The sequence below is a fragment of the Coffea arabica genome, chromosome 8c (assembly GCF_036785885.1).
Source record: "Coffea arabica cultivar ET-39 chromosome 8c, Coffea Arabica ET-39 HiFi, whole genome shotgun sequence".
NCBI classification, from domain to species: Eukaryota; Viridiplantae; Streptophyta; class Magnoliopsida; order Gentianales; family Rubiaceae; genus Coffea; species Coffea arabica.
Genome location: NC_092325.1, coordinates 43872816 through 43976241, shown reverse-complemented (window position 1 = coordinate 43976241; position 103426 = coordinate 43872816). Strand labels below are relative to the sequence as shown.

General features: G+C 36.0%; 11 protein-coding genes, 1 non-coding gene and 1 pseudogene across 29 annotated transcripts; 7 read left to right on the top strand and 6 right to left on the bottom strand.

Moving 5' to 3' along the window:
- The first annotated feature begins 2233 nt into the window (after nt 1–2233).
- LOC140013720 (RHOMBOID-like protein 2) lies at nt 2234–6877 on the top strand. Its single transcript, XM_072063716.1, has 5 exons — nt 2234–2763; nt 4856–5019; nt 5339–5502; nt 5919–6169; nt 6546–6877. The coding sequence occupies exons 1-5, from the start codon at nt 2474–2476 to the stop codon at nt 6655–6657; spliced, it is 981 nt and encodes a 326-aa protein (XP_071919817.1). The 5' UTR covers nt 2234–2473; the 3' UTR covers nt 6658–6877.
- A 232-nt stretch (nt 6878–7109) lies between these two features.
- Nucleotides 7110–7183, bottom strand: TRNAV-AAC (transfer RNA valine (anticodon AAC)). The gene has a single exon. It is a non-coding gene; the product is annotated as a tRNA-Val (tRNA).
- A 1033-nt stretch (nt 7184–8216) lies between these two features.
- On the top strand, nt 8217–11325 carry LOC140013596 (uncharacterized). Its single transcript, XM_072062941.1, has 6 exons — nt 8217–8300; nt 8483–8636; nt 8744–8830; nt 9720–9755; nt 10725–10849; nt 10947–11325. The coding sequence occupies exons 1-6, from the start codon at nt 8217–8219 to the stop codon at nt 11220–11222; spliced, it is 762 nt and encodes a 253-aa protein (XP_071919042.1). The 3' UTR covers nt 11223–11325.
- A 1263-nt stretch (nt 11326–12588) lies between these two features.
- LOC140013594 (uncharacterized) lies at nt 12589–18918 on the top strand. The gene is made up of 8 exons (XM_072062940.1): nt 12589–12887; nt 13004–13079; nt 16187–16339; nt 16436–16568; nt 16682–16804; nt 17604–17687; nt 17903–17982; nt 18401–18918. Exons 1-5 carry the CDS (start codon nt 12589–12591, stop codon nt 16693–16695), a joined length of 675 nt encoding a protein of 224 aa, XP_071919041.1. The 3' UTR covers nt 16696–16804; nt 17604–17687; nt 17903–17982; nt 18401–18918.
- Nucleotides 18919–20104: 1186 nt separating this feature from the next.
- On the bottom strand, nt 20105–24416 carry LOC113707257 (protein IQ-DOMAIN 22-like). The gene is made up of 4 exons (XM_027229486.2): nt 23780–24416; nt 21750–21953; nt 21201–21278; nt 20105–21088 (listed from the first exon to the last, which is right to left on the bottom strand). Exons 1-4 carry the CDS (start codon nt 24275–24277, stop codon nt 20336–20338), a joined length of 1533 nt encoding a protein of 510 aa, XP_027085287.2. The 5' UTR covers nt 24278–24416; the 3' UTR covers nt 20105–20335.
- An 11203-nt stretch (nt 24417–35619) lies between these two features.
- LOC113706513 (serine/threonine-protein kinase EDR1-like) lies at nt 35620–41304 on the bottom strand. Of its 3 annotated transcripts, none has more exons than XM_027228432.2 (16): nt 40864–41304; nt 39400–39796; nt 39171–39296; nt 38982–39092; nt 38687–38858; nt 38306–38578; nt 37877–37917; nt 37717–37785; nt 37525–37625; nt 37282–37360; nt 37067–37165; nt 36928–36996; nt 36773–36822; nt 36291–36372; nt 36044–36138; nt 35620–35947 (listed from the first exon to the last, which is right to left on the bottom strand). In XM_027228432.2, exons 1-16 carry the CDS (start codon nt 41220–41222, stop codon nt 35851–35853), a joined length of 2220 nt encoding a protein of 739 aa, XP_027084233.2. In that variant the 5' UTR covers nt 41223–41304; the 3' UTR covers nt 35620–35850. The 3 variants fall into 3 exon arrangements, with proteins under 3 accessions (XP_027084233.2, XP_071918480.1, XP_071918478.1); XM_072062379.1 differs by having other exon boundaries at nt 38306–38858; nt 39400–39515; nt 39654–39796; XM_072062377.1 differs by having other exon boundaries at nt 38306–38858.
- Nucleotides 41305–44368: 3064 nt separating this feature from the next.
- LOC140004145 (probable NOT transcription complex subunit VIP2) lies at nt 44369–51142 on the top strand. 13 transcript variants are annotated; one of them, XM_072063802.1, is made up of 15 exons: nt 44369–44520; nt 45933–46038; nt 46405–46477; nt 46565–46753; nt 46906–46954; nt 47049–47195; nt 47689–47895; nt 47990–48082; nt 48707–48792; nt 48891–49043; nt 49156–49566; nt 49642–49694; nt 49785–49826; nt 50606–50750; nt 50862–51142. In XM_072063802.1, the coding sequence occupies exons 3-15, from the start codon at nt 46439–46441 to the stop codon at nt 50919–50921; spliced, it is 1674 nt and encodes a 557-aa protein (XP_071919903.1). In that variant the 5' UTR covers nt 44369–44520; nt 45933–46038; nt 46405–46438; the 3' UTR covers nt 50922–51142. The 13 variants fall into 13 exon arrangements, with proteins under 13 accessions (XP_071919903.1, XP_071919902.1, XP_071919907.1 ...); XM_072063801.1 differs by having other exon boundaries at nt 46399–46477; XM_072063797.1 differs by having other exon boundaries at nt 44370–44520; nt 46575–46753.
- Nucleotides 51143–52884: 1742 nt separating this feature from the next.
- LOC113706233 (protein HAPLESS 2-like) lies at nt 52885–61887 on the top strand. The gene is made up of 18 exons (XM_072062939.1): nt 52885–53067; nt 53149–53292; nt 54118–54206; nt 54907–54946; nt 56080–56137; nt 56228–56288; nt 56565–56643; nt 56781–56915; nt 57523–57717; nt 58102–58182; nt 58266–58366; nt 58674–58791; nt 59382–59414; nt 59508–59601; nt 59699–59787; nt 60577–60689; nt 61098–61198; nt 61291–61887. The coding sequence occupies exons 1-18, from the start codon at nt 52885–52887 to the stop codon at nt 61800–61802; spliced, it is 2226 nt and encodes a 741-aa protein (XP_071919040.1). The 3' UTR covers nt 61803–61887.
- Nucleotides 61888–62045: 158 nt separating this feature from the next.
- LOC113706232 (cytochrome P450 87A3-like) lies at nt 62046–64804 on the bottom strand. The gene is made up of 9 exons (XM_027228115.2): nt 64605–64804; nt 64147–64468; nt 63916–64065; nt 63484–63735; nt 63282–63371; nt 63116–63194; nt 62916–63022; nt 62584–62711; nt 62046–62492 (listed from the first exon to the last, which is right to left on the bottom strand). The coding sequence occupies exons 1-9, from the start codon at nt 64802–64804 to the stop codon at nt 62366–62368; spliced, it is 1455 nt and encodes a 484-aa protein (XP_027083916.2). The 3' UTR covers nt 62046–62365.
- Nucleotides 64805–75645: 10841 nt separating this feature from the next.
- LOC113707492 (uncharacterized) lies at nt 75646–81130 on the bottom strand. Of its 4 annotated transcripts, XR_011820569.1 has the most exons (15): nt 80681–81130; nt 80539–80586; nt 80391–80451; nt 80216–80248; nt 79607–79725; nt 79331–79465; nt 78409–78485; nt 78073–78323; nt 77529–77585; nt 77277–77445; nt 77097–77154; nt 76940–77025; nt 76773–76829; nt 76403–76599; nt 75646–76126 (listed from the first exon to the last, which is right to left on the bottom strand). XR_011820569.1 is itself a non-coding variant. In XM_072063714.1 (14 exons), the coding sequence occupies exons 1-14, from the start codon at nt 80874–80876 to the stop codon at nt 76043–76045; spliced, it is 1389 nt and encodes a 462-aa protein (XP_071919815.1). In that variant the 5' UTR covers nt 80877–81130; the 3' UTR covers nt 75646–76042. The 4 variants fall into 4 exon arrangements, 3 of the variants coding, with proteins under 3 accessions (XP_071919815.1, XP_027085657.2, XP_071919816.1); XM_072063714.1 differs by lacking the exon at nt 76403–76599 and having other exon boundaries at nt 79649–79725; XM_027229856.2 differs by lacking the exon at nt 76403–76599 and having other exon boundaries at nt 80681–81129.
- Nucleotides 81131–82334: 1204 nt separating this feature from the next.
- Nucleotides 82335–87802, top strand: LOC113706813 (plant UBX domain-containing protein 8-like). Its single transcript, XM_027228832.2, has 11 exons — nt 82335–82535; nt 84314–84375; nt 84603–85188; nt 85261–85344; nt 85417–85541; nt 85786–85999; nt 86101–86316; nt 86397–86528; nt 86957–87100; nt 87178–87234; nt 87457–87802. The coding sequence occupies exons 1-11, from the start codon at nt 82452–82454 to the stop codon at nt 87562–87564; spliced, it is 1812 nt and encodes a 603-aa protein (XP_027084633.1). The 5' UTR covers nt 82335–82451; the 3' UTR covers nt 87565–87802.
- Nucleotides 87803–90384: 2582 nt separating this feature from the next.
- LOC113705598 (scarecrow-like protein 28) lies at nt 90385–93704 on the top strand. Its single transcript, XM_027227510.2, has one exon. It carries the CDS (start codon nt 91250–91252, stop codon nt 93302–93304), a length of 2055 nt encoding a protein of 684 aa, XP_027083311.2. The 5' UTR covers nt 90385–91249; the 3' UTR covers nt 93305–93704.
- Nucleotides 93705–98085: 4381 nt separating this feature from the next.
- Nucleotides 98086–100540, bottom strand: LOC113706604 (probable (S)-N-methylcoclaurine 3'-hydroxylase isozyme 2; annotated as a pseudogene).
- Between the last annotated feature and the right edge of the window lie 2886 nt (nt 100541–103426).

Sequence of the window (103426 nt, the reverse complement as noted above, 5' to 3'; positions counted from 1 at the left end):
CGATAGGTAACCAACGTGAGATACGGTGATCCATATAAACGCGAGAACTGTCTACGGCTTCCTTGTAGGAAACGGAGCAAATTCGTTTGAACTAGCTGTTTTTGGAGGTATTTTTGAAAAATTTTACTGTAGCAGAGTTTTTAGATTATATTTTAGGATATTTAAGAGTAGAAGAGTTTCTAGAATATATTTTGAAATATTTTTATAAACTAATTTTTAGATTATTTTTTAAAAATTTTTATTATATTTGAAAAATTAATTTTTGAAAAAAACTCCCATCCAAACAGACGCGTGGCAACCACCAGCCCACCGTCAAAGCCTTTAAGGCTTGGTGGGTCCCACCAATTGCCACATTGTATTGTGGATTTGCTTCAAAAAATCCAGACAGGTGTATAATGCACCCGTTTAGTCCGGTAATGATTCAGTACCCTTCGAGTTTTCTCTAGACCTCCTTAGGTCCACTTCCTTCCCTAATGTAGGATAGATTAAAATATACTACAATTGTTGTCTCCGAAAAAAAAAAAAAAAAAAACATAGGTACGCGGGCAGCCAATATGAGAGTGGAATATAAAGGTGACAATTGGAGGAAGGAATTTATTACTTAGAACTCTTAGTTATGATACTTGAACTTTTATATTTATATGGGGAAGAAAAATGATTGAGAATCGAAAGGTTTTAAAAAAAACTATTAATTGAGCCAAGAAACCTTTCCTTGAGATACTTTGATGGTTCTAGAGTATGCATTAGCAAACAAACTGCTTATAATTAATCGATTTATTCAACGGGTGTTCATAAAGCACTTATTAAAATATATTTTAAGTATTATATTTTTAAAAATATAAAACTAAATAAAAATACATAAATATAATAGAGAGTAATAATTATTAATTTATGTATATATATATATATATGATAGATTAGAAAAATAATATATGTGTTACCGAGTACTTTTTAAAGGCATCCGTTAGAAAATTAATAATTAATTTAATTGGCATGGAGATCTTTGTTTGAGTCGTTGTGGAACTGGTACTCGTCTAATCCGACGACTTTGTTGTTGTATGATTTTATTATTATTATTATTATTATCAACTTTTTTGTCTTTTTCCAATTCTCAATATGTAGTAGTAAGTAGTAATCGGTAGGATAGCTGCCGACTTACTATGACTTTCGTTCCACACCAGAAACCGCGTGGACCACTTTCGTCTGGCCAAACATATCAAAATCAACGGGGAATGACAACAAAATCCCAGCTCTTGTTTGCGGGCTTCTCTCATCTATGACAAGGATTCCTCAACTGATGTTTGATTATGGAATTTCTCAGATGTGCTCTCTTTGCAGGATGGTCAACGAATTAAGTGCTATTTGACAGAGCTATCTTAATCTTAGAAGTTTAAAGCAGGAGTCCATGCTTCTGCTTCTGATCAATCTGATAACAATATGCAACAATCATTCGGTCGTATGTAGGTTGGACTTAGCTGTCTTGGCTTACAGGGTACCAACCAACCCAGCAAATTCGCAGGCCTGTAAATCTTAGCTTACCTTACAGCACAAGCAAGCACATTTTGTACAATCTGAAACCGAGTATAGATTTCCAGCTGCTTTACTGCATATATTGTATGGATGCTTTTTCAAACATGAGATGATTCGGTAAAATGTTTTGAGAAATTCATATGACAGAAAACCACTCTCAAGAGAATTGTTTCTAGCTTCAGAAAAAGATCAGCAGATCACATAGCAAAGTGCACATTTGGATTCAAAAAAGTGCCAACTTACTAAAATGACTTTCGAGGAAAGAAGCGACTTGAGCTGCAAAAGTGTTCCCGTGTATAAAAATTGCAGACAAACGTGTTCCCGTGTCTTTAACGGGTGGAAGGGACAATTTGTTCTACTAGAAAAAAAAAAAAAGGAGATTGGAAGGTCGTCATCCGGCTTCCTTAGCCAATACAAAAGAAGGAATCAAGTATTCACACGAATAAAAATAAAGAAAATTGCCAAATATATAAAATGTTAAAAATAATTTGCACTGTAATAAAGAAAAATACTTCTATAAAAGCTAACGATCTATAATATAATATATTTGCAGGAAAAAACAAAGAAAAAAAAAAGGAAAACTACTAAATCTATAAAAGTAAACAATAATTTATCTTTTGGCCATTTGGCTTCCTCAGCCAGTCCAACGTAAGTTACAGCTCACCTAACATCGATTTAGACTAGCAACTACTAAATTATCCCCACATTTCAAGTTCTGGGACTCCCTTCCCTGTTACTGAATCCTCTTTCTTTCTTTCTTTCTGCCAATTCTTGCATTCAGGTTAATCTCCCACCATCTCAACTTCCAAGCCACTCTACCACTTCTTGCCAAGTTTCCATCACTTTTTATATACATCTCCAGCAATCCCACTTCCCGGAAAGATTAGAAAGGAGCATTCTTGAAAGGGTCTGACTTGGAACTTGAGTTGAACAGGGGAAAAAGATGATGCGGAACGGAGATCTGGAGAGTAGAGGAGCAGCAAAGGGCAGAACCCACAATAACGTTAGCAGCTATCAACCTTATTATGTGGAGACATCAGAGAGCCAGTGGACTTCATGGCTGGTTCCAATGATAGTGGTGGCTAATGTTGCTATGTTCATTGTCATCATGATTATCAACAATTGTCCCAAGAATAATTATGGGATTAGAGGGCAATGTGTGGCAAAGTTTCTTGGAAGGCTTTCTTTTCAGCCTCTAAACGAAAATCCTCTCTTTGGCCCTTCTTCTAATACGTAACGCCCTTTCCTTGGATCCTTTTTTTTTTCCTTGCTTTTCCACTTTAAGTTTAACTGTCTGTCTTTTTGGTGGTTCCTAGTGATTTTGTGCATGAGAAAGTAGTTGACTTGGTGGGCTTATGCTTTTGATTTGGGTTTTGAATTTTTTTGGTGGTTTTTTCTTTTCTGGGACTAAAGCAATCGAGTTGGATGAGCTCCTTCTTCTTCATTCCAAGAAAAATTCGAACTTTTTAGGTTTCTTTAAATGATTATGAGCAGATAGGTCTAGTTTTCTTGTCTTGGTTTTGACCCTTTGTTGTAATTTGCCTGTAGTTTATAATAATTCGAATGAAAGTATAAGGAAATAAACGAAAACTAAAATTGAAAAGAAAAAGGTATTTAATTGGAGAATCTTATGCTGACCTTCTCTAGAACTATTGATAGTTGTATTACTGATTTGGTTTGAGGATGTGCATTGTTCGGAACGGTTGGTGACATAAAATCCTGTTTTAAGTCTAGTGGCTAGAGCTCACTGAAATATGCTTCACTGATACTGGTTCATTGATTAACTACATAAGATTTAATAGCATGAGTTTTAGCCTGCCAATGTCAAGAATCTGATGTACAGCTTTGGTAAAAATATCTCTAGAATTTGCTTCCCAGATTCCCTTGGAACTATCGAGGGCTAGGAACTATGCAATGCTTGTGGCTTTTCAGGTTCCTAATGCCTTAGAGTCAGTTGACCGTAATTTTTGTTTCTACGTTTGCTAAGGTTCTGGTAACATGTTCTTCTCCACTTTGTCGCTTTTGGGGTTATTAGTGCTTTTTTGTCAAAAATCACTTTGTAGCTACAGACATACATAGACAATAACTTTTACTCATTTGTACTCATAGGAGATGCAATAACCATGGCACCAAACTTATTGCTTCACATCTCTGATTGAGGCTGGATACAAGTTCTTTCGATAAGGTTGTTTTTTGTCTTAAAAATTGTACTAAACCATTAGGCAGTCCATCAGAGCAACAGGGTATCATCTGATAGAAGCTCTTTCATCTAGCAACTTCAATATGACAAGTTCAGTTAGGTTCAGGAGTGGATTAGCCTTTTGCTTGGTCTCAGAAAAATTAAGGTACTTGATGCTCATTTAAGCCCTTGAGTTCAACTACTAGCCATAGCTGATAACTATCTTGCTCTGGTCTTGAATTATTCAAATAGTGGACTGCGTTGATTTGTAGAATTGCAAAACCATGTTTTGGGGTATCATTCTGATTCCAGAGAGACTCATGATGGGTCTCTTAAATATATTTTATACTTTTTAATCAATTGTCTCAATGAAGCCTACTCTATTCAAACCAAGATAACAATAATAGATGAAAGCAGACGAGATGGAATGACGGGCATACGAGTTAGTGTAGGATTTTTTTTTGAGTTTGGTTTGTTAATCGTAGTTTTAGGTAGTGGTGTCATGTTTTCCACGCTTTTAAGTTATGTTATAAAAACATGGCATTTAGATTGGTTTTTGTAATTTTAATCCCTCAAGATGGAGTGTTTGTTTCATTCTTTTCCTGATTCTGCAAAACTCTCTTGCTTATAGTAGAGGCATTCTAGTTCTGATATATTTCATTGACTTAAATTCAAAGTCATTTTTTTTATGTAACAGTGCCTGCAGCCTCATATTGTGAATAGTAGAAATTTTTCTTTGCCTCTTTATCAATTTTCTTGTGAACTTGTTGTGGGTTTATGTTTGTTGATTGTTTTGGATTCCATTAGAGTGGTACCATAGCTACAGTAGATTGAAGTATGGCAACCCCAAAACCACCTGCAGCACACTCTAATTAATATACTAATTTATTGACAATGTCCTGAGTATACTTGATTTAAATATGCCAACCTATATGCTTAGTGCTTTCAGAAATCTAACTGCTTGTAATAGACCGTTATTTGCCACTATCTGGCATACTGGTCCTGCCCATTGGTTCCACCCCCTTGTTTTGGCAACCCCTCTGGAAAGATTGAGAAAAAAAAAAAAAAAAAAAAAAAAAAAAAAAAAAAGAGAGAGAGAGAGAGCGGTATCATTATTCTTGTATTAACTTTTTTCTCGTGTTCCAGACTGGAAAAATTGGGTGCACTGGAGTGGAGCAAGGTAGCACATCAGCGTCAGGCATGGAGACTTATCACTTGTATCTGGCTGCATGCAGGAGTGATTCATTTAATTGCCAACATGTTAAGCTTGGTGTTTATTGGAATTCGGCTTGAGCAACAATTTGGATTTGGTATACTTTTTTCCTGTTAAAACACAATCTAAATAGGCTTGGGGATGTTTTTGATGATCTAAACACCTGTCAGAGGAATTAGGAAAAAGTATTATCAGTTCTATTTTGATTGTCAATCAAAACATTATGGCCAATCAAACTGTTCAGGACCTCTTACTGTGAAAAATTATGTCTAAGGCAGTCTTATGCTCATTATAAGATTTCATTGTGGTTGGTACCACAATTGAGATTATTTTACAAATTCTTCTGCTATTATTTTTAACCTTTGTCAATTATTCACATTTATTCTTACAACATTTTTCAAAAATGGATTACACAGTGCGAGTTGGGGCCATCTACCTCCTCTCAGGAATTGGTGGGAGCATACTCTCATGCCTTTTCATTCAGCGCAGTATCTCTGTAGGAGCTTCTGGTGCTCTTTTTGGTCTTCTTGGTGCAATGCTATCAGAGTTGCTTACTAACTGGACCATTTATAGCAATAAGGTAGAGCAGCATTCTTCTTCTTGATCTGGTCACGCCACTAATGTTGAAATTCTTGCTGTTATACTGGTCTATACACTCTTCCTTCTCTATGGGACAGAGGAGAATATGTTTCATGTTGTGCACCCCTTTGTATAACGCTACATGAAGTACAAAGGCCACCTCTGGTCTAAAGTATAATCATATTAGTAAGATTTAATCAATGAAACTTACTAGCCTTATTACAAACAGATGCCTTTGTCAAATTTTGGTTGGGAATGTCTATCCTTGTAGTAAATCACGTGATAGTCTAATAAAATAGGCAAACTAACTGATCCAATTGGATTTCGTTTGTCTCATTCAAGTGATTATGCTGATTGTTTGTGAGAAATTCTGTCAAGCGTTCCTGCATTAAGTATTTCTTTTTTTTTTTCTGTCAGGTTGCAGCTCTTTTTACCCTTGTGGTCATCATCCTCATCAACTTGGCTCTTGGTATACTTCCTCATGTTGACAATTTTGCTCATATTGGAGGTTTCATTTCGGGGTTTCTCCTTGGATTTGTACTATTGTTTCGGCCCCAGTTTGGTTACCTGGAAAGCCGCCAACTTCCACCCGGTGCTCGTCTCAAGTCCAAATATGCAGTTTACCAGTATGTTCTCGTGCTGGTTGCCCTGATTTTACTGATCATTGGGTAAGCTCTTTTTTTACCTGAGGTTGAAGTGATTTCCTGTCAAATGAATTTAGAGCTGCTTTCATTTTCTTGCGCTGGATGTTGAAACTATAAACCTGTGAATGAACTACCCCAATGAAACATCCTAGAAAAGTTTTTATTGGTCAGCTCATTTGTATTATAGATGCTTACAGGAAATGGGACATATACTAGTCAGTTTGTGCTTGGACGGCATCCGCCAATAGGGTTTCTTGAGAATAGCGATAGACTTTCCTGCTTCGCCACTGGCTTTCTCCTTTAGAGATTTTAGTTCATTGTGATTGCCCTTAATAGACATGCTATAGGTAGAGCATACATACATATTTACTTTGTTAACATGCCATTGTGCATGCTGCAGATTCACAGTAGGATTGGTCATGCTCTTCAGGGGAGAAAATGGGAATGATCATTGCAGCTGGTGCCATTACCTGAGCTGTGTGCCCACATCGAAATGGAGCTGTAACAATTAAGAAGAGTTGGGCAGAGTTCTCTGATTCTGAAAATTCTTTGTTCATAGATTACGGATTTGTTTAATGCTTTATTGCTTATATTCTTGTACAGCAATGTCTTACCTTAAGCTGGAGTTCTGCAGTCCTATGCATATATATCTATATATATATATTGGGTTTCTGATATGTATTAAACTTACAAGTGATCTATACATGAACACTGGCGTGAAATTTTTCAGTACATGAATTTTATCTTTCCTAGTCTTAATTTGGTAATGTACGTTCTTGCCTTCTCTTTTGGCTCCCATGGAATCAGTTCTACGAAAAAATTTATCAGCATTTCAGTTTGGGCAGGTCCTGGAATGATGAAATCCGCGATAGATAAAAAATAAGTCGTTCGTTCAATCTCTACAAGGGTCTGGCAATAAGGTGTGGCGTAGCCGGGACCTGAAGAAAGGTGTTGCAAAACGATATGGCGTCGCCCGGACTCGAACCGGAGACCTTCAGTGTGTTAGACTGACGTGATAACCAACTACACCACGACACCAGTGTTTGTGGGTGGAGCCTTCAGACATCTTACAAAACGCTGAATTTTATTGTATGCAGGAGCCTTACTAAGGCCAAATAATGAGAGAGCGTTACTTTATTATTTTAAACAAAAACTTGGATAAATCTGGTTTTATATATCATATAACTCAAATTTTACTGCATCTTTAATTCTTTGGTCGATGAGGTGGCGTGGCACACCAAAATTTGGGTCATATAATATATATAAGTCTGGTCTATTTAAGTGTTTGCTATCAGTTTATCGTATGTCGCACGTCTCTATCTTTGATACACTTCTTTTGCTCGCGTCATTTTTTTCAAACTATTTTTCATAGTTTCTTTACAATAATTTATTTGTTTTTTGTTTTTACCAAGATGATTTTGCCATTGAAAAATTTTTTTTTTTTTCCGGGTGTGATCAAAATGGAGTGTAGTTCATATGATATGATTGACGGATCGAAAAGAGAGAACATAAAAGGTTCGAAAAGAGATTCTTAAAATATTTTAAGATATTAGGCAAATAGTTTTTTTTTTTTTTTGCACTTTTACGTGGCATTTGACTTGAGAGGTTGAATTATTCATAGCTCTCAAATGTCACAACTCTGTTTTGCTTGCATTCTAAGAATTATGAGACACTCCTTGGAGAATAAAAAAGCCAAATGGGCCCTAAACCGATTTGGAACATCAATTTGCCAAAACGTATGTAAAGTTTCAAAGATTCACTACTTCTCTGGTCCCTAGTCGACTCGCAATCGGACTCGGAGCACGGACGGTTGCAGGTGCAATCCTCCCTGTCAATTGTAGTCATTATCAACTGGCCGTAACTTTCATTGTACATCGTGTAACTTTTTTTTTCACAGAATGTATTTTCACAACAGATAGTGATGGATCCCACATTTGACGTGAAAATCGAATTACATGGTGTAATCTCAACCGCACAAAATTTTGAGGGCCAATCTTAACCCTTAACCGTGCAGGGACGGTCATACTGATGGCCGTCCCTGCCCCAAATCCACTCGGAATCTGATGTGCTGATGGCAGGTAAAAGCTCCATCTCATTATTAACATATAGTCAAAAGAGCCTTGAGCCTCTTGGAGTTTCGTCGTCCCTTGCAAGCGTATGTCACGTGACTAAATTCTTTTACTCAGCAAGCACTTATTTAGTCAGATCCATTTGGTTGCTGCACTTTGACCGTATGGCTTTTCCCCTTGTTCTAAAAGTCTTCCACGTTGACAGCAGCGCCGCTTCATTTTAGCCTACAAGCATCCTCAGATTCAGGCTCTTGCAACCGATACATAGCTTTCCTTTCTAACCACCACACCCAGATTATCAGGCCACAATCCTTCCGTACCGATCTTTTCGTCACCAACTTTCCAACGTCAAACTTTCCCCCTTTTCTTCTGGTTGTACGACACAGCCGATTCTATTGGGTTTCCTTCCATTACCCCTACTGGTGATTTTTTCCTCGTTTGTTTGTTGTCTTCTCAACATTCATCCTTGGATGGGTTATATAAGTAATTTAGTCTGGATGTAATGAAAAAGCTTAGAGCTGATTTACAGGACAAGCTATTTCCGTACTTGTGTGCCTGCTATCTGAAGTGGTCGCTGATGGCTGGTTTAATTGGAGTGAACGTTCATGTGTCAGAGGTAGCTGTTGCTAATTCAAGCTTTCTTTTGGCTATATGTTAATTATTGAAGCGCTCTTTTGTTCATTCTTTCTTTGTGCTTCCTCTGCCTTTGTTGTTGCTCTTGCTCTCATTATTCTTCAGCCTTCCTCCTTCTTCCGCTATTGGTCTTTCGCTTGTTTTTATTATTGCTCCTTCTAGTGGCTTGCCTGTATTAGATTCTGCTGCTTTCTACTTATATTGCTGGTAATTTACCGGATTTTTCCTTTCCTTCTTTTTATATTGCATATTGTTTCTTGATTTGCTTTTGATTGGCTTTTTATTACTGTTATGTCTACGATTTTTCCACCCTTTGTTGATTTTTCTTATATTCAATGTGTGTTTGTTTTGGTGATGCCCTTTTATACTTGATTCTTTCTTTGCCTCTGTTTAGCCTGCTAAATTATGCTTTCCACCATTTAATTTTCCCCCTCCCCCCCCCCCAAAACCAAAAACAAGCAAAAAAAAAGTCCTCCCATTCTCACTCTGAAAGCCTTTACCCATAATTCGTCCCCACCAATATATATATGTATATATATATATAAATATACCGTTTTGCCTTTGCAAACATGCCATTTGTTTGTATGTGTTCTTAAAAATAAGAGGAAAGACAAAAGATCTTTGTTGATGCTATCTTGTTTTTCGCCCTCCTTTTATTCCTTTTAATAGTTCTTGAATTTTTTTAAAGTCTATGCTTTTGCTATTTATTTGAGAGCTCTTCGTTAATAATTCCTTTGTTTTCTTGTTTGCCAGTGTTAATATAGCATTTTTTATAGTATTTTCAGCCTTTTTAAAATTGATTTTGTCTCAGTCAGTATTTGTTTTTCTACTTGTACTGATGTTTTATTTATTTCTGCTGCTATTTCCTATAGGCCTTTCTTCAGTCACCATTGCAAAGTCGCTACAAGGTATGTTAGTGCTCCGTTTTACAGTCATCTTGGAAAAAAAAATGAAAGCTTGAGAGTAGGAAAGATTTTCCCCAAATGAGAAGCATAATCAACTTACTTTTGGTGCTAATGGTGAAGAAATAATGGGATTTTAGTTCTGTTATTGAGGTTGCAATGCTTGTTTCCGTTTTCAATCCATTGATGATTACTCTCATTCAAGTTTATACAGATTAATCTGTACTTGTTTGGCTTACCAATTGGATTTGCGGAATAGGTCATATTTTAACGGCGTGTTTAGCCTTCTAATGCTCTTCAAACCAATGGATCTGCATTTAAAATGCTGAAAACATACTGCCATAGACGAACGATTGATCCAAGCGCCCTTGAGATCCTGTTCACTATTAATATATTCTTGAATGGCAGCTTATTGGGTTGATGCAACTGTCTCCAGTCATTGTATTCTTTATAGATTTTTACTGTACATTGACATACAACATTTGGCGTTAATAAGTACTAAAATATGTAGGAAGTACAATAGCCTTGCACAATTGCATCTAAATCAGTTGCCCTGGTGTATAATAAGCGTGATTTAGATAGGGAAAAGCTTAATGCCAAGTACAACTGCAGTGAAGTACAACATGGACATTGAAAATCATCATATGTATGTGCATTTTTTCTTGTCAACATTTGTCTGTTGTGCCATCAAAATCATATGGCTGGAGCAGAATGTAACTTGGCATAGAAACACTGAGTACAGGAAACTAGTAAACACTGAGTACAGGAAACTAGGAAACTTGAAGTTTGATCTAATGTTATTCACAGAGCTCAAAATGAACACAAAATTCCCTTGGACAGTTCCACTTTCTGATATACTAAAGCTACATGTTCCAGGAAGTAACGGTATGTTATGCTCTAATCCTTTTCTGCCAAATTCAAAAAGATTTGCTACAGTCATATCTCACAAATTTTATTGTTTATCATTTATACCAGATAAAAAGGCTAAATACATCTTATATCAACATGTTTGCTCATCAATAAAGCCAAACATTGCTCAAGATGAAGCAGATTCTATAGCTTTTTATCAAGTTTATAACAAAAAGAATAGAGACAAATTTGTAAGTCTATGTGCTCGGTCCTTTTATCCTTTCCTTATCTAATCTCTTATACACTACTTTACACACTTTAACTATTTTCCCCCACCTTTTTCCTTAGAAAATTCCAAAGTTTCTCGAACATATCGTAGATAGCAATAAAACTCCAGTTGTCACTTTAAGGACTGGATATAAAGCTTTTCAAGTTGGAATGCAAGGAAGGCAATTCACAAGCTATTGGGAAATCTTTGTCAAAACGCATGAGTTGGAACTAGGCGACACTTTGGTCTTCATCCCAGAGTCCATTAACAGCTTTACAGTCCAGATTTACAAACCAAATGGAGTTGAGAAACTTTTCCCTTGGTATCATAAGTATTATGTGTATTCTTATTTGTAGATTCCTTTCACGTTCTAGCTATAAACACAGAATTCATCTTTTTGTTTAAGTATGTATCACTAATGTCTTTTGTCAATTATATGACAGTATAGATTCTTACTAAGATTTTTGTGCTATAATAGTTAGAGTTTTAAATATTTTATTTACTTTGCTTTTCCTTCTTTATCAGATAGCACCAACGAATTTTTCCTTTTTAATTTATAACCTTTTAATTTACCATGTCATATAATGCAATAAACATAAAAAATTTATCCAACAATCTACATAGATACACATGAACATTAATAACAAATTATTAGACAAACAAACAACTACTTATTTAATAATACCACACCATATAAACTATTAGCAGCAAGCTACAAAATAATAACATCTATCACACACAAATTACAGCAAATTTTTTAGTCATTTTGACTATTGAAACTATCAAACTCTCAAAAGAAAGTAATATTAGTTGCCGCACCATTTGCTCATCAACATCTGCCTTCATTCTTCAAGCAATTAGCTGCAACATAGATAGACCTCTTATCTAGAGCTCACATCACGTATATATATTGCTACCTTTAATACAAACACGTCATAGCAAGATTGCTTATTTTAACCTAACATTTAAATACAGACCTTAATTATGCAAATTAATTTCGTAAACATCTTAGTTATCGATACATTCTCTCTCTTTTACATTTCAAATATCCATCCATTCTAACTAAACTCAAAACAACTATATATTACAATATTTATACAAAACATTATATTTATATTTTTTAAAAATCAGACCTTAATTCAAATCCATCCCTCTTCTCTTAATTTAATATTCCAAAACTAAATTAAATTTTCAGATTTAAGTTTTTTCTATTTTGCATTATGAATGTTTAATTATGAACAAACTCTCTCATTCTATGTTCTATATTCATAAGTAAACACCTAGTTTAATATGCCATTAATAAGTAATTTATAACAAGATTAATACTTGTCAAAAAAATCATCTTCCAAATGCTTTGATATAAAATACAACGAAACAAAATTCCAAACAAAAAATTTAAAAATCTTATTTTATCTAATAGCTATCTTATTTCCAAAAAAAAATATTATTCACTTTAACTATTATTCATGTACGACATTCGTACATTAAATTTATATTAAACACTTATGATCTTCTTCCTCAACCTTTGTATATCTACAGTCATTTATTAATATTCATATAGCAATCATAATACAATAAAATATAATTTTTCCAAAGATGAGTGGGCACAAATCTTGTATTATCGCGCAGCGCGCGGCATCAGATTGCCTAGTTATCAACATAAGTAGAAAACATCCCAACAGAATTCAGCCAAAACTTTCGTCGTCCTCTCACGTGCCCGGCATGTGGATTAGAACCATTCAGTCCTTCGCGCCTTGCGCGCTAGCTTTCCACCTGACCTGGCTGTCAGTATCCCATGTGCTTCTGCTGCATTCTCTTTTCCCGCTGCAGCTGCTCTCTCTCTTTCTTCTGTCATTTTTTTCGTCTTTTCTCTTTCTCTTCTCTTTTTGTCCACACCAATGTTGCTCTGTCACTAATCGGCGTGCTCTCTCAGTCTGGATCTTGTGCCGTCCGTTCGCTTTTCCTCCTCCTTCGTCGCAAGCTTTCTCCTTCTTCCTTTCCGGTGAACTCCGATCTTCTCTGTAAGCTTCCTGTTTTCCTCCCCCCTCTGGAGTTCGTATTTTTTTTCGTCCCTTGTCTGGTGACGTGCAGCCTTTTTTTTTTTTTCTCATCCACGATTTTCTTCTTACTGACAAAGAGGTGCCGTCTCCGTTGTTGGTTGCTGGTTTAGGATCTTGTGCCGTTCGCCTGAGTTCTCTTCCTCCTCTTTCGCTGTAAGCCTTCTTCTCCTTCCTGTCCAATGGAATTGCGTCTTTGCTACGAGCTTCTTCTGTACCCTTTTTTTCTTTGCCTGGAATTCATTTGTGCTGTGCTTTGTCCGGTGAGGTCCATTATAGTTCTTAGTGCACTGTTCATTTGTGCTGTGCTTTGCGCTGTGTTCGGGAACCTTGTCTTTCTCTTGTATTCTTGCGCTGTGTTGGGTTCTCTGTGCTTGCTGGCTCAAGACGGCTAGCAAAGGCCTTTTCTATGTCTTTGTCTCCTTTGTTCTCATATGCTGTTTGTTCCTTGTTTTTTTCTTATCTAAAAAAAAAGGGTCCTTGTCATGTCTGCCTGGATGTGTTGAAACCGGTATCTCCTGCAAATAAAGCTCTATGTCTTTTGCCTAAAAAAGATTCCTAAAAAAAAATCTTTCTCTATCTGCCTTTCTTGTTCACGTCCGCAAACTGTTTTTGCCTTTTGTTAGTTACCAACTTCTTAATCCTCAAATCAAATCTTATGAAGTATTTCAGATAATTCCATACCACAGTTTTTTTTTTAACTTCTTTAAAAAATGTATACAAAAACAAACCTTTGTTTCAAAAGAAGCATCAAATAGTCCTAAAAAAATTAGTGTTGGTATCTCTTCTCCTACCAATAGTGCCTGATCTTCTGGCTGCACCATATGGTGGTGTGGATCATATTTGCACAAAGCCATCACTGACAAAGCTTGAAACTACTGGTGATACAACAAAATTTATGCCTGGGTTGTTTTGAAGAGTTTTCAGCGATCTAGCATCGCTTGTTTGTTTTTACAATTCTTGGTTTTTTGACAGTATTGGCAATTGCCACGGCTTGGGTATTGATTAATGTTATTGCAGTTGTGTTTGCTATAAAGTTTTGTCTTTTCTGGGCAATTATACTGTAAATTTCCAATCCTCCAGAGAATTCTTCCATAATTGATGAGGTAAGTTCCCCAACAGTGAAGTAAAAATGGGTTGCGAACTGTAATTCAATTCTTTTTTGTAGATTCTATCAGACCAATCACTATACAAGAATTGCAGTTTTTTCTTTTATTTGTTTGCCAAATCGCCTCCTAATGTTGGCAAGAAGAAAGTTTGGATTTTTTTTAAGTTTGGTCTGTTTGCCTTTCATTAATCTTGTGGAAAATGATGGAGTATTACATTGGCCAAATTTCCCCTTAATTTCTGGAAATGTATGTTCCAGAGGCTATGTAGATGTGTCTTTGATGAGTTTGCTGCTAAATTCATAGTTAAGATTTGAATAGTTGGAAATTAAAAGACCACATTCACATTTTTATGTCAAAGAAGTTATAAAGGATGCAAACCATTGGTAATTTACATGGATGTCCATGTATTTTGTTAATGTGTTTACAAGTCGCAACGATTTGTCCAGGTAATTTTCTAAATGAATTTATGGGTCGCAGGTCTAATAGAGATGAGGTAGCAAAAAGTAAGTTTTTTGTCATTTAAGTGAGATTTTATGAGGTAATGAGCCACTATAATTTATTTGAAGACAATTTAAAAGAATAATGGAAATATAAATGAGCCTCTTTACCTTATAAATGATTTTATAATCTGAATAAAAGCTTAACCCTTTGTAATCAATGAGTCCAGGTGTTTTCCATTGGAAATATAACAAAATCATTATATTCTCGCAATTCTCCTATGAACAAAATTTTGTTAGCCAGTTTTGACTAGGAAACTCCTCAAATGTATAACTACGTCAAACTCCAACTATCAAGAGCAATCATGCTTATCTTTTCATCTTTTTCATAAGAAATTCCAATACCGATTATAATTTATAGTCACCCGTGCATAATCTTTTTCTTCTATTAAATTACAGGTAATAGAGTTCAATTTGTTAATATACATAGCCATGATTTAGTGGTACAAATGGTAGCTGACAGTGTCGATTTTGATTTTCATTTTCAAGGGAGACTCCAATTTATAAAAGGCAAAAAGGAAAGGAAAGAAGTTAAGGCTTTGACAATCAAACCTTAGACCTCACAATCACTTGATTAGCGTCTTCACTAATTAACTAAAATTTTTAATGTTTCAATTTTGACCTTAAGCACATATTAGAGGATTTGGTAATGGTAGTTATTTAGACAAAAAATGATAATAATATGTAATGCTACGGTTCATACGATATTGAATCTGGACATTTTTTGCCCCAGGTGGTAAATGTTTGGTCCACAACTAGACTAGGCTGCAACTTGATAAACTTTTTAACTTGTCATTGTGCATATTTTGATTTTGCCTTTATAGGAAAATTTTCTTTTACAGAGGCTGCCATGCACACCTGCAACTAGATTACATAATGTAACAACCATTTGAGTTCAGTGCAAAAACGATGATAAATCTCAAAGTCCAGCTGTGGAAGACTTGAGAATGTTCATAGTCAAAAAAATATTTGCTTTCCCTTAACCTGTAAAAGTTAGCCAATTTCTTGCGTACATACAGGCTGGAGAATATTGGTGGAAAGAATAATTTAAGGTCCTTCAGTCCACTTTCTTTCTTTAGGAGTAATGCTAATAAATTAAGAAATTAGTCAAGTCTCATTAGTTATATAGTCACAAATGAGGAAATTAATTTGAGGTGAATCTCTGCAATAAATCAAACAAGGTCAAAGTTAAACAGACTCAATTTGTTCATCATCAGCGCAGTTTAAACAATTGAAACACAATTATTAGTGCCAATACGATGTCGGGAAAGAGAAGCCCAAAAAAAGAAAAAAAATACAGAAAGGTAATCAGACTGCTTAGACATGTGACATCTCAGCCCGCTTCTTCATCAAATAGCAAATTTCTTTCATGCTAAAGGATTAATAACGCGGCAGTTTTTCCTAATTTTTCCGGCGGTTCCAGACAGCACTCTTAGGAGAAATTTCTTTGAAAATTGCACTTAGCTACTGGTTCACATCTCTCTTTTTTTATTCTACTCCATTTGCGTGCTTTCTGTTGCATTATCAGCTCTTGAATCCTGTTGCCCATTTGGGCTATGCTTTCTTTTGCATTCTTTCGATATATTCCCATTCTTCTAGCCCCTGATGAATTTAGCCTTTCCTCAACTTGCCTTTGTTTCCGTTTTCGATTTTTTAGATGACCATCGAGCCTTTACGCGTCTCTGAGGTCCATAACTCCCTGCCCCGTTGGACTTTTGTGATCCAGGTTATTGAGGCTTCTCATCTAAAAACAACCTATGCAGATCATGCATCCAGGATGTATCGCCGCTTTGTCTTTGCTGATTCCCACGTATGTTTTCTTTTGATTCTTTTATTGTTCTGTTATTTCTCCCCGCTCCGCTGTGGTTAATTTTTTCCCACTGTCTTTTTGTCTTGTGATGGATAGGGTGTCAAGGTTTCTGCTGTCGCCTTTGATGATAATGTTGCTCGCATAATTGAATTAAAAGAAGATGATGAAGATTTGAGAAGCTGGTACTGGAATCCTCCAGAACGTGTGGTCGGCATCATTTCCATCTCAGGTTTTGGGACTTTGGTTTCATCTTTAAGATTTCTGGAGTTCATCCTCGTAGATAGAGTTTTGTAATTATGTATTTTGCTGAAGGATCCCTTTTTTTTTGCCCCCTCTCTCAAGAATGGATTCCTTGACTTCTCTGGGAGAAGCTTATGCTACACGTTGTGAGGAGGAAGGCTTTGGAGGTGTCATCCTCGTGACTGATAAGATGGCTGAAGCTCCCAATGAAGAAACGGCAGCCGGGTTTGCACTATTGCTACCTTATTTCTTTACTATATTCGGACGATCCCCTTTTTAAGATTTCTGGAATTCATCAACGTAGACAGAATTTTATAATTATGTGTATTTTCCTGCTCTCGGTATATTTGAGTTCTCATATTTTTCCTGCTCTCGTATATTTTATCTCATATGAATCACGAAGATTTGGGATAGGGTCTAATTTTTGCACTTATAGTTCAAAAATTATATTGATATAAATGTTTTCACTATTTTGAGAGCATGATAAGATAACAAAATCTAAATCTGGATGATGTTTACAAGTTTAAGTAGGTTTACATTAGCATTTGATCTGATATCAATGCAAAAATCTGTTTGCATTTTGGTTGTTGATTTTGGCAGAAAATGACCATTAGCATTTTGGGTGAAAAGAGGAGAGGTTTTTTTTTTTTTTTTTGGCTAGAAATTTTTGAGAGTACCGGACAATGTAACACAATCACTTTGTAGTTTTAAGTGGAAATAGCGAATCCATTTTGGATGAGTTTATATAGATGTAAACAAAACAATAATAGTTTTATTTAAACCCAAAGTAGTTACTAAAAAGTCTTTTAGACCCCTTGTTGAAACAAAATTTCTGCTATTTGCTTATATTGTGTTCTTTCTTTTTTATTTTGTTTTGTTTTGTTTTGTTTTCCATTGTGTTTGTTTATAAGCGCTTGTTCTTGGTGTTTTCAAGATAAAGTTCTTGATGTGGTTGCCAAATTTATAGCTACTCATCTTTCTCAACAACAACTTGATTTCCCTTATCTTGCATTGCCTTTGCCAGAGTAGATGTAAGCAAAGGGTGATGACAAGATGAAAATTGGAATATGAGAGAGAAGACACCCAATTTATGTCGAGATGTAACAGAGTAAGAATTGTTCTCCATCTAGAAAAAATCCAAGGACAAAAAGAGTACTTGCTCCATATATTCTTGACTAGTTCTTTTTGCCTGCATGTCTTATATTCGTTCTCTTCTTTTGAACTGTCCATCTGCCTAATGTGCCACTTTATCCTCAATTGTAAGTCGTCCATTAGTTATTAAAACATATATAATTGATATTTTTTCCCTTTCCATATATTCAGATGAGAGAAGCTATAAGTGATGCTGCTCTGACATTGCCCTACTGGAATAATTACAACAAGATGCAGAATACAGATCTGAGGTATATCCTCCTAAATTCTTAAAATGCCCATCTCAATTTTTAGGTTTATGCACAGGTCTAAGTAAAGTCTATTTGGATGATTTTTGAATATTAATGTTTGGGCTTTTGGTTTGCTGGGAGTCAGACTTGGAGTAGGTTTCATGAGAACGAACTTGTTGGATTTAGTCATTGCTTTATGAAGGCTAAAGAAGTGGTGTGAAAAGGGTGAAGTTTTTTTCTAAATGACAAGCTTCTACCTGTTGATTAGCTATATATTCTTGCATTTGTCTCTCTTTAATTCGAGGTTGTTTACTCTACCTCTTTACCTGCTTAACCCCCTAAAGAAAATGGTGGGTATTATTCTTGTTGTCCTTAATGAATGAGTCCAATGTTGCGTTTTATAATAAATGTTGGTTATTTACTACTTTCTATTTTATAGGTGGACAACAATTACCCAGTGAGTCCACCATGGTATGGTCTATGCTCCAATAGGATACACATTTGGAGCAGGAATGTTTTAAGATAGACGGCCTGAGAGGAGGTTCCCCTTATGGAGCAGGAGTTTTCTTAGGAGACCACACAAGGGAACCCACTGAAACAAAGCCCACACTGGTGGAGCACCTGGGAAAGTATATGGCATTGATGGCGAAGAGGTTTGCCCTGCCTCATTCCTTCACAAATGATCACAAAGACAGTAGCTAGCCCCTGCAAAAGCCGTTTTGGTTGTTATGCTATTGTATATTGTAATTCCATTTTTTGCTTTGTATCTATACCAATGGCACTTTACCTTTGTGATTTTGGAGGGTGTGAGAGCATACTCCTTGTGTGTAAATAGTTGACAAAATTGGTACTCATTCCAAAGCGGATCGGTATTTGTGCATTCTTTGTTCACAGGAGGTTCCCAAGTATGCAATGTAGAAGACTCCATGAAATAAGGACTCGTTGATTTATTCCCCATTTTAGAATTTCTTTTGCTGTTATTTTCTTGAAGAGGAAAGGCATATAAAATTTTACTCCTGTTGTTTTGGCTTCAGAATTTATCTTTAGTCGAATTATGTAAACTAAGAAAGTGCATCACAGCATGGTGATTGCTGATTTTTATATTGTTAGATGAAATTTGTATCCATCCCTTCATGATTTTCCTGCTCTCGGTATATTTGAGTTCTCATATTTTTCCTGCTCTCGTATATTTTATCTCATATGAATCACGAAGATTTGGAATAGGGTCTACTTTCTGCACTTATAGTTCAAAAATTATATTAATATAAATGTTTTCAGTATTTTGAGAGCATGATAAGATAACAAAATCTAACTCTGGATGGTGTTTACAAGTTTAAGTAGTTGCATCATTGGAAAATTGATGGATCTTATAACTAAATCATAATGCAATCTAGCCTTGAGATAGCAAACGTGGATGGCAATTTGGACAAAATTCTCTAATATTTTGATATTTTGTTGAGAATAACACTTACTATTTTTTACATGATTACATACTTAGGAGGCTTGAGCTTTTATTGATCAAGGATGCAGCCATCCTCAATTCCGCTGGCTTAGGGGTGCCCTTGTTATATTAAAGTTTGCTCTAATTTTGGTTTATTTGTACCATTAATGGATCTATTTTGGATTAAGTACAAATCATTTTACTGGACTGGACATCTCCATCTATTTTTCCCACCGTGCATAGCACGGTTTATACCTCCTAGTATTATTAAAAATACAGATGACGGTGATATCGTCGTCGAGCATTCTCCACAACAAAAAGAAAGAAAATGATGGGACGTCCCGAATCTGGATGCATCATTTGATCTTGTCTGCTACAGCAAAATATTAAATGCACTTGGTTGAGGCAACACAGAGCGTAACAAGACCGCCAACCAGCTTTTCCACCCCGTCAACGCATTAATTGTTATTTAATCACCATGCCCTTCTGGTTTGGCCTGTCCACGGGAGCCTGGAGCGGTGACCACACTGGCTTATAAAAGAACGGAACAGGGATTCCTTGAATACCTCACCTCGTCCAATCTTTATGTACCTCTTGACTTAGTCAATCAATCAATCAAACGTAGTTTATCATTTTTCCTGTGTATAAAAAGGCTATCAGATTCCATAAGAGTCATTGAAATAAGACTGGTTTCATCACAGGTACATCTCAACTAGGCAAATTGATATATTAACTCCACCAAGAAAGAGTAGCATCTTTGCTTGGTTGGAGCAAATTGATCTTAATGTGCCAGATCTGACACTCGGTCAATATTTCATAAATTTAAAATAAGTTACAAAAGCGACCTAAGCTAGCCTTTTGTCAGCCATTACCTCATACTAGGAAAAAAAAAAAAAAAAAAAAAGGAAAGTGGCTAAAGTCAATAAGAGTACTCTAAAATCTATGCCACTGGCCTCCACTGAACCCACCAATGGCTTCTTCTCTAACGGGCATGCCAAGCCTGTCCAATCGTCCGGACCCTGGATAAGCTTTGCTGGTGAAGCTGGCATGCAATGCAGAAACCCTTTGAGGATTGCTGAATTTTGGTTCACCATAGCCATACATTGAAAACCTCTTAGTTGAGCTTGATCTCTCGTATTGAGGCCTCTGTTTAGGAGCACTTAGGGACCTTATCTTCGCCTTGGAAGATTGAGTGCAGGACATGTAGTTTGGATAGTAGTAGTCAGAGTAGCCACTTAAGCAGCTTCTTGAGCCATCACTTTTGGCTGGGGTAAAGGGTCCTCTCTTTGAACCACCACCTTTAGATGAAGCTGAGTGAAGCAGTGGACTGTTTGCAGCTGTGCAGAAAGGATCATCCTCGACATCGTGTGAGAACTTCAGAGGGCTCACCGATTGGACCTCGCAAGAAGATGGACTTGGGACCGTTTGATGAACTGTGGAGTCTTTTGATGTGGTGAAGCCGCTATGACTACATTGGTCCGAGCCAATGCTGAGATGAGAAGAGTGAAAAAGGTTCCTAATTTTGTGCCTGGTTTGAGGCCTCGCAGTATCAATCTCGAGAACCTTGTCATTCGCCTCGTCACCTCTGAAGCCAGTTTTCGTAGATGATGCTTCGTGTTCCCATGACTTGATATCCATTCTGGAGTCCTGATAGCTTGAGATCTTCCAGTTTTTTAAGCTATTTCTCTGGTTCCAGTAGTATGAATGCAAAATTATTATCTTGACAAAGTACGCGTCAATGTATGATAGCTTAACACTAACAAGATAAAAGGAAAAACAGGGAAGTTCCAGCTCGTACCCTGAACAGCAGATTTTCACCAAGTTTCATGCTCTTGGCCCGTGATATACATTCAAATTTCTCAGGAGTTGCAGGGCCCTGCACATTGAGTTTACTACCAATTAATAATAACAAAATGCGGTACCTCCGCGTATTGTTGATCCAGAGTAAATGCAGTATTCTTGGCAGCTAAAATCATCTTTAAACAAGAAACGGTGGTTTCAGACACAAGAAAGTTTGGACATGGAAATTATTTCTTCCATTAACTCAGCTCATAAAAGAAGTGCGGATAAGGAACTTAATGTGGATATTAGAGCATTGTAAAAGATCAAGTATTGGCAGAGAAGTAGTTAAAAACAACCTACTTCTCCTATTGAAATCAAGGACTACTTTTACAACATGCTGCATATACAGAATCAATGCAAAAAAGCAGGTCTAGAGTGGTGGAGTCGATTAACAGTCAAAAGTAGCAAGTATACGACCTTTGAGAACACTACTTCTTTTATTTATGTATAAAAATAAAGAAAGAAAACTAGGCACCATTGGATGGGAAAAGGAAATTTTGCTTACAGGGTAATGGATGTGATTAGATTTGTGGGGCGATTCAAAGACTTGAGCACGGACCGTACTCGCCCGCGCTTGGACTCGCAACACTGCTCGCATTTGTGCCTGCACTTCTCTTAGTATGTCTGCAGTGTGCTTCCTCACAATATGACCTCGAACTAATGCTTGAAGCTTCACAAGTGCTCTCAGTGCTCGTAAAGCTCTTCTTGACTTCAAATACCCATCCAAGAAAAAGATGATCAATGTCAGCCAAAGACCATATATTACTAACGCAAATAAACTCTGAAGCGAGACTTCTTGAGATTGACTTGCATCTTGATTACTCAACAAGATGAAAGATTAGAAGCTTCACAGGGCAGAGACTTAAAAGCAAAAGTTTGACATTAAAAATACAAATCGAAGAAGAAGAAGAAGGGAAAAAAAAAAAGGGACAAGGACATCTCAGCAGACACCAGTTTCCATGCAAAGAGAAGTGGTCCAAGAAACTGCAGATAGAAAGGACAACAGGATGACAAAGTATTAAGAGGTAAATCCAATCTCCCAACTTTTTATCCCAAAATAATAATATCATATGCCAAAATCATCTTTAGAGATGGAAGGGATACATCAGAACATTCAAACTATTTCAACTTTTTGGTAGTAGTTTGCAATTCATAACTGCAATAAGGGACAATTTTCATGCAGAACTTCACTTATTGTACCAAGGAACATCAGCAAGTGGCAATAATATTAATTAGTCTGAACTGATTAATATAAGCTGAATCATCTGTGGTCCAAGTCAATTTTTGTTTCCACCCGCTCGATGACTAATGCAACTGATAATGATGATGATATATATATAATTCCTGGGCTCTAAAGTCTCAATCCATCTTGATCTAAATCTTGCTTTTATCACAACAGCTCATTAATTCAACTTCCCTCACTAGAAAGTAAAAAAGGACTGATGGGACTTGTAGAAATTAAAGCAAGTCATCAACCACCACAGCTTAAAAAAACTGCAACTGCAGCACATTTCTGAATTGACCCCAAGTCAATTCAGATTCCAAGTTTTAACTTTCTGTCCATAATCAACAAAAATGCACAAGCAATTTCCATTCCCCAACCTCCCATGCTCAGACAAGAATGCCCATCTCCACTAAAGGCCATCAGCTGACTACTGAAAAACATACAGATGAGCTTCAGATTTTGGGGAATAGTCACTATTATTACTTGCACAGTAGTGCCTAATGCTGACACAATACAACGTAACAGTAGTGTCTACCCACAGTATGTAACTGACGTACAAGAAAAAAAAAACACCAACAATCTGATTCGAATCTACCTCCCCTGCCCCAAAGGAAATAGGGGGATGAATAAGCCTTTAACCAACTACATTAATATCGCAAGTACACTTATTGGACCATGCCCAATTCCTCAGGCAAGAATGTACAAATTTGTGACCACCCCGTCCAAACTTATATCCATTAAAAAAAGAAAAAAAAAACAAACAAACAAACAAACTGAATTGTTTTGGTCCCAGAGTCCACATTCTACTTGTTAAAAAGAAAAAAATTCCACCATAACCCCACCCCCACCAAATCTTATATTTCTATATATTTATATTTAAAAATAAAATAAAATAAAACCAATCCAACGTAAATGAATTATTTGACACTAACTGACTTTTCGGCACACAAGAAAACCAATTAGCTATATTTTAGCAGTACTAGAAGGGTGTATATATATATATATATATATATATATATATATATATATATATATATATATATTGCATAACGCCTAATGGCATTAGGCAAAACGACACCGCAAGACAACTCGGACCAGTCACTGAGAAGACGTTTTTTGACCCATTTGTTAAGCTCCGACGTCGTCGTCGTCCTCCCGAAGCTTTACTACAGGAACACGACGTCGGACTGATATACCAGAACGTCCCAGATATGGTGTGCAGAAAGTCGCTTATGCCCTTGAACAATACGTGAATCAAACGCGAACAAATGGGTATACATGTAAATTTCGAAGCGAGAGACTTAACCAACCAGATACGCTCGAAAATGGGACTGAATTTTAACGGCTGCCCACTCTCCACGATTCCCATAGCCTGCGCCACTCTCGTCAACATGCGCCGGTGAAGAATCCCCCCTCGCAAAAGACGTCGTCATTCTGGTTATGTTAGAAGCAGAAGCAGCTCTGCCGCTGCTTGTTAGCCTGACCACTTCAGCGGCGGCTTGGGCGGCAGCGACAGCAGCCTCAGCAACAGCCGCCGTGGCAGCAGCTACGGCAATAGCATGATTGCCGGAATCATCATTATCATCACTCGGCTGAGCCGGGCCGACAACGGCGCTGCTGCTTCGAGACTTGTTCTCCGTGGGGATGGGGACGTTGCTGTCCTTTTCCCTGTAGGATTTGACAAAGCTCCATTTCTTCTTGGGCGGTGGCTTGGACGTGGCTGTGGTGGGAGCCTGAGAAGAAGACGAAGAGGGGTCGGGTTTTTTCAGCCCGAGAAGTCCTCGGAGCCACTTTGAAGCCTTTTTCATCTTGGGATTTTGGCGTCAAGCAAACGAAGAAACCGCCCTGTTTGGATACATGTTGCGGGAGAGGGAAGTGGGTAGTGTGTGACTACTGTGTGTTCCGGACGAGGTATAGAACGATATGACGCTCGTTGAGTATTTTACTGCCACTGTTCTATAACTAAGGTAGCTCGATGCGTGTTCCATTTATTTATACTACTGGACACTGTAAATTTGCGTGGGGCCCAACCTTGCAAATAACTCAACCGTTAAAAGATTTTATTTTATTTTGGTAAATTGCAGTAACCCCTTAACATTTGGTCCTAAAACAACTTTTTCCCTTAACATTTATTTTTTAGCACCTTACCTCCTTCCGTCAGTCTCTCTCTCTTTTTTTTTTTTTTTTTTATTTGACGGCAATGGTTAATTTAGTCTATTCCTGCTCCTATTTTAATCTTTCGTTAGTCAAAACCAATAATAAATGTTTGCTCGTTATGAATTATTAAACTTTAGAAAATGCCCTTATTTATTCCTGTTGAAACTTCTCGACATAATTACCTTTGTCCTAATAAATTCCTTATTCTTATAAACTTTGTCATCTTTAAAGGAAAGACCCAACTCCTCTAACTGGCTAAACACTAGGAAAAATTTTCCAGATTTTATTACCATTGAGTTTTTTGCTAAAATTGATTGATTTATTGTACAAACTCCTAGAGCATGTAAAGCTTTGTAGTGGTCGTATAAAAAAGTCTTGAAGTCAAAGGAGATTAATAGCCATTGATTTGTTCGGTATTTTTAGCCACTAATTTGTCAAAATAAAATGACATGACAGCCCATATATAGAGTTGGGGTTTTGCTTTAAAGAAGAGAAAGCAACGTCTTTTTTTACAATAAGAACGAATTTGTTAGGACAAGAGTAATTTTGTTAAAAATTTCTAATAAGTAAATTAAGGGCATTTTCGAAAGTTGAGTAATTTGTAAACGGCTAAACATATTTTCGCTTGACTCTTTGACTGATGGAAGATGACAAAACGGTCTGTTTGACAACATAAAAAAGTGCTGAATCTAAATTTTTTCAGACATTCTGATGTTTTGAGTGTTTGGTAAATGAAAATCTATTTGCTGAACTTGTTAAGTAGTGTTGAACCTGTGTGTATTTTTTTCAGCACAAAAATCCTAACTGGATGCTTAATTCTGATAAGAATCAATGGAATTACTTCAACTACCTTATCTTATCTACCAAATCTACCATTGTTTGTTAATTATGTTTGAAATTCTTATCTAATTAAACAACCTAATATTTTCTATCTAACGATTTTTAGTTTCTCTTTTCTCCCTTTTTAATGACTTTCACATTTTCTCCATACTCCTCATATAATATATTTCATCTTTTATATTAATTTGATTTAAAAATAAATATTGTCATTTTCATACCTAACAATTTTAAACTAATTAAATTATAAATTCTATTTCATTTTTGAATGAAAGGATATAAGGGCAAAATTGTCAAATTAAACTTATTAAGCATTCAGTTATAAATATTTATCAAACAGTATAACTAGGTTTAGCATTAAAATTCAGACATTCATATATTTTTTTTTCAGTGCTTAAAATTCAGCAAATTAATTGTTTCAGTATTCAGATTTCAGAATTCAGACTTCAGAATTTAGATTCAGTTTTATCAAACGGAACCAAAGTGCTCAATAATTAACATTAGAGGGCAAGGGGCAAAAAGATTTTGAGACCAAAAGTTAAGGAGGGTACTGCTATTTATCCCTTTTTTTTGTAACAAATGTATTATTTTTTTGTTACATGAGTTTTTTGAGATAAATAATAATTAAAATATACCACTAATTTTTTTCCCCAATAATTGCTCATGCGACATTTTGTGCTAGTTTTACAGTAAGCCGATTTTTTGGTAATTCAAGTGTTTATCATTAGTCACTCAAACTGAAGAATTTCACTCAAACTATAAGGGTTATAAATTTGCATGCATCCTTTGATGGTAGATCAACTTAGAAAAGTCAAATTACTATAGATTATCCAAATGTTAACTAAATTAGACATACATAAAAGAAAATGATTAGAGTTTTTACAGAAAGATACTATATTATAACAATACGACGTACATAACGTAAAAAAAGTGACTAAAAATGGGTCAAAAGGAAAAAAAATTTCCCGAAAAATTCAACCATCCAAACTGGACTAGACCCCAGGAAAAGAATTAAGGGGACATGAAACAGTGGAGAGGTGGGGACTGAGGACTCGGACAAGGAAAAAAAAATACTACGAAGTCAAATGTGAAAGCTCGAGTTCTTGTAGATGTGCTGTATTAATTTATTACTCATGTGAAAGAATGATACTTGGGATTATCAATGGGTTATATAAAATTGTGTGTTCAACTTCAACCAAAAAGGAGTTGAAGATATAAATGCACTCAAAATTTGGGACTGGAAAATCATATACTAGTAGTACGTACGTAGATGTTTGCAGATATATTCTACGGTTGGCAGAAATTATACCGGTTTGGTTCTTGGGAAAGGCTGAGATTGACTGATCGTTCCATCTTGGGAATTAGGAAGGTGATTGAAATTAGCAAGCCCAGAAGGTTTTATTTTAACTTTTCGTTTCTAAGGGTGTGTTTGAATTGCTTGTTTCCGTCGGAAAATATTGTCGTTTTTCGTGATCACATTTTCCTATTAACTTTTTTCTTCACATATATCAAATCGTTACAGTAATTTTTCCATGAAAAATGACGGAAAATGCAATCCAAACACACTTTTCAATAAACCATTGGAACCTAAATAACCATTTCTTGATCTCTAATGAATGTGACAAGTATCAACTCAAGGTGTCGTGGGTTTACCAACTCCGTTGATATCGATAAAATTAGCAATTTTGCACTCAAAGATTTCATTATAATGGAGTGTCCCCACCCATTACTATTTTAATAGTACAAGTTTGCCAAATAAATTGATACGGGGAGTACTCGTTTAGTAGTTGCCGCATGAGTTGGTAAATTTTTGTGAACCAAGTTTTTTGACAATAATGGAACCTTTCCAGCCTCAGTTTTTTCATTTTGTTTGATAAGAAAGATCGTAAAATGAAATTTGTCATGATCAATTTGATGATCATGACGGTGGCGCGTTCGATAAAATTAAAATCTGAAAATTAAAATTGGAAGTTTGAATCCATTAACTTATTGAATTGTTAAATATTAAATCAAATACATTTGAGGGTATATCACATTTAGTGATAAGTGAATAGTTTATCACTTATTTTCAGAGCAAGTTTTATCAAGAAAATTCAGTATCGTTTAATTAATTCAGCTATTTAATTTTTTATTATTAAACGCGTCTAAATATATTAAAATTTGAATTCATTAAACTAAAATACTGAATTCGAGTTGTTAATTGCTACAACATGTTGCTTTTTATCTTATGAAGTAAATTGTATCACTCTTATACTACTGTTAACATTCTGGATTTGGCGTAATACACGTGGTGCGACCTGAGAGATGAGGCCCCCCCCCCCACCCCACCCCACCAGACAAAAAAAGAGGAGTAATTTGGTATCACGGATCATTCTTTCTTTCTTATAAACAAACGAAGAAGTTCACATCAACATCGTAAATCAGGAGCGACAAATGAAGGGAATCTTGAAATTACTGTGGTACACCCGCCGACAAAACTGTTCTTCTCACCCATGCAGCCTAGGACTCAGTTTGTACTTCCAATTCAATACAGAGCCGTGATCTTCTTGCAATGTGGCCAAATACATTCGAATTTTTTGAACAAGGAGGACCTTTGATTTTCCTACTACTACAAAAATCCGACCCATGATTCTCCTGTCTCCAAATGGATATCTGCAGCTCATGTTCTTTTTTTTTTCTTTTTTTTTTTTTGGGGAAAAAGGGTTGGCCTTGCATATATTTGAAGTTCACAATTAATGATTAATTTGTTGATTTATAAACGTTTGAAGGAACAAAATTCACATCTCTCTTCATTCTTCTTTTTTTTTTTTTTTTTGTTTGAGGAACATCTCTCTTAAATTCACAATTCGATACATTAATAAGTTATAATGGTATTAGTATTAAAACATGACTAAATTGTGAACCCCCTACGTGTAACACACTTGCAAATGTTGCTACATATATTATTGTCACGTCAGAAGATATGATTTGCCCATAAAAGTAACTTTGGCTCGTACAAGTTTGGCTCAGACATGATCGCCACGTGAAAATTTAACATGAATCATACATTTTGGTCTTTTACATAAAGCCCTTGCCATATCATAGAGACATCGATTTGGCTCGTACAAGTTTCAACCGTGCTGTGTTACTAAAATTTTGCTGTCTGCAGTTCGATTATTGTTAGCTTCAATTCGTCATAACGAAAGATACATAGATCTGTTAATGCTACGAGCCTGTAGAACTAGTGCTAGAGGTGATACAATTGCCTTGATTGAAGATTCTTTTTTAAAATGAAAATCAATAACTTGGGATCGCACAGTGAAATTAACAGTCCTCGGAATTAAGGGTGCTGTCGAGTCGAATCAATTTCGAGTAATACCTTATTGGAACTTGAATTCGAAAGATATGAGTGCTACTCGAGTTCAAACGTGTCAAGAAGGCCAAACATGAGTTTGACTTGAGGAAGTTATAGAAATATTTTGATTCGACTTGATAAGGTTTGAAAATAATGCCGAACCTTATCGAGGTCGAAAAATTAACTAGATATCAAACACTAAATTCGAACAATGTCAAGTCTGTATTGGCAATTTCTACGCACGTATGTATACATATATAATCATATTTTATATTTATTTTTTAATTATCTAATGCAATACTCAATAAAAAAACTTGCCGAGTTCTCAAATATCAGAATTTTAAACGCAAAATTGATTCAATGGTACTTTCGAACAGTTCAAATTTAAATTTAAATTTGATTAAAACGAGTTTAAATTAAATTATTAATCGGGTAACTTGCAAGGTCGAATTGATAACAGATACGACCTCTCCATAAAAGTTACTAGCCTTTTTATACAGTTAATTAATAGTGAAACTTTTCCACTGTGAACTTTTCAGCCAGAAATTTGGTGATCTTTTCAGCATGGAGTCTTCAAGTGGTAAAATTATTCCCACTTTGATCGTCAATCATTTCTGTCAAGACTCCGACCAACCTCCTAAGTAGTGCCCACAGAGTCGTAGATAGGCAGCCCCGTGCATAAATTTCTGTTGGATGCCAAGTGTGAAATGAAGAAATCATATCCGGTCAACAAAAGGAGACGTTGGCCGTCCAAATTCCACGTGCATGCTGTTCTCGACCTTGTTGGACAGCAAGTCGTTCAATGTCTGATCCCTTGAGAGCAATGTACTACTTTGGAACTAGGCACGTAATCAAATCAAAACAAGCACGAGTATCGCAATACGAATCAATGCTTGACTTGATTCGGCAGTAGAAAGGTATTACTTGAATTTGATTCAATACTTGACTTGATTCAGCAGTAGAAAGGTATTACTTGAGGTTGAGTTCGAATTAGGGCCGCAAACGAGTCGAGTCGAGTCGAGTCGAGTTTTGAGTTAATCGAGCTGAGTCTCGACTAAATTTTACCAAGCTCGAGCTCGAGCTCGAGCTCGACGAGCTGGCAATTTTCGAGCTCGAGCTCGACTCGAATCAAGTCGAGCCGAGCTCGAGCTCGAAAAAAAAAATTATTTTATTTTTAAAAAAATAAAAAAAATAATATTTTTTTCTGAATAAATAATAAAATATTAAGAATATATACGTAATTTCACTATGAAAATAAAAAATTAAAATATATTTATATATAATATACGTAATTTTATTATTAAATAAAAATAAAAAATATATATAAATATATATACTCAAGCTCGCGAGCCTAACGAGCTTAATATTCTGAACTCGAGTTCGACTCGAGCTTGACTCGAGCCGCTCGCGAGCGGCTCGATTCGTTTGCAGCCCTAGTTCGAACAAGCAGCAAAGATGGAATTTGAACTCGAATTCAAAAATTATTCAAAAACTCGAGATGATTCGATTATACTCGATTTTCTTGTCAGTATGATTAAACTCGAATACTTGACACGACTAAAAAAATAATTCTAGTAACTTATACAATTTTCAGTCCTAAAAGAGTAAAATTGTAATAACTAAATATATAATTTTTAATTAATTACTTTATGTTCGATAGGATTCGACAAGTTACCGGCCTGAAAAAAATAACAATACTCGAATTCAGCTTGAATAATTATCAAGCTGCTCATACTCATCTCGCGCTTAGTCAAAATTAAGTGCGAGCCAAGCTTTTGAACGAACTCCGCACCAGTAGCACAGTTCAATAACATCCCTATTTGAAACATGTATGATAACTAGCTTTGTTTTTGAGCTACTAATATAAGCTAGTAGGAGTAATAAATAGTATGACTCTGCAAGTATATCCTTGAGAATGGTTTAACAATACCATGCAGGTAATAATTTGGACATCTCAGTATTTGAAAAAAACTATTTAACGTTTCACATAAATCACATCTATAAAAGTGTTAAGAGTGTTGTAATATATAATAATCTTTTCAATTAATGAGTTGTGACTATTCAAACATTGGTTACATCAAAAATTTCTCCAATCCATTTTATTCACCAGAACTTTGGAATTTTTATAATTGGTGCCCCTGCTTCATTCGTTCTTCATTCATCTTTTGCCCAAGAAATCATGGGTGGATGGACACTTGTTTGCGCTTTAATTATGTGAAGCAGAAAATTCATGCTACTTGATCGCCTTCTTCTAATTAATTTAAATTTCTAGTTTTTTCCTTATTCAGAAACAACCTGTTCAAATCCCTCCTCAATAGTTGCATTTAGACAAGTTTCTTATCTAGGTCCATCAATTATGATTATACTAAAAAATCCCCTAATAATAATGTTTGAGGTTGTAGCCTAGTTTTTTCGGTGAGATCCCATGGTTAACTTGCACGTGTTTGGATAATTGATTATATTAAAAAAATTTAGAATAATATAATTATATTTTTATTTTTTATAATGTTATGTATGTGAAATAAAAAAAAGTAATTAAAAATATATATGACTAAATTTTTTTTTTAAATAATCAACCATCCAAACGACAAACTAACTAGTACTAAATTAGTCGCCTCGTCCATTCAGAGTTAGACGCTAGCTCAGAACTACAAACTAGTACTACGTCACTACCCTATTTGCATGGTAATTATAGGAATGCTACTAGTAATAAATTGCCATATTGTCATGTATGAGATTTTTTCTTTCTTTTTTTTTTTTTCTCAATCCGCATATGGGAAATTGAACTGCAACGGGGCTTTGCCGTAACAGATATTCTATCTCACATTCTGTGTCATTCTCTATTCCATTTTTTATTATATTACTATTTTTTCTTCATAAATATTATGTTTTAATTCCTTTTTATTTCCTTACGATCCAATAACTATTAATTGAGTAATACACAAAATTTAACAAACTCAAAAAATTAAAATGCATAAAAAATGAGATTTTTTTTACGAATTCTCTGCTGTATTTTTTAATTTTTTATTATATATTAATTTTTTGAAGCTGTTGTATTTATTTTTTACTCAATTAATAGTTATTGGATCGTAAAAGAATAAAAAAAATTAAAATATAATATTTGTAAAAAAAAAATAATAATATAATAAAAAATAAAACAGAAAGTTACGTAGAATATGAGACAGAAGAGACTTTGCTTGTTCAAGTTGCAAGGGAAATGGCTAATGTCTTGAGTGAGACGTCCCATCTGCCCCTTTGAGACTATAAAAATTTCTGACGCACCAAAGCTGACCTCTTTTTTTGTATGGTCCCCGATTGTTACGGGGATGGTGCCTACCCTATGATGTCCTTCACGAAAGACTAATCGGCGGTGAAGGTACAGAGACGCCAGATTGCCTGATTCAGAAATTGCATTAACACTTAATGAGCAAGATTTTCTACTCTCTTTTGTCGTCTGTCTCATTTCTGGCCCCTGTAGCCCGTAGGCTGGCTGGCCATTTGATTTACCTTTTGAGATCTCATTTTTTGGCAAGGTTCTTGCCTAAAATGTTGAGAATGGCCCACTCCAATTCTAACTTTTCGTGAATTTCTTGGAATAATCAGTAATGAGGAGTAACCCTTTAAGAATTGTTTCTTAAAAAGTGCTACAGAGTATTACTCCCTCCCTTTTTTTTATAACTTACGGGTCCGTTTGGATTAGCTGTTTTTGGAGTTGTGTTTTAAAAATAATACTGTAGCATTTCGTTTTTGAAATACAAGTCCATTTGGATTAGTTATTTTTGGGGTTGTTTTTCAAAAATTATATGAAAAACTTTTACTGTAAATATTTTTTGGATTATTTTTAGAGGTATTTTTAAAACATATTTTTGAGTATTTTATAATTTATAATTTATATATTTTTATATTTATATACAGTTATGCATTTATAATACATTTATAAATATTTATAAATAAATATATTTATATATTTATATAAAAATATATCAATATATTATAAATGTATTACATTATACATAATACATAATATAAATATATTTATAAATGTATAAATGTATATTATTATAAATGTATAAATTATAAATGAATATTATATAAATGTAAAAATTATAAATTTTATATTTTTATCTAAATAAATATTTATGCATTTATAATACATTTATAAATATTTATAAATAAATATATTTATATATTTATATAAAAATATATAAATGTATTATATTATATATAATACATAATATAAATATATTTAGAAATGTATAAGTGTATATTATTATAAATATATAAATTATGAATGAATATTATATAGATGTATAAATTAATATATCATAAATATATATTAATATTATGTATAAATGTATTAATATAATTAATATCAATATATAAATGTATTAATATTATGTATAAATGTAAAATTAATATTATGTATATTAATATAAATGTATAAATGTATTATATTATATATAATACATAATATAAATGTATATTATAAATATACATAAATATATATATTATGTATAAATGTACATTTAATATTATGTATATTAATATAAATGTAAAAATGTATTATATTATATATAATACATAATATAAATGTATATTATGTATAAATGTACATTTATATAAATGTATAATCTGTATAATATAATATATATTATATAATATATAATACATTTTTTATATAAATATATTATAAATATATATTACATAAATAAATTATATATAATATGAATAAATAAATATATACATATATTATGTATATATTTATAAATATTTAATATATATAATATACATTAATATTAATTATAAATATTTGAATATTAATAAATATGGTGTTTATATAATATTTCAATTTGTAATATTTATTGTATATTTCATTATATAAATATTTATATAATATATAAATATATAATATAAAATTTTGCAATTTGTATAATATACATAATATTGTATATATATAATATACATAATATAATATATTATACATAATATACATTATTACATTATTACATATTATGTATATTATATATTATACATAACATTATTATACATTATTATACACAATAATGTACATAATAATGAAAGTACATTAATAATGTATATATTATAATATAATGTACATAATATATTATGTATAAATATTTATACATTTATGTATACAATATTACATATTATGTATATTATATTATGTATAATATTAATGTATATAAATATTTATATAATATATAATATATAACATATAAATATATAATTTTCAATTTGTATATTTTAATTTATATTAATATAATATATATAATATAAATAATTGAAATATACATATTAAATTTGTATATTTGGTGTTGTTTTTGATATAATGTTTGGATATGGGTGTTTTTGGAATTGTTTTTGAAATACACATTTACTGCAGCATTTGGAATGTGAAAAACAGTTTTTCAAAAACAGGTGCAAAAACAAGGAATCCAAACGAACCCTACGTTTAAGGTTTTGCACACCAATTAAAAAAAGTTTTTCATTGCTTAAATCTGTACACTACTTTCCTTTTGCAACCTCATTAATTGTCCAATTACTAGAAGAAAAGCAATAATTACTAGGAGTAATAATTAAGAACCATGTACAGGAAAAGAGAGATAAAAGGTTAAAATTGTGAAAAAATAATTAATACTGCATGGGGAAAGTAAAACGACAGATAAAAATACACTGGATCAAATTTCTTAAACGTCAGTTATAAAAAAAGGGAGGGAGTATAAAGCAAACTTCTGGGCCAGGATGTTAAGCTATTAAAGTCAATGAAACTGTAGGCATCGTTTGATAAGTAAATTTTTTGGGTGTTTGTCAAAAATTTTACTGTAACTTACTGTATAAATTTTTAAATTTTTATTTGAAGTATGTAAATTTTTGAATATTTTAAAGTGTATATAGTTTAAAAACTTTGAAATTTTTTTTGATATTACTATAGTTAAAAGTTTTTTAAAACTTATAATAGACAAACTTTACAAAAAATTCAAGGATCAAGCAGAGCCTACATCATGAATAAAAATTGAAGACCTAGTATATTAACAAAGTACAAAGGAATAGTCCAAATTGGAGGGTCAATGCAAAAATGATCAAAGAGTTTAAAATTGAGGTTTTTTTCTGTTCAATGCAGATATGACCAAGTAAACAATATATATTTTCGCAATTCAATGATATAAAATATTCGAGAATTTGACACTAAACGAGCCTTGAAATAGTTGAAAATGATCATGATATGCTAAGCTGTGTCGCGAAAATTTAAATGAAATCCTTGTCGATTTGATCTCTTCACACTCCAAGAAATACAATTCTTTTGTATAAGTTTGAAAATTTTGATAAAGGAATCATAAAATGGTGGTAAAATAACATTTTTTGTTATTTCAAAGATTCACAAAAAATCGAGTCCAAATTTGGAATCTATGCAAAATACAAAATCCAAAAGTGTAATTTCATCTAAATTTGGCAATATAGATTAGTGATCAACTATTATTTAATAACAGTTCACCTACAATCAATAGTCATCGTGATAAACAGGCATAATTGAATGGAGAAGACGATTGATGCTATGTTGTTTTGAGGTAGACTCCTGTTAAAAATGACGATTAAAATAAAGAAAAGGGTTAAAATATACATTTACAGAAGTTAAAAAATTAAAAAGTATATACATAATAGTTGAAGGCTTTAAAGTGTACAAATTCAATAGTTGGAGAGTCAACTGGTTTTTTCCACCCTAAAAGGGTAGTAACTCTTTAGTATTAGTAGTATTAGTTTGATCTAAGGTGGTATTTCATGGTAGGTCAAAAGCCATGGGAATGTATAGAAATAAAGGGGGAGTCAATGAAATCAAATTACCTTTGAACCAAACAGAAGAAAAGTTGCACGTAATGTGACTTTGAAAATACAAAAAATGATGTGTGAACTCAAAGGACTTGTACACCATATTGGTTAAGTCTGGCGATAGTTTTAGTTCCTCCATACTTTTGGAAGGCGTGCATTTGTATTGCTACTACTATATTATACACGAGCGCGAGGCCTGCAGCAGCTTTAAAGCCCTGGACTCCTCCTTGCATTTGCTCCAGTTTGAATTAAATCTGTTATTTTCTGGATAATATCTTGAAATGATGGACGGTTTTCTGGCTTGCTGCATCAGTTCACGAGTTAGCATTTATATGAGAGCTATGCTCATTTCCATGATTTAACCACAAAAGTGAAGGACACCACGGAATGAAGAGAAAACCTGTGCCAGCAGTCGTGGATGAGGGATGAAATTTCGGGATCAAGGTTTACTGGAAGGTCCAGTCTGCGGTCCATGAAGCCGACAATTCCCACAACCTGTCAAGTGTACTAATGAATTAAATCAACTCGAGAGAAACTGCAAATATCATTTCTTTTGTTTATTATTGTCTAACATCTGCTTCTTCAGACTAAGACTAGCAAAAAAACAAGCGCTGGCAATTGAGAAACAAACTTTGTCCAACATCTACCTGCAACGAGTTCAGGTTCTTCCATGGAATGGATTCAGTCATCAGTTCCCACAGTATGACTCCAAAACTGTAGATATCTGACCTGTCACATTATTAAAACAACGGGAAAATAAGTCAGTTGCCAAACCTCCTTAACATCATGTGCCTCAGATAAAATGAATTGCTTTAAAAGCTTCTTAACTTCACCGACTATGTTCAAATGTTTAAATTAACCCCATACAAAAAGCAAAAGAAGGAAGGAACTCTTATGAACCATAAGAGATGGTACTATTAGTCCAGTATGATCAACTTCTCAAAACTGGGACAGCCTAGTTCTCTCTTTTGATTCTTTCCCCCCCCTCATCCTGGTGTTAGATGATACAGAGAATAGACCATAAGATTAGGTATCGCTAGTGGCAAAAGCATGACAAATAATCACGACAGATAAAAAATTGCAGTTTTTTTAATGTCAAGTACTGAAAAGTCTTATAATTTGAAATTACTTTTCCGTTGAAGGTTCATTTCGAAGGATTTCGGGAGCCATCCACTGAGGCTGCAGCAGCAACAACAGTTTAAGTGTGGATCAAAAAATTACGTTACAGATAGAATGATCAAGGTATACAAAAGAACAAAAAGGAAATAATATGAGGATATCTACCGTTCCTTTCCCAGATTTGTTTGTTAAGAAGGTCGCATTCTTCAATTTTGACAGGCCAAAGTCTCCAACCTGTCAAAACGAAACTCTAATAATTTTTTCAATAAACATATAAATCGCAGGCTAAATCAGGTAGCAGTACCTTGACATTCCAGCTCTTATCGACAAGCAGGTTTGAAGATTTGAGATCTCTGTGTACGATTGGTGGGTTTCTGTGATGCAAATAGTTCATACCTCTTGCCTGCAGCCAAAGGAGAAATATACAATTACAAATTTCAGAAGAATTTTAATGAGGTTACATATCCCAAGGATTAAAAGTAAATGGAGGAAACTGGAAAATTTTAAGCAGAAACCAACCACATCAAGAGCCATCCTCAGACGACGTCTGATGTCTAATTGCTGATTACTTTTGTGTAGTGCTTTAAAGAGACTTCCCCTGGTAAGAGACCATAGTCAATGTGCCAGACAAGATGGTAGCACCAGTTTGCCAATGGAACAGACACATTGATTCAAGCATTGGAAAATAGAGCTCTACTACTGATAGACATTTTCTGCTGAAGGTCAATAGAGTTGCAATTTTCACAGAAGACTACCATATACCTTGGCAAATATTCTGTTACCAGAGCCAGTTTTTCTTGTGAGCATACCGCCCCCATGAACAACAGCACATTTGGATGTCTCAGTCTCCTCATTATATCAAGCTGAAGTGCATGTTGGAGATTGAATTAAGGAACATTTTCTTTCCAGAACAAAAATTACAACAGTCATGGACATACTGCCTGCATCAAATACCTCTTGAGTGTAACTGAGTAGAGTCTGGTCATTGTATTCATTCCCGAAATAAACCTTCACTGCAACATCCTAAGAAAGGAAAAAGGCATGCAGAGAACCATCATGTCAACCTGATGAGAAGTCAATCACAGTTAGGAACTCTTAGAGTTGGAAGACATACTGATCCATTCCAGATTCCACGATACACAACAGCGAATGAACCTAAACGAGAAAAAGGACTCTAGTCAACCATGAGCAGACCAACGATATATGGTATCTGAGTTATTCTGGAAAAATCAGGTAACATGATGGATGTTTGGCAATTTTTTCATGTGAACTAAGGAGAATTTAACTCGCGTTTTATGTGAGTGAAGGATTCAGATATCTATGATCCAAAACTGAATCAGTTGGACTTCATAGCAGTGAGGATCTTTTTGGTATGTACCAGATTTCCCCTCATCAAGCACGTCCAAAGATGGAACATTTTGTGCAATCTTTAGTTCAAATTTCATCATCAAATACTGTCCACTAGCCAAACATGGCCAACTTGTGGTCATTAAGGCAGAGAACATCTCCAATTTTTTGCAGAAGCAATATCCTATAAGTTTACCTTGGCCAATTTGCTCTCGTAATTGCAGGTCTTCCCAATGGATTTCACAATGTACAATCAAGTTTGATTCATCATCACCTTTGCTTGATGGACTACCAATGCTGCTTCCACTATCCTCCCTTGAGTTCGGGAACCGTTGAACATCTGGTTGAGGTTGTAGTGTATCCTCAATCTCCATTTCCAAATTCTGCCCATTTGTATTCAAGTCTTGCAAGTCTGACGTCTGCAACTGTTCTGAAACTCTGACAGGTGCAGTTATAGGATACAAGCCCTCTGTCAAATCATCAGATATTGTTAGTGATCTTCTCGACAATCCTTTTGCTGCAGAAGAGACACCTTTTATAACATGTTCTTCATTGTGATTCACATCATCAACAATACCGTTATGTGAACTAGTTGCTTGCGTTGCTTGTGGTGCTCCAGGTGAAGATGACTCGACCAATACTTTGCTGCATGACATACCATTCAAGCTGTTACATTGGACAACTGCATCTTTGTTCTTATTAAGATTGGCAATACCCCCAATGTGAAGCTTCGCTAATACCTTTTTGGCCTACAGACATAAGGAAGTTGTTCATTATATAAATGATGCTTCAAATGAATCCCCACTGAAAAAGTACCAAAAAATGGAACAATTTGATATTTACTACAATTACATGAGGGAAGGAGATAATACAAGTTTTAATGGCTGAGGAAATCCACTTGTGGATTCTTCGCTTTCAAAGCCATCTCCATCAATTTTATTCTTCGCATTGGGAGACTTACAATTAACTTGCGGTCTTGTTGCCTATAAAATTGATGTTAGCTCATAACTCTTCCTTCACGCCAGATTGAAGAAAAGTTTGCAAGTTGAATCAAATCTTACCGGTGCTCTAGGTGGCCTCTCAGATTTTAGATATGCATTGTCCAGTTCATTTTGCTCCTTTTCCCCAATATTGGAACTTCCATCAGATCCACTGTCTTCATGCTTCCGCAATAATACTTTTGAGGCCTGTTTAATGCAGTGAAACTAGTAAATTATAACGTATTCAACCAAAACAAAACAAGTGGGAGGAGCAGAAAAGAAACTTAATGCCAAAACAAATAATAAGCACCAGATTGGAAACAGATGATGCAATCTGTGGTTGTGCGCGCAACTGGATTCTTTTCTGATTTATTCCTTGTCCTCTAGATTTACCATCAGTAGGGTCTTGGCCTACTCTTGTATTTTCTAAATGTAGATTATTAAAGACAGCTGAATCACTTGAAACAGTGATGGTGCCAACAAGCTCGCCATCCTCATACAGCGGGCTTTTTGTGACTATTGCTACAAAGATCTGACCTGATCTCTTCTTGAAAGGAAACTGACCTGCCCAAGATAATCCAAAGCTCAACCTGTCCATGATTTTCCGTGCCAATGCTTGATGCTTTTCATCAATGATCAGCACTGCATCTCGTTGTCCTAATACCTCGTAGTCTTTGTATCCAAAGAGCTTTTCAGCAGATGAATTCCTGCAAGGGAGAATTTTTTTCCCTAATAGAACATAAGCAAGCAAAAATAGAAGAACATGCAGATTACATCATCCGGACAAAACTAACTACAGCAATTAATCCAACGGAATGCCAAGCATCTGCTCTCTTTATATCACAATTCTGCCTCATTAATCCTCCAATACAAGCCTTAAGCTTGGCCAAATGAAGTACGAGTTAGAGGGAAATGCGATTAGCACCCCTAACTCCAATGCTCGAGGCTGAGACACAATATGTCATTTCATAGCAATAGAACCTTGTACTGGAGACTACTACGTGCTTTTGGATGAGATAACAAGTATCTATATATCTAAAAGGAGACTACTGCTAAAAGCTTAATGGCTATCACTATTTGTTTTTAAAATTATCCAGTTCCTATCTTCCAATCTTTCACAAACTCAGTAATTAATGTTCATCTAGTCGGCCTTTCAATTACTTTATCCAGCAGATGCTTCTTTAATTTCTCAAGATCTAGTCTGCTACGTCAATAGAAAAATATACAGCATGGAGCAATCATAAACACATCTAGATTTATCAAGTCCACACTCCAGTTATTGTATTCTCAATCTCGACCGTTAGGGCATTATTCGAATAGAGAATCAAGAGCGCAAGACAGCATGTAAGGTTAGAGTAGACTACAAATCAAAAACTGATCTGAACTCTCAAGTCTGCCTAGTTTTCATTAAGTTACAGAGCCCTGTTGGAATTAAATCGAGAAACTAACTGCTACAAGATTTCAAATGCCTAAGATACATAGAACCCAACATCTCAACAAAGGCTTCAAGAAAAACTTAAAAAACTAAATTAGGTGCCTGTACGCAAGCAACAAACTTATTTCACATCCCATATCAGAACATATATAGCTGCCAGATCAACAAGGTAAACAACAAAAAAAATTCAATAAAGAAAGCATCAAGGACAAAGAGGGACGAGAGAAAATGTTCGACCAATGCATGACTAAATAAAGAAAAAGTCATATTAACAACAAAATTAGTAACTCCATAATGATATCTAGTTACTGAACTAAAATCTTATAAGTAATTAGTCACCAGTAAATGATCTCTTCAGAGCCGGCTCGACTGATATGAACTGCATGACCCATGCACTCTAACACGTTCTTGTACGGACTCCCTGAATAGTAAGCTCCATGAATATAGCTAGACCAGCTGGAATCTTCCCCCGCCAACTCACCTGACGAATCTTCTTGCATATTCATAACTTCTTCCACCGAGTTTCTCACTCGTGCAACTCTACTACTTGTACTTCCAAATCCACCGGCAATGCTCTTTTCTTGCAGGAGAATATTGAACTGTTCTTTGAGTTTCTCGTGGCTTGCTTGGAGACTATGAAACCGATCCATCAGAACAGCGTAGATATCAGACTCGTGTGACTGGCTTCCGCCGTCCATTGTGGCGGTAGGCGGAGAAGGTTTGGTGGAGTAAGGACCAAGCAGCGCTGCGCAAGTGGTTTGTGTATGGCCAATGGCGAAGGCTTTTCTTAGTGTTTGCAGTTTGAATATTTTATTCTGAATTTTGATTTGGTTGCTGCCACGTATCACTTGCCGGCAAAAGGATGCTATCAGATTGTTATTTTAACCCTCTCCAAGGGTAAAATAGGAAATAAATCATATTTCTTGTTATTTAATCTTCACTAGGATATAAAGTAGCTAAACAAGAACTTAAGCTAGTAGAAGGCTTCCTCCGTTTGTGGTGGCTATGGTTTGTTTGGATTGCTTCATATTTCCCCAATTTTATTTGCTTACATCATCTTTACAATTTCCAATACACCTTTTTATCTTCCCAATATCTTTTTATCTCACATACATCACATCACAAAAAGTGCTACAGTAAAAATATCTCAAATAATCCCAAATAACTTACAATCCAAACAGACCCACATTGGGGTTCTGGGGGGTTAGGGGTTGGTTTATAAGTTCCCTGTGAGACCTCAAGAGATACCGGCTTTTGGGGTTCTCACGGGAGTTAGGATTTATAAAAAAATGCCGAAAGCCTTTGGGCTTGGATATGAAGAACTTATTACAGTAATCCTAGAGAAAGGAACAATTTGAGTTAGGAGCCTAAATCATGGTGTATATGTGTTTGTTTCCCTTTTTTTTTTTTTTGGCATGTAAAATGAGTAAATGGGTAATATTGTAAAAAATAAAAATAAAATAAAATTGCATGGTTTAAAAAAGAATACAATAGTGATGCACTGCACTTTCAACTATTTTAATTTTTCGTTGGACGGGGAGAATTTTAAACACTCTCATTTTTTTCTCAAGCACTTGCACTTTTGACCCAAATATGAATTGGGATAGTAATATGAATAGTTCACAATCATGATTGGCGGAAAAAGAAATGCAAGTCTCATAAAAATTTGTTGTATATTTTACTTTGCATTCAAGGTAAATACCACTCGGAGAAAATGAATGTACGTCTCGTGAAATTCGACGAAACTGGCAACCATTTATGCTTCAAAACAAAACCCCGCCTTTGAGTTTGACCGCTGGTCATGTTGATGTTGGCGTGCTATTTCGTTTTGTGATAAAATATTTTGTGTTTCGGACAAAGAAATCTAATCTCGTGGGTGGAGGTGAAAATCATGAAATACAAGAAATATATCCGCTTAAAGTTTTGTTCTACTTTTGCCCTTTATTCATGGAAATATTGCAGGGTTGGGAATGGCTCTCTTGCGTATGGGCAAAGCTGCTCACGCATTGTGGGCAAGGAACTTATATTATTAAAGTTTAAGGTTACGTACACTCGACCAATAATTTAATTGTCTCGCAACTCCAAGGTGGCAATACTGGTCAAGATCTGGTGCTGATTAATTTTTCTTGTAAAAAACAAAAAAAGGAAAGAAAGAAAAAATGGTATTCCAAATTATGAAGGCAAACACTTTACTCAAGAACTACTAAATATTTCATACTCGCGCGCATGTATAGAATTATCGCTATTAGAAATTTCCTCCATTATATGCGATCAGCATTGGATGAACGATAACTATGCAAAATTTGAATTTTAAATTCAACTTTTACACTCATATCATGAATTAAACGATGATAGTGTACACACCATCAGTGTGGGAAAGATTTACTCTTTTAATAATACAACAATTTAGAGCTAATGTAAGAGTTAGAAAAATTGAACAAATTGAAGAGACAAATAAAGAGAGTTATCCTTAAATGCATATTATATAGAGGCAATTTCGCATTAAAAAAAATTTTTTTTTTTTTTTGGAAGTGCTAGTGTCATAAGCCTAAAATTTTTAGTACTTATATTGTGACTTGAATTGCTTATCATAACTAAGTACCTTAGTAGACAAATTAGTTATGTAGGGTAAGAGGTAATGAAACGTTCTAAAAATGAATAACAAGTTTCGATTTTGCCTACCACGAAGTATGTCTCTCTTTATTCTACTGCATGTATAATTAAAAGTCTTGATGCTTCCATGTTGAAAGTTTTGTCTTACCCAAAAGCCATGTTAATTTTCAACGACTTCCCATCTCTTATTCACTGGACTTGTAAAATTTGGATCCTTGTAAGGTTGTGTTTCTTCTTATGCTAGCAAATTTCAATTGGGTTATCGATATAGAGAAACATCATAAGAATTTCAAAAATCTCAAGGGAATTTCAATTATTACAGCAACATTGTGAATTTTTCAAAAGAAAACCATTTGATATGCATGTCAGTAAAAGATTATAAAAAGTACAACTTTATTTTTTTTTAAAAAAAATTCTTCTTTGCAAATGGAGAAAGAAGCAGTTTAAACTTTAAATGGATCAAAATAAATAACTTTCCACGTGTAAAATAAATTTGTATTTTGTACACTCCCGTCACTTATTCATTTTTGGATTGATGGTGATACATGTTCATTATAAATGGTTGGAAAATAATAGATATATACATTTAAAGAAACACATATAAAGAAAGCAAGTTTTTAAACTAAGATTTATTTATTTGTAAATAGATTGAATTACCTTGAACAGCGCTTAATCCAATCTTAAACCCTAAACTAGTTCAAAAAAAGAATAAATCAAACTTAAACGCCCTGACACTAAGCCTCATTAATTAGACTCGTTTATGTCCTTAAATACTAAATCAAAAAAAGAATTCAATTGTTTAGTGATGAAAAATTGTTTAAGACTCCCAAAATCATCACTCAATTCACTCATTTTTCTATCGAAACATTGTATTACTTCTTCTTCTTCTTCTTTTTCATTTCTTTAGTGTAAACGGTAGGTGTCTAATTCGAAACCTCTAACTTAATCTATTGACTCTCCACCCTGAATAGTGCAGAGATCCAAAAAAAACTTAAATTCCATCGTACTCAAATCAATGAGACTCGTTCATCTCTCCTTGAAGTGTAATAAGTATAAAGGATCAAGAATTGTCTATATCAAAACTTAAAAGGGTAAAATTAAGAAATATATAAAAACTCAAGTACTCACACTGCAAATTTATCCAAAATACAACTCCAACATGCTAGACCCGTTTCTTTGCCTCCCGCAACCGCAAGCATTCACTATGCATATATATATAGCCGCAAGCAGTAGCAGCTGTACAATTGCTGGGCTCCTTTTCTGAAGCAATTCAAAGATAAACTCTCCTCTTCCTCACTCCTCACTCGACTCAGTCCAATTCTGGTGACTTCATCATCACCGTCATTCTCGCATTCTCGGTTGATTTTCTTGTCGCCGCTTAAGGTAACTTTCTCCGTTACAGAAAAAAGAATTAACTTATCTACACAAATACTTTTTCTTGCTTTGGGAGCACACATTGGGTTGATTTTGTGAGGTTTTCTCCTGTGTAGGAAATGATGAAAGTTTGGGTCTTTAATTTTGGGTTCGTTAAGTTGATTCTTGTTTGATGTGTAGGATTTGAACATTTATTTTTTCTGTTCTTGGTTTGCTGTATCTAATTGATGTTTTGTTGGGTTTTTAGATGAATTCTTATCTGCATGTTGCTTTTTGTTTTTCGTTTTCCGTTCTTGTTCAAGTGTTGATGGGCATGGGTAATTGGGCATCGGCTGAGAATTTTTTTCTTTTTCTTTTTCTTTTTTTTGGCCCCATTTCTGAAGAGATATATGTGATTGTCTAGATTGGATAAGAGTTGTTTGGGGGGTGGGGGGTAATCAGGGTAAATCTGCATTTTCTTTACATTGTCGAGATTTAATTTCTTTTTTTGGGTGAAATTGGTTTCTGTATTTTGTTTGAGTTTAATCTGGGAAAGTTCTTTAGGGGATGGAATGATCAAAGTTAGATTCTTCATTTTCATTTTCTTTTTTTCCATCTCTGGGTTGTTCCTTTGAAGATTTGTGGTTATTTTCGATTGCATGCGCATTTCATTTGAATTTCATGGCATGCAAAATTGCTAGATGACAGAATAAAACAGACTAATTTTGAAGGCTTTACTCTTTTGGGGTTTACTTATTTTTGGTTTTTTTGTGGTTCTCTTTTTTCATTTTTCCTTTTGGAAAGTGTAAAACTTGCTTAAACTCGTCCTTTTCTGTTAGGTGAAGTCAAGAAAAGAAGTATATTTTGCAACAGATTTTTCTTTGGTTTTTTCTATTTCTCTCAAAAGAAGGAAACAGATTTGAAGACTTATTGTCAAGAAATTGAATAGGATACCATAACAAAAGCTAGTCCAAACGACATATGGTTGTGTTGAATTCAGTTTCATTATAGTGGTATTAAATAGATCCTTCCTGATTTTAATATGAGGTACTTTCTCAAAGATTGATAGATTGTATCTAATTCATAATTAAGATATTTGGCTTTACGGGCATTTCCTTCAATCTTAAGGTATTTACCATAGTTTAAGGTATACTTCTGAGGCAGAAATGATGTAAATCAGTGTCTGTTTTTGGCTCAGCGATGTTAGTTTCTGTGGCTTTTGAAGATTGACAGCTACATAATGCACGCCAGTGTCTGTGTTCATGAGGCATTTCCTATCTTGGCTTCAGGCACAATAACTGTAGATGAATAATGTCAACATTTTCATTAAGTTGCTCGCTAGCTAAATTGAGGTTTCTGTGTAATGTTGGCTTTTATTGTTTTTATGCATTACATGTTTTATCAATTATATCTCATTGCATCTTTAACACTTACATTTGCAGTTGTTTGTGACAAGGTCTGATAAGAATATCAAAAACAAACTCTAGGTGAAGAACTATGCCCTGCAGTTGATATTGAGAAGATTTTTTGGTGTCGGGGCTACTCAATGTACTCTTTCTTTCGCACTACCTTGTTACAAGTTTTGCTCCACTTCACAGAATGTTTTTGCCTTTGTTTTTTAAAGAAACTTTCTCTTATGTTGTGCAGAAGTGCTTGATATTGAGTTTCCTTGCAGTTTTGCTTATGCTAAACCAAGAATTATGAGTTGAGTTATATGAAGTTAGATGGATGATTTCAGAAAATAGAACTTGAAGCAAAATTAGAATTAATTATGACTTGAGTTATATGAAGTTAGATGAATGATTCCAGAAAATAGAACTTGAAGCAAAATTGGAATTCGAGGTTGCTCAGTTTATGCACGATTTTTGTATTTTGGTTTGGTTCTTAAAATTTGTTTGAAATGTCTAGATGCAGTCTGGAATGAACGGATCAAATTCAAATAATCCAGATGCTACTGGAAGAGCTTTTCCATCCCAGACTGGTTCTGGTAATCTGTTTTGAATCACTCTGGCGGTATAGGGTTGCTTGAATGATCAACTTTCTGCTTCTCATGAATGACTTAGTTATTTATAAGCAACTTGCAGGAAACATGCAAGGGCTCCATGGGATCCATGGGAACTTTAACATCTCCAACATGGGTGGTACATTTGGATCAAGAAATTCAGCAATGCTTTCTGGACCACCAGGTGGCGTTCAGCAAGTTTCAGGCAGTGGGTCTAGTGGGCGATTCACAATAAATAATCTCCCCGCTGCACTTTCTCAGGTCTCCAACTTTAATGGTTTATGGTGTCTTGCTACTATTGAATGCTTACCATTAATTTGTTGCTCTCCCCTACACATGAATATGCATGCACTGACATGGAATGCATCCCGTTAGAGGCAAATTCTCTAATTTGTGATATTTTTTGAATGCAGCTCTCTCTTGCGAGCTCACATGGGCACCCAGGTGTAACAAACAATGGAGGTATGAATTCTTGCAAAAACGACTGTTATTGGTGCACCTTATTCTTGTCCTGTATCTATTTCCCGGCATAACTGGTGCAGTAGAGTAATTTCAGGTTCAGGGGCATTACCAAATCTAGGAAATTCAGGCCGTGTGGCAAACCCTATGGCTAATTATGTTAGTGGGGGCAATATTGCCAGGGGTTTAGGCTCTGGAGGAGGATCGAACTTGGCTGGTGTTGCTTCTCGCTTAAATTTGACAGGTACATCTCAATTCATTGAGTTATCAGAAACTAAATACAGCAGGCAGCATAATATATATTTGGAGCTTATGTAATCTAAGTTTGGATCTTGAAATAGTCGGTTAAAGAAAGTACAGGAATTCGAATTGGTATCTTCAAGAAGTAGAAACCTTGATTACATGCTGACCATTGTTTTAATCACTCCCTTTGTGCTTGCATTTGCTAGTTCCTAGAATGAGAAAGGGTGTTGAGCTAACAGCTCCTGTTGTTTCTGTAAATTTCTCCCTTTCTGTCTTTCTTGCATGGGCATGATGGAGGGAACACTCTCCATTTGTGGTGTCTACTGTTATGTTTTACATCAGGCTTGACTGATTTACTGCACTTGACTTGAGACAATCAGAAACAATCGTGCATGTTTAGTTATATAGCCTTTTAGTGTTGAGATGTTTGTGTTTATTGAGAAGTTATAGTGGATGTCCAAATTTCAATTGTTCGTGACGTCTTGAACTCTCAGACCCACAGGTGGTATCTATGCTAGGCAATTCTTATCCTGCTTCTGGTGTGCCGCTTTCCCATAACCATTTCCCTGCTGGGAATGGTCCTTATACTTCTTTGTTGCTAAATGATTTGAATGTTCATGAGGATACCACTTTTGATATGAATGACTTCCCCCAGCTTGCGGGACGTCCATCTTCCACTGGTGGTTCTCAGGGACAGATAGGTAGTTGAATTTTCTGCCTAAACCAGATATGTTCAATTCTGCGGTTTCCTCTTCAGTTTTTGATATTTGAAGAGCGTTGTGTGTGCTTATGCAGGTTTTCTACGAAAGCAAAATGTTGGGTTCAGTCAACAAAATCAAGAGTTCAGCATTCAGAATGAAGATTTTCCTGCTCTGCCGGGATATAAAGGTGCTTTAATTTTTTTTCTTGACTTGAAGTAGCACGTAGCATTTGTTGCTCAAAATTAATTGAATGTCGTCTAAGCATTGTAATGACCCCATAAAAAATTGAACAGTGTTCTTAAGCATGCCAGATTTTTTTTTTTTTTTACTAGGATTCAAATGGACTTGTTTATGTGCTCTTTAACTGCTGATTTGAACTTTGTCTTAGTAATATTTTTGTGTTCAGTGGATGTAGTAAGAAATCTGGAGTGCATTACATTAAAGCAAAGAATCACCGTTTCTATATGGATTTTGTTTTCTGGTTGGTCTGAGTAATATGCCTTCGGGAATCTTAACGGCGAGGACTTCAGCTTGGTGATCCTGTTATCTTGTAGAATTTTAATAATCTACTACCTTTGGGCAATCTGGCAGACCTATTATCTGATAGATATTTTGTTATTTTTCTCAATATGCTTCTTTCTTTGGGTGGTTGTGTGGATAATGTTTCTTATGAGGTTATACTTAATAAAAATAGGTATCAGTTAGGTATCTTACCTGTTCTGAAAGAAATAAGAAAATGTCCTTTTTAAGCAACTAGTAATTTCCTCATCTACTGACTAGCCTTGACTATGGTCACGTATCACTGAAATAGGTGGCAATGTTGAGTTCCCCATGAACATTCATCAAAAAGAACAGATCCACAATATGTCGTCTATGATGCATCCCCAAAATATGCCCGTAAGTTCTAGTACAGAATGTGCAGTTTTCCCAAATATCTCAGAGACCTCCTGCTTATTCTGAGGGCCTTGTCAAGGAATTGTGTTGTAACCTTGCAGTTGGGAAGGTCAGCAGGTGTAAACTTTGGAGGAGCAAGCTCATCGCATTATCAGCAAGCACAGCAACATGCTTCTTCAACCAATGGCTCTGGGCTGTCTTTTCTACCTTCCAAGTATCAGAATTATCAGGACATCCACTTCCATGACCCTGAGGTACTCCTACCTGCCTATATTTTGCATAGTGCTCAGAATAGGGTGTTTTCTATCAGTTTTCAGTAATATCTAAGATTATTGATTACTCAATGTTCTCGATTCATTGCTTGAGGCTCGAAGTGTCGGACAGCCTGCCTCTGGATCGGGCCCTACAAATTTGTCCAACTCAGTTCCTGGTATGGCGCCATATGAACAACTTACTCAGCAGTATCAACAATTCCAAAAGCACTCCAATTTTCGCATGGGCACTCCATATAGAGATCAGGATTTTAAAACGCAGGCAACACCAGCTCCTGCTGATAAATTTGGAATGCTTGGTTTGTTGAACATCATAAAGATGGTTGACCCTCCCTTGACGTCACTTGCTCTGGGAACTGACCTAACCACTCTTGGTTTAAATTTGAACTCATCAGAGAGTATTCACAAAAAGTTTGCATCTCCATGGTCTGAAGAGCCTGCCAAAGGAGAGCCTGAGTACAGCATCCCAACATGTTATTACGCTGAGCAACTTCTGGCACTGAAAGTGAGCATTCTGACATGACATGTTAAGCTTTTATGTGAAATACAAACTGATCTCATTATCTCTCATTGGGTGCAGCAAAGTTGTTTTTCAAAATTCCGGCCAGAGACGTTGTTTTATATTTTCTACAGGTAAAAGTTCACCTCCCAGCCGCTCACACTTTATTCTGTCTAGTGGGTTTGTGAATGATGTGTTTCTTATTTACTGTTCCTTGTCTGCAGCATGCCAAAAGATGAGGCACAACTTTATGCTGCAAATGAGCTGTATGTCCTTTACTTTTCTCATCATTTGCAATGTAACATACTGCCAATAGAAGTAGTCATTTATGATTGCTTGGAAAAGGAATAAATGTTTTGGTTCTTTGTGGAGTGTTCTTGATGGTTGAAAAAGCGTTTTCAGTGACTAAACCTCCAAATTTAGTGGAAAAAGTGAAAAGCCCCAAAGCTTTATGTTACTTCTACTTTGACCTGGTTCGCTTTGCTGGAAGCAAAGTGGATGAAAATTAACAAATAGAAAATTCACTTTCTTGTGTATTTAGTCATTGATTATAATCCACAAAAAATGCATGCTCAAGGAAATGGTTCATGTTGAGGGGTGGTGGAAGATCCTTTGTCTTTAAAGTAATGAAATACCAGAAACTGATGTGCACTTCTGCCCATGTCCATTTATCATCCGGTAGAAGTGAATCAACCAAAGGAAATTTTCTCTTCTAAACAGATATGAAGTCTTGCTTCATCTTTTGCATCCCCTCTACTCATCTTCAGCCCTAATAAAGTCTCTTGTTGCAGTTACTACATTTTTTGTCTTGTAATTGGGAAGAGGAAAGAGTATCCTTAACTGTAGTCTGAAAATTGAATAGTAGAAAATGTGTACATTTCCACTACATGCCATTTCTGGCTTTTGTTTTCTGCTTGATACAAATGCTAGATGATAAGTTAAAAGGCTCGTGTAATTTGGAATGGCCTTTTGTATTCTTGAGTTACATTTAAGTGTTCCAAGATTGAAGGACTAAGAAATGCATCTAATTCTCATTGTGTCACAGATACAACAGAGGATGGTTGTACCATAGAGAGCTTCGTTTGTGGCTTGCAAGGACAAAAAATATGGAGCCTCTTGTTAAGACGCCCACTTATGAGAGAGGGAGCTACTTTTCTTTTGATCCTAATACGTGGGAGACAGTGAGAAAGGTCTTTTTCTGTAATGCTCTGAATATTAAAATTATACAAGTGATTTGATTGTTGATCATTACCTTCTTTAATCTTATGCAAAGTTGATTTGATTGTTGTCTTGTCTTGCAGGATAACTTTGTTTTGCAGTACGACATGATTGAGAGAAGACCAGTGATTCCCCAGCAGTAGCTCAGATGTTTCTCAACATCTTTTGTTGTTTATCAACTTTTATTTTTCGTTAAAGGAAAAAAAAAGAAGAAGAAGGGAATTGCATGATCTGAGTGATTTGTCTCAGTGAATAGATACATTTGTTCAAGGGGCATTTTGCTGAATTTTTTGTAGTCTAGTTTACAAACAATCTCATACCAGTTCTCTATACAAGGCCGATGTGGTTTGATAGGCCTTATGAAGCTGCCACCTCATCTGCTAACTATTAAAAATTTACCAATCATATTAGATGGATTAAATGATCACCTGTTCATGGTTAGATTGTAATTGCATCTACATGTTTAATCACGACTAACCCGCTAATCTAAGTTAAATCTAATTTCTAGGTTGTCTGTATATGATATCAGAAGGTGCAAAAATTTGGTACGAGTAATACCATCCTATGTCATCCCGTGTTTGGGGATAAGATAATTTCCATCTAACCGAATTAATCTTTGATATTGGAGATAAGATAATCTCACGGGGGAAGTGATACGACTTACCTCGAAATTAATAAGAGGTAGGATAATAACAATTGGAATTTATTTGCTCTTATTAATAGAAACATCGATTTACCTCGAAATTAATAAGAGGTAGGATAATAACAATTGGGACTTATTTGCTCTTATTAATAGAATGATGTTTCGTTCGAACGACTATATAAATCTACTCTCTCTCTCTCTAATATTGTCTGCATTTTGGACTAATTTTCCCTTATTCATCACATAAGTAAGTAAATTTTTGGAAAAATTTGCCCCTACTGATTAAAAATTTATGTTTTTGAACTAATTTGCCCATTGTATTGAAATAACTAAGTTTTGGACTAACCGACCTCTATTATTAATAAATTAAAATTTTTGACTAATTTAGTTACAGTAAAATTTAAGACTTATGTGTGTTATTTACTAATATCAAGCTCACGTTCAAATTGATCATTACACACACATGCATATGCACACACACAAACATACACGCATACACACAAACAAATACACACGCAAAAATAAAAATAAATAAGTAATCCCATCTAATTATAGGTCTGTCGAAAAGGGCATTTTGGTATATAAATAAGTAATCTTGCCTCATCCTATTTCCAACCAAACACAAGATGAAGTTATTTTCTAAAATATCTCGTCCAATATAAAATTTACCAAACATTGGATAACAAGATTACTTATCCGCGAACCAAACGCACTAATAAATGGAAATCAAAACTATGTACATGAAGAAGAACTGAGTTACTGGCTATAACTTCTATTAGCACATCAAATTGACTGAATAATGATAAAAAAGGATAATTTTTTTTTACTATCAATGTATAATTTTTTTTTACATGACTAGATTTAAATTATGTCACATAACATGAATTCAAATTTAAAATTCAAATCATGCACCAAAAGTTAATCCATAAAAAAAAATGTAGAGAATAACATTAGTTGAACATTAAGGGCAGTAGATCAACAGATGCATAAACTCTTCACATATTAATTCTCTTACGTACCGGAAAATAACTTGCTTATGCTACAACAGTTTTGTCATTTATCAGTAGAATTCGTGCAGGGATTCTGTTCATCACACTAAAGTATAAAAATTATAAAATCATGGGTTAGGTGACTTGCTTAATCCAATTCAGTTTGATTAGTCGTATTCGTATATTTATGTATAAAGCATTATTCATGACATGCTCATCATTTCATCATGAATAATCACAAAGTAGAAGTTTTTTGTTTTTTTTTTTGAACATCAAAACTTCCATGCGGTTTAATTCCAATTCTCTAAACTCCAGGGTGCATATGCGCAAAATCCTAAAGCCAAACCAACCGTTGGGTGCAGCAGTTATTCCCCGCCAAAAACCCGTTTATTAATTTTCTTTTTCCAAAAATTTCTCACAAGAAATCCAACACCACCATTTTGACAGTTCCAAAGACCACATCTCTCTGCAATGATGAATCCGCTCTATCAATTCCTCGTACTTCTAATCACTTCCTCCCTCTCTCTTCATCCCATTTCCACAATCCAAATCCTATCAAAATCCAAACTTGTAAAGTGTGAAAAAACTTCTGATTCCATTGACAACCTCAATTGCACTCAAAAGGTTGTTATTGACTTAGCAGTCCCCAATGAATCAGTAAGTTAACAATTCTGATGCGTGGGTGTCTTTCTTTTTCTTTTCTTTCTTTTTTCAATGTGTTTGTGTGTGGAGTTGCAGAGTGGGAGGGAGGCTTCAATGGTAGCCGAGATTGTTGAAGTGGAAGAGAATTCAAGTAGCAACATGAGGACTCTCAGGGTCCCACCTGTGATTACTGTTAACAAATCTGCTGCCTATGCTTTATACAAGTTGACTTATATAAGAGTATGAACTTTGGTTTTTATTCTTCCCTAACCACAAAAAAGGAAAATATTAGATGGTCTAATTTCCTTTTTGTTCATTTAATTTGAAACTAGCTATGGATGATTTTCCCCGGATTTTCTTTTTAGTCTTGAATATGATTTTAAATAAAAAGCTTTTTTTTTAAAAAAAAAAAAATTTGGGGTTTGGAAAGGGAGGTAAAGGTTCTGTTTTCAGGATGAAAGGAAACCTTATAATGGTAATAGTGAAAGGGGATAAGTTCTTCAGCAACTAAAAGTAATTTTTAGGAGAGAGGTAATGAGTAGAACTGTGTTTTACAGGGAGGGAGGAAGCTTGTGTTTTACTCTTTTCTGTGTTCGGATTGGTTGTGAAATGATTGCCCTGTTTTGCATGATGTTTTTTGGGATATATACACGAACACACAGACATAGACACATAAATATATGTATATGTGATGTATCTGGCTTTGGTTATGATATTTACTATAACTTTACTATTGGTGGCTGTAGGTGCTTTTGAAGCTATATTGTAATGTATTTTGCAGTTAAAAAAAATGGATGCAAATTATGTTATTGCATTAGCTATGGTGTTAATTTGAGTAACTCTGCATGCATTAGAATTATATTTTACTAGGTGTACTTGATAGTGGATAGGGATCTATGCCAACTAAAAGGTATTGAGTAAGTTGGTGGATTATTGTCTTTCTTGTTGTGTGTACCAAGCATGTCTAGGACTTGATGTTTTCTGTAGAAAAAGAATAAAATGAAAAGATAATTCATTTGCTTATATAATTAGTTTGGTGGTTAAGGCAGTAAAGTTTCTCTCCAGGATGTTGCTTACAAGCCGGTGGAGTATTATGTTCAGACTCGTAAATGTGAGCCAGATGCTGGGGCAGATGTCGTGCAGATATGTGAGAGGCAAGCGATTTGACAATATCTACCATAGTTTCCTGGATCTTACCTTTTACTTAGAAATGTAGTGTTGAAGTACCTTTTCTAGTAGGATTTGGTGCTTGTAGGTATGATAGGATTAGTTTACTTGCATGGAGCTGAAGTTCTTTGGCTTATCTTACAAAATTTGTGGTTATCAGCTGATAAATCAAGGTTTGGGACACAACATTGGCAAATTTGAGTGGATTGTATCTATTAACTTGACAAACATTGAGCATGCAATTGAGTTGATTATGCTTGTGGACACGTGGTGATGATTTTTTTATTTTTTTTCTGATTGACATACGCTAATTTGTACCATGAATAGCAGAGAAAGTTGAACACACATCTAAACTTTCATTTGTTTAGTTTTATTGTTTACCTTCATACTTGAAAAACTGCCCCCTGTTGATAGTTTTCTTCAAGCTCTCAGATTTAATATGACAAAGAAAAATTCATTTAGGATTAGCTATTGTGAGGATTGAGTTTATTTGCTCTGTATGTGACATTGCCTGATATTCATTTCATTCTCACAGCAGGATAAACTTGGACACTTTCTTAAGCATGCAAATGCATTCCCAATATTATATTGGGAAGCTGTACATTTTACCGCTATTATCCAAAAGTTAGATAGTGGTTTCATTTCTTTACATGAGTCACCCAACTACTCTCTTGATTTGTTTCATAGGTTGCGAGATGAGAAAGGGCATATCATTGAGCACACTCAGGTAACATTTGGGATGAATTTTGATTATCTCATTGTAATCATATTATTACGATGAAGATGGTAATGAACTGTCGAACACACAAGTGCCCCACACAAATATATGTCTTGCAGCTGCTTGCAATATTGTTACAGTGTGTGAGGCAATTAAAATTTTATTACTTACTGTTTACACAAAGAATTAGAACTGCTTAATTACAATATGGTAGTACGTACAAAAGAATTAATTGGAAATGTGTAATGGACTGCATATAGATATTCTCATTCAAATGCACATATAGCAAGATGGCATCTTCAACCTTCAACATCAAGTTTCCCAATACTCCTGTGGAACTTTCAGCTTCTTTACTTTTCTGTATTTAATACGTAAATATGTCTATATGCATTAGGGACACATAGGTCAGCTGATAGTAGGTTCCCCTCTCTAATGACTTACTACTACCTTCATCCTTTTAGGTTGTCATTCAAATTATAGTTAAATAAAAAGCTTTCTACCTGGCCATTATTTGACTCAAGAACATAACTGTCTAGAAAGTAACAGATGTCATCTGTGTATAATATTCAAGAGGCATGGGATTAACAATGGGGTGACCTTTTCAGAAATTCATAAGATACTACATCGTAATCAACTAAATAATGTTGAATAGCTTTCTCCTGGAGACTTAAGGTTCCAATTGACCCTAGTAGCTTGGACAAAGCCTATGGTAATAGAACCTTTCTTAAAGAGGTGAGTATTTCTGTTCTTAAGGTTGCTATTAGTAAAGGGTGCATTACATAATATTGTCACAAGGAACTCTAAGCATGTGCTGTCCTTTTCATGATCAGAATATTGTTCTTGGATAACATTTTGAATGTTAAGCTTGAGTGCATGAAGGATATGATTTGCAGAGGTAATAACTGTAGGTCAAAATAAATTTCCATTTTGAGAGGCGTACGTTAAACTCACATGTTATGAAGCTGACCAAGGAACTTACGAGCTAAGCCTTTTCCATATACAACTGTCAAAGAATTGACTGGGCCATTCATACAGTGGCTTGTCCTTCTGGTGGAATCTATTTTAGCTTATTTAGTTTACCTTTTTCTTCCATGTTTCTTTTCTGTTTTTGCTGTAATTTTTACTGTCATATCTGCATCTAGCCTACCTGTTGCCCTTGTGGAGACCAGCGTAGGGTGCCTTCTTCCTGCGGAAACTTTTGTGAGTATATTAAATCAGATTTTTGCAATTACTTAACGACTGCAGATCAAGAATATGGACTGATGCGATCTTTACTTTCTCTTCTATTAGTTGACAAGATGATAAAAGGGAAGGCAAACACAGCACATTGTCTTCGGTTTCCAGGTGATTGGTATGGTCCCTGTGTTTTTAGCAAAATATATTTGATTATGTTTTGAAGAAGAATTAGAGGCATACTACATGTTAAGCCTTGACATTTGAGACCAAATTATTCTTTGTGGTACAAAGCAACATATTGTAAGTTTTGGCTTCCAAGGTCATTTTTTCTTCAAAGCATTAAAATAGCCCGTGCTTGACTGGTAATTAGATTCCCAACTGGTGTAGCATTTATAATTATCTACTCTTTGGTTTGTTGATAATATAATAATCAGGTATTCTCTACACTTAGGTTCCATGTATTTGGTGTTGGACAGAGCTCAGTTGGATTTACTATACAAGTCGAAGTTAAGACGAGATCTAGAATATCAGTAAGTATCCACTAGTAATGTTAAAATACAGTAGTTCCATATGATTTGATCTCATTACCCTATGTATTTTCACAGTTGCTTTCTTTTACTGGAAATTAACCTTTTCCTACTTGCTGGTGGGGATGCTTTGCTGTCAGGAAGTGATATTGGGTCCTGAAAATAGAACTGCAACATCAAGTGATAATTTTCTGAAGGCTAATCTTGTTGGAGATTATGTTGGTTACACAAGTATTCCATCATTTGAGAATTACTATCTTGTTGTCCCAAGACAGGTATTGCTTTTACTGTTTAACAGTTATAGATGCACTTAAGTCATACGGTGAATCAGTCTTAGCTTCTATCGCAAGAATGAATTGATGCTTATTTTGTCATTTGCTCGTCTGTTGGTTCACCTGCCATTTCTGTGTCCTATTATTCGCATTTAAGCTTTTGATAATTATTAGGAAAGACATGCAATTTATGTGGAGCAAAGATCTGATATCAGAGATGCAGGAGTGTGTTTTCTTCTTCTTCTTCTTCCTTTTTTTTATTATTTGTAGTGAGTTTAAGGTGAGGGGATAGGCTAACCATAGAAGCACTTGCAAATATGATAATTTGAGTAAAAACTGGACACCAATACTCAGTGGTTTTAAATGATACTGCAATCATTCCTATTTAATATTGTAAATCTACATATAGAAAAAAGATATAGAGGATTTTGTGCATGTATTGACATGTTACTTTGGTTTCATTGTTTGTCTCATCCTAAAAGAATAAGTCTCTAACTAGTTAAAGTGTTTACTTGTACACAGCATTCAAGGACTGAATTCTTATCAGGTTACATCTCTAATGTCCTTTTTGCTCTTAATTGGCCAATAGTCTGAATTTTTCTTGTTAAAGGGTGGCCATGGTCAACCGCAGAATCTTGGAAACAACTTTTCTATGTGGATGCTGCTTGAAAGAGTCAGGTTTACGCTGGATGGTCTTGAATGTGATAAAATTGGTGTTGGCTACGGGGCTTTCAATGGACAACCAGATTTTTGTTCCTCACCATATTGGAGTTGCCTTCATAATCAGCTCTGGAACTTTTGGGATGTAAGAAGATTATTCTTTAGAACCATATGATCTTCATTTTGCTTCTGAAATTGGATACTAACCACATTTTGTGAAGGATTATATCTGTCTCAAAATAGCATATTTCTCTAAACGAGTAACTGTCAGTGCTCAACAATCTTGCTGTTCAAACTGAATAACAATGTGATTTTCAATTAGTTGCTGGCTGGCATTTCAAATGTGATATGGTGATAAGCCTCTTGTTAAAGCTGTCATTATCTTACCACGATTCTCTTTTAGTATACATTGAGTTCTGATTTACTGGCTGAGCTGGGACTGGTCTTTTTGCTTTGTTAGTCTTTCAGTTTCTGTTCGTCTACTGCTTGTGCTGTTTTCAAATATTTAGGAGTCTCTTACTTCTTTCAGGCCGACCAGAACAGAATTAGTAGAAATCAGGTGCCACTTTATTCTGTGCAAGGAAGGTTTGAACGGATAAACCAGCATCCAGTTATGTTTCAGCAATACTTGGTTTCCAATTGTAGTATGAAGCTTATGTTTTGAAACTCCTAATAATCTACTAATATCTTCAGAATGCAGGTGGTCAGGCGTTATCCATAGGAATCACTGAGGTTCTGAATACTAACCTCTTGATTGAATTGAGTGCTGACGATATAGAATATGTCTACCAGAGGTAAATATCCTTAATTTTATTAGCCTATGTCCTTATGTGTATCAGCTCAACTCAGTTGGCATGTTCTAATATTAAGCATGGGTAATACATTAGTGGTTGTTCATACTTCTCTTATTACTTGATGCTCATTTATTTCACATGAAGTATTGGCAAATTAATTTGGTAAAATTAAGCATGGAAGTACATTAGTGGTTTTTCATGGTTGGCTTATTACCTGATGCCCATTTGTTTTGCACTTGAAGTAATTGGCAGAATTATGGCGACAAAGATCATAAAATATTTCATTCTAATTTTGCATCTTTTGCAGGAGTCCGGGGAAAATATTAAACATTGCTGTACCAACTTTTGAAGCCCTGACTCAATTTGGGACAGCAACAATCACAACAAAAAACATTGGTGAAGTAGAAGCATCCTACAGCCTAACGGTAAATGAGTTATCTCACACTTATTTAAGTCCTGACTTTCATCTTATATACTAGGAGGTAAGAAATGCTACGACTGATAGGGTTCTAAAATGTAACTTTGGTGCCCAATTTTGATGTGGTTTCATACAGTGTGGAAATTCATTGTGTGGATAGTGTTCCTAAATTTCACTTTTGACATTCTTGTTTTTGACTACAGATAATGGTTGGATTCTTTTCTAACACGTCTTTCTTTCTTTCTTTCTTGTACTGTAAAATTTTTTGTATGTGTCCATGAACTGAAGGTTGACTTTGCGGTAAAGAATTTTAAATTTGTAAATAACTTATTCTGTATACTTATTTTTTATGCTAAGTTGATATTGAATAGATTTTCCTTTCCTGATGATAGTCTAGGACTTGTCAGTACAAGATGTTTGTAGTTTACTCTATTCTAAATTTATTTGTATGCTTCCGTTATGGTATCTCTGTGAAGTTAGGCTGCATATCTACAATGGAGAGTCTTATTTATCATAAGCAAACATCTTCTCAGGGATAAGATCTGTTTGAACAACATTTTTATCTTAAAGCTTTGTTTTCCTTTTTCCATCTTGCAGTTTGATTGCTCAACAGGTGTCAGCAAAATGGAGGTACTTATTAAACAATATATGGTTGGGTTTCTGCTTAGATACTGCTTCCTTGCCGACGGTATAAATAGATTTTGAATGTTATCGTTGTCACAGGAACAATTTTACATAATGAAGCCAAATGAAATAGTGACAAGATCGTTCAAACTTTACCCAACATCTGATCAAGCATCAAGATATGTCTGTGCAGGTTCGGTTCCTATTTTAGGTCAATTGAACTTATCCATGCAAAGTGTTGCATAATATGTTATTAAGTGCTTAATTCAAGTCATTTTGTTTGAATGCAGCCATACTAAAGGACTCAGGTTTTAGTGAAGTTGATCGAGCTGAGTGCCAATTCACAACAACATCTACTGTTGTTGATAATGGCTCCCAGGTTTGGCTATAGATGAGGGTTACATCTTCTATGTCTGAGACAGAACTAGAATAAACCAATATTGGTTCTCAGCGAGTAACAAATAGTGAAAAAGGAATACAAGGATATCAAACTACTTTGAGAAAAAAAAAAAGTCGAAGTGCCACAGTTTCAGCTTGATTATGATTTATTCCACTGTTAACTGATCATGTTATGGTGTCATTTACTGGGATAGCTAAGATTTGAAAACTCATTTAGGCTTATGGTGGCTGGATTTTGATCTGTTGTGCTCCTCATGGAGCAAGAATATGAGAAAAGAAAAGAAGAGGCACTGTTTCATCTTTAAAGGATCACGATAAAGAGGCTTTCAGTTAACAACTTCTCCCCTGTCATGAATTGGTCCTTTCTCTAATATAACCACTCTGCGTAATTTTTATTCTTGGAATCTGAAAAGTTCACTGGATTGACCTCCACTCAAGTCCAGAAATTTTAATGTTTACAGTATACTAAGGTTCTCATTTTCATATTGTCATACCAACCAATTTTTTGAGTCTTTAGACAACACTAGTTAGTGTCTGAGAAGAAAAATTAGTTCCCATATCTGAACCCACATAATTTTCTGATCAGTTATTCGATAATTTCTTGGCAAATATAACCATTTTACCAATTTCTTTTGGTTCTGTGTTTGCCTTTCTATCATTTCAATATGTTGATCACAACAGATGATTACGTGCATTGCCAGATTATCGCATGTGATTATTTGCTCTTACTATTGACTAAATGCATTGTTTTTTTCCCTCCATATTTCAGATTCCATTCCAACCTCCGAAGACGAGTATAAATGGTTTCTTTGAATCTGTCGAGGAGCTTTGGAACAAATTGTGGGATGGTCTAAAAGATTTTATCACTGGAAAAAGTTGCAGGTATGATAATTCTCAGAGAGCCATGTGGCTGTTTGATTGCACCAGAAATAAGGAAAGTAGCTGGTGTCCAATTGTTGGTTACTCATTATTCTCTGTTGTTGCATGGCTCAATTGCTTTACGTTTTTTTATAATAGGTTCCTGTACATGGTTGAGAATTTTCAATTATTTCCTTTTTGGGCAATGTAATGCATCCTATTGACCTAGGCCCTACCTACTTGTCTTGAAGTTACAAGATTATCTTCAAACTCATTAAATCAATCTCATTTTTTTTATGAATAACTGATGGACACTGTTTAAGAATTCATAGTAATATTTTTGCATAAAGAATCATGCTAGGTTTCTAGTTGCTCTTTATCTGTAAATCTCCATCTGCTTTTAATGACAATACCGTGCTTAATGTGATGCAGAAACAAATGCTCTGGTTTTTTTGACTTTGGATGTCATGTACAATACATCTGTATGAGCTGGGTGGTGTTGTTTGGTCTTCTATTGGCATTATTTCCAACAGGTAGCCAGTTTTATTAATGGAGAGCTTTACAAAGGCTTAAATTTGAATTCACATGAAGGATCTGATATGTATAGTGCTCATATTCAATGCAGTTGTAGTGCTCTTTTGGCTTTTACATCATAAAGGGCTATTTGATCCTTTGTATGACTGGTTAGAAGACCATCTTTGGACTCCAGAAAGAAGAAGAGGTGGCAAGTGGAAGCTTGTTGCTACTCCTAACTCGTCAAAACTGCATTTGAGAAAGAAGCATGAAGAAGGGTTTGACAGACATCATCCAAATAAAAGGCGGAGCAGTACTCACAGTCTTCACAGGCACAATCATTTAATGGGAGATATCGATTACCATTATCATCTTCACCATGTTCATAAAGACAGGCACAGCAAACATGGAAAAACAAAGAGTTCAGGCACCTCATCCCAAGGTCATTTTGGTAGAGTGAAGAATGACAAGTTTGGTCACCGCAGACGAGCAAAAGAAATTGAAATGATTGAAGGAATTACTAAAGGCAAGAGGTACCATGATGGAAACAGAGAAAAGTTGAAGCATACAAGTGTCCCCTTGGATGATATGTATTATAATGTTCATGGCAAGTGGAAAGACTGAAAGAAACATCATTTTGACAATTCTCATTGGAAATATCGGTCTATCACATTGGAATTTGTCTAGGTCCTCCTCCGCTTTCCTTTTGGAAGGACTAAGGAGTTATTCTTGCTTCCTTTGAACGGTTCTGGGGAGAAAGCCTCTTTTTTTCCCGTTATGTCGGGTTGCATTTTTTTTTTTTTTGGGGGTGGGGGGGGGCAGGTGTTGGAGGGGGTTTGGTTGGAATACGTTTAATTGCAGATTTGGCTTCACCTGTAACAAGGGATTTATGGAAGTCATTATGAGATGCATGTATCGCTTTTAACAGTTTTCTTACATAGATATGAACTTTTACATTGACGAAAATATATTACAGTTGATTTGGAGAAGCCTATTTTCTCTTTGTACTTCTTGGTCCTACATTTTACACATACAATTCTATGAACACCAAAACTGATGTATATGGTGAACAAAACTTCCTCAGACTTGTTTATCATCTCTTTGCAAATCGAGAAGATTACTATTGAGCATCATGGTTGCGTATGCCTTTAGCCATCATCAAGACTTGCCTGAGCATCATCATCTGTTCATCGTTTCACATATGTTGTCGGTTTCTCTGTTGGTTTGAATTTTTCAGAAAGCTGGACATGGTAACCATTTGGAAACTGTAAACCAGGAGTTCGTAGAATATCTCCTCCCTTGATTCCTTGCCACCTAAGGTAAAGTTTCAAACAGGGAATCAGTTAGTTTCCTTTCTCCATATCTAAGATTAGCTGTATCAACCAGAGATAGTGTTGTTTCTTACATGTACTTAGTCACCAAACAGTGCAGAAAGACAGCCATTTGCACCTTAGTGAACTCTGTTCCAACACAAAATCTCATGCCTCCTCCAAATGCCATGAAGTTTCTAGTTGCACCATTCAATTCAAACCCCTGCATAAGATTAGATTTCATGAATCGTGTAAGATGTGAGAGATGGAAACTGGTTGAAAGAATTTGTGCGTAATCAGAATTTTCACATGACAGGCTTGGAAACTGAATAGAAACTTGTCACTCCTTGTTAGCTGTGAGATGTTGCAGATATAACCTAGACAGCTAACAGAGATAATAGATGCATTAGTTCAGAGTTTCTCTCACCTCCCATCTCCATGGGTTGAATTCAAGGGGATCTCTATATCTGGAAGGATTAAGGTGCACAGCTGGAGGACAGACCATAACGCCCCAACCTGCAGGAATGGTATAACCTGCACCAATATTATTGCATTTGAACGTGAGTTTTACATGGGAATCTGAGACTTTCATTCTTGAGCTTTAAACAATCAATTTGAAGTGCATGCCTTTGAAATTGACATCTTGTAGTGCTTTTCTGAATATTCCAGGAACTATATTTGCCAGCCTGACTGTTTCATTGATAATCTGCAGGTTTAGATTGGTCAGTAAGAATATGAACTGCTCAATTCTTTTTAAAAAGTTAACAAGTGAAATTGACAGTGCTTTATTCACCTGAAATGTAAAAGTCATTGACTTATATTCACTCCATGTAAGTGCAGAGTCTGGATTTTCCCTCTTCCTAACTATTGCTTCATGTTCTTCCTGCAAAATAAAACAGAACATTAGTAAAGACAACAACACAAGTGCTTACTAATGGATTATTGTTAGATATTTTTTTCATACTTGTACCAAATAATTAAACCTTCTTTCTTACCGTTAATTCTTTTAATGCCGCGGGGTGCTCTGCTAGCAATTTTACGGCTAAAGTCAGTGCCAGGGATGTAGTCTCAAAGCTGGCAAAGAGTAGCACAAACATCAAATCTAGAGCTATAGCCTCTGTAAGAATTGTATCCTTCCTCCCAAGTTCTTGGAGGACGTAATCAAAGAAATCACTTTGGTGCTCTCTTGGCTTTGCTCTTCTTTCTTCCAACATGGACTTCAGCATCTTCATTGCCTTCTTTCTTCCCTGATTGGGCAAAAACGGACTAATTAATCATTTGCTTGATTTCAATCACAACTCAGTAAGATTGATTAGAGATAATTTAAACTTGCAGAACTCATTCTTGCAATCAATAGGAAACATACTGGAAAGGAAAAAAAGAAAAAGAAAAAAAAAGCAGTTGTAAAATGTGACATTACGACATACCTGTAAGCACTTATGATAGGCTGTTCCAGGAATATCTACAGGGAAAGAGATTAAACCCTGGATGAAAGCTACAAAGTTTTCCCTTAGATTCTCTGAGGACTTCTCTGGGTCATGACTGATTAATTTTTTTGTAGTCAGATCAAATATCAACTGCATAAACACCAGAGTATATAAACTATTAGCTGAACTGAATTGCAGTAAGTTCAATAAACCATAAGTGGGCGCACTCACACTTGCTGTTGCTTCCTTCATGTCAACAGATTTCTGGCTCGACCACCTCTTTAATTTTCTAGTTGCTGCTTGTTCGACATCAGGGAGCATTTTTTTAAGGGCTTCAGGACCAAACAGGTTCAGCACCATGTTCTTAAGGTACTTATACATGAAACCATGTAATGAACCTACATTCTGCCTTCCAAAGATCTCAGTGAAAGTGTCCGGGTACCAGCTTTGAAACAATTGTCCCTCTTGCTGAAAGATGTAGTAGTTAAGATCTGAGTCTGTAGATACTATAATAGGCCGTCCAACCAAACTAGTGCGAAATATTGGACCGTGCCTGAAACAAAAACATCAGAATACGGGATCAAATTTGAAAACATTCACAAATCACAACGGCAGTGTCAATGGATTCCCATTTCCCAAACATGATATATTACATCTAAAGTAAATGTAGTTATACGCATTTATCTTACCTTTTCATTCTCTCCTTGACGAAGGGATGAACATCGAAAGTAGTGCTGGGAGAAAAAAATTTAAGAGTTTCGCCTAGAAGTGGCCATCCCATAGAACCAGGAGGGAGTACTCCCTTGCATTTGGGATTTCTCCAGTTGTAAACCCAACGTGCAATGATGAGAACAAAGAAAGCTGCTGCAATGCACAAGGCCGCTGACATCTTAGCTAGGGAAAGCAATACAGAAAGGAAGAGAATATATTGAAAACAGCAGGACAATGCTGTTTGCCAAGGAACTGAATAATAGGTTCGTATCCAAAGAAGAGTAAGAGAGGGTGCAATGCAATAGGAGGGGAGTTTACTTAGAACTAAAGAGAGAAGATAGGGAATGAGAAAAACCTGCTGGTGCAATATCTCCAGTATCCAAATATTGGAGTACTTAAATAGGCAAGCCAGAATTAGGAAGTAATAAAATAAGATTAAGAAAGTTGGTTCTTTTTTGGTGTAAGAAGTTGGTTGCTCAGAAAGCTGGACAAGTAGTTGGAGATAGAATAGAGAATTGCAGGAATAATTTTGTCTACAGAACACTACTTCTTTACTTATCCTTCGTCAACGGAGGCACATATAAAAATCTGTGTAATAGCCTAGCATAATGATGAAGTTTACAGGATGCTTCCTTTCTTTCTCTTCTTCTCTCTCTCCTTCCTCGCATTCTTTGATTTATCATCCATGAACTGTGCAGGGTCATCATAATTCACGAAAAATGGAGCACGAGGCAGGATAATGGCATTTTTTTAAGGAGCTTTAGCAGAAACAGATGACATTTTCCATAGATTTGAGAAGTTAGAGACTGTTTCAAACAAGTATGAAACCAATCTTCCATAAATCATGAGTGCAATAATCTAAATGATTTTAACTTCATCACAAAAAATCTTCCTTATATCTGATGCTAAATACTATACATTGCTGTTAACTACCTGACAATGATGCTACCAAGGAGATAACCCGGATTCGAACATGTCTTCTTTTTCTCTTTCTTTCCTTTTAATCTTGCCTTGTTAGTTTTTTAAGAATTAGATCGCATCCTAGATCTTCTTGAGCTGTACTCCTCACATTGTCAATTTCGGAATCTTAATTACATCAGCAGTGATTCCAGACGAAGTATTGTGGATATGCAGGTAACCACTGCATCTGCTTCCGTACGAACTCAAATCTTGCTAAAATCTTTTTTAGTTTTGTAACTGTGGGTAAACCAAGTTAATCGAAGTTAAAACCACATTTCAACACATAGAGCACCGCCCCTTTAGTCCTTTGAGCCACGGGCTCTTAACTTGTATCCATTCAACCACTAGACATAACTAGGTTACTGTGCCTCATCACCACCAGCCATTTTAGGCAAATTTTAGCTTTTTGTTAAGATAATTTAGGTCATAGTACTGTATTTGTCCAACTCAATGCTGAGGACATGTTGCATTACTGTTCATTATTTAATTAGCCAAGAGGAGAATGGAATTTAAACCTGTATTAGGCCTCTTAACACTGCACGAGCTCGGGGATCCAAAAACTTTGTCTGCAACTGGTTCTAGTGCTTTCTTTATTAGTACTCGTGTATAGACCTGAAACTGTTAAGAGTCAAAAGGCATAATTTGGTCTTTGAAGTTCGAGTATACTGCCTCTGAGATCCCAAAATTGTCTCATATTGAGACAGAAGAGAGAACTGTTTTGATTGACTTGTAAGAATGATTAAAAGCAATAACATAGATTTGAAAATGCTTAGTATTGGTAAGTGACCATCACAACTACGGTTAGCTTTTGGTATAATTGATAGGATTGTTGTATTATATTGAATTTGGTGTGAATTTAAATAGCTGATATGTTGAATTGGTAAATATGAACGAAGCTTTACGTTTAAATAGAAAATTATATGAGTATACGTCAAATCATATAAGAAATACAACAATCCCTCAACTGTACAAAATTCTTAACCGTACCTGTTTCAATTCCAAATACTATCAAACAAGTTGTGCTACCGTAAGTTGCTACAGTATCAATAAGCGATGTCGAACATAGAATAGAAGCAAATTATGCTGGCATGAATGATAGCCTTAGGTGACAATTTTCGTTTTTCTACAAATAAAAGAAAGATGAAGAAAAAGAAAATAACAAAGCCATTGTTTTTTTCAATTCCTTTTTTGTGCTAAGAAATTTCGTCCTGAATGCATAAAGCATCCAGTGCCGCTGAACTTTCAGCAGCTGAGCTGCACCCCATTTTTGCATACTGCTTGTATTTGTTTCAGCAAGAAATTCAAACAAAAAACCACGCGGGTTCTTGCAATCGGTGATTTGTTTGAAGTTTAGAATCAAGAAACTTCAAGTGGTATTCATGTTATTGAATGGATCAATGCTGAAGAGGATGACACAGATTGCTTAACTGCTGATGCCCTTGGTTTAGAAAGGCAAAGGTTCCCTTCGGAGTGCTGGAACAACAATGGCCAGCTAATTACCTCTTAGTTTGAGCCTCAATAAAATTAAGAGTCCTACGGAAAAGAGAATATTAGTATGCCAACAAGTCAAATTCTCTGGACCAAGACTAATTAGAAAGGGTTTAAGGTATAATTGTACATGCCTTGTTGGACTAAGTTAGTCCTAGCTGTCTTGTAGGTATGGTGCACAAATCTGATGGCCAGGACCCACACACAACCAGGGTAGCCATATGTGATATGATCAGCTGAGATGGCAAGCCTCCCCCGTCGCGAATCAATCCCATAACAAAGTGTTTTAAACTAGTTCTTGAGCTTGTAGAATCTTTGAAAAAGAAATTCCATGGCTTCTTGGGGGTGTTTACCAACATCATGTCGTGGATAAAACAAAAAGTAGCTAGGGGCGTATCTAAGTAAAACTTTCCCAAATAACTACTAGTAGTAAGCTACCAAAAGGGATGATAATCCAAGAAGAGAAAACTACACTAGTTGCAAGGGAAATCGAATATTTCATTAGGTTTGAGTTGTCTGAAATGATTCCTGCATATTGTACGAACAGTGCACACAATCATGTGAAACTTTTCTCCCTCCATAACGACAGCACTTGTACTTTCCCAAGTATGGCTCCGGTTGGATGGAAATATTCTGCGAGCTTTATAAAATTTGAACGATAGATGTAAATGTAAAATTTTTAAGCACATTTGATGTTATATTTTATAAGTGTTTTAAAAATGTTTTTGAACTGTTTTTAAAATGGTGGTAAAATTTCCTCGATGTTATTCCCACCCTTTACTTCTCCTAACTCACACTCTCTTCCCTTCTCCAGTTGCCTTCCTCACACACTCCATACAATTGTCCCTTCCTGTCTCTTTCCATTTGCCACTCCCTCTCACCTTCCACCGTGTCTCTCTCTTTCCATCTTTTCTTTTCCCCACTTCGCTCTCTCATCCTGACCAAATTTAGCGAGAGGGGTTAGGGGAGCGAGTAAAGGAGAAAGAGAAGAGTAGAAAAGAGGGAGGGAAGGGTGGGGTAACCGAAAGTGGTGGAGAGATAGGTAGGTTTGGTGGCTTAGAGGGAAGGGAAAAAAAATTTTAGAGTATAAGACAGTCAAATAGAACTTAGTTAGTGAGACGTTTTAATTCTAAGTAGTAAATCATCTACTGGGGTTCTGAGTCGCCAACCACTATTCATCCTCTAATAGAGGAAAAGAGGAAGGTGTATTAATGTGTGAGTGTTTTGGATAATTTGGGAGATATTTTTGTATTTCTTTTAGGTGTTTTTACTCTCTAGCCTCTAGGTGGATATTTTAAGATTTTTGAGGAGGGTTACTTCAAATGTTGTACTATGTTTTAAAGTACAACTATTATTTTGTCAAGGCAGGCCATCCAAATGCAGCAAAATGTATAAAAACAATCATTTAGTGTGTATATCAACTAATTTGATGTGAATATTAATTATTTACACATAATTTCTATTGAGTCAGAAAAACATCTATACTTGTTCACACTGCGCACACATTCATGTGCTCTAATTACACAAATTACGGTCTCGTTTGGCAAGTGAATTTTTTGAATATTTGTCTAAAACTTTACTGTAACTTACTGTAGAAATTGTAGAAAAAATTTTTGAAGTGTGTAAATTTTTGGATATTTTGAAATATATAGTTTAAAAATTTTGAAAATTTTTTTCGAGATTACTGTAGGTAAAGTTGTTAAAAAACTTGTAGCAGACAAATTTAGCCAAAAACTTGCTTGCCAAATTAGGGCTACATTTGCAACCATCGTGAGTCGTGAGTTGGAGAGAGCTCTCAACTTTTCCTTTCTTTACTAACCAAATTCAAGTCTTGATTTACATGTAACTGTTAGCAAGTAGCTAGGCTAGTGGTTTACTGTTTATTCGTCTGCATGCATCCAGGAGTGAATATTGACTTGCCCTTGAAACGTGAGCGCATGATTCGAAGCCCTTCTCCATTAAATCCATGTCATGATTAATGCAAACTGCAAAACGAGCCCATGATGTTCAATTACAGTAATACAAAGGGCTCAAAATGCATTGAAGGAAGAGAAACTGGAGAAAATTGAGGACAAAGTTGTTCCTTCTGTCTGTGCCTTGTGTGCACGGGGGCTGCATTATTGTACAAACTGCGACAATGATCCTGGTCAATAGGCCACATTGTTTGCTTCGTGTACATGTATAAGATTATGATGACGAGGCAATCTTCAATTATATATGATCAACTTATGACTTCCAGTCCACATTTTATCTATCAATTTTGCACCTAAATTCTTGGAGAAACTTGACAACTCATCCTTCCCACTTATTCTCCTGTTCATCACTTGGCTGAAAAGAAAAGTGAAGGATGAGGACTTTTACTCCATGCACGATACGTAATATTTCAGGAAAATTGCCCCAGGAGGAAACCCTCTTCTCAAATTAATTCTTGTATTGCTTCTTGACTCGCAAAATAATTAAAATATGAGATTTACGTATTTTGTGTCTACGCATGCCCATTTATCCAACTCCAAGATACGAAGCACTTGTGCAGCTCCCAGCCCCTTCGGGAGACTCAATGTTCCCAAATGAAGGGAATTATTGATCTTTCCATGATTTGCATTGGGCCGAGTTGGCGTTCTTCATAATCGAATCCAGTCTGTATGTGATTATTTCAGAATGCCTGAATTGGAGGCAGAAATCACATGCATGCACAGATACACAGTGCGTGGCTGCGTGCGCTCTCGTTAAGCTTTTTCAGCACCATCAATTGGTTTGTGAAACCTAAACCATTAGACTGTCCCAGAAGTAAAGGATTAGGGTTCTATTTGAGTCAAACTTTGAAGTTGAATTTGAATCCAAAGATAATGCTACTAACATTCAACTGCACTTACAATCATAGTAGTACTGCTAGAAAACGCCATGAAATAACAAGACATGCCTCTATGTGACTTACTATTACTTGTGGAAGTGGTAAGAAAGGAACAGGGAAGTGGGAGCAAAATCATGTAAAGATAGAGAAGAGAGGAAACATAAAATTCTGACACATAGACATCAAATCATGTTTAAAATCATTATTCTTTCAATTCACTCCCTAGTTCATCCTCGTTAAGGCTCGAATTCCAGTTCAAACTTAGATTAATCTACTCTAAAAATGATGAGATGGGTTTTATTGACTGAAAGATTGTAGCCTTATCTGTTTGCATCTCACCTGTTCTCAGGTTCTTGAGTTTGAAAAAATTAGCACTACATCTTGAAAATTTGACACACGTTGGATAAATCCCTCTTTCTTTTTCACTTCACTTTCCCTTCAATTCCTGATACGTTAAAAAACAAAATCCTTTGTTTGGACAACAAGAATTTGGAATAAAAATTTCAGATTTTATTTTGCTTGTATCATACACACAATTTCCAATCACCTTTTTATCTCACATACATCATATCACAAAAAGTGATACAGTAACTGGATCAAATAAATCATCCAAATAAATTCTTATCCAAACAATTAGAAAACAATGTATCTTAGAGATGCTTTTCATTTCTTATTAAAAGGTCAACATCATTCAACAATTGATCTCGTCGGGTGATTCTTGCCAACCAAACAAAATCCTGTGAGGATATATTTTGCTCCTTGGAGAGAATCCTTTTTATGTGTTTTCTTTCTTTTGAAGGCTAAGAAATTAAAGCAAATGAGCCATGTGTTAAGAATTAAGTGACCATCTAGTATGAGTAAATCACTAATACATCTGGTTGCTGTATGTTTTGATCTTTTCAGGTAGTCAAAGGAAAGCTGTTCTAATCTCCAAGAAAACAGATGTCCAGCTTTTGGCATGCCGCCCCGAATATGAGGATTGACCATTTTATTCCGAAGCACGACAAACTGTTGTCTGAGCTGAGATTGGTCTAGGTTGTTAGCCTTAGCTAGCTAGACATAGCCCTGTCTCCTAAATCAACATAATGCGGTGATTAACTACTGAACTAGTTTTTACCCCCCCAAAATATATCTGAGTGGTTCTTGAACCTAGTAGTATTTTGAATTTTTTCAAAAAAAATAATAATAATAAAGGAAGACATGTTCATATCACTTAGTTTTTTCTGTAAATTCAGGCGAAAAAATTAATGAATATTGAAAGTGGAAATGTAAAAGCAAAACAAATCTTGGGGAGCCTTATACAATCAGAGCAATCCCTTTTTATTGGGTTCAATCTATTGTTAGGAGAGTGGATTATTTGCAAAAGTTTATTTACTTGTGCTATCCTTCTGCCTGACATTTGAAGCGAGGGCAACTTCGAACCAATCATGATGTCTTTCAGTGATGAACTTGCTGCTCCCTCGTCTTTTCCCATTTGCATGTTCATCTCGCAATACAAAAATACCGCTCGTGCTGATTTCAAGGACGTGTAAAGCATTATATCTGAAAACTGCAGATTTGCGTACTTGTTTATTAATTGCAAGCAGTTTTGTTAAATTAAAATGAACATTTATTGCAGTTTACACTTTAGAAACAGAAAACTTAAAAAAGTTACCCTCTGTCCCGGTTAACTTGACTTTGCACACAGTTTAAGAAAAATAAAATTTGACCAAAATATATCAGCTACTCCATTAAAGAAGCTTTTTCCATTATCGCCCCTCAATTGACATTAAATATTTTGCTAGGTGAGTTTGAATGTTTGAAAGAAGCGCAACTATCAAGATACAAAAATGATTTGTAACGTTATTTATTAGGAGAATATGACTTGAACGTGTTTTCTTGGAAATTGTATAATTGGTACAATAGGGAAGTTTCATTTCAATTTTTACGTCGTGACAAATATTTTGGGATAAATTAAAATAGCCACCAAGATATATATATATAAAATGGGACGGAAGGAGCATTAATGTCTTGAAAAACTTACAGAGCAAAAGAGCGCTTCTTCTGTACCTTGTTCAACGTCCTATAAATATTTTAACCAATTTTTGAACTACGACGTCTACATGTGAAGTGAAGGTTTAGTTGATAGTAACCGAGACATCCCCATTGCCAACCAGTACTGAGTTCGACAATTTGTCCAAGCAATGGCATCTATAAGATCAGGGAAACGAGGCGCAGTTCTGTTGCAGCTTGAATGGTGACCGAAGATAATTGATTTAGGATAAACCGAAGTATTAGTCAAGTCTTCTATGTCATGTTGTCACAACCATAAGATACCATAATCGTTTTGGCCATTGTTCTATTCTTTTTCCTTGGATTTCCCTTACCCAAAAAAAAAACACACACACACACACATGCAAAAGTGGTTCACTAAAATCTTCGAATCTGGTAGTCGGCAATGACTTAGAGATCTCAAACAATTATTTTGCACTTTCAGGCAATTATTGTGACAGATTCGTTTATTTGATGTCCATTGAATGTGCTTTTTAATGTACAAATAATCGTATAATAGACACTGGAGAACTTTAAAATAGAACTACATAGAGAAATCTTTGAAGTCTAACCCAAATCATATTTGCTTGTTCAGTTTCAAAAAATGCTGAGTAAAAAAATTTGCTTTGTTAATTTACTTTCGTTGGAATTTCTAGTTAACCATCCATTTGCTAATTATCGCTAATTTACTAATAATTGAATACTTGGTTACACCTTGATCCAAAAATAACCGACACACATATGCAAACATACGTTATAGTATACTTTATCACACTTTAATTGGTCATAGAGATGAGTTTCAACGACTAGTTAGATTAAGAATGCATTAGGTGGTTCAGGAGCAAGGAAATGTAAGCGAGAGTTTTCGGGTTCAAATCCACCTACCTACACTAAAAAATGTGAACTAATTAGATTAAAAAAAATACTGGTCTTATTGTGAGAACTCATATATTAATGCCATAGCAAATTTTTACCGGCACACAAAAATTATTCTTCTCATGTAGAATAAAACAGCATCACAAATTAACTTGAATGGAATATATATTCTCGTCATATACATATTTGCTGATATATTTCACGATTATGGCAGATCATATTTGGTCATTACATTAGAAAATCAAAAGAATTGGAACAAGAAGTTGTCTTTTAAAGATACCAACAAAACAAGTAGTAATACAGAGTCAGAATTCCTAGAACATAGACTCAATCCTAAGGTTTCAAATTGGTGGCAAATGGCGGGCTCGGTTTATCGAGGCTGCGACTTGCATGACAACGGCACACGGTAAACTTTTATGCGGCTGCCAAGTTGAACAAGTGGATGTGATTTAGCCCCAATCCTAAAAGCTTGTGAGGAATGTGGAATTTGTGAGCTTTTAGTGCTTTACGATTACTTATGTGGAGAGAATTTCAGATCATGCAAGTGGTTGGTGACAGATCTGTGTATCAAAAAAAGGTAAATTTAGGAACCAATTCAGATTGATTCTCTAATATATCGTGCTGTTTGATTGATTTCAGCCGAAGAAATAGAACGCAGGCCAAGGGGTCGCTGGCATATATATATATATATATATATATATATATATAGAGGAAAAAATTTGGGAAGCCCTTAAATTATTATCGTTGTCAACTTTTGACCCCTCATCTAAAATTTGTTTCCGATTGATCCTTAAATAATTAAAAATGCATACTTTGAGGACTTCCGATGACTTTAAGCACAAATCTGACCGGAATTAAAGGACATTTTTGTCTGTTCATGTTTTGCAGATTTGTGCTTAAATTCATTGGAAATTGCAGAAGAATCAGGGATGGAAGACATATCTGGGTAGAGATCAGAAATCATAGATCCAAGCCAGGACGAAAGATCTGAGGGATTATAATGAACGGTCTTGGAAACCAGATGGGATAAACTATCATTTTCAGCATTACCAAAAACCTCTTCAAGTTGCTCAATCTTTTGTGCAACTTCAGCCATATCTGATGCCTTGACTTTATAGCCCAAAACAGCCAAAAGCTCATCATCTTGCCGGTCAGACTCATCAACCCACATCTTCCCTTTGCTTTGGCTTCCTCCTCCTGCAGAGCTGCAACTCGCCATGGTGCTGTAATAGCTGCCACTTCCCGTTGAACTTCCACCCCCACCTGAATAGCTACTTTCCTGGACTTGCACTCGTGCTGCTGCTGCTGATGGCTGCTGTAGTTTTGGATGGTTTCTTTTCATCTTCAGTTCTCCTTTAATTCCGGTCAGATTTGTGCTTAAAGTCATCGGAAGTCCTCAAAGTATGCATTTTTAATTGTTTAAGGATCAATCGGAAACAAATTTTAGATGAGGGGCCAAAAGTTGACAGCGACAATAGTTTAAGGGCTCCCCAGATTTTTTCTTCATATATATATATACCGAAATAAGGCATGCTATTATCTGGAGCGCTGGAATCTTTACAAGAAACTTGGATTGCTGAATTATTTCACGTAATATTTCGTTTGTATCATAAACCCATTTTCTAATCCATCTTTTTATATTTTAAACTACGTTTTTATTTCACATACATCACATCACATCACAAAAAGTATTATCTTTGTGTGGTCTGAGGTTCGCCCCTCAACTCCCATATAAGTCCAGTTTGGCTTTTCCTTCCCGGGCAATATAAGAGTAGGGTAGAGTAGACTGTGGTTGTTAGACAACAGAAAAGAAAACTAATAGGGTTGAAAAGAAGGTATGCAGTTCAATGGGGCTTTTGGGCTAAGGTTCATATAGGGTATTGACTTCGTTCTCATTTTTCATGTTTCAAACAAGTCTTTTGGCAGACCATTTCAAGTACTGCTGTAGATTTTCAGCGTGATACTCAGGCTACCGTCGCTGTGGCCTTGAATTACCCTGCTACACAAGACCAGCTTACAAGGTGGGCTAAGGTTTCTTGTGACCCCAAAATGTGGTCATCTATGACTGGATTAAGAAGTTTAGTAAGTGCTTTGCATTTTACCAATGGTGTACTGGATGAACAGGTTTGCATTTTGATATCACAGCCAGGATTTCTTTCCCAGAAATTGCAACATTCTTTCTTGCAGAATGTTGAAGCCTTAGTTAAGGTATCGGCATAGAGATGTAAACTTAATAGCGGTCAAGAATAAATTGTCGTAGCTATCTTCCTCTTGCAGCCATCTCAAGCGAACAATTAAAAATCCTGCTTAGGCCGTTCCACTGGCCTTAAATGTGTGTTTTTTTTTTAAATACAAAGGCATAAATTCCTAAATAACTATCTGTGGAAACCGAAACCACGTCTACAAACTTCTTCCCCCCCCCCCTCTCTCTGTCTCTGCTAAAATCTTAAAAACCCACAAGTTAGTGGTTTCTCGGGGAAGTTGAATTAGAATTGGGCCTCACATACATAGTTGTCAAAATCACGATCCGGATCGTAGGATCGTCGGATAATCAAAATCGATTTGGATCGTATGCAAAGTCGCAAATCATATTAATCTTTGTAGGATCGCATAGAATCGTAGCAGGATCGTGTAGGATCGTACGATCGATCCTACAATTTTTTTATAAATTTGTGAAATACGAAGCTCCATTTTGCAAGTAAATGAAAATATTTGTGGTATATTTATAATTTATTAAAGAATTGCAACTTTTAATTGCAATTAAGAGCTTTTGGTAGGATTTTATGATTCTACGATCCGATCCTACGATCCTGTGAAACTAAAATCGATCCTATGTAGGATCCCGATTTTACAAACCTTGCTCACATATTGTAAATAAATCCTTAAACACACAGAAGTAGTAGAATTAAAAGCATCAATTTCAATTTCAAAACCCGTATTTCAGGAATTCAATGCAGCTTCAGCATCAGAGCATGAACCTATACATGCTGATCGTACTCGTGGTAACATTACCATCAGTGAAATATCAGGTGCCATCTGTGATCATTTCTTCCAGAATTACGAACCATGACCAGAAAACTGGAAAATATCGCAGATGACACGAAAGTTTATGGTGCTGAAGGCATGTCTAGAAACATTCCCGGTGCGATGATATGCGCCAATGGACCAGAAAATACGTCATATGTTTCCAGGGACAAATCATCATGCACCTCAAGCTTTCATTGATGTACTTAGCTTTCTGATCTTTCTATCATGGTTGAGCATGGAGGACACGCTCTCAACTACCAAGACAACCTGCACGGTTAGAGGCGGCATATCAACATACCGACTGAAATCCGAAACAAAAGCTATATTGCAGTACCATACACAAACCCCTTGAACAACCAAGAATCACATGCTGCAATATCACAAGAACAACACTCTGCCAAAAAGGTTTCCATCCAAGTATTTTTATTGAACCAATTTTGAGCTCACCTCTGTTGTTTTCATGACAATTATTAACACATGAAATTAATAAGCCATACCAAAAAGGTTTCCAACCAACTGTTTTCAAACCAATTTTGAGCTCACCTCTGTAACTTGCGTGCAAAAATGATTCAGGAGCGTGATAAGGTAGGCCATATCCCCGAAAACACCCCTGAGCTCACCCAACCCCATACCCTGACCCGCACTCCTCCCAAAAAAGCAAATCCAACGAAGATGTAAGCGATGGAAGCAATCAATTTCAAAGGCACTTATGTTTCTCATTGCGAATGACAGACAGTTTGCTGCACAGAAATTGCATGCAAAATATGTTTTACCACGTTCAAAATAGACATAAAAATCAAAATTTAACTGCAAAGAGAAGCTAGATAAGGAAGATTTCAACCACTCAATAAGATGGCACATATCAGAAAAATTGAATCCGAGTCTCTATTTGAGAGAAAGAGTTAATAATAACCTGAAAGCAAGCATACGCCATAGCAGTTGCAAAGTAAAAATTTGCATTACCAGTACCCTGCAATTTTCTTGTGTTAGGAACTAACATACATTTTCTTAACCTTTTCTGATAAAATCTCAAAACCCAAGAAACAAAATCAAAACTATTCACTTTAATTAAATTCATACCCTCCATATCCATAGATTGTGCATTACAGGACTAAGTAGGGATACTCCGACATATCCGCAAAAGAGGAAGAATGAAAATTGCATTTCTGCAAGGCAGGCAGATGTTACAATGATGAATTATATCAATGATAGTAAAAACAATGATAATACCAGTTACCTGCCAATTCATTGGCAAACAATGCCAGTAAACCCAAGTACAGAGCTGAGTCTCCAACCTAATGAATTAAAGCAGATGATAGGATTCAGTCTAATATTTGTCAAACCAGCCAATATATTCAAAAAACTGAAGCAAGTATTCTTCAAGCATCCACTTTTGTTCCAGAGATTGAGAACTCACAGAAGGATAGGATTTAAGAATGGAGGAGATTGCCATGTAAACAAAAGCCAGAAAGCATGGCCGGTGATATAACCGTATGGCCAAGGGCAAGATCATGAACAATATGTTTGCATGGCAAACTATTAGAAAAAAGTTTCTGAAAAACTCGAATACTTCTGCGAAGAAGTACCTGCATCAAAATTCCACAAATACATCACTCCAAAGCCTTTATTTATGGAGCGACAAACTCACAACTAGTTACAGTGCACTTACCATAGTACACCTATATTTGGAGATAAATCTTTTACAGTGAGAATGAATCCATAGGTCCTGCAAGATAAGCAAGCATAAATTGCAGAATGAACTTCAAGCAGTTAAGAGTAACTAGTTTCAATGGTCCCATGATTTTAGTCATAAAGCACTTTTTTTTTGTTTTAACCCTCCCACCCACAACTGCCAGGCACAGGATTCGGACCCTGAACCTAGTAGCGGGAAAGACTCTAAGAGCCACCCCCCAGCTACTGGGCCAACCCAAGTGGTTAGTCATAAAGCACTTGCTTTTGCTTTTCTTCAAATTTGGTATAGAACACATGCTTGAACGTAGTCTGTACAAAATGAGAACTTTGAAGGTAATTTTTTAGAGAACAACATTAGTTCGGTCAAGAGCAAAAAGAAAAGTAGAAGTCAATCTCAAACATCCGTTTTTCATAAACATATAGGAAGACTATTAAAATAAGGGCATGAATCTGAAATATTGATACTTAATTGTGGAGATAAGTCATATCAAAGCACAAGCATTTTCACTATAAATTTATACCTCTCGAACATCTCCCAGAGACCACCAGAATTTTTCAATGCTATACCACACAGAATCAGTACATATGATGCCCATAACAAGGACCAGAATAGGAAGGCCAAGACAGGTCGCAATGAGAAAGGAGTTGGTTGTGATTTCAAAGCTTCAACATGCCTATCACTTGAGCTGTCATTACCAGCTTTCGATGAGAGCTGTTGTAAAAACAATTTCCTTGGTGGTGCATCCAGACCACGGGCTAACAGAACAATAATCTAAAAGAAAACATGGACAAACCTTCATGATTACAGAATGACATACATCAGTTATAATTTCAAGAGAATATCGCCGAAAGCTTACAGGTATGATCAGAATTGCAGGATATAGAGACAAATGTGTTGCCACAACCCATCCAAAAGCGGCAACTGGAGCTATTCCTGCTTACACCACCTTAAGCAATCTAATCAATTCCATAAACTCATAAATCATGCACGGATGATATTAATACCACATGCACCAACATAACTCTACGATTATCAATACAGAACCATTTAAGTAGAAACTAAAGCCCACAAAACCTAAGGGCTTACGTCCAAAGGAAACTCATTAGTTCATATAATGAACACAAAACAGCCTCTCATTTTCAAAATAAAACTCAAAAGTATGAGACATGAATGTTTAACGATGACCCCTGATTTTAGCCAACAAGGTCTTCTGAGATATTAGAAAGCTACTAAAGCCTCACTTCTCAGATATAGAGTCTGCCAAAAGAAATAGCTACTCCCTCTGTCCCAATATAAGGGATGTTTATGGGGATTCCAACTTATTATGCACAGATGTGAGATATCTTTTTCCAACTTTGCCCCTTTGACCGATACCAAAGCTTAATTGCTGTCTATGTTAATGTAAAAAGATTCTGGGGTTCCATGCAAAATGAAAGCCATTTTGCAGGCTGTGGGTAAACATGCACCTATCTATGGCCACCGAAATTTCTGGTGCCTTCCATGCATCTTTTCTTTTGGACGCATATTTGTTGCTTTTGTGGGGTCCATCATACTTTTTTTTTTAATTTACATATGGAATGTTGGAGAAAAAATTGTTGTGTGACTCAAATTTTGGGACATGGAAAAAGGTGAACTATGACAATAACAATGGGACGGAGTGAGCATTAAGAAATTTTGATGAGATTGCAATAGGCCGCACACGTTTTAGTAGGGAAATTAATCAACAAGACACTGATATTATATCTTCAGCAAACCATCAAAAGATAGTCAATTCATACCTGTACAGGCTCCATAGAGGGATAAGATGATAAAAAGATTCTCTATCGGCGTTGTGTTATAACCCAAGCATGTTACTATTGTGAAAGGGTTCCATAAATACACAAGAGCAGCCACATCACCTGAAGGTAGAGATCCTGGAGATATTTTCATAGCAACAATTGGTTTTTTTTTCAAAGGAAAGAAAAATAAAAACAAATAGACTGCAAGAACAGCTAAAGGTTTATAAAAGAATGCAGAAAAGGCATAAAAATATGGCTAATTAACTATATCAGAACCTTCAAACAGTTCTGCAAGACCAAGTGACCTTAGATTCTGACCATATGCAGCTAGGAGCCTCTGGCCAATTTGACGAATGAGCATAGCAGAGGTAAAATCTGCAACCACAGAAACCAAACTATAGCCGAAACTGAGTCGATATTAACCATGTTAATAAACTTCAAATTGACAGATAAACAACCAAATCAAATTTGAAAACAAATAACCAAATGAGCAGCTGGATAGAACCATATGCAAGTTGTCTCTTAAACCATTGGATGCCATCTTGCTGTTTATACTTAAGAATAGCAGTTACCAGAACATAGAAAATAACAATTATAACAACTCACGACATTTTTTACTTTAAACCTCTGAATTAAAGAAATTAAGTTGCATGGTAAATATTAGACAAGCCAATTTCAAGTGAGCACAATCTGAGTATCAATTAACTTGGTTCATCTTTCACTTCTAAGCGAAACATAAATTCCAGTTTGCTACGACAACAGAACCGAAAAACAAAGCAAAATTACATATATATTAAACAAAAAAGTTAATAGCTCCTGCAAGATGAATGTGTGTGTGTGTGTATACACACACATACGCCAAGGTAAGAAGCGAAGAGATAATACCTGCATATAAGATAATTCGGCTGTCCTTCAATTCTGCACCAATATTTTTTCACGCATTAGTAAAAAAAAAAAAATTCCACTGCTATTTTTGTTCTCAAGTCTAATATTAAACTCTAGCTACATTATATTTAAAAAAAAAAAAAAAAAAGAGTAACAATTGAAGCTGAATTATTACCTTTTCACAGTGAGAGGTCCGAGAACGGAAAGTAATAGTGGAGATCCATGATACATTGAACCTGCAAAATTAAAATTACTCAAAACTTTTAACAAAGATAAGTAATTTCTACAGAAAATGCTAAAAGTTTTATTTATTTATAACAAACCAGCATAAGGCGACATTGATAACTGCTTCAACCAATAACCCTCTGCCACTGTAAAAAAAAAAAAATTCAAATTAAAATTATGAAATCAACTGAAGAAACAAACACAAACACACAGTTGAAGAGTGAGAGAAAAAGTGTGTACAGCGGCGGAGGCTGGTGAGAGGAGTGGAAACTTCGGGGCGAGAAGCTAAGTTGAGGTTTCCGGGAAAATAAATCAGAATTAATCTGAATATCACCGAAGCAATGGCCCATTTCCAGAATCCGAATCCAGACCCGCACCCGAACACGAACTCCGATTTGGAAGGCTTCCTTTTCTTGTCTTCAGCTGTCTTCTCCATTTGGTTCAGCTGAAAACTGACGATGCTCGTTAGTTTAGTTCAAGTTGTGACGGTGTCGTATAGGCAGCAGGACTTTGATTTTCCGACGGCGGTGCCTTACTATTTACCACCGTTTGGGCTTTTCACGGCTGCTGTGATTCAACAGAAGATGAAAGTATCAGGACGGCGCCGTTTGCGGATTTTGCACCTCGTAGAGGAAAACTTTCGTTGGCCCAGAGGATGAATATGTCCATTTGACAGGGCTAGGAATGGCCCAATTCTCAGTGCCCCAGGCTGTTTGTAGCCCAAGTTCGTTGTCCACACAAGTTTTTACAGACCATCTTGTGCGAACACGTGTAAAGTGAGTTGAATAGTTATGGCCTTGTTTAACAAACAAGTTTTTTGCCAAGTTTGTCAGCTAAAATTTTTTTTAAAACTTTAAATACAGTGATTTTAAAAAAATTTTCAAAATTTTTAAATTATATATTTCAAAATATTCAAAAATTTACATACTTTTAAAAAAAATTTTATAAATTTTACAGTAAGTTACAGTAAAATTTTAAATAAACACTCAAAAAATCCACTTGCCAAACGAGGCCTATGTTGTTATTTGATTATTATTACACTTAATTTTATAAAAAGATTAAATTTTATTTTTTTGGCTCTAGTTTGTCTTCATATATAGATTATTAAATTGACAAAGAAAAGGTAAAGTATAAAATCTACTTATGAGTAGGTCTCAATCATTTTCTTGCAAAACTTAGCCGTACATGTGAGTGATAATGGGAGTAGCTGTTGCAAAATAATATAATTAGATGTGAAATGCTAAACGAAAGTAATCGGCTTTTAGTTGTTGCCAAACCAAATAAAAGGATTTTACATTTTCTTGTTTCGGCTAGAGGCATCAAATCTAAGCAATTTTATTAGTTGTTATTGTCCATCAAAGGTGATTGCTATTTTTTAAGGTAACGTTTTCTGTAAATACATTTTGTGATCATTTTTTTAATTTTATGTATGTCAAATTATGACTATATATATATATATATATATATATATATATATATATATATATAAACTTCACAAAAATAACAATCAAAACGAGAATCATGTCTCAGTGTAATTTCTTTACACTATCATATATGGATTATTACATGTGTACATAAGTCAAAAGAATATCACATAAATGGTGGTCTCAAAGTTGTAATTCCACCATTCAATTCTAAAATATCACCCTCCCCTCACCCCCCCCCCCCCCCCCCCCCCCCCCCCCCCCCCCCCCCCCCCCGTGGGGGCATCGAGGATGCAACTTATCCCCCAAGACATCCATTGATCTCTTTTTCTTGTCCCGTAAAGAATAGGAGAAGCGTGGAAGCTTGGAATATTTTAGAAGGGGTAGTGACTTTTCTCATATTTACAAAACTACCATCCACCGTACCAGGGGGGACTCCTGCACTTATAAATATCCACTCAACACCAAAAATAAAAAATACAACAAAAAAAAAGGTTTGCCTATTCTTTTTTCCCTGTGTCCCTTTAATTTACTGGGCAGAACCTTCATTTTTATATCTATCTAATAACAAAATAATTTCAGAAAAAATGGCGAGACCTAATCAGGAAGCAATTGAGATGTTTATGAGCATCACCGGTGTTTCCGAATCCATTGCAATTCAAAGGCTTGAGGTAAAAATTACTTCTTTTTGCATCTGATTTTTGCTTTACTGGCTTTAATTTTTGTTTTCTATTTTTTTTTTCGTTCTACTCGTTGTTTTTAAGTTGAATTTTGTTGATTTAATATTAATTCATTTTTTTACGTTAATTAACAGATAATTAGGGTTTTAATCTCGCTGGTTTTTTGGATAAAAATTGTAAATTTAACTAATGTGTTTTGATTGCAGTTGAAATTTGTAATTTTTCTGGAAATTTAACTTAAGTCGGATGTAATTAAGGTTGAGATACTTCATTTTGGTGCCTTAAGAAATTAAACGGGGATAAATGGGAGATTAAGTGGAATAGCTGAAAGAATGATTTGCAGTAATGACTAACTGGAAGCAAAGTATTTGCAGAAATCTTTAGTTATGAAGTTGCTGTTTGATTAAGGAGGAGTAGTTGGTTCGTGTAAGGAACTGTTTCGTGGAGTATAAGTTCAGGGAATTTATTTGGGTAGCTGTGATTGGGTTCGATTACCGTGCTGAAATTACATTGTCAATGATTAATGTGTGTTTAGGGCTCCCCTCCCCTCCCCCCCGGGGGGGGGGTGTTTTGTTTTGTTTCTTTAGAGGTTCTTTAACTGTTTGAACTTGTTTATAAAAGTCTAGAACTTGAGAAAAACAGAAATAGATGCGAGTTGGATTGATGATGAATTTGTTGTGTGTAGGCTTAAGGTTAACGTGCTTGCGCGGTATACTGGAGAAGAGTATCAAAATGTAACTAAAAATTTAGCTCCTTTCATGTCCAACTCTCAAATTGTACAATTTAAATGTGTACGCATCTTTTGTGTTTCAAAAGTGTGTGCAATGTTGCATGTATATGTAGGACTATAGCGAGTTACACCAGAATGATGGACGATGGACATTTAAGTACTTAAAATTCATGTCAAATTCTTGATGTACATGTGTCCATCTTTTAACTGTCGTATATAATTAGTATGTCATTATCTGCTGTTGTTTGATTTGTTTGTTCTTTTCGTGCCTTTTACATGGGGATTGATGTGCTGGCCATATGCATACTTGTCTGATTATCTATATATGTCTTATGCTGCTATGAAGTTACTCTGAAGTCAGCATACTTATGTGCGTAGAATTGTCACCATTGCCTTGCAGTGTCATGTCATATACACGTGCTGTCTGATTATGTTTGTTTGTTACTTCATATGTTGGCCATTACTGTCTGGCCCTTAATATTGGTTAGCTAATTAGGCCGTAGTTAATAGGCTATTATGTGTATATAGTCTATCGGTCCTTACTGTGAACTTGCCGGTCCATTTATTTTTCAGTTGAGTTGTGATTGGTTGGTATTCTTGTAATTCTAGACACTTGCTCTCTGAGATGCCAAAATTGGACAAAGTTGTAATGAGCATCCTCTTGGGGCATCATTACGGAAAGTGGGTAAGTAGATGGTCACTTGTACGCGTTTCTAATTCTACCATAACAGAACAACAGATATGGTATAAGCTATTAATGCATGTTCATAAAACCGGTGTTTAAAGATGTCTGTCTTTACTAGCGTGAAAGTTATTGTCCTTCTTATCCTTGTCTCCCACTGTTATTTGTGTATCCTTGTTGTGTGGATTCTTGTGCTGTTGTGTGTGTGTCTGCTAGTTATACGGCACAACCCACATTGAGTTGTCTAGATGCCTGTGGTATCTGTCTGTGTACAATTTCAATCCCTGAATTTTTCTGCAATCACCACCTCCCCTCTTCTCTTACCGTTAACTTGACGGTTTTGTGTGTTACTCTCAGGAGCATGGGGGAGACCTTAATCAAGCTGTCAATGCACATTTTGCTGAAGGGGATAGGAACATGTTGGTGTTAATTTTCTCATTCTTCCCTTTTACTCCAGTCTTCCACCTGGTCCTCACCCTCACCTTCACCTTCACTCAAAACAAGTAAAACAAAACATGCATGGACTCAAGCAAAAGACATGAAATAAAGGAGAGAGGAATCAAAGAAAAGTCAAAAGGAGCAGGTGAAGTGAACATGTATTTTTACGAAAATCTCTACCTGAATTTGGTTCTATCTCTTTCTGCAGAACACATGAAACTCCTGTTGCTGCAATGGAGGACGATGTCATGGACATTGACGATGCAGCCCAAGTTGAACCCCAAAGACCTCCTTTCTCTCTGTTATCTTCCAACAGAAACTTGAATCCTTTCTCTCTTCTTGATCCTAACTTTAGGAGAAGTATACTGGATAGTGGTACTGATTTTACAAACCGAGATCCTTTTGTTTCCCATCCAAGAGAAGTGAGGGAGGTTCCAATAGAGGTTAAGGATGGGAATGGACAGTCTGGTCGTTCAGATAGTGCTCCAATTATAGAGGATGTTACTGAAACTGCACAAGCTCATGGCCCTGAAATTCGTGGCAATGTTATCCTTGATGAGGATGATGACAAAAATGTACCAACTGGTCCAGTTGAGAGAGCAACTGGGCATAATGTGGGAAGTGATAATACATTTGGTGGCTTCTCCCATGCTCCTGGTTCTAGGCCCACTGCTCCTGGCATTGATGACATGCCTGATTACAGCAATGATATAGAGGAAGAAATGATTAGAGCTGCCATTGAGGCTTCTAAGAGGGATGCCAAAATGTCAGACCATCAATCTCAAGTTCAGGATGTATGTCATCAAGTCTCTCTGACCTTCACTTGTTTTCAGTTTCAATGTTGACAGGTTTCTGTTTTGCTTCAGGTTTCAAGGGATTCCATGCCTCAACACCAGCAGTCTCACTTGGAGGATCCTGAACTTGCCCGTGCAATGTCATTGTCATTGAAGGTTTGCTCTTTTATGATGTACAAATTTTTGTAACTATAGTTTTTTCTTCTCATTGACATGAAGCTAATCCAGACAGCAGAGAGAGAGAAGGCATTACGCGAACTGGAAGGAGAAGTTGGAGTATCAGAAGTGGCAGGTCATACTCCATCTGCTGATGTGGAGGATCATGCAAAATCATCGTCCCCTTCAAATGGGAGGTATAACCTTCAATTGTTGCTTTACATTGCAAACTGCTATCTTTATACTTCCTAAATTTGGATGTCTTCTTCCTCCTAACTGGAATATGTATGTGCATATGGTGTCTTGTGTGTTGGTTGGTTCTTTGTGTTGGACTTCCAAGCACCAGGGAAAGGGGGCTTGATTGCATGTTCTGAATGTTGATTCTTTACCTTTAAGGTTACATGTTTCAATTTTTAATTGAGAGTCTCAATGAGAATTTAGGTTGCATGTTGGCATTTCTTCTGTCCCACATGAAGAAGGCGAAGATATAGAAGAGGCACCACTGGTCAGGCACAGGGCCAGACATGCATCTATTGGATCTGCTGACACTGGCAGAGATGATGAAGAAGTTGATGTTAGCCCTCGATTAAGTCCCAGGAACCATGATAGCCTTAATGCTCCACGGGTCGACGGAAATGACTTCCCCTCTGATGAGGTATCTTGCATCTGTTTTCAAGTTCATATGGCTAAACATCTTATTAAGTACGTAAGCTAACTAGCATCATTGTGTCATTTTATTATTTACTGTCTCTCAAGTGGGGTGGCATCTCATCCGAGGAACATGATGAAGCCGTGATGCTTGAAGCTGCAATGTTTGGTGGAATTCCTGAAGGGAGTGGGTATCGTCTTCCATATGCACCTCATCATATGATGCAGAATGGTTTAAACAGGAGTATGGATCCTTATACCCAGCGGGTACCTCGTCCTCCATCACCATCCCTTACTGCTCAGCGGTTATTACGGGAACAACAGGTTTGATCTTTGAGTTTGAAGGTGCTTTTACATTTTCAATCTAAAATATTAATTACTGAATATATATGTATTCTGAGCAGGATGATGAGTACCTTGCTTCATTGCAAGCTGACAGAGAAAAGGAATTGAAGGCTAAGGAAGAAGCTGAAGCTGCTATTGCAGAAGAGAGGCGAAAGGAGGAGGAATTTCGTAAGAAACAGGAGGAAGAACAGGTATATGTTTATCTGACTCTTTCTTTATATGGGTCATCAAGCAACACAAGTTTGGTAAAAGGTGCTAATGGTAATTATCAAAGAACAAATTACATAATTTTTAAAATGCCTGATGCATCTGTGCACTCATGCCTTGACCTGATGCATGAAAATTTGTTTACCTGCTTCCACTCTTATGCTATAGTTTTTTTTCTTTGTGAGATGTTTGCTATAATTTTTCTCCTTGTGAGATGTTTAAGATCCTTAGGTTTTTGCTGATCATTGCTCTGTAGTGATGTCATTGAAATGTTTTTTCTTTGATCTAAAATATTCTTCTAGTTTTAGTTCTTGTGTTAGCTTCACTTTTTCGAATGGATATATATAGCTATACTGTTTACTGGGAACTGTAAAGGAGAGAGTTTTCTTATTGGTTTCTATTTGCTGACCAGGAAGTTGATAGACAACTAGCTGCAAAAGAAGCTTCTCTTCCCCAGGAACCACCATCCAATGATGAGAATGCTGTCACGCTTCTTGTGCGGATGCCTGATGGAAGCCGCAGGGGTCGACGGTTTCTTAAATCTGATAGATTACAGGTATACTTCAGTGGTCTAAACTTGTTGCTCTCTTTGTTGTAATGTGTTAACCTGTGTTTCTTCCTTTTCCTTTGCAGTGCCTGTTTGACTTCATTGATATCAGCAGAGTGGTTAAACCTGGCAATTACAGATTGGTAAATCTCATTCCAGTGGTTCCTTGATTCTCTCTGGTGTTGCCTTATCTGCTAGAATAAGTCGTATATATGACTAAATCAGATCTTCAAGGATGTTGCCAATGAAGGGCGTAGAATCTTTTGATTTGCCTGGTCTTTTTCTGCCAGGAAAAGCTAACTAAAAAGGGTAACCAGCCATATTATATTATACAAGTTTTTAATGTGTTGTTATTGTATGTGCAGGTGAGACCATATCCTCGACAAGCTTTTAGTGACGGAGAGAGTGGCTTAACCTTAAATGAGCTTGGCTTAACAAGTAAACAAGAAGCCTTGTTTCTGGAGTTAATCTAGCTGGTTGATTTTGTAAAGTTGTGAAAAATTTATTTGAACCGAGAAGTATATTACCTGGTATTGAAGTTTATGGGTGGAGTGTTGGATCATTTGCTGGGTTGTGCTTTTGCGGATTAATGTGTGATCATGGAATTATTGGTTACATCGGCAGGATATACTATCATGTTGTTGGCTCAAACGGTGCTCGCAAACCCATTGGGGAGTAGTAGTTAAAAACCAAAATTTAGAACTTCCGAAATTTCATAGTAGTATTTATAGAACAGTTTCTCATCAATGGTGGTGTGTTTGCTACATGCCTGGGATAGTGTCCCAGGATCCTATAATACTTATAACATGATGATTACCTGCAATAATCTGGATTCTTCTTTAGCCTCGAAATTGCTTCTTATCTTTGCCATATAAGTTCGTCTAGATCTCGAGACCCGTTGTTGATTTTGTTGTAGATATTTTTTGCAGCATGTTGGTAAAAGTAATACCCGGGGGGGGGGGGGTTGTCTGGTTATTTCGTAGCAGTTAAACAATGACCATTCTAGCACCTGCGATGAATTTGCAGTGCATCGGACTCTGATAATACTCCGTAGACCTGTTTCTTTTTAAGGCTGTATAAAAAAGTAACCCTTTTTATAATTATATTTGAAGGAAAAGCGTGTCAAGAGCTTTCATTAAAGGGCCAAAGTTCCCCTAAAAAACAGTTCTCCTTTTTCCCTTTTGAGGTGGTAATTCTCCATTTTAGGAAGAAGAAGTTTCTGGCAACCGGAGTTGGAAGGTTGGTGTAGCTGAGTGGGTAAAGATTGCTGCATCTTAGTACCATTATTCGGCTTTATTCCTTCGTCGTCTTCGTACGGACTTTAACGGAAAGAGTGGGTTAGAAAAGAGGGCGGGGGAGTGGATTCCTGCTTGCAAAATCTTTGACAACGAGATGTTCTCTAACTTGCCGGGGTAGGAGTTACCTGCCTATTGCAAACTCTGCGTCAGTAATTTTTCATCATTCTCATGCTTACGTACGTAGCAAACTCAATCTTTACCATAACATAACATGAAATGCAAAATTCTTCTTCAATTCACTTGGATTTGTTGAAGTTGCTGACATAGATAATATGCCTAGTGTTCATAGAGTTTTCTGTAGGAAAAATAGTGTACTGCTGGTGACCAATCTGCAACGAGTTAATGTTGTACGGGCCTAATCAAAATACTCCTGTAGAAAAAGTTGTATAGGTCCCTGTGTCCAATCTTCATACATATACTCAAAACCATATTCATACGGCAGACTGCTCAGTCAAAAAGAAAACTTTAACTGACAACACAACCTTGGTGCAGAGAGATGGTGAGAAAGATGTTTGCGCTTCTCTGCCCTGAAACAGTTCAAAGGACAGAGCATATATGAATTGCCTACCAAGCAGCTACCTTCGCACTGGACAATCAACAAAAAACGATAAAAGTAAAAAGGGGCATCCCCATTCTGTCTTTTCATGACGAAGCCAATGAATGCGTGTTGCTGCGGAAATTACTGGGGCGCATCCCAGAAGGTCCCCGATTGCTGTCCTGTTGCTTTATTTATGTGGTGTACTGCCCACTAAGCTTAGAATGTTGTACTTTGATGGGTACTGGACACCAGATTGGACACAGACTTTACTGTCATTGGCTGCTACCTTTTCACTTTGACTGGAAACACTTTTTTTTTGATGACTTGGCACTCATTGTATGATCCACGTGCGCCCCCGGTAGCTTAATCAGCATTCAGCACCCAAGAATCGAAAATATGCTTGCTTTTTTTTTTTTTTTAATTTCCAAATTGATCTTGGGTCAAATTATTTAATTAATTACATCTCGTGCTTATTAACAAGAAAAGAAAAAAAAAAGAAGTGTCTCGTACTACTTTCTCATAGATTAATATAGTTCTACTTTATATTGCATTATAACTACTCTGACGGATTTTGCACGTACGTAATATTCTCGCCCCTTCTTACTCCTTTTCCACTTTTTTTATAACTTTTTTTATATATTAACTTAATAGATAAATACAACAATATGTGTACCACATCAAAAAGTCCTAAAAGAAATATAATAGTTGTACCATATTGCACCAATAGCCAACTATACATGCCCTAATTCCTAATAATGCAACCATGCAATGAATGTTTAGCAATAATCGTGACAAGTTACGACTTGTGAATTGTATTTCAAATAGATTTTTGTGAAAAATCAAGCAAAATAATAACAATCGTGACAAGTTTTGTCTTATCAATTATATTTCAGATAAATTTCTTAAAAAAACTAAGACAAAATAACAACAATAAGATTCAAATTAGAAGTAAATTTTCATGTCAAAATTTGTTTTCATTTCATAATCAAGATATATGAAACTTTGACATGTCAAAATTACCATTAGAAATGCTTTTCAAATTTTCTCTTTTTGGTTTAAGAGACAAGAAGAAAAAGGGTGGGTTCTTGTCTCTTGGAAATTTCACAAAGGAAAGGGGAAAAAAAAAGGCAATATGATGATGATGTGAACTAACGGTCGAGTTGAACGGATATCAGCAGACACGCACGTGCATCGGACGTGATCAAATCTAACAAAAAGACGCACACCCACAGTTCCGGACAACTATTCCAACTCCCTCCAACGGTCATATTTTACCGACAAGCTTACAACGGTCATATTTTTTTTAACCAATCTACACCGTTCGATTTTCATCCAACGGCCACGAAATACAATTCTCAAAACTTTTTCTCGGACGACGCTTTTCAACAAGCCATCATTTTTTTTTTATCCCGATGCTTAGGTAAAATCATCTGCCTAGTGACTGATGGTAAAGAAATAGCCAAGGGTGAGGATTGTCTCCATATATATAAAAACTCGGCCCTGTTTTAGTTTATGGCTTTTTGGGTTGTGGGGTTCTGAGAAGTGACAGTTTTATTGAATAATATGATGATCATTTTACTTGTTTTCTTGCATGTATGAGGGATTCTGGAAGTGGGATTTTCTGGGTTTTTGTTTTCTTCGGGGTTTACATCAGTTTCAGCTAGCATGGAGTATTTGAATGTGTTAAAAGACGGTCTGTGCTTCCCAGTTTGTGATTTTTTCAGCTGCTTGTATGTGCTAGGAGGTGTTTGCATTTGCATTGGTGGGTTGAGTATCGATCAGCATAAAAAGTACATTTCTTTCCCATGAGTTTGTTTTAGATTTTGTGGAATCCGATGATCATTTTGTTAGGTATATTGATTGATTATTTGTCTTTTAATTCTTTGATTCTTTCCGTTGAATTTTTCGAGTTTGCTGATTTTATTCTTTGTTGCACATATACTGTTATACATGTTTATTCATCATATAGGACACACAAACATATATTGTAGAGATTTTCACTGATTCTGTTGTTATTTTGTTTTGGCATCGGATTCCTGTTTTTGTTTGTTTTTGATTTCTTGAAACTTCACACACTCACATTGTAGAGACGCATTATTCTGTTTCTCTTGATTTCTCTTCAAAAACAAATATTACTTGAACAAAGTTTATACCAATTGAAAAAGAATTTTATCCAAAGGTGTTTGTAAACTTCATCCTTTTAAATTTAAAACTTTTGAGAGGAATAGAGAGAAACATAGTGAAGTCAAGGGTGGAGGGTGAGTGGAGTTTAGGAAAAAAAAAAAGAAGAAATCAAGGAACATTGGAGGAAGGGTCTGAAGAATGTTGGCTGGGTGCTCTTCCACATTGTTGTCACCTAGGCATAGATTGAGGAGTGAAGCACCTGCACAGTTCCAAGCCTGTCATTTCCCTTCAATGAGCACACAAAGATTGGATTTGCCATGTAGTTTCACACGAAAAGATACAGCGAGGAACCAAACCATTAGGCCTGTAGGCCTTTCTGTTGATAAGCCTATTGAAGCCAAGACCAGTAGCTGTTCCCTTAAGCAGAACATCAGGTTACCTCCTTCGGCTACGACTGCACAGACTGGAGCATATATTGAGGGTAGTAGGAAAGAGAACAGAGATGAGTTTTGGGAGAAAAACAAGAGCTTGAAGAGGTATGCAGAGCAAGGTCCTTTTGCTGGTGATGATGATGAGTCCTGTATGAATAGAGCTAAGAGGAAAAGGGGAAATGGGAAGTCCCAAGATTTTCCAGAGGAAGAAAAGAAGCTGACTTTAGGCCAATTGGGAAGTGGGAGTTTTTGGTTGCAACAACCGCCTTTTGATGTACCTCGATCGGTTCCATTGATTGCAGGGCTTAGTTCACCACAAATTCCTCTCTCTCTTTCATATTCTGGAGATGAGGACCGTGTGTGTTTTGTGCCCAGTGACGTCATATCACCGCCTTTGCCTTTATCAAACAATCCTTGGGTGGAATCTGTTGTCACTCAAATTACAGACTTAGGTGACAAGAATGTGGAGACTGGTCAGGGTCCAGCAAAAGAGGCTTCTGCATCGAGTACTTCATCAGAGAGTCAAGGCTTGGTTCTGAGGCTAAACGAGAATCCTACAGAGCATGAGATTGGCAATGGCTCTAAACGACCTAATACAAGTGAGATTGCTGAGGTTGTAGCAGGCCAAAAAGATGATGACAACCACAGGGAGCATGATGGTTTTGAGCTTGTCAGCTTACTAGTAGCTTGTGCTGACGCAATTGCCTCGAAGAACATTCTGGCCATTAACCATTTTATTGCCAGATTAGGGGAGCTCGCTTCTCCAAGGGGATCTCCTATAAGTCGCCTCACTGCTTACTTCACCGAGGCCTTATCTCTACGAGTTGCTAGGTTTTGGCCTCATATATTTCATATTTCACCACCTCGGGATCTTGATCGTGTTGATGATGATTGTGGTACTTCGTTGAGGCTTTTGAATCAGGTCAGTCCAATTCCAAGGTTTATACATTTTACATCAAATGAGATCCTGTTGAGAGCTTTTGAAGGAAAGGACAGGGTTCACATAATAGATTTTGACATCAAGCAAGGGCTTCAGTGGCCTAGTCTGTTTCAGAGTTTGGCTTCTAGGACAAATCCTCCCAGCCATATAAGGATTACTGGTATAGGTGAATCCAAACAGGAGTTGATTGAAACGGGAGATAGGCTAGCTGGATTTGCTGAGGCATTAAATCTGCCTTTCGAGTTTCATCCAGTGGTTGATAGGTTGGAAGATGTGAGGCTCTGGATGCTTCATGTTAAGGAGAAAGAAAGTGTGGCCGTCAACTGCATCTTTCAATTACACAAGATGCTTTATGATAGTACAGGTGGCGTTCTGAGGGATTTTTTGGGGCTAATTCGTAGCACAAACCCCACAGTTGTTCTTATGGGAGAGCAAGAAGCTGAGCACAATGGTCCTGGCTTTGAAACAAGGCTCACCAATTCGTTGAAGTATTATTCTGCCATTTTTGACTCTCTTGAAGAAAGCATTGCAGCAGATAGTCCAATTAGGATGAAGATTGAGGAAATGTTCGCCCGTGAAATCAGGAACATCATTGCATGCGAAGGACAAGAAAGGTTTGAAAGGCATCAAGGTTTTGTGAAGTGGCAGAAGATGATGGAGCAGGGTGGTTTTCGATCATTAAACACTGGGGAGAGGGAATTACTGCAGAGTCGAATGCTGTTGAAGATGTATGGTTCTGAGAATTATAAGGTGGAGAAGCAGGGTGAGGATGGAGCAGCACTTACATTGAGTTGGTTAGATCAGCCTCTTTACACAATCTCAGCATGGTGGTCAATTGACGTTGCAGGCAGCTCGTCATCGTTTTCTCAGAGAGTTGATTGATATCTTGCTGATTCTTCTTCATACTCAACATAACTGTCATTTGTCACATACAGGACAGGATAGCCAATTCTTTGTAGGTAGAGGAGTTTGTCATTATTCTTTCATTCTTTATTGCAGATAAGAGTCGAGATACGCCTTCTGCTAGGCAAGAACCATTTTTATGATACAGGTCCTACAGCTTTGCAGTTATACTAGGCAGATTTCTAGAATTCACCATATAGTCTTGCTATTACATTGCTGTTGATTCTTTGATTCTTTATGTAATCTGGAATTCTTTCTCAATACTGTAATTTGAGTCGTTTTCTTTTTTCTTTTTTTTCAAATTGCCAGGAGCATATATTCTTTGGCAATGCAGTAGTTGATCCTTACACTTGTCTGAAATAAAGTGATTTTCTTGGTATCTTATTCAAGAGTCTTACAGGACTATATTGTTATGAGTGATTGTTTTTACTTCTTTAAAGTAAAGAACAAGTTATACAATTGTGCAAAGCAGTAATGAAGCCAGAAACTTATGTTGCCAATGTTTAAATCAAAAGACAAACAGTCGCTTATCAATTGCATGAAATGATATTTGAGACAGAGTTCTTTGAAACTGCTGATTCTCACAGGTTGGAGTCCAAGTCATAGTTATACATGCGCATTGACAATCAAAACCGATGCAATTGCTAGTCTAAGTTTGTACTGAGCCAACATTTCTATCATCCAGGGCAGAACACTAAAATGCTCGCTGACAAATATATCCTTTAGATATAATCAGAAACAAGGCCATAAAAGGAAGCTGCAGCATTCAACTTAGCTGAAACATTAACATCAAATCTAATTTGAAGTTTTTGGAGATTCTATTCTAAAATTAAAATTTTAGGTATGAAAGATGCTTGGTGACAAGCGTCCGTAAACACTGAAAATTTTGTCTTTCTGCTAAAAAAGAACATAAACTTTGCCAAATCAATCAAACGCTCATAGTTACATAGATATAGATACATGGATGGAGGAAGACAAAAAAGGCAATTCGTTATATTTATCAACAACTGAACTGAAACGCAGAGAGAGAGAGAGAGAGAGAGAGAGAGAGAGAGAGAGAGAGTCCAGGTCTCTGCTGCTCATTATCTTGCTTTAGGGATGACGATTAGTAATTGTTCCTTCTGCAATGTTGCATCAAAACTTACCATTCATGTTCAGTTGCCTCGGATCAATTGAGGAAGAGGCCAATCAAAGAATTGAACCAATGCTGCCAGGAGCAAGAAAATATGTGCTGCTGCAGCCATGAGTTGGCAGATTCTCTTTGCAGTCCCAAAGGCCAAGGGTAGGAAGTCAAAAAAGAAAAACTAAGAAATCTCAGTTTTCTGAATTCTATTGGCTATCCCATACTGAAGGGTCTCATCTGATAGCCTAAACATTCACAAATACTTGAGCATTTTAGGGAATCGTGTAATCCATCGCCTGGAATGTTTCAGGAACTCGAGAAGGAATCAGAAATGGTTCAACTTTAATGTTTCTTTAACCCCAGCCTGAAGAAATAGCATCCGCATTTGATAGGATCTCTCAGCAGACCCTGATTTTGGGAAAGTCGTGAAGACCAACTATTCAATATAGACCAGCTCTTAATTGGTCTTGGCGCTTTACTTGAGAAAAGCTTATTTCTGCAAAGGTATGCAAGTTCTTCCATCCAGCAACACATTCTTCCTTCAAATAGGCTTCAATCCCATAGTTGAACAGTTACGTTCAGCCTCAGTAAGTGGAAATAAATGAGGAAAAAATCATGCTGACAAAACCCCATCATGATACCGCATGATTTCCATTGCCAGATTTGCCAATGGAGATGATGATGCCACAATCATGTACTGAGTTCCTAGATTGGGTAACGTGTGAGGACCATGCTTTCAAGTAAATTTTGATGGAAGGACATTAGGCATTCCCCAGATGAAGAGGATAACCCAATTAGGTATTGGAGTCAGTCATGGTGGGAGCTTTGATGTTTTGATGCAAATTAAGATTTGAATTTTTAAGGATGAAAAATAGCAAGGGAAGAAAAAATAATGTCATGAAATGACTCCTTTCTACCTTAAAAACTGAACTATCAATAGAAGTAGTCAAGCAGTGGCTCAGCATTGTCAGATTATTTGCTTAAGGAGGCATTAAGAGAATTCAAAATCATTCCCTTAATAGTCCAAAGCAGAACTTCGAAATCTTTCTGGTTTGAATTCTGGTTCATCCCATAATGAAGGGTCTCATCCAATAGCCCATACATTAATTGATACTTGAGCATTTTTAGGTATTGTACGATGCATGGTGAGGAAGTAGCAATGGTGCAGGAGGATGCAACTGCAGAGCTTCTTTAACACAGGCCTCGAGATAAGGTAGCTGCTGCATTGGATGTGATTCTCTCAGAAAATTATGCTTGATTTCTCTTTGGAGCTCTTCATGAACTTGCTTCATCTTTTCTGGATTTTTTACAAGCTCAGCCATTTTCCATTGAATTGTACAGGTACTGGTGTCTCTGACCGCCTGAAACAATTCCTACATTCCCTGATAAGCTAGTATCAGTATAGACTATAGACTAGGACTCTGTCGACATATGACATTGTGTAGTACTTGTATGGATGTCTTACTGGTGCAAATCAGAAACAATTGGTGGATTCGGTCCTTGGTGAAACCATTCTTGAGCAGGTGGTGCTAGAAATCTTGCTGCTTTGATGTATCTCTATTTCTTTTCTCTTCGATAAGGGGCTCCCGGGTGCGTGCATCGAATTTTGGTGAGAAACTTTAACGTCTTTTTGTGAAGACCTTGAAGATCTAGTTTGCCTAAAAATGGATAGAAATCTGATACATTTTGAGCAGCAGACACTTCCATGGCTGTTGTTACAAGAGATTTGATACCACTCTCTATGCCCTCTTCTTCCAAACCAGCAAGATCTCTTGACAACAATATATTGTGCAACATGTTAAAAATTGTTACAATGTTCACCTCGCCTTGGCTCACCAGCCGACCTTCCTTGGCCCTCAAAAAGTCCACCATGTCCATAATCTTCTTTTCTCTCAAGCATCCTTGTGAATCTAGTGCTTTACCTGAGAAGAGCTCAGATTGGCACAGGGTACGCAAGTACTTCCATCCGTCATTGCATTCTTCTGCCCATCCAATTGATGAACAATTGAGTTCTGCTGTAGCAGATCCACCACCTGAGGAACATATCTTGCTAATAAAATCCGATCACGAGTCTTAAGAATTTCTGTTGCAGCTGAGGGTGATGATCCAACTATCACATGCTGAGTTCCTAGTCTAAGTGATATTATAGGACCATATGTCTGAGCAAAGTTTGATAGAGCGACATGAGATAATAATATTCCCATGTGAACAATGTTGCCTAATATTGGCCATGGTGTTGGCCCTGGTGGAAGTGGCAAGGTCTTTGATGCCAAAGAATGTTTCAGTTGCTTAAAGATGAAAAAGAGTACAAGTAAGAGGAAGACTGGGAACAAGAGATAATTACCTCCTGTTGCAAAAAGCTGAGCCATAACTTGCATCAACTGAAGATTTTTTGCTATAGTGTTTGTAAAATAGATTCACCAAGTCTGGTGTATATATTCTGCAGCTGCCGGACCTGCTACTCTCTTAGCTGCCACTAAATGACGCCTACCAGCCTACGGCATAATATGCACTGCAGAGGTAATTGCTAAGCAGTCATATCCTGAATCATAATATGCACTTAATGATTGGACTCCACTTGGCAGTTGATGCAAATTTACAAATGCCAGACATAATGAAAAAGCCATACAATGTATCCCTTGTAGGGCTTTTGAGTTTTAGAACTCGGTTGCGCTCCTCCAATTCGAAGATTTTCTTGTCTTGAAAAAGCTAAGGTGGATCGATATGGACAAGCAAGTTCTTGCATAATGAAAAAGTTCAATTTTTTACGTTTTTAGTAGAAATATGCAATTGAGAAGATACCATTGCATCTGTGGACAATGTTGCAAGCATCAAAAAGTGGATAGTCAAGTGAAATGGAGTCGCAATCTTACCTCTCCATGCACTAGTAAACCTCTTTTGCAAATCAATGAGAGATAACTGTTCTATGCCGCCTGCATTTTCAACTTAAAATATGATAAACAAATTCATGATTATATGCATAAATTGACAAAATGGGAACGAAAACGTATTTAAGGAGTTATATGGAAAAGTTCTCCAAAAAAACTTATCAGTATCAACTCCAAAACACCCATTAATTCTCTAATGTCTTTCTCAAGCAAAGTCAGAATCCCGACCAAAAAGTGTATGATCTTGTATAGTTCACTGTTTCTCAATAAATCTCTTCGTCTAAAATGTTAAGCTCTTTAAACTATTCGTTTCTTCCATTTTTTGTCTTTTCAACTTAAGATTCGTAATCAAGAGAAAAGTCTGTTCTCTTATTGTTTTCCATTCTATGCCTAAATGAGCCCAATTTTATTCAATATCGTTTGGACAATCACACCGTTTTGACAAAATTCTTGTCGTTCTTCTTTTAAAAAAAAAAAAAAATTCTTGTCATTCGTTTTGTTTATGGAATGTTACTCTGTTTCTTGCCGTTCATTTTCTTTATGCACCGTCACCTTTTTTGACAAAATTCTTGCCATTCATTTGCTTTATGGACTACTACTCTATTTGGAAAAAAAAAAAAAAAAAAATCTTTTGCCTTTTCCGATTGAGATGGATATAAGATAAATTGACAAAATGACGTACTATTTCTTTTGTGTTCTTGGTTTCAGATTTCACATTTTTAAGCATTTCAAAACAGGTTTCTCATCCATTCTGTTGGCAGGCTCATGCGCCGCCCCATGCACGTTGCAGTTCAAATATCATCAAAGTTTTGTCGAGGAAATTATTACAAACTAAAAGTTTCTTGATCTCAGTAACTTGACACAATTTTTGCAGAATACGATCTATTCCAATGCAGGTTGACATAATAAAGCACGAAGAGAAACAATTACGAACGAAACAACAAGAGCCACAATGCATGGAGAGATTTTCTTCAATTCAGGAAGCAAAAAGAGATGGCAGAATTTGATTGATCATGATCTTGCTTTAGGGATGAGAAGCAATGGTTGTTCCTTCTCCAATGTCACACCAAACTTTTCATTCATATCTAATTGCTGAGGATCTTTTCCTTCGGGAAGCGACCAATCAAAGCAGTGAATCAACGACGCAAGAACCAAAGGAACATGCCTGGCAGCCATGGGCAGGCCAGGGCAGATTCCTCTTCCACTCCCAAACGGTAAGAGCTCAAAATCATTCCCTTTATAATCCAAACTACAACTCAGAAATCTCTCAGGTTTAAACTTCAATGGTTCATCCCAAATTCCAGGGTCTCGTCCAATGGCCCAAACATTCACTAAAACTTGAGCATTTTTAGGAATAGTGTAATTCATGACTTGACATGCTTCAGGGGCACGGTGCGGAAGTAGCAAAGGGGCAGGAGGGTGCAGCCTGAAGGTCTCCTTAATGCAGGCCTGCAGATATGGTAGTTGCATTAGATGAGACTCTTTTGGCAAATCTTGATTGATTTCTCTTCCAAGCTCTTCACGCACTTTCATCATAGACTCTGGAATCTGGATTCTTCACTAGTTCTGCCATTGCCCATTCAATTGTTAAAGTACTAGTGTCTGTCCCAGCAGTGAACAATTCCTAGTACACCAAAATTATAATGTATTACTGCATTTGCAATTGAATGGGAATCTCTGGCTGTTGTAAACAATGAGAAATTCATTATTTATACACCAACAGCTCAACAGCTTGAAGTGTTGCATGATCTTTTTAAAAGACAGCTCTAGTTGCAGATTCAACTCTAAATTTATTCATCATATTATGCAGACAAAACTCCAGGGACAAATTTCATATATCTTAAGACCTATTCAAGTAAAAAAAACTACTGCATCATTACTGAATATAAAGTTTAATCCCATATATAAGCTTTAGCTAATATCTATGTCCATGTTAGTCCTAAGATGATAGTATGAAAGAGCAAGGATTCGATAATTAACCAATCTAGAGAGATATGATAGCTGGATTCGGCAAACCCAGAGAGATATATGAATCAAGGTAGCCAAGTAGGCCATGCTTGAAGAACATGAAGAAATTTTGTGGATACTTGATCTAGTGATAGAGTGAGTGTGCATTTGCATTAGAGAGAGAGAGAGAGAGAGAGAGAGAGAGAGGACCATGAGTAATTGGTGAATTCGTTCATTTGTAAAATTATTCTGAAGCAAGGTGTCCAGAAAGTCTTCTTGGCTCAAAGTCAAAGGGGCACCCTGTCGCCTCCTCTCTTCAATGATAGGTTCCCAAGCAGCACGAATCTTGATTCCCAGATTAGTTGACTTCTTCCGGAGACCCTGAAGATCAAGCTTGCACAATAGTGGATAAAAATCTGATACATTTGGGGCAGTGGCCACCTCCATGACTGTTCTCACTAGACTTTTCATCCCCTCACCAGCACTTTCTTCTTCCAAGCCGATAAGATCTCTTGACACCATTACATTGCTCAACATGTTGAAGATCGTCGCAAATACTAGCTCTCCGATATCCACAACTTGACCTTCTTTCTTAGCCCTTAAATGCTCGACCATGTCCGAGATCTTTTTCTCTCTTAAGCATGATTGATTATCCAATGCTCTAACTGAGAAAAGCTCGGTTCTGCACAGTGTCCTCAAGTACTTCCATCCATCATTGCATACTTCTGTCCATCCGATCGATGAACGGTTGAGTTCTTCCTGTCTAGCAGGAACTACCTTGGGAACATATCGCGCGGACAGACTCCGATCATGGGTTTTCAGGATTTCAATCGCTGCTGCAGGGGATGATCCCACGACCGTGTATTGAGTGCCTAACTTGAGACATATCAGTGGACCATAAGTTTGAGCAAAATTGCTGAGTGTGACATGAGGTAATCTTCCCATATGAGGGATATTGCCCAAGACAGGCCATGGAGTTGGCCCTGGTGGAATTGGCGGAGACTTTGTTGCAAAAGGATATTTGCATTGCTTGAAGATGAGATAGAGTAATGGTAAGAGGAAGATTGGAAGCAATAGATAGTTTGCTTCTATGTCTGGAAACTGAGCCATGGCTTCCATCAAAAGAAATTAAGTGTTCCTTAAATTTGTGCACGGGATGAAGTATGGAGCAGTGCTGATGGACTAAAAAATGGCATTTCTTTAGTCTTTGGAGCCCTGGCGTTATTTAGATAATGTAACCTACACCTTCACCTACACGCGTGTTAGATTATTCGGTCTCTAAATCATTAATTAATCTGATGGTTTTCAATGCAATGCTAGTTTATTCTATCATAGCAAATTAAGCATCTCCACTGGACTTGACAATGATATGTTATGACATTTACGTTGCTTGTTCGGTTCATCCTGTCTTGGTTACGATTCTTTCGATAGTTAATTCTGAGTTTTGATTTCAAAATGCCTTCGTACCCAGCAGCAGGTGCTTTAAATATCGGTGGCTTTGACTTTAGGTACTATTTCTTTTCTTCTGCAGTCAAACCAATGATAAAGAGTACTATTCTTTGCCGCGCCTAATCTGAGCCTCTTATTTGACACCAATGGAAATAGTAGTCGTGTTAGGTTAGTGAAGGTTTAAAGTAGTTGGTTGTTTGGCCCGTCGTCATCATCGGGCATTCGATATAGTATTCTGGCCTCTGCCGTTGTGTTTCTTGTAGTTGGCCTTTCATTCTCATATATATGTTATCGTCTTATGAATTACCAAGAGCTTGTGGCAGAATCCTGGCGGTGGAATCTCCACTAAGTACTAGTCTCCCGCTCAGAATCACACTAGGCAGCTCTGCATTTCATGATGATTAGTAAGTTGATACAAGAGGGTGAGCTGTTTGATAATTTTATTCAGCAGTTAAATTTAATAGATTTAGATTTTAATATAGTTAGAAAACTCTTATCACTTTAATATATTCAGACGTGTTTAATAATAAAAAATAGAACATTTTTAATTAATTAATTAAGTGGCTATGAATTGTTTAGGCAAAACTTACTCAAAACAATTAGTCATAACTTCACTTATCATTTAATGCAGAATACACTCAAATATTAAGATTTCAATATTTAACCATACACTAACTTAATATACTCAAATTTCAAACTTTAAATTCTGTATGGGAATGCGGCTATCTCCTGCCACGTCCCTCACTTCTTTTATGCTCGCCTCGACCTGCTCCCCAATCCCCTCGACATTATGTTTTATGTATATAACATCAATAACAACATTGTAAATCGCCTTTTTAGAGTATTAGCTAAATATTCAATGTCAAATCAAAAGTTAAAAATCATTTTGATCTTTTTGGATTCATTTCTCTACTTTTAATAGCAAATCCAAACTTATAATCGTTATATTTGTTTAAATAACTTACAACATGTAAAACAAAATTGAAATCAACTAAAAATAACTAAATCATCATTTTATCTAAATATTATGATTTTCAAGTTTTCAATTATAATAGATATGCATATATTATTGATGTGAACCTATAATGTATATAGCAAATCTAAACTCACAACCATCATATTTATTTTTATTTTTTGGTAAATAACTTACGATATGTAAAAAGTTCCAAGTAAACTAAAAATAATCAAATAATCATTTTATCATACAAACTATGATATATGGATACATTCTTGATATGTAGTTATAATGTGTGTGTACATATGTAGATAATTATATATAGATATTTATTCTTGTGAACTTTATATTGGTACTAGAGATGGGGCAAGAGCATCCTCCCATGTCTCTCGCCCCATTTATAACGGGGGAAGAAAAATTCCTCCCACTCTACCCCCATGACTCCTCTCGTAGATCAGATGCACGCAGCCATCTACCCTCATTGGATTAGGTGTTTTTGAGATATTTTTCAAAAATTGTACTATATTATTGTATATGAAAAAATTTTACTATAGTCGTTTATTAGGGTGTTTTTAAAAATTTTAAAATTTTTTAATTTAAAAAAAAAACCACCCATCACCACCTACCACCACCCTTCTCCTGCCTCCTCCCTCTTCCTCCACTCCCCTCCTTCATTCTCCCTCCTCCTCCCCTTCCCTGCCCCTTGCCAAAACCCCTCCCCCTCCCCCGATTGCTTGTAACTAAATGGATGACGAAACTGAAATGAACAAAAAGATTTCCAAGTTGGCCCATGTTTTTATTATAAAGTCCAACCCATCCCATGTGAGCTTTGTTTGGGAAAAACTTGGGACTTGCAACCCTAGTTTGCCAGGAGGCCCATTTTATCTTACATGTCACTCAATTCAAGTCATCGTGCTTAAGCCATCAATAAAAACTCAATACTCACCAAGACTCGACTGTAACATTAACCAAAATCCTTGTTTGACTCCATCCAATATCAAGAATCAATGCCCATAAAAGCATATCTATATTAGCTCAGGGGTTAACCTGCATGTTAATTAGGAAGCTTAAAGACCCTCTACTTGAGCATTGTCCAATGTTGAAGCAATGGGCTAGTGCATGTTTTGTTCATCATCTGCGTTCTGTTCCCATCTTTTCCTTTTCTCTTTAGCACAAATCACTTGTAATTGACACATTTAACTTTGCACTCGACTAATTTTTCCAATTTGATTAGACTAAATCGGGTAAAGGGTCGTCAAAAAACTTGCCTGCTCTTTCTTAAGTTTTAACCTGTCCATGGAAGAAGCTAAAAGGGTTCATAAATATCTCATTTTCCAAATATTTTTGTCTACATATACAAACCCGCTTTCCAGTTCTTGTCATTGTTATTATATCAACCTCAATATGGGCTCACGAAGTTTGTGCTCTTGAAAGGTACAACATCTTACATCGACTGATTAACAGCTTATAAGTTTTTGTCAGAGTTTACGTATCAGAGTGCATTTCTCATAGCTGATATTGCGACGTTTATATCTGCAAGAATGAGTTGCTGCTTCCCCGGGGTGACTGGTGAGTTGTCACCATATTTCTATTAGATATTTTCTGATGCCTTCTCGAAGAATGATTTTCGAAGTTCAACCCTGTAAGACAACGATCTGTCACGAATTCTGATTTTGCATGGACCACAATCTTTCAGTATTTCATTTCTTCGATGTGATTAATACTAAGATTATATAATC

Coding starts and splice junctions, on each gene's coding strand:
- LOC140013720 (XM_072063716.1), top strand. CDS start 2,474: ATGATGCGGAACGGAGATCTGGAGAGTAGAGGAGCAGCAAAGGGCAGA. Junction 5,503..5,918: donor GGACCATTTATAGCAATAAG/GTAGAGCAGCAT, acceptor TTTTTCTGTCAG/GTTGCAGCTCTTTTTACCCT. Junction 6,170..6,545: donor CTGATTTTACTGATCATTGG/GTAAGCTCTTTT, acceptor TGCATGCTGCAG/ATTCACAGTAGGATTGGTCA.
- LOC140013596 (XM_072062941.1), top strand. CDS start 8,217: ATGGCAGGTAAAAGCTCCATCTCATTATTAACATATAGTCAAAAGAGC. Junction 8,301..8,482: donor TTTCGTCGTCCCTTGCAAGC/GTATGTCACGTG, acceptor ACCGATACATAG/CTTTCCTTTCTAACCACCAC. Junction 9,756..10,724: donor CATTGCAAAGTCGCTACAAG/GTATGTTAGTGC, acceptor CATTTATACCAG/ATAAAAAGGCTAAATACATC.
- LOC140013594 (XM_072062940.1), top strand. CDS start 12,589: ATGTGGATTAGAACCATTCAGTCCTTCGCGCCTTGCGCGCTAGCTTTC. Junction 12,888..13,003: donor GGTGAACTCCGATCTTCTCT/GTAAGCTTCCTG, acceptor TTACTGACAAAG/AGGTGCCGTCTCCGTTGTTG. Junction 13,080..16,186: donor TCTCTTCCTCCTCTTTCGCT/GTAAGCCTTCTT, acceptor TCGATTTTTTAG/ATGACCATCGAGCCTTTACG.
- LOC113707257 (XM_027229486.2), bottom strand. CDS start 24,277: ATGAAAAAGGCTTCAAAGTGGCTCCGAGGACTTCTCGGGCTGAAAAAA. Junction 21,954..23,779: donor CCCATTTTCGAGCGTATCTG/GTTGGTTAAGTC, acceptor GGGTATTTGAAG/TCAAGAAGAGCTTTACGAGC. Junction 21,279..21,749: donor CTAATCACATCCATTACCCT/GTAAGCAAAATT, acceptor CTCAATGTGCAG/GGCCCTGCAACTCCTGAGAA.
- LOC113706513 (XM_072062377.1), bottom strand. CDS start 41,222: ATGGACGGCGGAAGCCAGTCACACGAGTCTGATATCTACGCTGTTCTG. Junction 37,361..37,524: donor GTAACAGAATATTTGCCAAG/GTATATGGTAGT, acceptor GTCTCTTACCAG/GGGAAGTCTCTTTAAAGCAC. Junction 36,373..36,772: donor AATGAACCTTCAACGGAAAA/GTAATTTCAAAT, acceptor ATAATGTGACAG/GTCAGATATCTACAGTTTTG.
- LOC140004145 (XM_072063793.1), top strand. CDS start 46,399: ATGCAGTCTGGAATGAACGGATCAAATTCAAATAATCCAGATGCTACT. Junction 49,567..49,641: donor AGCAACTTCTGGCACTGAAA/GTGAGCATTCTG, acceptor CATTGGGTGCAG/CAAAGTTGTTTTTCAAAATT. Junction 49,827..50,605: donor CTTTATGCTGCAAATGAGCT/GTATGTCCTTTA, acceptor ATTGTGTCACAG/ATACAACAGAGGATGGTTGT.
- LOC113706233 (XM_072062939.1), top strand. CDS start 52,885: ATGAATCCGCTCTATCAATTCCTCGTACTTCTAATCACTTCCTCCCTC. Junction 54,947..56,079: donor ATATCATTGAGCACACTCAG/GTAACATTTGGG, acceptor ATCTGCATCTAG/CCTACCTGTTGCCCTTGTGG. Junction 56,644..56,780: donor AGACGAGATCTAGAATATCA/GTAAGTATCCAC, acceptor CTTTGCTGTCAG/GAAGTGATATTGGGTCCTGA.
- LOC113706232 (XM_027228115.2), bottom strand. CDS start 64,804: ATGTCAGCGGCCTTGTGCATTGCAGCAGCTTTCTTTGTTCTCATCATT. Junction 63,372..63,483: donor CGGCATTAAAAGAATTAACG/GTAAGAAAGAAG, acceptor TTTATTTTGCAG/GAAGAACATGAAGCAATAGT. Junction 62,493..62,583: donor TGTTTGGTGACTAAGTACAT/GTAAGAAACAAC, acceptor ACTTTACCTTAG/GTGGCAAGGAATCAAGGGAG.
- LOC113707492 (XM_027229856.2), bottom strand. CDS start 80,876: ATGGAGAAGACAGCTGAAGACAAGAAAAGGAAGCCTTCCAAATCGGAG. Junction 80,452..80,538: donor ATCAATGTCGCCTTATGCTG/GTTTGTTATAAA, acceptor TTAATTTTGCAG/GTTCAATGTATCATGGATCT. Junction 78,486..79,330: donor CCTCTATGGAGCCTGTACAG/GTATGAATTGAC, acceptor TGGTGTAAGCAG/GAATAGCTCCAGTTGCCGCT.
- LOC113706813 (XM_027228832.2), top strand. CDS start 82,452: ATGGCGAGACCTAATCAGGAAGCAATTGAGATGTTTATGAGCATCACC. Junction 82,536..84,313: donor TTGCAATTCAAAGGCTTGAG/GTAAAAATTACT, acceptor TGTTACTCTCAG/GAGCATGGGGGAGACCTTAA. Junction 85,345..85,416: donor CAATGTCATTGTCATTGAAG/GTTTGCTCTTTT, acceptor AAGCTAATCCAG/ACAGCAGAGAGAGAGAAGGC.
- LOC113705598 (XM_027227510.2), top strand. CDS start 91,250: ATGTTGGCTGGGTGCTCTTCCACATTGTTGTCACCTAGGCATAGATTG.